The sequence below is a fragment of the Scyliorhinus canicula genome, chromosome 3 (assembly GCF_902713615.1).
Source record: "Scyliorhinus canicula chromosome 3, sScyCan1.1, whole genome shotgun sequence".
Lineage (NCBI taxonomy): Eukaryota > Metazoa > Chordata > Chondrichthyes > Carcharhiniformes > Scyliorhinidae > Scyliorhinus > Scyliorhinus canicula.
In genome coordinates this window covers 242,180,961-242,325,139 of record NC_052148.1, presented here as the reverse complement: position 1 = coordinate 242,325,139, position 144,179 = coordinate 242,180,961, and the positions used below count along the sequence as shown (strand labels likewise).

The 144,179-nt window shown below is 47.2% G+C and overlaps 2 protein-coding genes across 5 annotated transcripts in view; one reads left to right on the top strand and one right to left on the bottom strand.

Annotated features, from left to right (window-relative positions):
* Positions 1–23,435: 23,435 nt before the first annotated feature.
* Positions 23,436–97,277, top strand: mgst2 (microsomal glutathione S-transferase 2). Its single transcript, XM_038792476.1, has 5 exons — positions 23,436–23,584; positions 47,938–48,037; positions 66,762–66,832; positions 93,772–93,853; positions 96,614–97,277. The coding sequence occupies exons 1-5, from the start codon at positions 23,527–23,529 to the stop codon at positions 96,747–96,749; spliced, it is 447 nt and encodes a 148-aa protein (XP_038648404.1). The 5' UTR covers positions 23,436–23,526; the 3' UTR covers positions 96,750–97,277.
* A 33,200-nt stretch (positions 97,278–130,477) lies between these two features.
* The window catches only part of maml3 (mastermind-like transcriptional coactivator 3), a 631,458-nt gene continuing 617,756 nt past the window's right edge, over positions 130,478–144,179 (bottom strand). For all 4 annotated transcript variants that reach the window (XM_038792474.1, XM_038792472.1, XM_038792473.1 and 1 more), the window contains one exon: positions 130,478–131,951. In XM_038792474.1, the coding sequence (XP_038648402.1) occupies positions 130,978–131,951 (974 nt within the window). In that variant the 3' untranslated portion in view covers positions 130,478–130,977. The remainder of the gene's footprint in view (positions 131,952–144,179) is intronic.

Sequence of the window (144,179 nt, the reverse complement as noted above, 5' to 3'; positions counted from 1 at the left end):
GGGAGATGGTGGGGGACCTTGAGAATGGTGGAGGCAGAATCTCTGGATCATGGAGCTGCATTTTGAAAGGTCTAATACAGGTGGGAATTATACAGCGAATGGTAGAAATCTTAGGAGTATTGACAGGCAGAGAGATCTGGGCGTAGCTGTCCACAGATCACTGAAATTGGCAATGCAGGTGGATAAGGCAGTCAAGAAGGTATAAGGCATGCTTGCTTTCATCATTCAGAGCATTGAGAATAAAAATTCGCAAGTCAAGGGAGTAAGGGTGGTGCAGTGGTTAGCACTGCTGCCTCATGATGCTGAGGATGCGGGTTTGATCCCGGCTCTGGGTCACTGTCCATGTGGAGTTTGCATATTCTCCCCGTGTCTGTGTGGGTCTCACCCCCACAACCCAAAGATGTGCAGGGTAGGTGAATTGGACACACTAAATTGTGCCTTAATTAGAAACAAAGAATTGGGTATATTAAAATTTATTTTTAAAAATTGCAAGTTATGCTGCAGCTGTACAGAACCTTAGTTAGGCCACACCTGAATATTGCGTACTATTTTGGTTGCCACACTACCAGAAGGATGTGGATGATTTGGAGAGGATGCAGAAGAGATTTACTGGGATGTTGCCTGGTCAGGTTGGGAATTAGCTATGAGGGGAGGTTGGATAAACTTGTTTTCACTGGAAGATAAAACCCCAAGGCTTTTTACACTTGTGTGAGGAATGAAAAGGGCAGCACGGTGGCGCAGTGGGTTAGCCCTGCAGCCTCACGGCGCTGAGGTCCCAGGTTCGATCCCGGCTCTGGGTCACTGTCTGTGTGGAATTTGCACATTCTCCCCGTGTCTGCGTGGGTTTCGCCCCCACAACCCAAAGATGTGCAGGGTAGGTGGATTGGCCATGCTAAATTGCCCCTTAATTGGAAAAAATTAATTGGGTACTCTAAAAAAAATTTTTTTAAATGTGAGGAATGAAAGAATGATCAAGTTGAAGTTAGGGCCGGTCAAGGACAGTAGTGGGAAGGTGTGCATGGAGTCTGAAGATATAGGAGAGGCCCTAAATGAATACTTTTCTTCAGTGTTCACAAAGGAGAGGGGCCATGTTGTTGAGGAGGATAGTGCGATACAGGCTGGTAGGCTGGAGGAGGTAGATATTCAGAAGGAAGATGTTTTAAAAATTTTGAGAAGCCAGAGGATAGATAAGTCCCCTGGGCCTGATGGGATATATCCTAGGATTCTTTGGGAGGCGAGAGATGAGATTTCAGAGCCTTTGGCTTTGATCTTTATGTCCTCACTGTCTACAGGAATAGTGCCAGAAGACTGGAGAGAGGCGAATGTTGTCCCCTTGTTCAAGAAAGGGAATAGGTATAACCCTGGGAATTATAGGCCAGTTAATCTCACTTCGGTCATAGGTAAATTATTGGAAAGGGTCCTGAGGGATAGGATTTATGATCATTTGGAAAGATACAGCTTAATCCAGGAGAGTCAGCACAGATTTGTGAGGGGTAAGTCTTGCCTCACAAGTTTGATTGTATTCTTTGAGGAGGTAACTAAGTACATAGATGAAGATGATGTAGAGATGCCGGTGTTGGACTGGGGTGAGTACAATAAGAAGTCTTACAACACCAGGTTAAAGTCCAACAGTTTTGTTTCAAACACGAGCTCTCGGAGCGCAGCTCCTTCCTCATGAGTCACCTGTACTAAGATTGTACGTAGATGAAGGTAGAGCAGTTGATGTCGCATACATGGATTTTAGTAAGGCATTTGACAAGGTGCCCCATGGTCGGCTCATGCAGAAAGTAAGGAGGCATGGCAGAGAGGGAAATTTAGCCAATTGGATCAGTAACTGGCTATCACATAGAAGGCAGAGGGTTGTGGTAGATGGTAAATTTTCATCCTGGAGTCCAGTCACCAGCGGTGTACCACAGGGGTCAGTGCTGGGTCCTCTGCCATTTATGATTTTTATCAATGACTTGGATGATGGAGTTGAAGTTTGGGTTAGTAAATTTGCTGATGACACCAAGATTGGTGGAATAGTGGATGAGGTGGAGGGCTGTTGTAGGCTGCAAAGAGACATTGATAAGATGCAGAGCTGGGCTGAAAAGTGGCAGATGGAGCTTAACCATGATAAGTGTGAGGTGATTCATTTTGGTAGGACAAATTTGAATGTGGATTATAGGGTTAACGGCAGGGTTCTGTAGAATGTAGATGAGCAGAGAGATCTCGGTGTTCATGTCCATAGATCTTTGAAAGTTGCCACCCAAGTGGATAGAGCCGTGAAGAAAGCCTATAGTGTGTTAGCATTTATTAACGGGGGATTGAGTTTAAGAGCCGTGAGGTTATGCTGCAACTGTACAAGATCTTGGTTAGACCACATTTGGAGTAGTGTGTGTAGTTCTGGTCACCTCATTATAGGAAGGATGTGGAAGCATTGGTCAGGGTGCAAAGGAGATTTACCAGGATGGTGCCTGGATTGGAGGGTAGGTCTTATGAGGAAAGGTTGAGGGTGCTAGGGCTTTTCTCATTGGAGCGAAGGAGGATGAGAGGTGACTTAATTGAGGTGTATAAGATGTTGAGAGGGATAGATAGAGTGGACGTTCAGCGACTTTTTCCTCGGGTGGATGTAGCTGTTACAAGAGGGCATAACTACAAGGTTCATGGTGGAAGATATAGGAGGGATGTCAGAGGTAGGTTCTTTACTCAGAGTGGTTGGGGTGTGGAACGCACTCCCAGCTATGGTAGTGGAGTCGGACACTTTAGGAACTTTCAAGTGGTTATTGGATAGGCATATGGAGTGCACTAGAATGATTGGGAGTAGGTTGATTTGATCTTAGTTTCAGACTAGTTCAGCACAATATCGTGGGCCTCAGGGCCTGTACTGTGCTGTACAGTTCTATGTTTAAGATGGAGGTTGAGCGGTGACCGGATAGAGATTTACAACATTATGAGTGGCATGGATAGAGTCAGATGCTTTTTCCCAGGGTGGGGAAAGTCAATTATAAGGGGACATAGGTCTAAGGTGTGAAGGGGAAAGTTTAGAGGAGATATGCGAGGTAAGTTTTGTTTTTACAGAGAGGATGGTGAGTACCTGGAACATGCTGCCGGGGAAAGTGGTGGAAGCAGATACAATAGGAACGTTTAAGGGGCATCTTGACGAATACGTGAAGAGGCTGGGAATAGGGGGGATATGGACCATGGAAGCACACAAGGTTTTAGTTTAGACAGGCTTCATGATCAGTACAGGCTTGAGGGCCGAAGGGCCTGTCCTGTGCTAAACTGTTCTTTGTTCTTTGACATTGTGAGAATGTTTTTTTTTAATAAATGTTTTTTATTGGGTCTTTGAACAAAGTATATTTACAGTTATGTACACAGAATTAAAAAAATTATATATATATACATAGAAGAGAAGAGAAAAAAACAATTTAAAAAAGACTGGTATGATATTGTGCACTAGCTCAACAACAGTAACTCTGGGGTGGGGGTAGGGGGGCAGAACTGGGGAGATACATATACATTTGGGTTCTGGAGAAACAATTACATTAGTTATGTCCAATACAGAGAGGGCAATACGAGAATGGATCTGGCGTTGGTGTTGTTATTTGCTTCTCCCGGACGGTTTTCGCTGCCGTTGTCATCGCACGTTCACCTCCGCTTTGGCCGTTCTTCCCGTCTTTCACCCATATTTTCCTTGCTCGCTGTTACTGTATTTGTCAAGTTTGTTGTCGTTTCCTGTGCTTTCCTTCTGGCTGTCATTCCCTTGCCCCCCCCCCCCTCCTCATTGGTTCCCCTCTATTGTTCTCTGACTCCTCCCTCCCCTTCTCCTATGGTTCGCCTTTCTTTTCTTTTAGGTTTAGCTGTGCCCCCTGGTCTATTCCTCCCTCTCACGCCTTGGCTACTTTTCCCTGATTCTTGGCTACCTGGCTATATTCTTCAGCTTGTTCGTTGGCCACACACAGTTCCTGGAACAATTGGGTGAATGGCTCCCATGTTCTGTGGAAGCCGTCGTCTGACCCTTGGATGGCGAATTTGATTTTCTCCATTTGGAGAGATTCTGAGAGGTCGGACAGCCAGTCTGCAGCTTTGGGTGGTGCTGCTGACCTCCAGCCGAACAGGATTCTATGGCGGGCGATCAGGGAGGCAAAGGCAAGGGCGTCCGCCCTCCTATTGTGAGAACATTTAGGGTTCCCTGATGCACTTAAGAGGTCACTAGGTCACTACAAGCTCAAAAGGTTTGGGAAAGCTGGAAATACAGAATGAGTGGACTGTTGCAATGATGGATGGATATTAATGCCACCTCAGTAGCAAGTTTTGACACAGGAGTGCATTTAATTGGATGGGAGGGTGCAAGTGGTGACTCTGCCACCATCTGGCCATTGTCTGATTAAGCCAGCCCACCCCAAAGGCCCCATCCTGTGGGCAGGAAAGGCACTGTACATCTTTTGTCGCGTTGTGTTGTGGGATCACTAGGTGATGCAGTGGATTGGAGTATGTGATCCTTTTAAACCATACTGAAGCCGACTTCGTTGTTTGCTAATGTTTGTTAGAGATTAAGAGGATGCAAAGCAGGCTTTGTTTAAGAGCAGATAAAATGAAAAAGAAAGATTAAATAATAACGAAGAAAAATGGGCAGGATATTGAGAACCACTTTGAAATGTTTGGAGCTATTGTTCTCTACATATTCAATTCTTTCAGGATTCTAAGGTTTTGTAGTGTCATTTAAGCTGTTTTATTTCCCTCCGTTGATCATCAGTTTGCCCACCAAGTCATCCAGCGGCAAACATTTGTACAGAATTTGTTATTAATGACTGTTCATTTTAATACTTTAACTAGAATGAAGGGAGTACAACAAAGAAAGGTAATGATGACTTTGAAGGAACAAGAAATAGGATAGGGTAGAGATAGGTTGACGGTGTTAACAAACAAGGATTGAAGGATAGGAACTTAAGTGGTCAAGTCACTTCACAAAAACATTGAAGATGGCACCTAGCCACATAAGGTAATATTAGGTCAAATGATAAAAAGCTCACGGAGGTAGGTTTTAAAAGAGGAAGGAGAGATAGGGGGCAGAGATGTGCAGGAAGCGAATTACCGAGGCTCAAGGCCTACACGGCACAGCCACCAATAGCAGAGGAATCCAAATTGGGAATGAACAAGAGGCCAGAATTAGAGGAGTGGCGTTATCTTGCTGTGGTGCTGGAGGAGATTACAAAGATAGGGAAGACCAAGGTCATGAAAGGAGTTGAAAACAAAGATGAGAATTTTATAATCCAAGATGCTGCTTGACCAGGAGCCAGAGGAGGTCAGTGAGAGCTATATAACCAAAATGGTAAATTAATATAAAGAACAGGTAGCAATCAGACCGTATAGTGCTCTAGTCACATCACAGTCAAAATGTGGTGCTCAATTGGGGTCGTGGAAGGACAAGAAAGGGATTGAGGTACTGGAAACAGTTCAGAGAAGAGTGAAAGAGTAACCACCAGCCTATGTGTTATGTGATGTGCAGGAAGGGAATCACAAAGGCTCAAGGCCTACACGGCACAGCCACCAATAGCAGAGGAATCCAAATGTGTTATGAGAGAATACTGGAGAGACTTGGGATTTCACCCAGGAAAGGAAAGAGATGATCCTATGGAGGTACGCAGAAAATTTAAGGAAACGGAAAATGAATTAACCTGGAATATTACTGCAAATTAAACAGTTGGGACACTGTCTCATACTACAAAAGGAAGAGCACTTTTAAGATAGGTGTCAGGAAAACCTTCATCATGTGAAAAGTGTTGAGCATGAAAGCTTCCGGATGGTGTAGAGGCGACAAAAAGGAAATTTGGGTTTTTTTTAAAGTTAGGAGCTACGATGGTGGGATGTTAGTCTGACCAACTTTCGCATCCATAATTACGCTGTGATCTGAAATATGATCGGAGTGACTCATCATCAATTGCCATTTATAGCATCAAACTGAAAATAGACCCACCAGTTGGCATACGAGAAAGACTGGTGGAAGCATTTGACTAGTAAATATGGACACCAGCCTAAAGGGGCGCACAACCTTTAAAGCATGGATATTACAGAGAGGATATTCCCCTTACCCCCATTATATTTCCCCCCTGCATTATAAACTTGCATGGTGACCTTCATGCTGGTCCCTATTATTGTTAGTAAAAATTTTCAACTATCCACAGTATTGCACAAGTTATACTATGTGCTTTGCTGTATGTTGCAATTGGCAAGCTTCCAACATATCTGTCTCATAAATTTCAGCGCAGTGTCAGCCCTGCCTATTTAGAAAAGGAAACCATTTGTACATGTGGCTCACTACACTAAACAGTAACTCATTCATAGCTACTTCAGCAATAAGGGTAATAATTACAAATAAGTGGTGAGATGCAAAATACAACAAATAATGTGTAAGCATTTCCTACCACCGGGGTTTGGAGGTCTATCCTGGATATCAATGACCGAGAACACGAGACTTTGCCCAAAACAACTGCAATTGATTATTTGATTTCTGTTACAGATACTTCAATAATACTTACACCAGTGACCACTCATCCTGTGCCTGGTTTCCCTGAGGAACAGGTGACCAAACCATCCTGGTCAATTCCTCTGTGCAGATACCTTTTGCAAAAATAAACTTTATTCGTAAAATATCTGAAAGAACATTACAAACTTTTCAAAATGGCCATCACATAAAGTGCAATAATATTCAGGCTCTCTACATACACCATAGTCCGTAACCTCCTGCATCATTTGCGACTTAAGTAGCTGGTGCACCGCACATGCGTGACAGGACAACCCGGAAGTGCGGGCTTTCAGGCACACGGCGTTTAAACTCCCGGAATTTTTTTTTTGACTGCTTGAAGCCCTGCACTGCTGAATTAAAAGTCCAGCTGCAGCGCCAGCTTGGGCCACTTACCCTGATTTTTGGTGAGTTTTTACACCTTTTTATTTACACAGAAATGTTTCAGTCTAGCAGAGGTAGAAGACATCGGTATCGTTTGACAAGTTAATGTTTTATATTGTTAGTGTTTAGCATTTATAAATATGTTTAAAATACAAATAAAATGAAAGGAAGATTTTTTTTAAACTTTGGTTTGTCATGAGGCTGTTAATTCCATTAAAAAGGTACTTTACTGTATAAAGTGAATTTGAAGTCACAGAAGGTGAAAGAATTATTTTAGAAATTTGGTTTGTCATATGGATGTCAATTCCATTAAAGGAACTATAATGGATGGAATGCGATGATCATTCGCTAACGGGTATGATTGTCCACCTGACATACTCCGTGTTATTGGCTGCCGATTCTGTGGGTACCTGCTGATAAGCCTGATCCTAGAGCCGCATCTTCAATAACTCACTTGGCAGGAATTTCCAAAATGTAGCATCGGTCCTTGACGCTAAATCGCAGGTATTCTTTTCTCAGGCGCCTTTCCGGGTCTCCTCTTGCCATTGGGTGTTCTCAAAGAATGGTGACCCTCCAATCAGGAAGTTCCTCCAAGTAGGTCTCTTTTGAGCAAAGATCTCCCCAGCATTGAGGTTCATGTTCCATTTATTGAGGTAAGCCTACACTGTGTCTTTGAAGAGCTTTCTTTGCTCTCCTCTTGCTCAGGATCCTTCCTTGAGCTGGTGCAGGAGATTTGCTTTGGCAGTAGGGACCCTGATATCCTAAGCATATGGGTGGCCCAACGGAGTTGGTTTCAGATGATCATGGCCTCGATACTGGTGCTATTGACAGCTTTAAGGACACATCCCAAAATGATGTCAGAGGAGATGTGTGCCAGGACACTGCGCTTCAGCAGCTGCTGCTTTCAGTCAATTAACAATTGTCAAAACCCTCCTGTAAGCTAAAGTGAACTATCTGTCTGACAGGTATTGCAGTGAATCAATCATCCATCCCTTTTTTTATATATAAATTTAGAGTATCCAATTCATTTTTTCCAATTAAGGGGCAATTTAGCGTGGCCAATCCACCTAGCCTGCACGTCTTTGGACTGTGGGGGCGGAACCCATGCAAACACGGGGAGAATGTGAAAACTCCACACGGACAGTGACCCAGATCCCGGATCGAACCTTGGACCTATGAGACAACAGGGCTAACCCACTGTACCACCGTGCTGCCCCCAATCATCCATCCCTAAGCGTATACTGTCAAAGGACATCTCAAAATGATGTCAGAGATGTGTGCCAATGGTTTCAACAGCTGCTGCTTTCGGACGTTGAACTTGTCAATTAACAATTGTCAAAAGCCTCCCCTTCACAAATAGACAGAACTGTTGTGTTTAAGTGAGAAAATATATTTTATTGCAAAGAAATTTGTTACAGTTGAGGTAGTTTGGGCAGCATGGTGGCACAGTGGTTAGCACTGCCGCCTCACAGCGCCGAGGTCTCAGGTTCAATCCCGGCTCTGGGTCACTGCCCATGTGAAGTTTGCACATTCTCCCTGTGTTTGCGTGGGTTTCGCCCCCACACCCCAAAGATGTGCAGGGTAGGTGGATTGGCCATGCTAAATTGCCCCTTAATTGGAAAAAATAATTGGGTACTTTAAATTTATATTAAAAAATGTGAGGTACTTTTAGGTCACTGTTCAGCTGATAAAAGTTAAACGTTAAGTTAAATATTAACTGGTTTCAAAGTTTTGTATTTATAAAATTATTTATTTTTACATTAAAATTTACAAGCTTCTACAAATGTCTCACTGAAACATCAGAACACACCATTTAATTGAGGTAATTATAAATGAATAAGATAATTGAAGTAAATAAGGCAGAAACACATTTAAATGGTAGGTGGTACACTCGTTAGAACTGTTGCCTCACAACACCAGGGACCCATGCTCAATTCGGACCTTGGGCGACTGTGTGGTGTTCGTCTGCCCTTATCTGCATGGGTTTCCCAGAATCATGGAATAGAACCCGAGAATTCCTACAGTGCAGAAGGAGGCCATTCAGCCCATAAAGACTGCACCGACTCACTGTAAGAGTACCCTACCTGATTCCACACCCATGTCCTACCCTAACCCCGGAACCGAACCGGCACAGCACTGGATACAAAGAAGCAACTTAGTTTGGCCAGTCCACCTACCTTGCACATCTTTGGACTGTGGGAGGAAACCAGAGCAGCCAGAGAAAACCCATGCAGACACGGGAAAAAGTGCAAATTCCACACCATCACCCAAGGCAGGAATTGAACCCGGGTCTCTGGTGCTCTGAGGCAGCAGTGCTAACCATCGTGCACCATGCCACCGCCATTTCCTCTGGGTGCTTTGGTTTTCTTCCACAGACCAAAGATGTACATGTTAAATGGCTTGGCCTTGCTAAATTTCCCCGAGTGTCCAAAGGTTAGGTGGGGCTATGGGGATAGGGCATGGGCCTAAGGTGCTCTTTCGGATTGTCAGTGCATACGTAATGAGCATTCTTCTGCATTGCAATAATTCCATAAACACAAATTTTTAAAAAAATCAAATGTTACACGGACAGTGACAGCAAAAAGCCCTGGGGCGCTTTCAAAATCTTACGACCGTAATCCAAATGAAAACATATGAACATTAAGCATGCCACATGTAAAGTTATACAATAATATCGTGCAGATTTAAATAGTTTCACAGATTTAAAACAAATAACCAACCATATATTCACTTATAAACAATCACCATTCATAAAAAAAACAAAAATTACTTTAAAATAGTTAACAATAATAATGCCCGTTTAAAGGAGCAAACAAACTGTTTTAAAAAAGTCTACATACCTTCAAAACATTTGTTACGAAAGTTACCTGTTATTTTCTATCTAAACTATTGTTTAAATGCCTGCCCTTAATGCACATTCCCAAGCTGGCCGTGTCATAAGGGTGTGGGGTTGCACTCCTCCTGCGCCGTGCTGGAGCCTGTACAGACCGGGGCGCTGGAGACCCCAGGCTGCCACAGAGAAAGGAAGGTTGGATGCATCATCAGAGCGCAGGTAAGTTCACACATTCCACTTACAAAATCGGCGGCCTGTGGTTTACCCTCCGTCGCCAGAAGTTACAGACCACTGTTAAGGAGGTGCTTCAGTGCAGCCAAAGTAACAATACAGACATTTCCAAACGGTCATTACAAATGGTGCACAAGTATTTAAATTGTCTACATAGATCTGAGGTGCTTCCATAAAATTGTGATATATGTAATATTCTCTGTTCAATATGAGTCACACAGCCAGAGGGGGTTCTATACCAGTGTTGCTCGTTCTGGGTGAGTGTGCTTAACACTCAATTTGGCTCTGTTTCTTTACTTAGCTCTGGAGTCGCCAGGTATCGTTAAGATACTGCCACAAGTTTCAAGGTGAAGTTCAAAGCAATAAACCATACACCAATCAGTAAGTTCAAACAACTGAGTTTATTATAATACAATTATAAAGCTACCCATGCACACGCTAAAAGGATTAAACTATTCCTACCGCTAAATAAACTAATACTTATCTCGAAGGAATTGCCGGGTCAGGGAACAAGGCCTCTTGCTCTGCTCTGGTCTGCAGACTTCAGGTTGGTATAAGTTAAAAGGGGTCAGGAGTGTCTATCTCTGGTAGCGATCGTTGTGAGACACTTACTTGCTGGCGGCTGCTGTGCTAACCTCTCTCTCTCTCCTTCAGGGTCTTCTTGGCAAAAGCTGGTCAAGGTGCTGGCCCACGGAGGAGTACTGGTCAAGGAGAGAGGAGGGCTGGACAAGAAGACTGAACCATGTGTGGGACCTGTCTTTTATAGGTCCCAGGGATCCGCGCCCCTTTGGGCAGACTCCCTTACCTGCTTGGAATCGATTGGGTCAATCAATATGTTTGAATCACCCCAATACTGAGGCTGTTCCTTAGCTACTGGGCGGGCTTTCAGGCTCTTTGTTTTCGAACCTTGCTGGTGCCTGGGTGTCTGGTATCCTTTACAATGTTGCAGTTACTTCCCCATTTGTGTCCATTGTCTCTGGAATCGTTCCATTAACATGCTAATTATCCCGGTGATTGCCTCATTAGTATGCGGAATGTTCGTTTCGGTGCTGTCTGCTTTCTTAGCAGACAGAATCCACACCTGCTAGGTGCAGCCTGCTGGCGCTGCAAACATTGTCCATTTTATCCTATATGCTTTGCGTTCCTCCATTTTGTATTCAGGGAATGGCCAACTTCGGTGGCTACACCAGTGGTTCCCAACCAGTGTGCAATGAGGATCCTCCTCCCTCCAAACGTGCGGTGAAAAGAAGATTTAAAATTATTCAAAACTCATGTAATTAAACTTAAACTAATCTTCCTCTTCAGCAGCTCTGTGGGTGGCATCTCTGGCTATCCATGCATGTGCCGGCTGGGAAAGGGCTGCATATGCGCGGATTGCATTTTTTATGTTGGTCAGGCCCAAGCGCATGATCAACGGGACTTGGAGCTGAAGACAAAGGTCCCATGCGCCTGCACAAAAAGCAAAAACTCAAAAAGGGTGCCAAAACCCTGGGAGAAGTGAGAGGGACAGGGAGAGATAATTTTAAAAAGGCGAGGACAGGGAGAAAAACAAAGTTCACAGTAAGGGAAGAAGACAGAGGAAATAAGAGGTGTGCCTCAATTTTTTTTAAAAAGCAGAAGATGTGCAAAACGTATAAAAAAAGTTGGGATTAGTAATAATCTTTATTATTGTCACAAAGTAGGCTTTAACACTGCAATGAAGTAACTGTGAAAATCCCCTGGTCGCCATTGTTCTATACAATTCCTTTCCCCTCAGTTCACCATGGCTGAAAGGTCTTAGCCAAGATCTCCCCCCAGGCTATTCCTCCCCCCTCCCTAGAGTAGGAGGTTTTGAGGCTTGGCCAACCTTCTCCTATATCTGCCGGCCTCTGTCCCAGTCTTCGTGCACTTTTTTCACAATAGACGTAGCTCACCAAGAACCAGTTATTTCACCCAGCAACCATGAGCATGGTCTAAGGCGATGACAAACTGCCGAATGTCTACTTATTCAATGATATTCTAAACAAACAGAATCATCAGTTGTTTTACATCAGGAGTCACATAACCTTCAGAGCAAACAATTTTCTAACCTATTTGTTATCAAAAAGGTCACAAGCCATGGGAAAAAAATTGTTACCTGATTTTTAACCAGCCACTTTACTAATATTGGCAAAAATTCACGAACATGGCACGAAGATTCTCTGGTATCTCAGTTTTTAAACATTATTTCAGTAAGCCTGGCTTTTCTCGAACTCTTACTCAATTTGAAATACAACAGCTAACTGATACATGCAAGTATATTAAAACATATGGGGAGCAGCCCGGTGGCGCAGTGGATAGCACTGCTGCTTTGCGGTGCCGAGGTCCCAAGTTCAATCCCGACTCTGGGTCACTGTCCATGTGGAGTTTGCACATTCTCCCCATCTTTGCGTGGGTTTCACCTCCGCAACCCAAAAGATGTGCAGGCTAGGTGGATTGGATACACTAAATTGTCCCTTAATTGGAAAAAATGAATTGGGTACTCTAAATGTATTAAATAAAAACATATGAATGACAGATTATTTAGGGTAAATCGACACCGGTAGAGGTTTTAGAACACATTTTTCACTTGGTCTTTGTAGCATCAATGAATGAGTTAAAGAAAGGGACAGAGGCCAGGTAGCCAAGAATCAGGGGAAATTAGTCAAGAATCAGGGGAAGGTAGCCAAGGCATGAAAGGGGGAGATAGACTGGGAGGGGGGAGGGGGGGTGGGGGGGACGGCTAAACCTGAGGAAAGAAAGGCGAACCGGGGGCGGGGCGGGGGGGGGGGGGAGACAAGTGAGGAGAACCGGCAGGGAAACGGGAGCCGGAAGGTAGGCACAGGATGCTAGCTTTATAAAACCCTGCAGCTTTATAAAACCCTGGTTAGACCACACTTGGAATATTGGCCGGGATTCACAGACCCCGCACCCTGTCGGAGAATCCCCAGGGGGACGCGAGAATCGCGCCCCGCTGCCCCGACACAGGCTTACCGATTCTCCCCCCGCCGATTCTGGAGCGCCTGCGGGATTTCCGCCGCACCGGTCAGGGGCCGTTGAAAGCGGCTCCCCGGGCAATTCTCTAGTTCGGCCAAGTACCGCTGGCGTGGATTACTCAGATCCCACACAGCAGGACTTGGAAGGTGTCTCCGCGGGGGCCATCCTGGAGGGGGGAGGGGGGGGGATCCGACCGACTTTGACTGACTTCATGTGGTGCAATTCGCCGGTAAGTCGCTAGGTTGCTGTGGATCCGATCCGGGGGTCCCCCACAGTGGCCTGGCCCTCGGTCGGGGCCTACCGATCGGTGGGCGGGCTGGTTCTGTGGGGGCCTCTGTTCCTATGCACTGGGCCCCTGTAGGGCTCCGCCATATTGCCCAGGGGCCGGCAGGAAGAAGGGAACCCTCACGCATGCATGGAATCACGCCAGCCGTTCTGTGCCGCTGGAGCTGCGGGGACCACTTCGGCACTGACCCAGCCCCCGAGGAAGGGGAGCATTCTCCATTATCGGGGACCGTTGACGCTGGAGTGGTTGGCGCCACTTTTCACGCCGGGTGGGGACATAGCCCCATTATTAAAGAATCCCGCCCATTGTGTCCCATTAGTTGCCTCAGTATAGGAAGGATGTGGATGCTATGGCGAGGGTGCAGAGGGGTTTTACCAGGACGCTGCCTGGACTGGAGGGCATGTCTTATGACGAAAGGTTGAGGGAGCTGGGCCTTTTCTCTCTGGAGCGAAGAAGGAAGAGAGGTGGCTTGATAGAGGTGTACAAGGTGATGAGAGGCATGGATAGAGTGGATAGCCAGAGACCTTTCCGCAGGGTGGAAATGGCTGTCACAAGGGGACATAATTTTAAGGTGATTGGAGGAAGGTATAGGGAGATGTCAGGGGTAGGTTCCTTACAGAAAGCGTGGTGGGTGCGTGAAATGCACTGCCAGCAGAGGTGGTGGAGTCAGTCATTAGGGACATTTAAGTGACTCTTGCACAAGCACATGGACAGCAGTAAATTGAAGGGGTGTTGGTTAGGTTGATCTTACATTAGGATAAACGGTCGGCACAATATCGTGGGCCGAAGCGCCTGTACTGTGCTGTTCTATGCCATGCCAGGCACCCCCTCCATGCAGTGGCGGACTGGCCAGGGTGTCAGCTTGCCCGATGGCAAGTGGGCCCCTGATGAAGTGGGCCCCCTATATCAAATAAAAATGCAATAAAGAAACAAACACAGACAACTGTTTTAGTAATAAAAGGGAAGAAGAAAAAAAGAGAACAGGACACAAATAAGCAGTGCATGAAAAGGAACGAAGCAGGGGAGGTAGTGGAAGGATGTGGAATAGGAGGGCCCGGGTCGAGCATAATTATGGAAATTCCATGTTTTCAGCAAGAGTGTGTGAATTTAAAGATAAAGTTACAATTCGTGATTTGAGATGGTCAGCAACTTCAAAGGATATCAAGCAGTAGTCTTGGTTCAGCCGGTACATCGGTCCGGGGCCCGGAGAGCCAAGAGGGGCCCATGAATCTCTGAAGGGCCCTTAAAAATTATAATTAATTAGATAAATAAATCTCCAACTTCTTTCCTGAGATTTGTATTCTTTTTTTTTTTTAAATTTAGATTACCCAATTATTTTTTCCAATTAAGGGGCAATTTAGTGTGGCCAATCCACCTACTCTGCACATTTTTGGGTTGTGGGGGCGAAACCCACGCAGACACGGGGAGAATGTGCAAACTCCACACAGACAGTGACCCAGAGCCGGGATCGAACCTGGGACCTCAGCGCCGTGAGGCGGTTGTGCTAACCACTAGGCCACCGTGCTGCCCTGAGATTTGTATTCTAACTTAATAAAATATAATTGTTTTTAAAAAGAGCAATACCAAATAAAAATGCAATAAAGAAACAAACAAATAATCACTCAGTGTATGAAGGAACGAAGCAGTGTTAAACGGATGTGAAAAGGAGTGGGGGGGGGGGGGGGGGGCGGCTGGTTCACCTGGGTCGGACATAGTTGGAAATCCACGTTTTCAGCAAGAGTGTCTGAATTTCAAGATAAAGGTACAGTTCGTGATTTGAGATGGTCGGCAACTTGAAAGGATATCAAGCAGTACATAGGGTCATGAGGTCACTGAAAAGGAGAAGCGGTACCTTTGACCGTGAATCATGAGGTCAAAGATATTGAAGTGATAAGCCATGTCGGTAAACTCAAAGGGTTGTGACTTGTAACACTACACTGGTATCAAACTGGACATGTTAACTTTGGTCGTGGGACCATTCTTAATGTCTTACTATAGTCGGACCAAACTTCTAAGTTTCAACAGTTGTCTCAGTTGCTTGCTGGTGTGAACACTGGACAGTGGATTGTCTCCTCTTCTGAAGCTGCATAGGCCACAGTAGTATTGACTAATGAACATAGCCTATTGAAGTGTAAGTAAGTTATTTTATATTTTTTATCAAGTAGGCGTTCCTTCAAGTTATTCTTGCAATCATCAATATTCATTTTTCCCAATGTGGGCTATTTTTAATTAAGTTTTTATTTCAGGAATATTACCCCTACCAGCATGGAAAAGAAAAAGCATAAATCTGGGTCACTAAAACGCAAAGAACAAAAAGAAGGGGCTGTTCCCCTTGTGAATGGCAATGACCACATCTGCAGCAAGTGTTGGTTGCTGGAAGAACTCCGGCTCAGAGTTGATGATCTGGAATCTGAGCTTCAAACACTGCGGCACATCCGGGAGGGGGAGAGTTACATGGACACTTTGTTTCAGGAGGCAGTCACACCTGGGAGATTAAGTAATTCACATTCAGTAAGTGATCAGGGATTTCAGAGTGTGACTGTTAGTGAGGCAGGCAGGGGGAACCTGAGTTCAGGAGTGCAGGAGCCTCAGCCCTTGACCTTGTCCAACAGGTATGAGACTCTTGTTCCCTGTATGGATGAGGAAAAGGGCTCTGGACAGGATGAGCCAGCTGACCACGGTACCATGGTGCAGAAGGCCATTCAAGAGGGGGGAGTAAAAAGACAAGTAGTTGTTATAGGGGAATCTATAATTAGGGGGACAGATAGTATCCTATGCAAGCCGGATCGGGAGTCTCGCATGGTGTGTTGCCTGCCCGGTGCCAGGGTGCGGGACATCTCTGACCGGCTTGAAAGGATATTGGAGCGGGAGGGGGAGGATCCAGTTGTTGTGGTCCACGTTGGGACTAACAACATAGGTAAAGCTAGGGTGGAGGACCTGTTCGGGGACTATCAAGCACTAAGAAGAAAATTGAAATACAGGTCCTCAAGGGTCATAATCTCTGGATTACTGCCCGAGCCACGTGCCAATTGGCATAGGGACAAGAAAATTAGGGAAGTAAACACGTGGCTAAGGGATTGGTGTGGGAAAGAGGGATTCCACTTCATGGGACATTGGCATCAGTTTTGGAACCGGGGGGATCTGTACCGTTGGGACGGTCTCCACCTGAACCGATCTGGAACCAGTGTTCTAGCAAAGAGGATAAATAGGGTGGTCAGTAGAACTTTAAACTTCTGAGTTTGGGGGGAAGGGAAAGTGAAAGCGACAGGGAGCATGGAGTTAAATGGCAAGATACGCAGGAGGATAACATGTAGGCAGGTGGATTTAAGCTTGATGCAGACTAGGAATTCAACAAAAAGGAAGGATAACTTTGGACATCTTAGGACTTCCAATATCTGTAATGATAAGAAAGTTAGCATTAAGGTACTTTACCTGAATGCTCGTAGCATTTGTAACAAAGTAGACGAACTAATGGCACAGATCATCGTGAATGATTATGATGTGGTAGGCATCACAGAGACATGGCTGCAGGGGGTTCAGGACTGGCAGTTAAACATCCAAGGATATACAACCTATCGAAAAGACAGGGAGGTGGGCCGAGGCGGTGGGGTTGCCTTGTTAGTTAAGAACAAAATTAAATCTATGGCACTAAACGACATAGGGTCGGATGATGTGGAGTCTGTGTGGGTAGAATTGAGGAACCACAAAGGCAAAAAAACCATAATGGGAGTTATGTACAGACCTCCTAACAGTGGTCAGGACCAGGGGCGCAACATGTACCGGGAAATAGAAAAGGCATGTCAGAAAGGCACGGTCACGGTGATCATGGGGGACTTCAATATGCAGGTGGATTGGGTAAATAACGTAGCCAGTGGATCCAAAGAAAAGGAATTCATGGAATCCTTACAAGATGGCTTTTTGGAACAGCTTGTCATGGAGCCCACAAGGGAGCAGGCTATTCTGGACCTAGTGCTATGTAATGAACCAGACTTTATAAAAGATCTTAAAGTAAGGGAACACTTAGGAAGCAGCGATCATAATATGGTTGAGTTCAGTCTGCAGTTTGAAAGCGAGAAGGCAAAATCGGATGTAATGGTGTTACAGTTAAATGAAGGTAATTACGAGGGCATGAGAGAGGAACTGGCAAAAATCGACTGGAAGCAGACCCTAGTGGGGAAGACAGCAGAGCAAAAATGGCAGGAGTTTGTATGCATAATTGAGGACACTGTACAGAGGTTCATCCCCAAGAAAAGAAAGATTATCCGGGGAGGGATTAGACAGCCATGGCTGACAAAGGAGGTCAGGAAATGTATCAAAGAAAAAGAGAGATCCTATAAAGTGGCCAAAAGCACTGGGAAATCAGAAGATTGGGAAGGCTACAAAAACAAACAGAGGTTAACAAAGAGACAAATAAGGAAGGAGAGGATCAAATATGAAGGCAGGCTAGCCAGTAATATAAGAAATGATAGTAAAAGTTTCTTTCAATACATAAGAAACAAACGACAGGCCAAAGTAGACATTGGGCCAATTCAAACTGATTCCGGAAGGCTAGTGATGGGAGACGAGGAAATGGCTGGAGAACTTAATAAGTACTTTGCGTCTGTCTTCACAGTGGAAGACATGAGTAATATCCCAAAAATTATAGAGGGTCAGGGGGCTGAGTTGAGTATGGTTGCCATTACAAAAGAGATGGTGCTAAAAAAGCTAAAAGGTCTTAAAATTGACAAATCTCCTGGCCCCGATGGGCTACACCCTAGAGTTCTGAGGGAGGTGGCTGAAGAAATAGCGGAAGCGTTGGTTGAGATCTTTCAAAAATCACTGGAGTCAGGGAAAGTCCCGGACGATTGGAAGATCGCTGTTGTAACCCCCTTGTTCAAGAAAGGATCAAGACAAAAGATGGAAAATTATAGGCCAATTAGCCTAACCTCGGTTGTTGGTAAAATTCTAGAATCGATCGTTAAGGATGAGATTTCTAAATTCTTGGAAGAGCAGGGTCGGATTAGAACAAGTCAACATGGATTTAGTAAGGGGAGGTCGTGCCTGACAAACCTGTTAGAATTCTTTGAGGAGGTGACAAGTAGGTTAGACCAGGGAAACCCAGTGGATGTGGTCTATCTGGATTTCCAAAAGGCCTTTGATAAGGTGCCACACAGGAGGCTGCTGAGTAAGGTGAGGGCCCATGGTGTTCGAGGTGAGCTACTGGCATGGGTTGAGGATTGGCTGTCTGACAGAAGGCAGAGAGTTGGGATAAAAGGTTATTTTTCGGAATGGCAGCCGGTGACCAGCGGTGTCCCACAGGGTTTAGTGTTGGGGCCACAGCTGTTCATCATATATATTAATGATCTGGATGAAGGGACTGGGGGCATTCTAGCGAAGTTTGCCGATGATACGAAGTTAGGTGGTCAGGCAGGTAGTGCTGAGGAAGTGGGGAGGCTGCAGAAGGATCTAGACAGTTTGGGAGAGTGGTGCAGGAAATGGCTGATGCAATTCAACGTGAGAAAATGTGAGGTCTTGCACTTTGGAAAAAGAATCCAAGCATAGACTACTTTCTAAACGGTGAGAAAATTCATAATGCCAAAGTACAAAGGGATCTGGGAGTGCTAGTCGAGGATTCCCTAAAGGTAAACATGCAGGTTGAATCTGTGATTAAGAAAGCGAATGCAATGTTGTCATTTATCTCAAGAGGGTTGGAATATAAAAGCAGCGATGTGCTACTGAGCCTTTATAAGGCTCTGGTTAGGCCCCATTTGGAGTACTGTGTCCAGTTTTGGGCCCCACATCTCAGGAAGGACATACTGGCACTGGAGCGTGTCCAGCGGAGATTCACACGGATGATCCCTGGAATGGCAGGTCTAACATATGATGAACAGCTGAGGATCCTGGGATTGTATTCATTGGAGTTTAGAAGGTTAAGGGGAGATCTAATAGAAACTTACAAGATAATACATGGCTTAGAAAGGGTGGACGCAAAGAAACTGTTTCCGTTAGGCGAGGAGACATGGACCCGTGGGCACAGCCTTAGAATTAGAGGGGGTAAATTCAGAACAGAAATGCGGAGACATTTCTTCAGCCAGAGAGTGGTGGGCCTGTGGAATTCATTGCCGCGGAGTGCAGTGGAGGCCGGGACGCTAAATGGCTTCAAGGCAGAGATAGATAAATTCTTGATGTCGCGAGGAATTAAGGGCTACGGGGAGAATGCTGGTAGGTGGAGTTGAAATGCCCATCAGCCATGATTGAATGGCGGAGTGGACTCGATGGGCCGAATGGCCTTACTTCCACTCCTATGTCTTATGGTCTTAAGCAGAAAGGAAGGAATCAGCCAAGCGATGCAGGCCTATTACAGAGTTTATAATACCACAAGCACAATCCACATCAATATCCAGTTCTGCAACAAATAATCAAGAAGCAAGAAACAATGTTCATGGTGATGATGCAATGACATGCGAGTTACAAGAACAGAGAAGAGCTACTTTGAATGTAGAGACAAATACAAGTGCATTACTAATCAACCCAGGCCCAATATTTCTTCTGGCTTCCTTGTTCCGGTATCTGTACTGCCTGTAGTTGCATCATCTGAACACATAGCTTCAACTAGTGACAGGGAATCAGATATTCCTTCAAGTATAAATGACTTGGTTTCTGAAGCACATCCTGTAAATGAACCTACGCAAGAAAATGAAAGATCAATTACTGGAATCTTCCAATATCCATCACGAGCAAAGCTAAAACAGTTTTTTGCTGAACATCCACTTCAGCCACTTGATGATCTGCCATTTGATGCTCGTTTGTATGAGAGGAAAATTATGAATGACTCAGTCTCAAGAAAATGGCTAACATATAACAAAGAAAATAGATGCTTATATTGTTCATACTGCTTAGCCTTTGAGTTTCCCAACACTTGTAATCCATCACCCTTTGTACATGGCTTTAGTGACTACAGGCGTATTAGCCAGAGGTTGACTTTGCATGAATCGACAACAACACATGTCAGAAATGCTCAGCAATATATCAGTGTGGTTAATGATGGCACCTTAGATAAATTTTTTGCAGCATCACTAATTAAAAGGAAAGAAGAAGTATTGAAGCAGAGAAGTATTGTCATGAGGATTATAGACATCATAAAGATGTTAGGCAAGCAAGCACTTCCTTTTCGAGGTCACAGAAATGAATCGGCCTACACTCTAGATAATGAGGTTCTGAATCATGGCAATTTTTTAGCTACAGTGCAGTTGATGGCAAAATATGACCCCATTATGGCAGCTCACGTTTCTGCAGTGCAAAACAAGTCTAAACAAAGAATCAAACGATTAAAGCAACAAGGAAAGGCTCAAAGTAAAGACCGTGGTGGACTTGCTACATAACTGAGTAAAACAACTATAAACATGTTAATCAAAATTATGAAGACTATGATACAAGAAAGAATTAGTCATGAAGTTTCTCAAGCAAAATATTATTCTATTCAGGTTGATTCAACACAAGATAATTCATCCATCGATCAGTTTAGCATTATTATTCGGTATGTGCTTAAAGGTATTATCTGTGAGCGACTACTTTCAGTTGTGCCAAGTAATGATGGTACAGGACAGGGACTTTTTGATCTATTGATTGAAACATTACAGCATCTTAAAATTGACCCCCAAAAATGTTTATCTGATAGCACAGATGGTGCTGCAAGCTACCATGGCCAGTATAATAGTTTACAAAGTAAAATTGTTGATGTGGCTGATCAACATGTTCATATATGGTGCTATGCCCATGTCTTGAATTTGGTGATAACTGAAACAACAAAATGTTGTGTGCCTGCAGTTTCTTTTTTCAATTTGCTCCAGAATATAGCAAGTTTTGTGAAAGCATCATACAAGAGAATGGCTGTATGGATAGAAGTTGTTGCAAAACATCTAGGACAAGAAAAAATGAAATGATTAAAGCTAATTGGTGAGACCAGATGGTCAGGAAAATCCAATGCAGCAACAACTATATTTGGATGTTTTGATGATGCCGCTGCCAGTACTTTCGTAAATCTATTGACATGCTTATCAATGATACAAGATTCCGAAAAGTTTGATGCAAAAACAAAACATGAAGCAAATGTTTTACTTCAAAGTCTTCTAAAGTTTGAAACCATATTGACAGCATTTACTTACTTGTATATATTTGAAACTACAACCCCGTTATCAAGTTATCTACAGACAAGTGGTTTAGATATGTTTACTGCATGGAGTTTGGTAGATTCAGCTACAACAAAGTTGAAGGAACAGACAAGAACATTTGATAACGTTCACAGCAAGGCTTTGGAATTTGTAAATAAATGTAATGACAGGATTTCACAGATGAATATGGATGAAAATCAAACATTGGAAATTGAGGCGTTGGAAACAGCATTGCCAGTTAGGAGGCAGAGGAAGAAGAAAAGAATGGCAGATGAACTTATTGATGATGAAAGAAATTCCTCAGATTCTCTAGCTGATTTTTGAGTAAATGTGTTTAACCTAATAATGGATCGCATTGTCCAGTCACTAGAATCACGCTTTGTACAACACAAACAGTTGTATAAAGATTTGTCCTGCTTGGACCCAGCAAAGTTTAAAACTATTGCAGAGAAGGGCCTTGAAGATGAAGCATTGGGAGGTATTATTAAGCTGTTTCCACAAATCATCAAAGATCAAATAATATTGGAATTGTTTTTTTTGCTTCAAACTTTGATGTATTAAAGCTATTGCTTAATGATGGTGAGAATATGGATTCCAGTTGCAACAATTGTAAAATTTGCAGCACTTGCCCATCGTGTGTACTAAAAATTCTGGCATCCAACAGACTTCATGACAAGGCATATGATAACCTTTATGAACTTTATAAAGTCATCTGCACACTATCAGTTACTCAAGTCCAACGTGAGAGGACATTTTCAAAGCTAAAGATCATAAAGACAAGGTTAAGAAATTCGCTGTCTGAGGAGAATTTGGAATCATACATGTTGCTATCCATTGAAAAGGAATTGTTAGATGAATTGGATGCAGAAGCAATTATTGGCAGATTCGCACAATCATCTAGCGAACACAAACTATTGCTCTTAATATAGTGGACTGCATGCAATGCTCTATTGTGCTTTTGAACTATCTGTTAATGTGTACATTGTGCAGCAAACTATTTAAAAATATCAACCAATTATTTAAAAAATAAAAAATAAATAAAAAAAATTCAATTATAACATTCTGTATTTACATTTAGTATCTACTGCCAGTAATATGTACAGTACATGTACACTGTAATTACTAAGAAATGCACATTTTTTCCACAAAAATTTTAATTGTACCTTTTTTCCATATGTATTTTTGGAAAATTTTATTTATTCGTTATGAAAATTAAATGACAGCATTGTAGTTGTGGGTGGCCCCCTTTGTCTCCTGGCAACCAATATTTTTAGACCCAGTCCGCCACTGCCTCCATGCCAGGTTCAGCATATGAGGATGTTTGAGACAAGATAAGTGCGACGGTGCGTGCACGCGTTGCTTTCCCTTGTGTTTGACTGACTTCATGTGGTGCAATTCGCCAGTAAGTCGCTAGGTGGTGCTGTGGAATGTGTTTTGCAGAATGAGTCTCTCGTTCACCAGCTGTTGCTAAAAGAATATTGGACAGTCAATAGTCGGAACTTTTTTTCTGGAAAAAAAAGTATTTAAATGTGAATCAATGTAAAAGTGGTTTAGGTTTGTAATGTATCTCCAGTTTTGAGATTGGTGGGGGGGACTTTCCAAAGTAACTTAAATTGCAGTGTCAATGTCAGCCTACTTGTGACAATAAAGATTATTATTATTAGGGTGAATAAGATCTACACTTCAAATTCCGCCACTTATCTGTGAACTTCCTAAAGCAGCTTCAGAGCGGAGCAAAACGGAAACACTCCATTTATTTGCTGAACCTTACCTTGTTACCTCATTCAAAATATAAAGCCAAGAGGGTGTTTTGTATTCAGAAGGATATTATCTCATTCTGAAAATCAAATTCATTTGGAAATCCCGGGGGGGTGAGTTTGTATAAAGAAACGGGAGATCCCGGTTTTCTGCAGAGAGTTGGCTATTTAAGGTGGCCAGCTTCAAGGAGATGGAATTAAATGGCTGTTTGCGAATAAGTCTCACTCACAGAGCCCCTTTCCTGACCTCTGAGAGGATCTCCTGACTTCACCTGGAAGAATCTCTGTGCCTGCTGCTCCATGGGGCGGGGCTGTGCTGCAGCTGCCATCTCCCCCAGGTGTGACCCTGTTGTTGTCACTCTTTCCAGCTTAGTCAGTCAGGAGTCATGGCGAAAGATTGTGTCTTGTTAGCCGCTGTCTCTCTGCTATCTGCCGTTCAGCAGGGTAAGAGATTGTTGATTCCCCTGTTTTTTGTAGATTGGTAACTAGAGTTCTCCCCGTTTGGCTCGCTCCGGCTGAAATGCACAGTCCCGTTGGACTTTCTCCCTTCCTCGCTTTCACTATGTCACCGGTGTGGGTGGGGGGTGCTTCACAAATTCCACCCTCACATGTTTTCTTACAGCATTGAAGTGGGATCCTCCTACCTCCCCTCAACTGATTCGATTCCCATTCTCCCACCATTGGGATATTTGCCTTTTCCTCCAAATGGTACAATTTTAAAGGGACCAGCAGGCTTTACAAATCTTCGATCGTGGAGTGGGCCGGGTTGTTAAAACGCACCTGGGCTTTATAAATGGAAGAATACCGTACGAATCCACGTTTTATAAATGATCGGTTAGACCTGGGCTGGAGTGCTGCATCCAATTCTGGGACACAAATAGGCTGGAAGGCAAGTGGTGAGGGTGACAAAAAAGAGTCCACAGAGGGATAGAGACAGGTTAAGTGAGTGGGCAAAAACTTGGCAGGCGGGGTGGAATATACTGAAGGGAAATATGAAGTTGTGCACTTTTTTGGTAGGAATAATAAAGGAATTGAATATTTAAATGGAGAAAGACTGCAGCACAGGGATTTGGGGGAATAAATCACAAGCTAGTATGCAAATTCAGCAAGCAATTGGAAAGGCAAATAGGATGTTGGCCTTTATTTCAAAGGGAATGGAGTATAAAAATTGGGAAGTTTTGCTAAAACTATACAAGGCACTAGCCTGGAATACTGGGAACAGTTCTGGTCCGCTTATCTGAGGAAAGATATATTGGCATTGGAGGCAGTCCAGAGAAGATTCGCGAGGTTGATCCTGGGTATGCAGGACTTTCTTGTGAAGAGAGGCTGAGTAGATTGGGCATGTACTCATTGGAGTTTAGAAAAATGAGAGGTGACCTTATTGAGACATACAGGATTCTCAGGTGGCTTGACAGGGTAGATGTTTCCGTGTGGAAGAGTCTAGGAGCAGAGGGCGTAATCTCAGAGTAAGGGGTTGTCCATTTAAAACGAGGAGGAATTTATTCTCTCAGAAGGTGTAGTAAATCTGTGGAACACTTTTTACTGTAGAGGCTGGGTTGGCAAGTATGTTCAAGGCTGAGGTGGGCAGATTTTTAATCAGTAAGGGAATCAAGGGTAATGGGAATGCGGAGTTGAGGATTATAATTTTAGTTCAGTGTGCCCTATGATGGGGGCTGCCTGACAATAAAACTGGGTGGTGGAAGGTGCTGTGCAGATAATGACAGCTGTTTCTATGTCCATAATATTTATGTATTTAATATAATTTTATATAATGTACTTAATGTTTGGAGATAACGACAGCTGTTTCTAGGTCCTTAATGAAGAGGCCCAAGTCTCCTCCGGCCCCAGAAAGGCATTAAAAGCATCAATTAGTTGTGAACTATCTGCTTTGTTTATAAGATGAAAGGATGTTGGGGTCTAAGATAGCTGATTAGCTTTTCTACTTGGATACAAAGTGATGTGTTTTTCATTGCCATGAAAAAGGCAGAGGAAGCCATTTTGAAATCATATTACAGACTTCCCTACAAACCCAGGTATATCGCAGATAGAGGGGTGTGTGTGTGTGTCCGTGTGTCCTCGTGTTCTCCCCCCCCCCCCCTCCCGCTGGTGGTCACTGTTCCTTGACGATGTCGATGAACGGCTGCTACCTCCGAGTGAACCCCTTAAAGCAAACTTAAGTTTCTCTAGCCTAAGAAACCCTGCCATGTCACTGACCCAAACCCTGACTTTGGAGGCTCCGAGGCCCTCCATCCCAGTAAAATCCATCCCCAGGCCACCAGCAAGGCAAAGGCCAAAATGTCAGCCTCTCTTCTCCCCCCACCCCCGGCTCCCGGATCTTCCGACACTCCAAATATTGCCACCTGTGGACTCAGAGTCACCCACCCTTCCAGGACCCCTCATTTTGCATTTGTAACAGTACAATTGAAGGTAAGTGTGCAGGTACAGTAGACAGTAAAGAAGGCAAATGGTATATTGTCCTTCATAGTGAGAGTATTCAAGTACAGGAACAGGGATGTCTTGCTGCAATTGTACAGGGTCTTGGTAAGACCATGCCTGGAATATTGTGTGCAGTTTTGGTCTCCTTATCTGAGGAAGGATGTTCTTGCTCTCGAGGAAGTGCAGCGAACGTTTACCAGACTGATTCCTGGGATGGCTCGACTGACGTATGAGGAGAGATTGAATCAGTTAGGATTGTATTTGTGGACGTCCGGTGACAGGGTGCTGACTAATCACACTTCAGGTGGTTCTCCTCCGAAGAATCCAAAATTAGGCTCTTTTACTCAAAATAGTCAGCTAAAACAGGGCAAAAAGTATCCCCTCACCCTATCTAACAGCACCAGAAGATTTCGAGCAACAGGAGCTCCAGAGACATAAAAATAATAATAATCTTTATTAGTGTCACAAGTAGACTTACAGTAACACTGCAATGAATTTACTGTGAAAATCCCCTAGTCGCCACATTCTGGCACTTGTTCGGGTACACGAAGGGAGAATTCAGAATGTCCAATTCACCTAACAAGCACGTCTTTCGGGACTTGTGGGAGGAAACCGGAGTACCTGGAGGAAACCCACGCAGACACGGGGAGAACGTGCAGAATCCGCACAGACAGTGACCCAAGCCGGGAATCGAACCCGGGACTCTGGCACTGTGAAGCAACAATGCTAACCACTGTGCTACCGTGAAGGCCCAAAAAGCGGCAGAAGCTAGGAAAAACAGGCGGCTGAGATGGTGAATGCACGAGGCGACAAAGTGCCGGCCCCACCAGAACGAGAGGAGCCGATAAATTGCACATGGGGCTCTCCTTCACCGGAGGGTGGATGGAGGAATTTCCTCACCAGGGAACTAAGGGAGCACAGGGAAGAGATAAAGCTCGACATTCAAGGTGGCGTTCGCGGACGCCCTGGCCACCACGCAGGTGGCCCTGGACAAGGTCAAGAGGCAACTGGAGGCCCAGGGGGACACCATCAAGGAATTAGAAAAAGCCTCAACAGATCAGAGGGACCAGATCACCACCCTAGAGACAAAGATGGTCACGACGGAAGGAAATCTGAAAGGGAAAATAGAGGACCAAGAGAACCAGTCACAGCGCCAGAACGTAAGGTTAGAAGGGCTGCCGGAAGGGAGCGAAGGCAGGGACCCCACAGACTCTGTGGCCCAGCTGCTGGGAAACCTGGTGGGAAGGGACAGATTCCCCAACCTGCTGGAAGTAGACAGAGCTCACAGGTCACTCTGGCCGGAGAGCAGCCCAGGGCAACATGTACCAGGACCGGGAAAGAATCCTGCGCTGGGCCAGGCAAACAAGGACCTGCTACTGGGAAGGGGACCAGATCAGGATATATCAGGTAGACCTTGCCAAGTGCCAGGTGGAGTTCAACAGGGCGAAGGCAGCCCTGTACAAGAGTAAAAGGAAGTTTGGGATTCTGTACCCTGCTAAACTCTGGATCACATTCCAGGGCACAAAGCTTTTTTTTTTTTCACGACCCCTGCGGACACGGATAAATGTGTCCAGGAAAATGGGCTGGGAAAACAGCAGCAAAGATTGAGTGAGAAGATCACCTGAAGGAACTGAATTAACCTGAGAGACACTACATTGCCTCGCTCTGAATATGGGAACCAAAATGTATGAAGGAAGGGACGAGGGCAGTGGAGCAATGGAGAGGATGAAGAGGATAGCAGGATGGAAAACATACAGCAGGCGAAGGGTAAACACATAACCGACCCCAGGAGGGGGTCCACCACACTAGCAGGAAAGCTAGCGCCAGGAGGCACGAGTGAGGTGGGGGGGGGGTGGACATGGCACATCTCCTGCAGAGGAGAGAGCGCCTGGCAATGGGGGAGGGGGGTACATAACACCAATAGGGGGACTGCTAGGTGGGTAAAATGGGGGAAGAAGCATAGGAAGGCAATAATAGCAGGGGGGAAGAATAATAGGGGAAATGTAGAGACAAGGATGGTAAGGGCTCAGGCCACATGTGGCAACTTGGAACACAATGGCACTGCAAGCAGACACTTTGGAACAAAGGGAAACCCTGGAGCTCAGGGTCTCACCCACCTGACGTACACATAGTTGGTGGCCATGTTGGGTGGCCCCGAGACAAAGGGAAACCTCAGAGTGTTGGGACGCATCTACAAGGCAAGTATGGTCAATCCCACAGGAGGACAAGCCTCCTCTTCCACCCCCCCCCCCCCCCCCCCCATCCCATCTCATTGCCACCTGGAGCATCAGGGAACTCAACGGCCCAGTGAAAAGACCGAGAGTCTTCGCCCACCTGAAAAATATGAAAGCTGACATAGTCTTCCTCCAAGAGACGCCCTTGAGGGAAAAGGACTGCCTGTGGGTAAGGAAGGGCTGGGTGGGACAGACCTACCATTCCTGCTACGGGACGAGAACTAGGGGGGGTAACCATACTGTTAAATAAAAGGACGATGTTTAATGTGATGAGGACTGTTACGGACTCAAGGGGGACGGTATGTCATGGTCAGCGGTTCCCTGGACAGGCCACCAGTGAGGCTGGTCAACGTGTTAGCGTCCAACTGGGAAGACACAGAATTGATAAAGAAGACCACAGCGGAAATCTCCGACACACACCGACTTATCACGGGGTACAGGACCCACGGACGGACAGGTTGAACACCAAAACAGGGAAGACCTCTAATATAGCAAAGCAACTCAGCACATTCATGGAGCAGATGAGGGCAGTGAACCCATGGAGACTCATTCACCCAGGGGACAATGAGTTCTCCTTCTTCTTCAGGTACATAACCAACAAGGCTTTCTGCGAGAAAATATTACAGGCCATAGATGAGTATATTACTAACAACCGGAGTGAGGGCAACATGGTGGCACAGTGGTTAGCACTGTTGCCTCGCAGCGCCGAGGAGCCGGGTTCGATCCCGGGTCACCGTCCATGTGAAGTTTGCATATTCTCCCCATGTCTGCGTGGGTCTGAACCCCACAACCCAAAATGGTGTGCAGGGTAGGTGAATTGGTCACGCCAAATTCCCCCTTAATACGTTTCTTAAAAAAAAAAAAAAAATTGGGTATAACAACCGGAGCGGGGAGTTCTCGCCATCCACATTCTGGGAGCTGCTGAAGGCTGTGATCAGGGGTGCAATTATTGCCTAAAAAACATGAAAAGACAGCGAAGAAAGGGTGGTTAGGCAGCAGCTGGTTGACTCGATACTGGAAGTTGACCGACAATAATCCGCGGACCCAACCATAGAGCTCCAGCGGAGAGGATAAAGCTACTGATGGATATTGACCTCTCCACAGGGTGAGCAGTGCACCAACTCCACCACACACAGGGGACCCTGTACGAGCACAGACAAAGCCAGCCACCTGGCTCACCAGCTGAGCAAGCAGGGAGCCACAAGGCAAATAACACCGATTGGAGACAGCAGAGACAAACGTGTAGCGGAGCCGTAAAAGGTCAACAACGCTTTCGAGGCCTTCTACCGGGGGCTGTACACCTCTTGGGTTTCCCGAAGGGGACTTTGGTGGGGGGAGGGGGGGAGCAGGAAGCAGTTCCTTGATGGACTGGGCATGCCAGTTGTGGAGAAAGATAGAAAACGGGGAAGTACAAGCACCATTAGAACCTGGAGAAGTCATAGAGAGCATCAGCTCCATGCAGGTGGGGAAGATGCTGGGACCTGATAGATTCCAGGCAGAATTCTACAAAACGTTTGCAGCGGCACTGGCCCCAACCCTGCGGGAGACGTTCAAGGACTTGCTGGCGAGGGGCACCCTGTGCCTATGTTAGCATGAATCTCGCTGATACCCATACTCAAGAACGTTAAAGACCCAACAGAATGCGGGTCCTACAGACCCATCGTGCTGCACAATGTAGATACGAAAATACTGACCAAAGGACTTCCGGTAGTGGCCATGTCTGACTAGGCCTCATACACGGCAGGGGTTTCGGGCCTTTAAATGGGGCGGCATCGGCACTTAGAAGGCAAATGCCGGTGTGGGAAAGGACGCTGGAGAGGTTCCCCTCACTGCTGTGTGGAGGGAATCAGGAGCGGGGACGTTAAACTAGCGATTGCGGGGAAGAGAGCGGAGCGGGTCCGGCAGGACAAAATGGCGGCCGGTGCGGACCAAGCAGCGTGGGCCCAGTGGCCGAGAGAGCAGCAAGAGTTTCTGAGGAGCTGCTTCGCTGAGCTGAAGACGGAGATGCTGGCCCCTATGAAGGCGCCCATGGAAAAGATGGTGGAGGTTCAGAAGGTACAGGAGAAGGCGATCAAAGAGGTGCAGAGGAAGGTATCTGAGAATGAGGACGAGATCCTGGGCCTGGCAGTCAGGCGCATGAGGCCCTACACAAGAGATGACAGGAGAGACTGGATGACTTCGAATATAGGTCTCGGAGTCACAACTTGCCGATGCTGGGCCTCCCTGAAGGTGTGGAGGGGGTGGATGTGAGCACGTATGTGACTACAATGCTGGGGATGCTGATGGGTGCGGGGGCCTTCCCGCGGACCCTGGAACTGGACGGCGCACAAAGAGTCCTCGCAAGGAAACCGAGGGCGAATGAACCACCGAGGGCGATGGTGATAAGATTCCACTGCTTTCCCGACAGGGAGCGTGTCCTGCGTTGGGCAAAGAAGGAGCGGAGCAGTAAGTGGGAGAACGGCGAGATTTGCATATACCAGGACTTGGGAGCTGAACTGGCGAGGAGGAGTGCGGGCTTCAACTGGGCTAAGGCGGTCCTCTACAGCAAAGGGGTGAAGTTCGGGCTCCTGCATTCGGAGAGACTTTGGGTAACGTACAAGGACAGGCACCATTATTGTGATACACCGGATGAGGCGTGGACATTGATTAGGCACAAAAAGCTGGACTTGAACTAAGGGGCAGCTGCACGTGGGTGAAATGCGCTGGCAGAGATGTGTAACCGGGTGTTGGCCTGGTGTAAGTTTGTTAGTAGAATTTAAGTTTGTTTGCTTTTCTTTTCCTGTTTTTTTTGTTTCAGGTGGCAGGGTAACACCCAGGTTGTGTTTTTCGTCCAGGCTCATCCCTCATCCTCATGGAATGTGAGGGGCCTGAACGGGCCAGTCAAGAGGTCCCTCGCGTTCCCGCACTTGGCGGACGTGGCCATGCTGCAGGAAACGCACTTAACCTCGTTTGGTCAGCAAGCTTCAAGGTGGGGATGGATGGGCCAGGTGTTCCACTTGGGGCTAGACTCAAAGACCAGAGGGGTGGCAATTCTGGTTCGTCAACGGGTGGCGTTTGAGGCAGGGAGCATCGTGGTGGACAAGAGGGGCAGGTACATAATGGTGAGTGTCAAGCTACAGGGGGCCCGGATGGTGTTGGTGAACGTGTATGCCCCGAACTGGGATGATGCGGAATTCATGAGCCGCATGTTGGGTAGAATACCGGACTTGGATTCAAGTAACTTGATCATGGGGGGAGGGGACTTTAATACGGTCTTTGATCCGGCGCTAGACTGGTCTAAGTCCAGGTCAGGAAAGAGACCAGCGGCGGCCAGGGCCCTGTTGGAGTTCATGGATCAGATGCAGGGCGTGGACCCGTGGAGATTCGCGCGGCCAAGGGTGAAGGAGTTCTCCTTTTTCTCTTACGTCAACAAATCGCGGATTGACTTTTTTGTGTTGAGCAGGGCATTAATCCCGAGGGTGGAGGTGGTTGAGTATTCAGCCATTGCGGAGACCGCACTGGGTGGACCTGCGACTAGAGGCGGAGCGGGGGCAGCATCCTCTCTGGAGACTGGATGTGGGTCTGCTGGCGGATGAAGAGCTGTGTGGGCGGATAAGGAGGACCATTCAGAATTATGTGACAACTAATGACACAGGGGAGGTAACAGCGGCAGCGGTTTGGGAGGCTATGAAGACGGCCATCAGAGGGCAGTTAATCTCTATTAGGTTCCACAGAGAGAAGAGGAAGAGGGCGGAGAGGGAGAGGCTGGTGGGAGAGATACCTAGGGTAGACAGGAAGTACGCGGAGGCCCCCGAGGGGGGGCTGCTTACGGAGCGCCGGAGATTACAGGCGGAGTTCCATTTGCTGACCAAGGGGAAGGCGGAGGCGCAGTTGAGGAAGTGAAAGGGGCAGTCTACGAGTATGGGGAGAAAGCAAGGAGGATGCTGGCGCACCAACTTCGCAGGAGAGAGTGGCCAGGGAGATCGGGGGAGTGAGGGATAAGGAGCGTGATACGGTGTTGAGCCCAGAGAGGATTAATGAAGTCTTCAAGGAGCTTTATGGGAAGCTGTACGAGTCAGAACCCCCGAGGGGAGGGGAAGGGATGAAGCAATTTATCGAATGAAGTTCCCAAGGGTCGACGAGGATCGGGTGGAGGAACTGGGGGCCCCGATTGAACTTGAGGAGATAGTTAAGGGACTGGCAAGTATGCAGTCGGGCAAGGCCCCGGGTCCGGACGGTTTTCCTGTAGAATTTTATAAGAAGTTCTCGGAGTTACTGAGCCCACTCCTGCTAAGAACCTTTAACGAGGCAGAGGAGAGCGGAACCCTCCCCTGACGATTTCGCAGGCATTGATCTCACTCATTTTGAAGAGGGAGAAGGATCCGCTTCATTGTGGGTCCTACATGGCGATATCGCTCCTGAATGTAGATGCCAAATTGTTGGCAAAAATTCTGGCTACCAGAATAGAGGACTGCGTCCCGGGAGTGATCGAGGAGGACTAGATGGGTTTTGTTGAGGGCAGGCAACTGAACACAAACGTGAGAAGGCTCCTGAATATAATTATGATGCTCTCGGAGGGAGGGGATGCAGAAATAGTGGCTGCAATGGATGCAGAGAAGGCCTGTGACAGGGTGGAGTGGGAGTACCTGTGGGAAGTGTTAGGTAGGTTTGGATTCGGGGAGGGATTCATAGGGTGGGTCATGCTACTATGTCAGGCCCCCGTCGCGAGTGTGTCCATGAACTGGCTGAGGTCGGAGTATTTCAGGCTGTACCGAGGGATGAGGCAGGGGTGCCCCCTATCCCCGTTACTATTTGTCCTGGCAATTGAGCCATTGGCCATAGCGCTGAGGACTTTGACGAACTGGAGGGGGCTGGTCTGGGGGGGGGGGAAGAGGCACCGTGTTTCCCTCTACGCGATGACCTGCTGTTGTATATTTCAGACCCGCTAGGGTGGTTGTGGGAGGTCATGCTGATCCTGGGGGACTTTGGGAGCTTCTCGGGGTACAGTTGAACGTGGGGAAATGTGAGCTATTTGTAATCCACGCCGGAGCCAGGAGGAGAGACTGGGGGAGCTCCCGCTCAAGATGGTGGAGAGGAGCTTTCGTTATTTAGGTATACAGGTGGCTAGGAACTAGGATGCCTTACACAGGCTCAACGTCTCTCGGCTTCTAGAGCAGATGGAGGGAGACTTTAAAAGGTGGGACATGCTCCCGCTTTCCCTGGCGGGAAGAGTGCAGACTGTGAAGATGACAGTTCTTCCCAGATTCCTGTTCGTCTTTCAGTGCCTCCCCATTTTCATCCCCAAATCCTTCTTCAAGCGGAGAACAGGATTATCATGGGATTTGCGTGGGCAAACAAGACTCCGCGGGTCAAAAGACTGTTCTTGGAATGTAGCCGGGGGGAGGGGGGGGGGTTTGGCACGGCTGAACCTCTGCAGCTACTATTGGGCGGCTAATGTGGCCATGTTTCGGAAATGGGTAATGGAAGAGGGGTTGGCGTGGGGGCGGCTAGAGGCGGCGTCATGCAAAGGCACCAGCCTAGGGTCACTAGTAACTGCACCGCTGCCATTCTCGCCGGCGTGATACACCACAAGCCCGGTGGTGACGGTGGTGCTGAGTGTCTGGGGTCAGTGGAGGAGGCACAGGAAGGAGGAGGGGGCTTCAGTTTGGACCACAATACGGAACAACCATAGATTTGCTCCGGGCACGATAGACCGGGGGGGGAGGGAGGGAGGGGGGGGAGGCGGTTCTAAGGCTGGTATAGGGCAGGCATTAGAAGGACGGGAGACCTATTTATAGATGGGACTTTCCCTAGCTTGAAGGCGCTGGAGAAGTTCGGCCTGCCCCCGGGAAATGCTTTCAGATACCTCCAGGTCCGGGACTTTCTCAAAAAACGGGTGGGGCAATTTCCGCGGCTATCCCCTTGAAGGATACAGGACAGGGTAATGTCTGGCATCTGGGTAGGAGAGGGGAAGGTGTCGGACATATACCAGGAGCTACAGGAGGGGTAGGAAGCCTCCGTGGAGGAGTTGAAGGGCAAGTGGGAGGAGGAGCTGGGCGAGGAGCTGGATGAGGGCCTGTGGGCTGATGCCCTGTGCTGGGTGAATTTGTCCGCATGTGCCGGGCTCAGTTTAATTCAGATTAAGGTGGTGCACCGGGCTCACATGACGACGGTGAGAATGAGCAAGTTCTTTGGGGTGGAAGACAGGTGCGCAAGATGTGCAGGGAGTCCGACGGACCATGTCCATATGTTTTGGTCATGCCCGGTGCTTAAAGATTTCTGGCAGGGCTTTGAGAGGGCTATGTCCAGGATTTTGGACACACGGGTGAAGCCGTGTCCAACAATAACGATCTTTAGGGTGTCGGAGGATCCGGGAGTGCAGGAAACAAAAGAGGCCGAAGTGTTGGCCTTTGCCTCCCTGGTAGCCCGGAGACGGATCTTGCTGATGTGGAGGGACTCGAAACCCCTGAGGCTGGAGACCTGGGTTAGTGATATGCCTGGGTTCCTCAGCCTGGAGCGAATAAAGTTCGCCTTGGGAGGGTCCTTGCTGGGGTTCTCCCGGCGGTGGCAACCTTTCCTTGACTTTCTGGGGGAGCAGTAAAGTGTCAGCAGCAGCAGCAACTGGGGGGGGGGGGGGGGGGGGGGGGGTTCAGGTGGGGGGAATTGTCTATTTAATGTATATTTGAGTTCTGTATAATGATAACGGCCAACTAGCTTTGTTAAATATTTTTCGTTTATTTTTCTGTGATGTCAAAATTCTGGTTGAAAAAAACTTTAATAAAAACAATTTAAAAAAAAGAAAATACTGACCAAAATCGTAGCCAGGTGACTGGAGAGCTGCATTCCAGAGGTGGTTGCAGAGGACCAGACAGGCTTAGTTTAAAAATTTTTTTTTTTTTTATAGAGTACCGAATTCATTTTTTCCAATTAAGGGGCAATTTAGCGTGGCCAATCCACGCACCCTGCACATCTTTGGGTTGTGGGGGCAAAACCTACACAAACACGGGGAGAATGTGCAAGCTCCACACAGGGAGTGACCCAGAGTCGGAATCGAACCTGGGATCTCAGTGCCATGAGACAGCAGTGCTAACCACTGCGCCGCCGTGTTGCCCAGAAGACGGGCTTTGTTCAGGGTAGATGGCTAATGCCGAACAGCAGACATCTGCTGAATGTGATAATGACCCCATCTGGGGAGAAAATACCAGAGGTGATCATCTCCCTGGATGCAGAAAAGGCCTTTGACAGTCGACTAGAAGTACCTCATGGAGGTACTGGAATTGTTTGGTCTTGGAGCGGGGTTCACCACCTGGGTGACACTCCTGTACAGCCTCCCATGGTGAACACAAACACAACCAGCTCTAAGTACTTCCAGCTGCACAGAGGCAAAAGGCGTGGATGCCCCGCTGCTGTTTGCCCTGGCGATTGAACCACGAGCAATCACGCTCCGCGCGGCATACAATTGGAACGTGATCCGGAAAGGAGACAGAGTGCATAGAGTCTCGCTCTGTGCAGATGACCTGCTCCTCTACATCATGGACCCTCAATGCAGTGTGGAGGGAATCATGGCATTCTTGAAAGGAGTTTGGAGCCTTCTCGGGCTCAACCTAATGTGATCTTCCAGGTGGACCCGCAAGGGAGAGGGGGGGCAGAGCTGGAATAATTGCCATTTAAACAAGCCCAAAACAAATTCCACTCCCTGTGGATCCAAATCACCCATGGCTGGACACGGACCCTCAAGTGGAACATGACGAGCCTGGTGGAGGACCCTCAAGTAGAATATGGCCAGCCGGGTGGAGGAAGTTAAAAAGGACCGGCAGAGGTGGGACACACTCCCACCTCCCTCAGCCCACCAGCTAAGGGGCTGTTTAACACACTGGGCTAAATCGCTGGCTTTGAAAGCAGACCAAGGCAGGCCAGCAGCACGGTTCGATTCCCGTAACAGTCTCCCCGAACAGGCGCCGGAATGTGGCGACTAGGGGCTTTTCACAGTAACTTAATTGAAGCCTACTCGTGACAATAAGCGATTTTCATTTCATTTCATTTCATCCTTGAGGATGGGATGGGATGGGGGGGGGCAGTTCCTGCATGGGGCCATCCCTCTAGGCTCTGGCCACGGCAGCACTCCCACCCCCACCGACTAAGCACTCAACGAGCCCAGTGGTAACAGCCGCCTTCTGGTTGTGGAACCAGCTACGGCAGCATTTTGGTCTAACCAAAATGTGGATCAGGACCCCCATCTGCAATGACCACATGTTTGTGCCAGCCACAATGGACGTCACCATCAAAAGGTGGAGACAGGATGGGTGGGGGGACACTGTGATGCACGATCAATTACGACGAGACGAGAGTAGAGGGTAATCTAGGCTTTATTAAGCAGAGATGTGTGGCCTCCTGCAGCTGCTACCAGAATGGGAGCAGCTCGGTGTGCTATTGGAAGAACTGGACACGGACACCTTAGGGGGGGAATCTGTGGGGACCTATAATAATCTTTATTAGTGTCATAAGGAAACCGGACCGCCTGGAGGAAACCCACGTAGACACTGGGGGGAATGTGCAGACTCCGCACAGACAGTAACTCAAGCCGGGAATCGAATCCAGGTCCCTGGCGCTGTGAAGCAACAGTGCTCCACTGTGCCACTGGGCAACTACTAGGAAAGGCACACTCTCCACTGGACAAGATAAGAGGAAAATAGGAGGAAGACTTAGGGTTTGAAATTGGGTGGAGACTCTGGAGCGAGGCACTGCACAGGGTTAACTACACCTCCGCTTGCGCAAGGTTAAGCCTTATGCAGATGAAAATGGTGCACAGAGCACACTTATGCAGAGCCCGAATGAGCAGGTTCTTCCCGGAGGTGGAGGCCAAATGTGAATGGTGCCAGGGAGGCCCGGCCAACCATTCTCATATGTTCTTTTTTTAAAGAAAATATTTCATTGAAACATTTGTAATTTTCACAGTTTAATAAATGCTCGTATGTTCTGGTCATGCCCCAGACTAGGCAGGTACTGGACAGCCTTCTTCGAGGCGATGTCCAAGGTTGTGGAGATGAGGGTGGAGCCATGCCTGAGAGTGGCAGCGTTTGGGGTATCCGAACAGCCAGAACTCTCTATGGGGAGGGGGGCTGACGCACCAGCCTTTGACTCCCTAATCGCCCGCTAAAGAATCCTGCTCAGCTGGTGATCGACAACACCACCCAAAGCTGCGGACTGGTTGTCCGTCAGAATTTCTCCAAATGGAGAAAATCTAACTCGCCATCCGGGGGCGGGAAGAGTGCTTCCACGTGGAGGCCATTCTCCAACCTGTTCCTAGACCTGTTTGTAGTCAACAGTCAATAAGCCAGGGGGAAACCCCATTGACCAGCCGGTGTAATGGAGGACCCCGCCGGCAGGTTGGGGCAGAAATGTGGAGTGGTGGGCCGGAGAATCCAGCTCCTGTATGTTTTCAAGAAGCAGTTAGATACAGCACATAGGGCGAAGGGGATCAAAGGATATGGGGAGGAAAGCAGGATTAGGCTATTGAGCTGGATGGGCAGCCATGATCATAATGATTGGTGGAGCTAAGGACCGAATGGCCTCCACCTGCTCCTTTTTTATATGTTTCTTTGTAAGCTTTTAAATGTGAAACCTTGTGTGTCCATTTCTCAGCTAATAACTAGAATTTTGAATTTCTCTTTGAAAGGTTATTGGTCTCTATGGTGATTGTAACATGAGAGAAGTTGTGGTTGTTCCCTTTGGACCAGGGAATGTTGACAAGAAATGTTATGCAGGCATTCAAAATTGAGAGGTTTTGATAGATTAGATAGGAGAAATTGTTTCCATTGTTGCTGAGGATCAGTAACCAGAGGATACGGACTTAAGATAAATCGGTGGCACAGTGTTGCGCTACTGCCTCACAGCGCCAGGGACCCAGGTTCAATTCTGACCTCGGGTGTCTGTCTGTTTGGAATTTGCACATTTCCCCCCATGTCTGCGTGGGTTTCCTCCGGGTGTTCTGGTTTTCTCACAGTCCAAAGATGTGCAGGTTAGGTGGATTGGTCATGCTACAAATTGACCCATAGTGTCCAAAGATGTGCAGGTTATGTGGGGTTACGGGGATAGGGTGGGGGAGTGGACCTAGCTAGGGTACTCTTTCAGAGGGTCGGTGGAGACTCGATGGGCTGAATGGCCTCCTTCTGCACTGTAGAGATTCAATGGAAATTGATGAAGAACTGAAGAAGGCATGATGATCTGGAATGCGCTTCCCGAAAGAGTTTTGGAAGCAGATTTAATATAACAAAAAGGGGTCTGGATGTTGATTTGAAATGTGGGATAAAAGTTATTAGAAAGAGCAGAGGTGTGAGACTAATTGGATATAAATAATCAACATGTGGGCCAAATGGTCACCTTCTCTGATGTGTAATTCTGTCCTGCCTTTAGGTGGCTAACTCAGCACCAGAGCTGGGACATTCCGGGCAGGATTTTCGGGTTTCCCGGTGGCGGAGTCGGCTTGTCATTGGCTGCCGGCGGGATCCTTCGGTCCCACCAAAGTCAGTGGCCATTTGCGATGCTTGCCAGCTGTGCTACCGGGGAACCCTTGGTGGGGGTGGGGAGAAGGGTTCACCTTCAGTGCAACTGGAAGAATCCACTGCCGGGGGGGGGGGGGGGGTAGACTGGGAAAATCCTAAACACCAAATCAATACTGCTCAGAAATGCCAACATTGACTCCAAGCACAAAACCAAATTCTAAATGCCCCTTGCTTGCCTCCTCAATACCTTTTCATGTTCAAACTTTAAATCTTCCCACTGCCAGCTCCTTATAGACACCCCCAAATCCCGGTAACCCCACTTAACCTGCACATCTTTGGACTGTGGAAGGAAACTGGAGCATCCCTGGAAACCCACGCAGACACGAGGAGAGCGTGCAAACTCCACACAGACAATCACCCGAGGTCGGGATCGAACCTGGGTCTCTGTGAGGCAGCAGTGTTAACCATTGTGCCACTTGTGGGCTGATTGAGGGGAAAAGAAAGAAGTGTTGTCTTTATTTAGCCAGAAATTCTCACTCTGCTGCGATTAGCTTTTTTTAAAAAATGGAAATGCGATTTAAGTATTTGAACTGGAAAAGCTCTGATGAGCCATGAGGCTACAAGTAACATTTTATTTTGGTTTAGATTTGATGTCTTTGTATGGAATTAATTGAAGTGAAAAGATTTAATAATTGAAGAATAGTGTAAAGCAGGTTACTTTGATATCATCCCCGTCACATGGTCACAACCGTGCATCAAGCATGAACTACTTCCTTCATTAACTTCATTAGAATGTCACTAGCAAGGATTGCCACCTCTTGAAAGCCAAACTACTTCAAAGATTCCATCACCTTTTAACATCTTTCTTTAGTTTCTTTAAGGTTTTGCATATTAGCTTTGCTGATTTTTTTTTTTTGATTTTTGCCTTGCTTGTTTTTTGTTTAATGAGAGAAACCAGAATTGAAACAGTGCGTGGTGTTGGAAATGTCTGGCCAATCATGTGTATATATATAAATTTTGGAGGTTGTTTTTCAGCACCAGGTTGACGATCTTGGAAGTGAATTTGGAGCCAGGTCTCCTGGGGGCTATATTTGGGGTGTCGGACCTGCTGGAGCTACAGACGGGTGCGGAGGCAGATGTTTTAGCCTTTGCCTCGCTGACTGCTCGCAGGCGGGTCCTGGTGGGGTGGAAGTCAGCTTTTCTGCCCTGTGCCTCAGTGTGGCTTGGGGGCTTGATGGAGTTTGGGGGCGGGATTCCCCATCCCGCGCGCCCCCGCCAGCAGCAGGCTTCTCGATCCTGCCAGCCGGCCAATGGGATCTCCCATTGTGGGCAGCCCCACGCCGTCGGGGGTGCGCTGTCGTCATAACGGAGAATCCCGACAGCGGAGAGCCTGCTGTATTTGGAGAAGGTTAAGTTTGCTTTGAGTGGGGCGATGGAGGGGTTCCATTAGAGAAGGCGTCTGTTTATTCTACACTTCAAAGAGTTGGTTACATTAGCTGCCACGGGGAGGGGGTGGGGGGTTTCTTTGTGTTATTGGGGAATTGTTTGATGGAGAGGTGTTTATGTTGTGCTTGATGTTTACATTGTTTTGTTTTATGTATAAAATGTTCCCAAATGGGTATAAATGCCATCCCTGAGAATTCTCTCCAATAATTTACCTACTACCGATGTGAGGCTCACCAGCCTGTAGTTTCCAAGATTTCCCTGTAACCTTTTTTAAACAGCGCTACCACATTAGCTATTCTCCAGTCCTCTGGGATTACACCTGTAGTCAAGGAGGATACAAAGATGTCAGTCAAGGCCCCAGCAATTTCCTCCCTTGCTTCCAACAGTATTCTGAGATAAATACCATCCAGCCCAGGAGACCTATCTACCTTAATGTCTTTTAAAATACCCAACATCTCCTCCTTTTTGATGTCAACATAACACAGACTATTGGTATACCCTACCCAAGACTCCTCTTCCACAAAGTCCTTTTCTTTGGTAAACACTGATGCAAAGTATTCATTTAGTACCTTGCCCATTTTCTCTGGCTCAACAGATAGATTCCCCCTACTGTCCTTGAATCCTTTCACTGGCCACCCTCTTGCTTTTTACATATGAATAAAAAGCTTTGCGATTCACCTTAATCCTACTTGCCAAGGACTGTTCATGACCCCTCCTAGCCCTCCTAAATTCCCCTTAAGTACCTCCTACTTTCTGTATACTCTTCAAGTGTTTTGACTGTCCCCATTCTTCTAGACTGTTAAACCTTGGACTTTTCTTATTTGCGTGTCTCTATTGGGTGGCACAGTGGTTAGCGCTGCTGCCTCACAGCACTAGGCACCTGGGTTCAATTCCACCTTGGGTAACCGACTGTGTGGAGTTTGCCCTTTCTCCCGTGTCTGTGGTTTTCCTCCGGGTGCTCTGGTTTCCTCCCACGGTCCAAAGACGTGCGGGTTAGGTGGATTGGCCATGATAAATTGACCCTTGGTGTCCAGGGATGTACAGGTTAGGCTACAGGGACAGAGAGGGGGAGTAGGCCTAGGTAGGGTGCTCTGTCAGAGGGTCGGTGCAGATTTGATGGACCAAAATGGGCCTGCTTCGGCATTGTAGGGATTCTATGGTTGCTCTAGTTTATATCACCTTGGAGCATGCTGGGATGCCCAAAATCCGACTAAGGCACCATTGACATAAATTTGAGTATTCAACATAATTGGACCATTTCTGCTGCGTTCAACATGTTGCTGCCACATTAGAACATACCTCTCAAAACAAAACAGAGATGAACAATACTAGGTAACAATGAAAACTCAAGGAAAATGTGGAGGGTCAGAAAGTAAATATTGAGCAGAGAGAGAGAGAGAGAGAGACACTAGCAGCCAAGTGTGAAGATATGTTACTGAGTCATGTGGTGGTTGACATCTGAGCCAAGGTATAAATAATTTGTCTTGGACGGCTGAGGGTAGCTGTGGATAACTGGAGCCCACTTCAAATGAGAGAACAATAAAAGACAAAACTGATTCTACATTATGAGCAGGTCTGAAGATGAAAATATGCCCAATTTTGATAGAATCTAATGTTGTAAAAGTCTGACATCAAACAAAGGGTTTTGTTTCATTTCCAATCAGGCAACCACTTTGCTCCTTTGTATTTTCATTGAAATTTTACATTTTGTGTTACAAAAATTGCATCAAAATAAAGCAAAACATAAAAGAAAGCTATAGGCACTGTTGTACAACAGGTATAGCACAAAGTAGGAATCATCTCCAGCATGGGAACAAACAAGACCGGATAAATCAGGGACAAAATTCCCAAGATGTTCCTTTTGCGGATACAAGACCTGTCTGGATCCAAACAGGATACAGGCATCAGCACAGACCTATACCTATAGCTTTGATGGAAGGAAAACTACACGGGAACCCAGATTTAAGGGAACGTTACACTGATACACACAATGCAATGAAACACCTCTTCTTCAGGACAAAACGGACAGTCATCTTATACCCGCAAGACCACAAGGAGACCACCAGGCACCTCAAGTCCAAGGAGCCAGAAACAAGAATCCAAGCTACCATCACTGAGTCCCTGATCAAAGGGCAGGGCAAGCCACAGACCACCAGCACTGATCTATCCCCAAGGTGGGTAACTGGGTACAATGGAGCCCAAGGTCAAGAAGGGTATAGCTGAGTCTCAGTCGAAAAAATGGGGAACCGTACTCCAGAGAGGGGGTGGCCATCGGGGCAACCCCCAAAAGAGGATAACGAGGCTACTTTTTTTTAAAAAATAATTTTTATTGGAATTTTTTACAGAAAATATAAAAATATAACAACAAGTATAGCAAAAAGCAGTAATATGCAACTAACAGCCCCATAACACCCACAATTCCCCCCATGCCGTAACATCACATGTATCACACTCCCCCCACCGCCCCCCCCAACAAGAGAACTTAACCATAAATTAAAATTAAATAAATCAAATTTAAATAAAATAAGCAAACATAATCAACGTCCCCCCCCCCCCCCCCCCCCCCCCCCCCAACCCCCCCGGGTTGCTGCTGCTACTGTCCCAGTACCCTATCGTTGAGCCAGAAGGTCGAGGAAAGGTTGCCACCGTTTAAAGAACCCTTGCACCGATCCTCTCAGGGCGAATTTAACCTTCTCAAGCTTAATGAAGCCCGCCATGTCATTGATCCAGGTCTCCACGCTTAGGGGCCTCGCGTCCTTCCACTGTAGCAAAATCCTTCACCGGGCTACTAGGGACGCAAAGGCCAGTACACCGGCCTCTTTCGCCTCCTGCACTCCCGGCTCTACCCCAACCCCAAAGATCGCGGGTCCCCATCCTGGCTTGACCATGGATCCCACCACCCTTGACACCGTCCTCGCCACCCCCTTCCAGAACTCCTCCAATGCCGGGCATGCCCAGAACATATGGGCATGGTTCGCTGGACTCCCCGAGCACCTGACACACCTATCTTCACCCCCAAAGAACCTACTCATCCTCATCCCAGTCATGTGGGCCCTATGCAGCATCTTGAATTGGATGAGGCTAAGCCGCGCACACGAGGAGGAAGAATTTACCCTCTCCAGGGCATCAGCCCATGTCCCGTCTTCGATCTGTTCCCCCAGTTCCCCCTCCCACTTCGTTTTCAGCTCCTCTATTGACGCCTCTTCCACCTCCTGCATAAGCTTGTAGATATCGGATATCTTCCCCTCCCCGACCCAGACCCCCGAGAGCACCCTGTCACTCACCCCCCTCGCGGGGAGTGCAGGGAATCCCTCCACCTGCCGTCTAGCAAATGCCTTTACCTGCAGATATCTAAACATGTTTCCCGGCGGGAGCCCAAATTTCTCCTCCAACCCCCCCAGGCTCGCAAACCTTCCGTCGATAAACAGGTCCCTCAGCTGTCTAATGCCCGCTCTATACCATCCCCGAAATCCCCCATCCATGTTCCCCGGGACGAACCTATGGTTCCCCCTTAACGGAGCATCCATGGAGCACCCTACTTCTCCCCTATGTCGCTTCCACTGCCCCCAAATCTTGAGGGTAGCCGCCACCACCGGACTCGTGGTATACCTCGTGGGAGGGAGCGGCCACGGTGCCGTTACCAGGGCCCCCAGGCTTGTATCCCCGATAACGAGGCTACTTAAGACACAGCCCAAAATGTTACTAGCTAACCACAGAGTTGAAGAAGAGACAAAACGGGATAATTATTGGGCACAACACTAGGTCCATCCCAAAATCATCACCTACCCGGATGTGGATCCAAACACACCAGACTCTCCCAAGAAGGAGTACCCCCATTTGTGGAGCAACGGGATAATGACCATGGTGCCAAGCATCACCACAAAATAAACTTTGGAGAGCTTGGCCCCAAGGACTTCCACAGCCCATCAACCCTTGCGCTGCTCCAAGGTTGCATACCTACAGGACAAAGCACTTCTCCCACCATCACAAAAGAAAGGACAGAGAACCTGGCCTCGGCCAAGGGGGAGCCCCAGGCTGAGGGAGAAAAACTGTCAAGCGCCTACTTCATGGTACGCTGGGAGGAGGAGGCGGTGGTCCTCCGCCCCATGCCCGGGCACTCAAGGACCCGGACCACCCACCATGCCAGGACAGAGTCAAGACCAACACCCCGTACTGAAATGGGAGAATTGAAGAAAACCCTCCGGGAGAAGACACTCAAAAACAGTCACAAAAACTGCCACCCTGCAAAGGTTACATTTGACCAACCTCATTCTCAATATAGCTCTGACAGTAATGAAGACCGTCAAAGCGGGTGACCCATATTTGGAGAAAAGACTGACTCAACCCAAGAGAAGAGTCAAGCAAATTCCCGTCCTCAAGAGGATAACAGTCCGCTTGGGCCCCCAAAAATGGAAGAGGCGCCAAGACAAAATTTAAAGAAGGGAGATGAAAATAAACCTGAAACAGATTGGGTGCAATTCAGCCAAAGAATTTCTTGGGCTAGTTTGGAAGGGAATTTCCCACCAGTGGTTTGGGTGAGATTCACACCGGTATTCACCCACACTTAGTCGCTTTCTTTGGGCCTTATGGAGTTTCTCCCCAGCCTGGCCCACACTTAGAAATTTCTTCAGCAGCGAGACTGGCTTCTCAGAGATTGGGGCGCCATTTTGAAAGGTTGATCGATCTCAAAGCGAGCCCGAGGGTCTTCCATGCACCTCTTCCACAAGCAATGCCACCTCCTCAGACATGGGCATTACAACCCCCCCCTCCGCCATTCCCAGGGAGATCACTCTGCTATGGGGTCATTGAGGGCCCCTCTTTTCGGGCCCCCCTTAGACCCTGATCCTTGGCAGTGCCAGGCTGGCATCCAGGCACATGCCAGCCTGCCAACTGGGCAGTGCCCATGGCAGTGCCAACTGAGCATTCTAGCCTGGCAGTGTTACATTGCCTCGACTTCTGCATTGGCGCATGTAGAAAGTAGAAATCAAGGAAAGGCAAGATCAGAATCTATGAGTACTCATCAGGGTCTATCAAGGATTCCAATAATCAAAGCACGTGGCACCATTACTTCCACCATAGCGTCTCACCAAAGCCCAGGTGATCAACAACCTAGGCTTCAGTCGGGAGAGGGATGACTTAGCTGGTTCGGCCACCTCCAACCCCCCTTGACTGACACCAGGAATGGGACAGCACAGCAAAAATGGTCGGACACCCAACCCCAAGCCTCAAAGACAAGATTAAATGTACTCCATCGAATTTCAGTTGCCCAACCTCCAGATGGAGATTCCCGACACATGGCACTTAAATGTCAAACTCAACTGGGACCTTCTCCACCACCTCAGGACTCAGCCGAACAAGGCAGGCACCCGGCCCATCGAGGGTGGGGGGGGGGGGGGGGGGGGGGGCTTTCAACGGCCCCCGACCAGCGGGGTGGCGATCCCGCGGGCGCCTGAGAATTGGCGCCGGAGAATCGGTGGGCCGGCGTCGGAGAGGCACGGCGTGATTCTCGCGCCCCCACTCCAGCGATTTACCGACCCGGCGCGGGGTCGGAGAATCCCGGCTCAGGTTTGGCAGCACTCCCCTCCTGTTCTCACCCTCACTCTCACTCACTCACTCCCCGGACTCTGTGAGGATGAACGATAGGCCACACAACAAGAATTCCGACTGTGCCGAAAGGGCCCCCACCAGGGACAGTGTTCTGTCCCTTGCAAGAATTTCCTCGTGTGCCTCCATAAAAACATCCTGTCACTCTTGAAATTGGGCCTTGGTTACCTGCAGCTCCGAACCCAGGGTTTTCAGACAGAACACATCTTCGTTCACAGCCATCATCTGGCGATGCACACCGCACCCTCAGGGTGGGGAACCGCCCGGAAGCAACTGTGCCACTAATGGCAGGGCCCCAACCCAACTCCTCCCAGCCGCCACACCAGAAAAGATTTCAGCATTCTCTCTCCGCTCTGTCATGTCGAAACACTGGCTAACAATTCTCGGAGTACATTACGTACAGTAAGAAAAGACCAAAAAGAAATGTGCAGAAAGATGAAAAGACGGATTAAAAGATGAGAAGAGCCAGAGCTCGCAAAAACGCAGTCGCTCCTGCGCTCACAACACATGATTCCCCCACCCCCACCACCAATTCTTCCTTTTAATTAAAAGGAGCCAACCCCATGTAGAGAGAAGTCTGAATCAGGAAGACCCAAACACCCTGTCCTAAACGTGAATAAAATCAAGATAAGAAATGCAGCCTGTGTGTAAAACTGCATCTATCACTATGCTTTGTAGTGGGTCGCCTTGTCCAAATGTTTATGTTCGAGTCTGTGTAGTGCCATCTTGCTGCAGTATTATATTATCACCACTAGAGGCCCTAAGTGGACTACATGAAGAGTAACCTGTTGTTACACGAAGAGTAATCTTCAAACCAGTAGCTGTGTTTACCACAGTACAATGCAATTGACCACGCAGATTATATGACTTCTCTTCCCTTTAATATTTGTAGGATGGATCAGTAGTTCACCTAGCGCAATGCCGATTTAAAACTGAGCAGGAAGGGACGGAAGAGCGTCACAATAGACTCTGTTTCTCGCTCCACAGATGCTGCCAGACCTGCTGAGGTTTTCCAGCCTTTTCTATTGTTTCTGTTTTCCAATACCCACCGTATTTAGTTTTTATATTAAATTCAGTTTCTTGTGTAATAGCGAGAGCGAGTAGATCAGCAATCCAGAAGGAGGGAGGGAGGGGGGAAATGTTCAGCCAGGATTTTTGCTTCTGTCTGTCAGTCAGCGATCCCCACTGTACGGATTTGGTTCTTGGGTGGGGATGGGGTCAGACTTACCTGTGGCTGCTTAGCATTGTGTGGACTGGCCGAATTCTCAGTACAGCCAGAGGCAGAGGTGACAGTGTGGTATCTGCTGACAGTGTGGTAGGTGCTGTAATCTATGATATGGAGCAAATTCCCACATTTGGGAGAAGATGGATCAGGGGAGAAAATTGGGAAGGAAAATGCTCAGTATGATACCGGGTCACGCAAACCAGGAAGATCCTAAGTCTCGAAAGATGTGCTGTTAGCTAACTTGGACGTTCTGAATTGTTCCTTCTTGTCCCCGACCAGGCGCCGGAATGTGGCGATTCGTGGCTTTTCACAGTAACTTCACTGCAGTGGTAGTGTGAGCCTACTTGTGACAATAAAGATTATTATTATTATATTTTGCTATTGGTTTACTAACTTGGGGCACAATAGTTTATCTCAGCGGAATTCATTTCTTTGTGATTGATTTTAATTTGTGAGCTTCCCTGGCTGTGCATTGGCCATTAAAACAGAAACAAAATAGATTTAAGTTTATCTCTAGCTCTAAGGTCATTGCTCCATAAAGCTTTGCATAAATTTTGAGGAGCAATCAAATGCCCAGAAATTTACTTCAAGATGATATTCGGGAGCTGCAAACAAGAAGACGTAGGGCTGTAAACAAAATGATTAGATTTTAATATCTAATCCATTCTCAACAAGCCAGTGACAATGTTGATACAAATGGGGATTCCTGTTAATGCATTGTCCTACTTGTCACTGCTGTTGGGTCAAAAATCTACAAAGCCTGTCTCTGAGTGTGAAGATTATTGTCCCTCGGCTCAGCAGCTTTGTACCAAAACCTCTCAATCCTGGGGTCAATATAGTCCCGGGTCGTGCAGGCCAATGGGCTTGATTAAGTGTGCGAGTGGAGCGATCTGGTTCTGCTCTCAAACTTTGAAAAATCACGACCAAAACAACACCTGGAAAGTCGTGCCCAAGCAAACTTCACGTGACAATGTCTGGGATAGATGAGTTTCTGCAACTAAACTTCAATTCTCTGCCTGAGTTCTGAAAGCTCTCGCTCTCTCCAGCAGTGTTTCCTTTTAGACATCACTTCTTCTGCCCATTGGCTTCTCTTTAAGGCAGTCTCATCATCTGCACCATCTGCTGTGTACATCCATGTTTGAATGCAGGGTAAAAAAAGATATGTTTAGAGTGAGCACGCATTAAGCTATGAGAATGCAGTGACTTTTCTGTTGGTATCCCCATACAATTCTTTTTATTGAAATCCTTTGTTCCAGTGGGTTAATCTTATGACATTTTACCTATGAGTTGCACTGTTGCAATGCCATCTGTGTTCTTAAAAAAAAAATGTAATTACTGTCCATGATTAAACGTTTCTTCTTGTATCTGCAGCATATTTTGCCAAGCAAGTGGGAAATGCCAGAATGAAATATAAAATTGTCCCACCATCAGTTACGGGATCAGCTGATTTTGAACGAATCTTTCGTGCACAGTAAGTTTATGTAAACCTTTTATAGTGGATATTAATATTGAAGAATTGATTAAAGATGCCATTCTTCCTCACTGCACTAACACATTGCTACTTTATTCAGTTTGCAGTATGTTCTCTATAAAGCAAGATTATTGTAGATAAGATACCCCACTGTGCTGTAAGGAAAGAACAGATGTCTGGTCAAGGACAGATCAACTCGGAGGGCTGCTCAACATCCTATTGGGAGGTGGGCAGGGGTGTGTGCATCAGGCTGGTTAAAGGGAAGGACATAGAGGACATGATAGGATCAGGGTTCCCTTTTGCAGCAACCCAAAGGTCCTCACATAGGATGAGCGCATGTCGGCCCCTTTAAGTTACCACACATGCACGGCCATACAAAATGATTTAAAGGCCCTGCAGACTTTAAAAGGACAGCAGAAGGTAAGAGGGGACATTGGATACGATATTGCAGCTTTGTTTAATGACGTTTCGGTGGATGGGAGTGCAGCCACGACAGCGTTGGAATACTTGAGTCTGGAATGGATAAAGGCATAGAAGAAGGTTTCAGTGACAAATGGACTGATGTAGGAAGTGAATGAGGAAGTGAGTTGTACAGGTCCCCTCCAGTGTATTTGAAGACCTGGGGCGGGGGGGGGAATGCTCTTAAAATAAAGTGGGCGGCCAGCTCACCGCCTCTCGCCCATCACTGACCTGCCCCACATATTACCGGAGGATAGATAAGACATCAGACAGCCGGCCCACCCTTAGGCCTATTGATGCCCATAAATGGACAATTAATTGTCATTCAAGGGCCTCAATGCACCTTTGCTACAATGTTACAGTCTGCAGGGGAAGGCAGAAGCAAAACAGACAACCCAGCAGTTTTCACTGCACGGCGTAGATTGCCGGGCAGGAATGAGTGCACCTCCTTTGGGAGGGGGTCCTCTGTGCCCTTTGGGCCTCTGTAATCTAAGCCCCCTCCTTCCCTCCCTCAGTTAAGCCTCCCAGCAGTGGCCTCCCAAAATCCCTGCATTTACCTGAAGTCTGTGCGACATCTTCACTGAATTGCGAGGACTGGTTGTAGTCCCAGCAATGGCTACAATAGTCTGCTGCTGTTGGGACTACAGAGTTGTTGGCCAACCGTATTGGCTGGCTGTATTCTAGGGCAGGACCTTCTGCCTCTGATTGGTGGAAATCCTAGTCTGTACGGCACAAATTAAGACTGTCCGCAGTGTGTTTTCACTGTGTTGCTAATTGTGTTTGTACTTAATGTGCTCTGTTTAATCACTTTGCTCTAGGCTCGCCAGGTATCTTTACGATACCACCACGAAGTTCAAGTTCAAATCAATAACTCAATACACCAGTTAGTAAGTTTCAAATCGAAACACATTTATTATATACACAGTCAATTGCTACTCATGCATAAAACACTACTTACTAGACTATCTCTAACACTAAAAGGCCAATACTTAGCTTTGGAAAGGCCCACCAGGTCAGGGAACAATGGCCTTTCGTTCGATTCTGAGGCTGCAGGCTTCAAGCTGGTATGGACTAGTAGCTAGGAGCGCCTATCTCGTAGCGTGCGTTGACTGGAGACTTACTTGGTTGGTGCAGCTGCTAGGCAGGTCTCTCGTTATTGAGAGTCACGGTCAAGAGTTGTTTTGAGCTGCTGAGAGATCCTGCCAAGAAGACCTACCAAGAAGGACAAACTGAACTTGGGGACTCTATTTTATAGTCCCCAGGGGCTTCGCGCCCTTTTGGGCTGACCCCGGACTTGGTTCTAAGTGAGTGGACTAAGTTCCAATCACTTGGATCGATTTCTCCAATACTGGAGCTGTTCCCTGATCGTGGGCGGTTCCTGTGTGTCCGTTGGCCTTCCTTTGTCCTGGCTCCCGCTGGATCCGGGGAGTCTGGTTTAGACTTGATTACTCTTAATGTTTCCAATTGTTCCCGGGGATCGCTCATTAATATGCAGATAGTTGCTGGTTTCGTTCTGTCTGGGTTTCTGCAAGTCCTAATACACAGGAAACCTTGTACCTGCTTGTTTCCCTGTGCCTGACTGAATTTCCCTGCATTCTTATCGGGCATCCATTTTGGAGTCGGGAAGTGGCCAACCCAGGTAGCTACACTCCCTCCTTGTGATCCCTAACGCGAAGCGTGAAGGATCACATTACTGCGTTATCGTCATTCCCTTACCCAGCGAGCACTCCTCCGTGGCCTCTACACTGACCATAACTATGAAAGGGAGTACCACGTTATAAACCTATCACACCAATTTGGGGTGTTGTTACTCGTCACTGGGCTTTGGGTGCTATGGGGGAGTGAATCATTTACGGCCGGGGGGGGTTGGGGTGAGGGGGTTCGCGTTCGCACGCAACCAAATACATCTGATCGCTATAGCGACAAAGATGGAGGACGTCTTCATCTTTCTCTTCTTTCTTCTCTTTTCCTTCTCTTCCTGGAGCTTCTGGAATTCTGTGGATGCAAGCATAGTTTCTGTTACTATCTTGTTTGATATCTTGTACGTTAGCATGTCTATCCTTGAGTGCCAATTTCCTTTTATAATTGGTCACCATCTGTGACTCCCTCATTTAAAAAAAAACTAATTTCAGGACAAGACACACTTAAAAATACTGAAACAGTGCGAGCCGTCTCGCAAGCTGTGCGATTTACCATCCAAATGTTTGAGGATGTAAATAGCAGGAGGGGTGGCAACCGAAGGGGCACCTGAAAACAAAACAAATCTTTTGAACCAAAAGAGCCGAAATGAGGTGCGTATGGGCCACGACGGGTAAGAGTTGGATGGAATCCCCGGGTAGGACGGGCTGTGCTCTACCCGAGCTTGGCTTGTCAGAGGGGGGGTCCTCAGACAGGGCGGGAACCACTGCCGTTTCTCCACTACCTGAGTAACCGACATGAACAGGCAAGAATGTAGTCATCGTGGGGATTGCAGTAATGGTTCTACCGTCGAACCAGAAGAGCAGTTATGAACAGGGATCGGGCAAGCTCTCAGTGGTTTCAGCTGATAAGCACGCCGGCAAGTTCTCATAGGTTTCTGCGGACAAATGTGGCGCGGGGCCGTAGAAGCTGCTTGAATCGAAACAAAGAACATTACACAAACACAAACAAACAAACATGCAACGAATATCATGCAGGTTCCGTCAGAAAGGACACCGTTTCTCTCTCAAGCGGTTCCTTTTTAAATCATCATCTGTACACCTCGGTTATCTGTTGCGAACAGGGTCGCAAAGGGGTTCTCGTTTTGGGAGTCAGACTCAAAGTCATCATCTTCTCCCGGATGCCATACTCTTGAATGGAGAAGGGTTGCCAAAGCTGCACGGTGTGGCTTGGGGTCCAGCTCGTCGTTTCGGACAAGCGTGTACGAATTGTCACGGTGCCAAACAGTCGTGTCTAGTTCTGTGGGAATGGAGTCGGGGTCGTCATCGTAGGGCGGTCGTCTTTGGGGAGGGTTGTTAAGGAATGTGATCAGGAAGGGATCACTCGAGCTGTGGTCAGAGTCGCTGGGAGTGGGGCCTGATGCATGGGGGTAGTAGCGAGGAGTGCTGTGGCTATCGTCTGAGTCACAGTCTCTGTCTCTGCTGCTGCTGCTTGTGGGCGTTCCGGGGCAGAGTCTAGAGTTAGGGGGCGGAGTCGAGGTCGAGTCTGTGGATGGGTCGGTCGTGCTGGGGGAGGGTAGGAATTCGTTTCCTGTGGGCGGGGTGTAGTGTTCTGCTGCGTCGAGCATGACGTGGTGTGCGTGGTTAGACTGCGAGCCATATGCCTTGAGCTGGTTAATATGAAACCACGCAATCTTCCCGTTGGGGTACTTAATCTTATAAACGGAGGGGCTAGCTTTGTCCACAATGGAGTACGGACCTGAATACTTGGGTGACCGGAATGTGCTGGGGTTGTAAATGGAGAGCATGACCTGCTGTCCGACATCAAACTCAGTCGCATGCACTGTCTTGTCGAAACAGGCCTTGCTCTTTTTACTTTCTGGTGCCCAATTTTACTGCGGCTGCTAGCTGAGCTGTTTTAATATTCTCTACCAATTGTTTCACTGCATTCTCGTGCGTGAGGGCCGTCATTTCGGGGCTGGTCAAGTCAAGTCCGAATAAAAATTTTGTGCCTTTTCATGGGGCATCCGGTCATGAGAGTGGGTGGGGTGTAACCTGTGGAAGTGGAAACAGTGTTACGCAAAAACATTAGTGCAAAAGGGAGGACTGAATCCCAAGTGGTGTTGTTTTATCGGACCATTTTCCTGAGAGTTGCTTTTAGGGTTCGATTCATTCTTTCCACGATACCACTTGACTGGGGGTGGTATGCGATGCGGAATTTTTGGGTGATGCCAAATATCGTGAGGACGTTCTTCATTACACGTTCCGTAAAATGGGAACCTTGGTCGGATTCAATGCTGTGGGGGAGTCCCCATCTCGTAAAGATGTGGTGGGTTAAAATCTTAGCTGTGGTCTTTGCCGTGTTTGTCCTGGATGGGAATGCTTTTACCCATTTCGTAAACGTGTCTATAACAACTAACACATACTTGTATCCATTCCTGCAAGGGGGCAAGGGTCCTATAAAATCAATCTGGAGGTTAGTCCAGGGGCCATTAATGGGGCGGGTGTGGCTGAGTTGAGCTTTTTTCGCGTACCTGTCCGGGTTGTTTTGGGCACTGATAAGGCAATTCTCAATATAGTGTGCGATGTCTTCCTTTAAATTTGGCCACCAACAGAGCTGCCTGTGGTGGGCTGTAGTGGGATCAATTCCCTGATGCCCATGACTATCATGGAACAAACAAATAAGCTGATTCCTGTCCTGTTCAGGAACCACATAAAGAGTGTATTTTAGGATCACACCGTCATGTGGGGTCAGCGCATTTTTAAACTTATCGTACGGGGCTGGGAAGTTTCCTTTTAAAATCTCCCTGAGATTTCCATCTTGCTTCTGGGCCTGCACTAAATCTTCGATATTGGTCTGTGAGACCTGAACTGCGTTTACTGGGGCGCTTTCGGGGGGGTTCCAAAAATAACCATGCCTGGAACCTGCTTTAGCCAGTGCGTCAGCTTTTACATTTCCAGGTGGGGAGGAACGGTGGTGACTTCGAACTTTTATAATTCCAAATGTCCTGTCCTTTGCTTTGTCTAAAATGTGGCGGAGTAACGGGGCTGAAGGGAGGGGTTTCTCGTCTGCGGAAACAAATCCTCGTGCTTTCCACAGGGGTAGGAATTCTGTAAGGCTGTTGCAGACATAGAGGCTGTCCGAGTATATGTCTGCTGGGCTGGGGAACAAATCTGGGTGATCTACGATGTATGCAATGGCCGCTAGTTCTGCTGCTTGCGAGCCTAAGTGTCCTGGTAGCTTTAATGAAATTTCCTCTAGGGCGCGTCCCTGCGCGTCGTCTACATAAATGCCGCATCCTGTAATGCGTTTCCCGTCTAATATAGTGGAAGAACCATCCACATATATTCTCAAGGGTGCGCACGTGTCTGTGTGCTGGGGGCTCTGGGGTGAACTTCCTATCTTTTGGGGGGGTGTTTTCGCGATAAAGGGGCCTGTGTTGCGGTGCGGTGAGATGATTTCACATTCATGGGGGGTGCCTGGGTACTATAGGTTGTCGGCTAGGAAAGTGTGGGTCTTGGTCCTTTTAACAGTGATGTCCCGTCTCCGCAAAAGAAGGGTCCATCTGGCTGCTCTGATCTGGCTGACTGTGCCATCCTTAAGTCGTCCGTCTAGTAAAAGTTGGGTGGGGGTGTGTTCCGTGAGGATTGTAATGGGGTTTAGTCCGGTGATATATGAAAAGTATTGAACTGCCCAGAAAACTGTGAGCAGGTGCCTTTCACAGGCCGAAAATCCCTGCTCCACAGGATCTAAAACTCTAGAGGCATAAGCCACAGGTCTTAACTGCTCGTGCCGTTCCTGGAGGAGCACGGCCGAAAGGGTGCGATCTGTGCTAGCTACCTCTATAGCGTAAGAGGAGAGTGGGTCTGGAACCTGTAGTGCGGGGGCTGCAATAAGGGATCTTTTCAAAGCATCCACAGCATCCGTATGCTGCGGAAGCCATTCCCAAGGGGCTCCTTTCTTTAGGAGGTCTGAGAGGGGTGCTGTTTTGGTGGCGAAATCGTCTGTGGTTTCGGCAGTAGCCAACCAGTCCTAAAATCGACTGGAGGGCTGATACATTCTGGGGAAGGGGCAATTTGACAATCGAGTCAATCCATTTGTGCTCAATCTCGCGTTTACCGTGCGTGATAATCGTTCCCAAATATACCACTTTGTCTTCCAAAATTTGGGCCTTCTTGGGATTCACTTTACATCCAATTTGCTATAGGAGTTCTAGGAGTTCTGACAGAAGCGCGACGTGCTCTGCCTTGGTGTCTGTCTGCAGTAATAGGTTGTCTACATACTGGACCAGACATTCGGGGCGAGAAAATTTAGCTAAACCATTTGCCAGCTGTCGGTGGAAAATGGAGGGCGAGTTGTGGGAGGCATGTCCACGTATATTGCTGACCTTTAAATGTGAAGGCAAATTTGTACTGGCACGCTTTTGCCAATGGAATGGACCAGAATCCGTTACTGATGTCCAAAACCACAAAACCAAAACCACTCAACAGAGTTGAGTCCCTGTTTGAGCATGGTCTCGGGACTTGTGGCTACCATGGGGGCTGCTGCGGCGGTGACTTTGTTGAGTTCCCGGTAATCAATGGTCAGTCGCCATGATCCATCGGGTTTTCTCACTGGCCAAATCGGGGCATTATTAGTAGAGGCTACTGATCTTCGTACGCCCTGTTCTAATAAACTATCAATTACTTTTGAGATTTCTCCCTCTGCCTCTTGGGGAAATCCATATTGCTTTTGGGGTCTAGGGTCAGGTCCTGTAATCTGAACCGAACCAGCCATCCTGCCACAGTCATGTTTATGACTTGCAAATGCTGTCCTGTTCTTCTGCAGATCTGCCCTAACCTGTTTGTCTGTGCTAATCGTGGTCGGGTCAAACCAGAAATCACCGACTGCGCTAATCTTATTAGCATACTCACCTACTGTGAGCGTTGCGGGGTCTCTTGCTGACTTTGCCATTTTCCAGACACATTGATTTACTGGATCAAATGACAGGTCGTGGGAATTCATGAAATCGATGCCCAAAATGTGTTCTGCTATGTGTGGCAGATCGACTAAAACTATGGGGTGTTTTGTTGTAATGTTGCCAATTTGAATGGATACAGGGGCTGTGATGTGTCCCTGCTGTGAGTGGCCTGTGAAGCCGCTGAGGGTGATGGTGTCTGTAGTGGTCCACGTGTCTTTTTGGAACATGATGGAGGAATTAATTGTGGTGCGGGACCCTCCTGTGTCCCAGAGAAATTCAATGGGCTGTCCCCGTATTTTCGCTGCAACGACCGGTCGGCCGGACCTATCCCAAAGGGTGTCGCAGACCCAAGTTGGGGAGCCCAAACACCGTCAGTCTGTTCTGTTCATGTCTATCTGGTCTGAACGGGCACTTACACTATGAATAGGCTTTGCCCTATTCCTATTTAGAGTACCTGTCTACCAGTGGCGTGCAGAGGTCTGGTGATGCACGGGGCAAATCTTGATTGTATGCCCCAAAGCCCCACGTAAATATTTCATTAAATATCACCAAAAAACCTATAGAAAACGTAGTTGCACCTGTTCTAGAGCTATTCACTGACCTCTTTATCTTTAGAACATAGAACGATACAGCGCAGTACAGGCCCTTCGGCCCTCGATGTTGCACCGACATGGAAAAAAACTAAAGCCATCTAACCTACACTATGCCCTTATCATCCATATGCTTATCCAATAAACTTTTAAATGCCCTCAATGTTGGTGAGTTCACTACTGTTGCAGGTAGGGCATTCCACGGCCTCACCACTCTTTGCGTAAAAAACCCACCTCTGACCTCTGTCCTATATCTATTACCCCTCAATTTAAGGCTATGTCCCCTCGTGCTAGCCACCTCCATCCGCGGGAGAAGGCTCTTGCTGTCCACCCTATCTAACCCTCTGATCATTTTGTATGCCTCTATTAAGTCACCTCTTAACCTTCTTCTCTCTAATGAAAACAACCTCAAGTCCATCAGCCTTTCCTCATAAGATTTTCCCTCCATACCAGGCAACATCCTGGTAAATTTCCTCTGCACCCGTTCCAAAGCTTCCACGTCCTTCCTATAATGAGGTGACCAGAACTGTGCGCAATACTCCAAATACGGCCGTACTAGAGTTTTGTACAACTGCAACATGACCTCATGGCTCCGGAACTCAATCCCTCTACCAATAAAGGCCAACACACCATAGGCCTTCTTCACAACCTTATCAACCTGGGTGGCAACTTTCAGGGATCTATGTACATGGACACCGAGATCCCTCTGCTCATCCACACTACCAAGAATTTTACCATTAGCCAAATATTCCGCATTCCTGTTATTCTTTCCAAAGTGAATCACCTCACACTTCTCCACATTAAACTCCATTTTCCACCTCTCAGCCCAGCTCTGCAGCTTATCTATGTCCCTCTGTAACCTGCAACATCCTTCCGCACTGTCTACAACTCCACCGACTTTAGTGTCGTCTGCAAATTTACTCACCCATCCTTCTGCGCCCTCCTCTAGGTCATTTATAAAAATGACATTCAGCAACGGCCCCAGAACAAATCCTTGTGGTACGCCACTCGTAACTGAACTCCATTCTGAACATTTCCCATCAACTACCACTCTCTGTCTTCTTTCAACTAGCCAATTTCTGATCCACATCTCTAAATCACCCTCAATCCCCAGCCTCCGTATTTTCTGCAATAGCCGACCGTGGGGAACCTTATCAAACGCTTTACTGAAATCCATATACACCACATCAACTGCTCGACCCTCGTCTACCTGTTCAGTCACCTTCTCAAAGAACTCGATAAGGTTTGTGAGGCATGACCTACCCTTCACAAAACCATGCTCACTATCCCTAATCATATTATTCCTATCTAGATGATTATAAATTGTATCTTTTATAATCCTCTCCAAGACTTTACCCACCACAGACGTTAGGCTCACCGGCCTATAGTTACCGGGGTTATCTCTACTCCCCTTCTTGAACAAAGGGACCACATTTGCTATCCTCCAGTCCTCTGGCACTATTCCTGTAGCCAATGATGACCTAAAAATCAAAGCCAAAGGCTCAGCAATCTCTTCGCTGGCTTCCCAGAGAATCCTAGGATAAATCCCATCAGGCCCCGGGGACTTATCTATTTTCACCTTGTCCAGAATTGCCAACACTTCTTCCCTACGCACCTCAATGCCATCTATTCAGCCTGGGTCTCAGCATTCTCCTCCACAATATTATCTTTTTCCTGAGTGAATACTGACGAAAAGTATTCATTTAGTATCTCGCTTATCTCCTCAGCCTCCACACACAACTTCCCACCACTGTCCTTGACTGGCCCTACTCTTACCCTAGTCATTCTTTTATTCCTGACATACCTATAGAAAGCTTTTGGGTTTTCCTTGATCCTACCTGCCAAAGACTTCTCATGTCCCCTCCTTGCTCGTCTTAGCTCTCTCTTTAGATCCTTCCTCGCTTCCTTGTAACTATCAAGCGCCCCAACTGAAACTTCACGCCTCATCTTCACATAGGCCTCCTTCTTCCTCTTAACAAGAGATTCCACTTATTTGGTAAACCACGGTTCCCTCGCTCGACCCCTTCCTCCCTGCCTGACTGGTACGTACTTATCAAGAACATGCAATAGCTGTTCCTTGAACAAGCTCCACATATCCAGTGTGCCCAACCCTTGCAGCCTACTTCTCCAACCTACACATCCTCAAGTCCTGTCTAATGGCATCATAATTGCCCTTCCCCCAGCTATAACTCTTGCCCTGCGGGGTATACTTATCCCTTTCCATCACTAACGTAAAGGTCACCGAATTGTGGTCACTGTTTCCAAAGTGCTCACCTACCTCCAGATCTAACACCTGGCCTGGTTCATTACCCAAAACCAAATCCAATGTGGCCTCGCCTCTTGTTGGCCTGTCAGCATATTGTGTCAGGAAACCCTCCTGCACACATTGTACAAAGAACGATCCATCTAATGTACTCGAACTATATTTTTCCAGTCAATATTTGGAAAGTTAAAGTCTCCCATAACAACTACCCTGTTACTTTCGCTCTTTTCCAGAATCATCTTCGCCATCCTTTCCTCTACATCCCTAGAACTATTAGGTGGCCTATAGAAAACTCCCAACAGGGTGACCTCTCCTTTCCTGTTTCTAACCTCAGCCCATATTACCTCGGAAGAAGAGTCCCCATCTAGCATCCTTTCTGCCACTGTAATACTGTCCTTGACAAGCAGCGCCACACCTCCCCCTCTTTTGCCCCCTTCTCTGACCTTACTAAAACACCTAAACCCCGGAACCTGCAACAACCATTCCTGTCCCTGCTCTATCCATGTCTCTGAAATGGCCACAACATCGAAGTCCCAGGTACCAACCCATGCTGCCAGTTCGCCTACCTTATTTCGTATACTCCTGGCATTGAAGTAGACACACTTCAAACCACCTACCTGAACACTGGCACCCTCCTGCGAAGTCAAATCTGTGCTCCTGACCTCTATACTCTCAATCTCCCGTACCCCAAAACTACAATCCAGGTTCCCATGCCCCTGCTGAATTAGTTTAAACCCCCCCAAAGAGCACTAACAAATCTCCCCCCCAGGATATTGGTGCCCCTCAGGTTCAGATGTAGACCATCCTGTCTATAGAGGTCCCACCTTCCCTAGAAAGAGCCCCAGTTATCCAGAAATCTGAATCCCTCCCGCCTGCATCATCCCTGTAGCCACGTGTTTAATTGCTCTCTCTCTCCCTATTCCTCATCTCACTATCACGTGGCACGGGCAACAACCCAGAGATAACAACTCTGTTTGTTCTCGCTCTGAGCTTCCATCCTAGCTCCCTAAAGGCCTGCCTGACATCCTTCTCCCCTTTCCTACCTATGTCGTTAGTGCCAATGTGGACTACGACTTGGGGCTGCTCCCCCTCCCCCTTAAGGACCCGGAAAACACGATCCGAGACATCACGTACCCTTGCACCTGGGAGGCAACATACCAAACGTGAGTCTCTCTCGCTCCCACAAAATCTCCTATCTGTGCCCCTGACTATTGAGTCCCCAATTACTAATGTTCTACTCCTTTCCCCCCTTCCCTTCTGAGCAACAGGGACAGACTCCGTGCCAGAGGCCCGTACCCCATGGCTTACCCCTGGTAAGTCCCCCCCCACAAGTATCCAAAACGGTATACTTGTTACTCAGGGGAACGACCGCAGGGGGTCCCTGCACTGACTGCTTCTTCCCAGTCCCTCTTACAGTTACCCATCTATCTCCAGTCTTTGGTGTAACTACTTCCCTGAAGCTCCTATCTATGACCCCCTCTGCCTCCCGAATGATCCGAAGTTCATCCAGCTCAAGCTCCAGGTCCCTAACACGGTTTTTGAGGAGCTGGAGTTGGGTGCACTTCCCACAGATGAAATCAGCAGGGACACTGATGGCGTCCCTCACCTCAAACATTCTGCAGGAGGAGCATTGTACTGCCTTCCCTGACATCACCTCTAGATTTAAAAAAAAAACAAGAAGAAGAAAAAGAAACGAAGAGCTTACCTGATATTCCCTCAAACCCTGCTCCCGGTGAAAGGTAAGCAAATTTAAAGGCACTCACTCACCTTCACGACAGGCCCCAAGCTGCCTCTAGGTCATCTCTAAGGTATAGGATGGCTGCCTGAGGTTAAATTGCGCTGTAAGAGTTAGTCAATTTCCCCTTAGCGCTGGGATTCTAGGGATATTGTTCTCTTCTTCAGTCATTTTGCTTTGCAGCAATGGGTGAGATGTTATGTCTCGAAAGTTGTGCCTCCCTCCTCTGCAACCCCCATGGAGAAGGATAAGAGCAGCAACGTCATGGAAATACTGTTATGACCCTTGTGGAAACAAACTACAAACAACGCAACTAAGACCAATATACAAGACTTCACTTTTATATTAGCAATCACACCAAAATCAACGTAAATTAAACATGAATTAACAGGAAAATTGCAATAATATGACCGATAAATTACACATAGCAGATACAAAGACATATCTCTCACATTTCTCAGTCAGCCCATTCAGCACGTATCGCATTCATTTCAGCCACAATATCCTTCAAAACGTTGAACTTCTTCAAATCAAATTCCATCTTCATTTCTCTAAAGCTTTAGCACCAAGTCTCATCAAACACCGGCATTACTTCACCCAATTTCCACAAATATAATTTTCACAGTCGACACATTTCCAGGTCCCTTCTTCTTCACAAAACCCTGGTCATGTGGGGCCTGTTTTTGCACTATGCCAGTGCATAAAGGGTCCCCAAATCCAGATATAAAACTCGGTTCAAGATCCGAGCTCCAGCAGCTTGCAGTCAAGTAGAACATAGAACATAGACCAGTACAGCACAGAACAGGCCCTTCAGCCCTCGATGTTGTGCCGAGCAATGATCACCCTACTCAAACCCACGTATCCACCCTATACCCGTAACCCAACAACCCCCCCCCCCAACCTTACTTTTTAGGACACTACGGGCAATTTAGCATGGCCAATCCACCTAACCCGCACATCTTTGGACTGTGGGAGGAAACCGGAGCACCCGGAGGAAACCCACGCACACACGGGGAGGACGTGCAGACTCCGCACAGACAGTGACCCAGCCGGGAACCGAACCTGGGACCCTGGAGCTGTGAAGCATTTATGCTAACCACCATGCTACCGTGCTGCCCCTGTCTCTGAGAATCTCCCATTTATAGGACCCTGGGCTTTAAGTATAAAGGGTAAGAGGGCAAAAGTTAAGAGGCCATGATGAATCGTTATAAAATACTGGTTCTGTCCCAAATGGGTGCCCCTGGCCCAAATGTCAAATTCTGGGCACGACAGTTTAGTAAGTTGACAACTATAGAGAGGGTGCAGAGAAGAGTTTAAAAATGGATCAAAAGATAAAGAATAAATAAAACTCACCCATGGTGGCATTGATTGCCGTCGATTCGGGAGAATTCGCGCCCTTTTTGTTCACGCTCCAGCCGCCGAGTGCAAAGCCGCCTCTTCACCAGCGGTGACCGCGGTGCGCAGGCGCGCTCCGGCCGACCGCGGTGCGCAGGAGCGCTCCGGCTGCCCGCGGTGCGCAGGCGCGCTCTGGCCAACCGCGGTGCGCGCTCCGTTCTCTTCACGCTGCTGCCCCCATCCAATCGATGCCCGGGGCCAGCGCACCGTCGGCCCCCCCCTCTGCACGCCACTGCTGTCTGCTGGGCCCTCTGTGGCTTTTGTGGGGCATTGCACTCTCGTGCAAAATGACCTAATTGTCCACAGTTAAAACATTCCTGCGGTTTCTGTGGGGGGGCTGTTTCTACCTTCGTTCACCCATGCGGGGTTCTGGTGCGCTTTAACTGGCTGGATATCTGCATCTGCCTGCGCTTCCTCGGGTTTTCTTAACGCGGGTTTATTGTGGACGGATTGCTCCCAAGCGCGGGACAACCTTTTTAAAACCCATTTTTCGTTGTGGGCCTCCTCTGAGGGGTCATAATTAGCACAAGCTCTTTGTCCTGCCTCTGTGGCATGGGAGATAAGGGTTCGGGTCCATTTGGCCATGTTGTCTGAAGACAAATGGGCGCGGTCTAAGTTTCCGAAAACGGCTGTAAAATGGATCCACAGGCGTCCAGCAAACGTTGTGGGGTGTTCAGTTTTGTTCTGCCCGCACTTATTCAGGCCTTCTACGAGGTCACCTCTATTATATCCGATCACGTCTAGGATCGCCGTGTGCATCTCTGCAAGGGTGCCTCCTCCTACATTCTGTGGGTCGGGAAGGGCTGCTACAAGAGAAGGGTCTAAGCTTAAAACTGTGAGCTTCACTTGCTCTCGCTTATCCAGGCCGTACATGGTCGCCTGCTGCTTAACTCTAGCAAAGAATTGGTGGGGGTCTGAGGTGGGGAGGAACGGTGTGATCTTTTCGCACGCGTCCCGTAATTGGGTCACGGTTAAGGGGGTCGTGTAAAGGAATTCCGCGTCTCCGTCCGATGTGGCTGTGCGGTGGGTGGTGACTGGATTCATGGGTGCCTGATCTATCTGCTCTGTGGGGGGTAGGGGTGCTTTTCTCTTTTGGGGCTTTCCTTGCGCACATGTTCCCTGTACATATCTATGTGCAGTTTCGTTTAGTTCTTGCCAGTCAGGGCCATCTTCTTCATCTAACTGGGATCCAAATGTGCTTTGAAACCCATTTTGGACTGAAAGCAGAGACTGCAGTTCTGCAATCTGCTTCTGGCACTTTGCGTGATCTACTGAGCTTTGTCTCTGCTCTGTGGTGGCAGCATGGAGTGCTCGTAACGCTGCTTTTAAATCGCTGCATTCCTCTACCTGTTTCTCTGTCTCTTCTCTTACCAGGACTGCACGTTGTGTGTCCTGATAGGCCTTATCGTATTGGGTTTGGAAGCTGCTCAGGTGCGCTAGACAAGACTGGTGTGCCCTCTTGGCATCATCCACCTCTCCGTCCTTTGCTGCTAACTTCCTTCTTAATTCCATATTCTCTCTCTCTATCTCACTAACATTGACTTTACTCATTCGATTCCTGTCATCTATCTCTTTGCGGAGCGTCCGAACGACCTCCTCTGTGCCTCGCAATTGTGCCAGACAGGACCCAATTGCCATCGGCTTGCGAGCTTTCCCTAAGCTCTTCTTATGGATTTCGCTCAGGTTCTCCCACCAAGTATGTCCTATACTCCCGGGACCTGTTTCCTCATTTGAACAAAAGTCACTCCAAAGGGGCCATCCCTTCCCTTTGAGGTACCTTCCAATCTCAACTTCCCAAACGGGACACTGTCCTACTCTGCTGGTCGCTGCGACCACGAATTCTTGAGGGTTCTTAAGGCGTTCCATTGCCTTCATTGCCATTTTTCCTATCTGTATGCTCTCTTTTGAATTTGGAACGAGGGGTAATAAGGTGGTGCTGTAAAGACGGGTACGGCTTTCGCTAATTTCCGGAATACAAACTCCCGACAGTTTTTCGCAACAAAATCTCTCAGATTTACCTTATATCCCTGTTAGTACGCATGCATTAACACACTTCCGAATTATGAGGATTGATCAGAACTGCTTGAACACTTGTGGATATTTCTGTTCCCAATTGGATTCTAATTCAAATTTTTGGGTTCTCTCGAAGTGGAGGGGCCACTTCTAAGTCGAGTCCCAACGGAGTCGCCAATAAACGTTGCTAATTGTGTTTGTACTTAATGTGCTCTGTTTAATCACCTTGCTCTAGAGTCGCCAGGTATCTTTATGATACCACCACGAGGTTCAAGTTCAAGTGCTGATCAATAACTCAATACATCAGTTTGTAAGTTTTAAATCAAAACACATTTATTATATACACAATCAATCGCTACTCATGCATAAAACACTACTTACTAGACTATCTCTAACACTAAAAGGCCAATACTTAGCTTTGGAAAGGCCCATCAGGTCAGGGAACAATGGCCTTTCGTTCGATTCTGAGGCTGCAGGCTTCAAGCTGGTATGGACTAGTAGCTAGGAGCACCAATCTCGTAGCGTGCGTTGACTGGAGACTTACTTGGTTGGTGCAGCTGCTGGGCAGGTCTCTCGTTGTTGAGAGTCACGGTCAAGAGTTGTTTCGAGCTGCTGAGAGACCCTGCCAAGAAGGATGAACTGAACTTGGGGACTCTATTTTATAGTCCCCAGGGGATTCGTGCCCTTTTGGGCGGTCCCCGGACTTAGTTCTAAGTGATTGGACTAAGTTCCAATCACTTCGGATCGATTTCTCCAATACTGGAGCTGTTCCCTGATCGTGGGCGGTTCCTATGTGTCCGTTGGCCTTCCTTTGTCCTGGCTCCCGTTGGCACCGGGGAGTCTGGTTTAGACTCGATTACTCTTAATGTTTCCAATTGTTCCCGGGGATCGCTCATTAATATGCAGATAGTTGCTGGTTTCAGTTCTGTCTGGGTTTCTGCAAGTCCTAATACACAGGAAACCTTGTGCCTGACTGAATTTCCCAGCATTCTTAGCGGGCATCCCTTTTGGAGTCGGGAAGTGGCCAACCCAGGTGGCTACAACTGCCAGGCAGCCAGATTTCACATGGATCAGGTGTCGTCCGCCTTTTAGGTGGGGAGTCGGATAATCGGTCCCCGTGTAGAAATCCACCCCATGGAGTTTGTAGCTGAGCTGGGGGGGGGGGGGGGGGGGGGGGGGGGGGGGGTGAATAGGAGGCAGAAGTTCTATTCAATCCAAGATCTCTTTGTCACAATTTATGTTTTTAAAACCCTGGTAGGAAACCGTCCTTTTTGTTTCCATGTGGGTAAAATGACATTCCACTCAAAGTCATAAAAGTGTTGAGGTTTTATTTGCTTACAGTTACAATCTTTGATTGCCAATAATTAACGTCAGTCAGTCCCTTACCTTTAATTGAGGCATATCCATATAATGATATGGTGCTGGTAAATAATTCAGAACAAGTCTTCAGACAACACAAGATCTGACTTCACATGAACATGAATCATTTGTGTGTAATTGTATTATGATGGCTGCTCGCTCAAATAACAGAGGCACAAATTAGCACTGCAGATCATCAAGGTGAATAAATTCTGTCTGTCCTCGCCTTTCTCTCAATCCACCCCAAACCCACTGATTTGACCTCAAATACCAATTGGTTGAGTGCTGGAAGCCATCAACCACATTGCCCAAATTTCCACCCTTCTCACGTGATCCAGACAGCAAGTGCAAGAAGACTTATTATTATTCATCTGTGGAGGCCATCAGAATCGAGCCTGACCCTATTCCTACCCGCCATCTAGAATAGATATAGAACAGTACAGCACAGAACAGGCCCTTCGGCCCTCGATGTTGTGCTGAGCAATGATCACCCTACTCAAACCCACGTATCCACCCTATACCCGTAACCCAACAACCCCCCCCCTTACCTTACTTTTTAGGACACTACGGGCAATTTAGCATGGCCAATCCACCTAACCCCGCACATCTTTGGACTGTGGGAGGAAACCGGAGCACCCGGAGGAAACCCACGCACACACTGGGAGGACGTGCAGACTCCGTACAGACAGTGACCCAGCCGGGAATCGAACCTGGGATCCTGGAGCTGTGAAGTTTTTATGCTAACCACCATGCTACAGAAGTGCTACTTCCCACATGCTGGTAAGGATCAGAATGTAAACTCTGGCCTTAGCTAACTCTTTTAAAAGAGAAGCACTTTGATTTAAAATCTTTGAAATCTGCAAATTATCTTCTTCAAAATAAGAGCGCGACTTAATTTCTGCTGAAGGAACAGGATATCTGATGAAAATCTGGCACTGCCCCTCAAACGATGATGTTTTAGAGAGAATGATGTTGCCTCTCTTAATTTAATAAAAAATGTTTAGTATCAGCTTTCCACTCTCCTGACTTCATTGCTGCCTGCTGTGTAGGAGATGTGGGATGAATCAAGAAGTTTGGATTTCGCAATGCTCTCTCTCTCTCTCTCCTCTCTCTCTCTCATTCTCTCTCTCTCTCTCTCTCTCTCTCTCTCTCTCTCTGTCCTGTGTGTGTGTGTATGTGTGTGTGTGTGTGTGTGCAGCCTTGTGACCTGAAAATATCAGCGCACAAGTACAGGCAGAGGTTCACCCTGCCCTTGCCCAGCTAGAATGAGGATCGTTTTTCACAAAGAGTTCTGAAAACTGCTGCACAGGAATCCCCTTTGATCGGCGAGGTCCTGTGGTGCAGTAGGTAGGGCCCCTTCCTCTGAACCAGGAACTCCATGTTCGAGTCCCACTCCAGGACCTGATGGCCAAGCAAGGTGCGCTCATTAATGTGGCCAAATAGGTTGAGTATCACCAAGCAAATCCTTCCCAATAAGCCAATGCTAAACACGCCAATGGTAGGCTAAGAGCGGGAGAGATTCCTGGTCAGCTGTGCCATAAGAAGAACATTGCGGCCTCGACCGTCAATGTCATAAAACTCCAGACTACAACATGCATGGCATGTGTTGTCCCAGCAACCGGACTCCGAGTGAACTGTAGTCCACCACGACCACCATGGCTTGACTGCCGATACTAAACATTTTTATTAAATAAAGAGAAGCAGCATCATTCTCCCTAAAACATCATTGTTTGAGGGACAGTGCCAGATTTTCATCGGATATACTGTTCCTTAGCAGAAATTAAGTCGCGCTCTTGTTTTGAAGAGAGTGATGATTTGTTCCTTCCTTGATACCCTTGGTAACAGTGCTCCAGAAGAACAAAAATCTACCAGAATTCCTGTTTCTATCCATTAACCCTCACGTACAATCATATCTATATTTGGTGAGGTCTGAATCAGGATTCCAGTTCCTCTCCCTCCCTCTTTAATCTCCTAAATAGATAGCAGGTGTTTTAAACCTCACAAGAGGTACCAGGGGCAGCCTGTGCCCATATGGAACTAATATAAAATTATAAACAGAAAATGCTGGAAATAGTCATCAGATTAGGCAGCATTTTGGGAAGGGTGGGGAGTGCGTGAGGGAGAGGGAATTTCTCAGGTCTGTGACCTTGTCATCAGAACTGCATGGGACTAATTCTCATCATGATTCAGCACCTTCAAGGGAGGAGGGGAGAACATTTGCAGTGGGCTCTTTCAGCGGTTTTAATGCGATACCTTTAGAGAACTGCCTCTGTAAATTACTTCATGCTCATTATATGTTTAAATCCACACAGGCAGAACTCGATTGAATTCTATCCACTGTTCTTGGTTGTATTGTGGACTTCAGGATTGTTTTTCAATGAAGGTGAGCAGCAATGCTTTAAAAGTCAACTTCCTGAATGCATGCACTGAGACTTCAAGGTAGCCTTGCACGGGATAATAAACGCTAATTCCTGGAACATTATGGGGTCGAGGCTGAACACTGGCTCTATCATTTCGGGGGGGTTGGGTTAAGTCAAAGATAACATGACTCTTGGTTATTCCCTTCTACTCCCTAGTAACTTTTTTTTCTCCAGCAGCATTCATTGCAGGAGTCTCCAGGGAATAGTGTGGTACGGTGACCAAAAGAGGGAAAATAACTTTAATCCCTACAAATTCTCCAGTTGCCAAAATAACTTGCTAGATAAATGCCCCAGCCAGTGTGATACTGAGCTGTATAATACTGACAGGCCTTGGGTTCATTCCCGGGCTAATGCTGATTTAGCAGATTTCAGCCCAGGTATCAGCTGACCATTGTTACTCGCATCAGCTTACCTGAGCTAGGCTGGGGAAAATTGGCCAGGTGCTCCTGGGCCTGGCCAGTCACGCCACCTGCAGGTCCAAGTAGCAGGCAGTTGAGGGGGTCATCTGGCCTGACTGCCTTCCCCTCTTTCCTGTCTTTATTTTACAGTGGGTGTCTCCGGAGAGGGAGCATGCAGGGATTGCAGGCACCGTTGAGGCCTTCCATGCTTGGTGGGCACAGCAGGGACCGGGATGTTTTATCAACAAGGTTAATCACATTTTGATTTGCTTTTTTACGTTTCCTTTGTGATTTATTTGTTGCTTGATGCAGTGTCCCTTTAAGGCTCTTTTTGATTTGTCCCTCAGTTTGGTTAATTTAGTTTACCTAGTTTAAAAATTGGGCAGGGTTTCCCATCCGGATTTCTGTTTGAACCCTTCTGTATGAGTACACACGCGGGCATCAGATAAAGACAGGATCAGTCTCGTGTGTGGTGACGCAGTGATCAAAGATCCTACCCAAGCTCAGACTGCATGGCTGGGACAACAAACCTTTGAGGACGTGTAAATGCAAACCTACTGAAATTGCCTTTTCGTCACAAGAAGGATATTATCTCAGTAGAAGAGCTTGCAAATGATTCTCACCAATAATATCATCCCTTTAAAGGCATGCCTGCATATGTAAAGGCTAGCTGCTGCCGATCGCATTGAGGAATTGCTGAGTGCTTGTCAGCGTGTTGAGAGCTGAATAAACATCAGATAACCATCTTTAATACAGGACACCCAGCAGTTTTGTCATTCTGTAGTACAAGTTCATTCAGCTCCTCAGACTGTCGGGTACAACAGCTGCTTTCCATTGTTATTTCCCAAGGTAACATAAGCACTTGCTACTACCAATAGGATAAATGTTACTAAAATACAAACTTAAATTATCAAGGTTCGGTGGAATTCTTTGTTAACAGAGTCTGATGGAGAGATTAATCTTTAAAATTATCAGGTGATATCCGGCATTTCTTTTGCTTTACTTATACGAGAATTGCATTGGAACATGTTGAAATTATAATCGAAGGTTTGACTTGTTTTCTTGTAGACATTACATCATCATAACACATTCAACCTAACTACACTTTCCTTGCTCTCTCATTTCTTCCTGTCTTCCACTGAAGGTTCCTGTGAAATATAGTTCCATAGATTCCGATTGTTTCTGCATATCTTGCTCTCATGATTAATGTTCATATTTAGGACTGGATAGAGGGTGCTGCAGACCACTTGACCGTCAGGGAAATCATTGCCGTGTGTGATCTGGCCTTCATTCAATGACACTGGGCAGGATTCTCCAATAACGGGGCTATGTCCCCACGCCGACGTGAAAAGCATGCGCGCTATGGCCGGCATGATTCCCCGCGTGCGCGAGGGTTCCCTTCTCCATGCCGGCCCCCGGGCAATATGGCAGAGCCCTGCAGGGGCACGTTGCGGAGGAACATAGGCCCCCACGGAACCAGCCTGCCTGCCGATTGGCAGGCCCAATCGCGGGCCAGGCCACCGTGGGCCCCACCCCCCACCCCCCAGGGTCGGATCCCCTTGCTCCTCCCTTCAGGATTGCCCCCGCAGACACACCTTCCTGGTCCCGCCGTGTGGGACCTGCGTAACCCACACCAGCGGGACCCAGCCGATCACGGCGGCCCGGGGCGGGGTCGGAGAATCCCGGTCACTATGTGGGACAAGGGGAGTCACCTCATACTATTCAAGAGTGGAAGCCCTTCCGTCGCGAGAATTAATTGTTGCACCCTACCGCTATTTTGAATTGGATTGGCTAATACAGCCTAGTCCACAAAATGAACTCAACCTTCTCGTCCACATAAAAATAGCAAAATACTGTGGATGCTGGAATCTGAAAAAAAATATATAAATTTATATTATATATTTAGCCAGCAACAAAGAAGTTTTTGCATAGGGACAGAAAAATGTTTGGGATGTTTAAAACAAGGTAAATATGGAGGAGGAAGGTCATCATCTAAAGTTGTTGACCTAATGTTCAGTCCTGAGGGCTGCAACATGCCTAATCGTTGATCCGGTCTGGTACGTGCTGGTCAGTTACGTTTATTTTTCATTGAGTCATTAGAGAGATCCATTTCATTTCATTCCAGTGGTGCAGGTTCACAATCAGGCTGAATCATGCTGCCCAGGGTGTTGGGTGTAAGTAGAGGCCTGTGCAGAATGGCTTGGTGTTTTGACATCAAACAACACCTTTTTAACAAGGCATGCAAGATCTATTGGTATCTATGGGTATCTATGTCTAAGGGGAAATACAGAGTAATTATGGTAAATCCTAAGCTATGCCATGTTTTATGTATATTCCAAAAATGATCAACAATTATGTTGTGTATTCATGTTTGTTCCTAGTAGAACAAAGTCACTTTGCGAGTTTGATCACATGGTGTATTGATGATATTGGCAGTTTGGATGGGCTAACAATCAGTCTAGTCTATCAGCCTGTAGAGAAGACACCTTTCCAATAAAGCTTTTGTTTGTTAGTACCTTCGTGGTCTGCAAACCTATCCTTTTAAAAATACCACAAAGAAACTGGTGGTGGTTGATCCACACTGTAAACACCAAAAAGGAAATGCAGAAACCTAGTGGAGTCAGAAAAATCAGTGATCCATGCTTCAGCCTTTTAAAAAAGGATTAAGAAGATAAAAACATCACTACACCAAAGCTGGCAATGGAAGAGTGTCGAATAATAGCAGCTATTGAAGGAATCAAAGTTTTAAAAAGATCCTGGTGAAAATGGCATCACATGAAGCTTGCCACTATTACAGGACCATTTCTCACTGAAACTCTTGATCACTGCTGAGGTTTCGATTCCACAAATGTAACCAGCAAGAAGGTGAATCAATCATATAGTTCGTAACTACTTTGAAGAAATCAGCTGAATACTGTGAATTTGGACATGTCTTGAATGACACCATTAGAAACAGACTTGTGTGTGGGTTCAGAAGCGAAGCTATCAGGGCAGCACGGTGGCGCAGTGGTTAGCATTGCTGCCTCACGGCGCCGAGGTCTCAGGTTCGATCCCAGCTCTGGGTCACTGTCCGTGTGGAGTTTGCAAGTTCTCCCCCTGTCTGCGTGGGTTTCGCCCCCAAAATCCAAAGATGTGCAGGCTAGGTGGATTGGCCATGCTAAATTGCCTCTTAATTGGAAAAAACGAATTGGGTACTCTAAATTTATTTTAAAAATAGGAGCGAAGCTATCCAGAAAAGGCTGTTAATGGGTAGCAAGTTAGACCTAACAAAGGCTTTCGAAGTCATGGGGCGGAATTCTCCGACTTCCCGCAGGATCGGAGAATCGCCCGGGGCCTTCATAAATCCCGCCCCCGCCGTGGCCGGAATTCTCTGCCACCCAGGAATCGGCGGGGGCGGGAATCATGCTGCGGCGGTCGGCGGGCCCCCTGCGGCGTTTCTCCGGCCCGCGACAGGCCCAAGTCCCGCCGCTGTCGGGCCTCTTCCACCAACGTGGTTTAAACCACCTCTGGTGGCGGTGGGAGCAGGCGCCGTGAGCGGCCCCGGGGTCCTGGGGGAGCGCGGCGTGATTGGACCCCGGGGGGTGCCCCCACGGTGGCCTGGCCCGCGATTGGGGCCCACCGATTGGCGGGCAGGCCTGTGCCATGGGGGCACTCTTTTTCTTCCCCCGCCGCCACGGCCTCCACCATGGTGGAGGCGGAAGAGACCCCCCCCCCCCTACCACGCATGCACCGAGATGACGTCAGCAGTCACTGACGCTCCGGCGCATGCGCGGCCTCACACCGGCCGGCGAAGGCCTATCGGCCAGCCGTTCGCGCCGGCTGGCGGGGAGCCAAAGGCCGCTCGCGCCGGCCGGCGGGGCGCCAACCCCTACGGCGCGGGCCTAGCCCCTAAAGGTGCGGGGAATTCCGAACCTTTCGGGAGGCCCGCCGCCGGAGTGGTTGGCGCCACTCCGGTACGCCGGGACCCCCCGCCCCGCCAGGTAGGGGAGAATACCGCCCATGATCTCTTTGGAACTAGCAGTTAAGGAAAGACAACAATTAAACTCGTGCACTAAAATCCATGAAATGTTGGCTGAGACCCGAACGTAGACACAAGTTCGAAATTGCCATCAGTGTGCAGTGAGCATTACGGAAGCTGTTGGTCTGGTGGCTGACGTGTTTATGACCTCTGGTGACTGGCATGAACTGCCTCAGTATTCCTGACAAATGCTCATAGGAAATATTAAGATGAGGCCCTAGGGCCAGATTTGAATCGGCCTCTGGACTCGAGTTTCTGGCATGTGCTTCAAGCCTGTTCAGTCCATGGGCCTAACTCAATATCTGGGGCAATACCTCTGAGAATGCAGCACTCCACTGGATTGTCAACTTTGTGTGATGTGTTTAACCATAAATAGCTTGAAGTCACATCCTTTGCACTAAGAAGCAAGAGCGCTACTAGCTGAGTCAAGGTGGCATATGGAAGAACACTTAATGTAGGAAATTCACAGCATAGGGGCAAGATGGCAAAAGGTTCTGAAATCATTGGTGGGAGTAGAATACAAATGTTAGAAGAGCATAAGGCAAGGAACGCTGGCAGAGATTAGGAGGGGAATAGCTGGGGACCGAAGTATGCTTGAATTGGCTGCGAAAGGGAGATAAGAGATTCACTGGGTCTCAGCGGATTGGCTTCCGTGAAGGCATGGCTCACCTGTATCGGATAAGGAGTGCAACAGCACAGTGGTGGTGATGAAGTTGACAGTGGTCTTGGTGGAACAATGACATTGGCATACATGTGGAAGCTGCAGCTTTTAGATGCAAAGGATGAATCTACAGTCAGTCATATGAGAATGGAATTGGACGCTGCTTCTGGATAAGGAGTGGACCAAAGCAAAAGTGGAACCACCAAGGGAGAAACAAAAAGAAGGGTTTAAATGCAAAGCAGACAATGTGGATCAGGATACCTCGGGTAGGATTTACATCTTGGAGGCAGGAATCGGGATTTCCCATTGCAATGATTCTGCCTCCTGACCAGCAGTACCTGAAACGTTATTTTCATGACAGGGATAGGCTAATGTCAGGGCCACCACCTCCCGCAGCAAGCCCGAGGTTGAGATGGAGCTGGGCGAATGCCGAGGCAATGGTGATTAAATAGTTGGTCTCCGCTTGCTGAGACACCAGTCCAGTTCTGGAAAGGAGTGTGAGACCTCTCCAACCCCTCACACACATATTTGCCGTTATTCTCCCACCCTGTCACTTGACGCCCACCCAGTATCATGATCCTTATGATAACTTTAGGAAGGCTTTGACAAGCTCATATATTTGCAAAAATAAATAAACAGTACTTCAAAATCCCCTTAGCTGCTCATAAATCTGTCAAAATAGCACAGCCCACAGTCCCTTTGACAGCTGCATCAACACCCCAGCTGAACTGAACCTATCAGTGGTATTGGAACTCAGCCAAGAATTCATAATGTGGCCTCATTGAAAAATTGTCCACAAAACCTCCAGAGCTGAACACATTAAAACCTTTGAAGTCAGCCAGAAGCTCGGCCATTTGAAACTGGTGTCCGTGCTGGAGCCGGCAACGTCAGGCCAGCTAGATGTGGACTCGTGACCCACCCCCTATCCCGTGCCAATCTAAATTGTCTGCGACTGGAATGGGGCTGGAATTAATTTTCCGTGCCATTTTCAAAACCTGCCTGACATGGGTCACCAGGACATGAAAATCCAACACTTGTGTTTCATTGTTTCTAGACTTGGTACATTGCCAATCACACATGTTTACTGTGAAATGTGTAGTGAGATTTTTGTAAAGAGGAAAGTCTCATTTTCATCCTGAATTAAGAGAAAAATTGTTGGTACGATCGGTTAGATCAAAATTTACACGTGTTCAAATCCAGGAATAACGAAAATAAACCTCCCAGGGCTCAAAATAACACTGCATTTTCAATCAAAGAGCTGATTGACATATGGGGTGGAAATGTCCCAATAAGTAATAAGTTTCTGAACGTAAAATTTGTGAACTTTTGGATAGAGTTTTATTCTCCTCATTTTCAACATTTTCATCATAAATAACATAAGAAAAGAAACAAATACAATACCAATCTCCCAAACACTACCACATTCAGTATACAGACCAAAACATCACCGCTATATTCCAAGGAAAAAAGAAATTAAAAATTTTAAAATATATATAAATTTAGTGTGCCCAATTCATTTTTTTCCACTTAAGGGGAAATTTAGTGTGGCCAATCCTCCTACCTTGCACATCTTTGGGTTGTGGGACGAAACCCACGCAAACACGGGGAGAATGTGCAAACTCCACACGGTCAGTGACCCAGAGCCGGGATTGAACCTGGGACCTCGGTGCCACGAGGCAGCAGTGCTAGCCACTGTGCCACCATGCTGCCCCTAGTAAAAAATAAAATTAAAATCAATCAGTAAACAGTATAATCAAAAACAACAATAACCCCCACAATGTTCGATAGCAACCAATTCTCAAAAGTGCATAAATAAAGAGTCCCCATGAATTGTGCAATCCTTCCTTCACCCCCCTCAGTTCAAACTTTACCTGCTCGAGCATCAGAAATTCCCGTAGGTACCCTGCCACACTGAGGCACAGGCTGGAGGAGCTGACCTCCACCCCAACAGTACCCGCCTCCGGGCAATCAGCGAGGAAAAGACTAAAACATCTGGTCAGTCCGACAACCCGAAAATGGCTTCTCGGGGCCCTGGTTCAGGTACACGCGCACTACCCCCGAGAATACACTGAAAACCTCCCCCCAATAACTCTCCAGCTTCAGTCGGGACCAAAGCGTATCTACAGGCTTTGCAGGGCTCCACCCACATTCCTCACATACGTCCTCCACTCCTCAAAGAGTCGGCTCATCTTTGCCTACGTGAGCTGCGCCCTATAAGCAAGCTTCAGCTGCAGCAGCCCCAACCTCGCGCACATGGTTGAGGTGTTCATCCTCCGGAACATCTCAGAACCACAAACTGTCTTCCATAACCTTCCCCAACTCTTCCTCCAACTTGACTTTGATCCCCTCCATGGACACCCCGTCTTCCCCCAAAATCTTCCCATAGATCACTGAAATCACTCCGTTCCCCAGGGGGGAAGGGGCCGGGGAGGGGGGGCGGTGCTATCAGGAAGCTCTGAACTTCCTTCCTAGCAATGTCTCGGAGCTACAGGTACCTAAACCCTTCCCCTTGCCCCAGTCTATATTTCTCCCCCCAACTCTTCCAAATTCGCAAAATATCTATGTCATAATATACACACAAGTATATGATGGTGCACAGACAGACATTGATTGACACACAGGGTGACCAATAAACACACAGAACACAGCAACCAATCACCAGACAGGACACGGCCACTATAAGGCCAGAGGGCACTAGTTTTCCCACTGTCTTGGGATGCAGCCTCTGAGACAGTGAGTAACAACTAGAACATCCACCATGTGGTAGTAAGATAGTCTGGTCAGGTTAGCCTCAGGTCTCCAGTCAACTCAACATAGTGTCGACCCACAGTTAAAGTATGTATGATAGTTAAAGGTTCAATAAAATAGAGTTGCATTTCTCCAAGTGTTGGAAGCCTGTCTCTCTCACTGCTATGGTAAACACAGTCCTCGCAGACCCAGCTTACCCAACACATCAGTCTGAACCTTGGGATAGAATATGGTAAATCCTACTCTTATCTATCAATACTGTGCTTTACCTAGGCACACTTGATGCCAACACCTATTAAAAGATTGTGCTCAAGTCCTTTTGTTTTCTCGTTCTGTAGTTCTACTGTTTACAATGCCAAAAAATACCTAATTAAAATTGTTTATAAAAAAAAAAGATTGTGCTCAGTGCCCGTTCATGGCATCCCTCGTGTGGAAGTGCAAAAATTTTCAGTGCCTTCGCTATGAAGATTGATATCTGGAAACCAAAGGATGGTTCAAATTGCTCTGTGAAATTATTGATGAATGTATTAATGTATTTGTATTAAATACTGCTGTTTTCCATTTTAATAAAGCTCTTAACTCAGATGAGCTAATTTCTTCTTTCAAAAAGCAGATATGATTAATTTCTGGCGAATGAATTAATTATGTTCATTACTGGTAGCACGCAGCAGAATTTGAACCTAAAGATCTGGTGAGACGAATGAAATGAGTTATCTGGGAAGGTCAGAATAATTGTAAGAAAGTTTTTTATAAATGTGTACTTGTGCTACTCATTTAGGAGTTAACTATCATTAAAACAAATATCTCTGGTGTCAAATATTTCCCATTAAGTTTTCCATTCCCAGGGCAGCACGGTGGCACAGTGGTTAGCATTGCTGCCTACGGCGCTGAGGACCCGGCCCTGGGTCACTGTCTGTGTGGAGTTTGCACATTCTCCTCGTGTCTGCGTGGGTTTCGCCCCCACAACCCAAAAGATGTGCAGAGTAGGTGGATTGGCTGTGCTAAATTGCCCCTTAATTGGAAAAAATAATTGGGTACTCTAAATTTATTTTTAAAAAGTTTCCCATTCCCGGGCATCCGGTAGCATAGTGGTTAGCTCTGTGGCTTCACAGCGTCAGGGACCCAGGTTCAATTCCCTGCTGGGTCACTGTCAGTACGGAGTCTGCACATTCTCCCCGTGTCTGCGTGGGTTTCCTCCGGGTGCTCCTGTTTCCTTCTACAGTCCAAAGATGCGCAGGTTAGGTGGATTGGCCATGATAAATTGCCCTTAGTGTCCAAAAAAAGGAGGGTTATTGGGTTTGGGGGATAGGGTTGAACTGAGTGCTTAAGTGGGTCAGTGCAGACTCAATGGGCCGAATGGTCTCCTTCTACGCTGTATGTTCTATTAGATTTTTCCCAGATGAATGAATGATTTTTGGATATCTTGTTTCATTTGCATGTTCCAAAATTGGTAAAGCCACATGCAGGATTCAGCCCACAGAAAATGAGGTGTGCTTTAGTTGATCAATTTTCAGTTGTTTCACCTATGGAACTATTACATAGAACATAGAACGATACAGCGCAGTACAGGCCCTTCGGCCCTCAATGTTGCACCGACATGGAAAAAAAACTAAAGGCCATCTAACCTACACTATGCCCTTATCATCCATATGCTTATCCAATAAACTTTTAAATGCCCTCAATGTTGGCGAGTTCACTACTGTTGCAGGAAGGGCATTCCACGGCCTCACCACTCTTTGCGTAAAAAACCCACCTCTGACCTCTGTCCTATATCTATTACCCTTTAATTTAAGGCTATGTCCCCTCGTGATAGCCACCTCCATCCGCGGGAGAAGGCTCTCGCTGTCCACCCTATCTAACCCTCTGATCATTTTGTATGCCTCTATTAGGTCACCTCTTAACCTTCTTCTCTCTAACGAAAACAACCTCAAGTCCATCAGCCTTTCCTCATAAGATTTTCCCTCCATACCAGGCAACATCCTGGTAAATCTCCTCTGCACCCGTTCCAAAGCTTCTACGTCCTTCCTATAATGGGGCGACCAGAACTGTACGCAATACTCCAAATGCGGCCGTACTAGAGTTTTGTACAACTGCAACATGACCTCATGGCTCCGGAACTCAATCCCTCTACCAATAAAGGCCATCACACCATAGGCCTTCTTCACAACCCTATCAACCTGGGTGGCAACTTTCAGGGATCTATGTACATGGACACCGAGATCCCTCTGCTCATCCACACTACCAAGAATTTTACCATTAGCCAAATATTCCGCATTCCTGTTATTCTTTCCAAAGTGAATCACCTCACACTTCTCCACATTAAACTCCATTTGCCACCTCTCAGCCCAGCTCTGCAGCTTATCTATGTCCCTCTGTAACCTGCAACATCCTTCCGCACTGTCTACAACTCCACCGACTTTAGTGTCGTCTGCAAATTTACTTACCCATCCTTCTGCTCCCTCCTCTAGGTCATTTATAAAAATGACAAACAGCAACGGCCCCAGAACAGATCCTTGTGGTACGCCACTCGTAACTGAACTCCATTCTGAACATTTCCCATCAACCACCACTCTCTGTCTTCTTTCAACTAGCCAATTTCTGATCCACATCTCTAAATCACCCTCAATCCCCAGCCTCCGTATTTTCTGCAATAGCCGACCGTGGGGAACCTTATCAAACGCTTTACTGAAATCCATATACACCACATCAACTGCTTTACCCTCGTCCACCTGTTCAGTCACCTTCTCAAAGAACTCGATAAGATTTGTGAGGCATGACCTACCCTTCACAAAACCATGCTGACTATCCCTAATTGTGCGAAGCTTCTTCTGAGCAAGTGGCCATTTTAATACTAAATGTTCCAGATCATGCACATTGCTCCAAGTGTTGGGAAAATGAGTTAATCAAAATTATTTATAGCCCTTTCCTCATTCTTCTGAGTACCCAATTTTTTTTTCCACTTAAGGGGCAATTTAGTGTGTCCAATCCACTACCCTGCACATCTTTTTGGGTTGTGGGGGTGAGACCTACGCAGAAACAGGGAGAATGTGCAAACGCCTCACGGGCAGTGGCCTGGGGCCAAGATCGAACCCGGGTCCTCGGCGCCGTGAGGCAGCAATGCTAACCACTGCGCCACCGTGCTGCCTCCTCTCCCCCGACCCCCTCCTCTTTCCTCATTCTGATATTTTAACAGTTTTTACAACTCCTCTGTTGCCCCAAGGTTTCTGACTTGGTGCTGAGATAGAGTTCCACCAGTACGTGAAGCTCCCACATTCCACCTCCCATGTGTGTGTGTGTGCGCGTGTGTGTGCCTCTCTCTCTCTCTCCCAGGTTCGGCGCCCCATGGCCATTCTATGTGGTCCTAACCAGTATCTATGTGTCCATGGTATCATGGGTACAATTTAACCACCGCATTATGTCCGGCGGGAAAGGCCAAAACCGCTCCCGAAGGTGAGTTCTGGATCTCGCCCAAATACGGCGAGCATGTCATTAACCATAATTTGCATTAATTTCCACTTCATTGGCGAGATTGGAATTGAATGTAATGGCCTCCTGGGAATTGACCAGCTCCCCAGTGCGAAATAACGCGTGTGCCGTTTAGTACTCATTTTTAAAAATCTGGGGCTGGTGCAATGGCAGCTGAGGGGATCTGAGGAGGTGAGTAGCCATTTTCGGGCATGCAGCTCAAGGGTATTGGAGCTGCTGCCTCATTGCTTGGGGGCGGGGGGGACACCCCTCAGGGATGGGTTTGGTTGGGGGAGGGGGGGGGGGGCTGAAGCATTCCAGATCGGGGATCAAGTGGGAGGGGAGGAGACTTTTTGTCCGTGAGGCCTTCAAACCATCTTTAAATATTGTGGAGCCCATAACAGGGGCAACTACACTGCTGCCTATCTGCCCGACCAAAAGCTTCCAGGACAGAACCATGTTCTTGTATGCTGAAGATCATTTAAACTCTCTTTAACTGTGAGCAGCCTCTAACTTCACAGCTGAAGGCGATTGCTAATAAGGAATTGACCTTGTTAGTTGTGAGAGCACTTCACAGCTGCAGGGGGACATATTAAGTCCAGAAGGTAATCTGGTTGGAAGCAAGTAGACGCTGGGGGTCCTGGTGCGCGACAATGATTCAAATGGGTCACCTGATGATACCTTTGAAGAAATGCTTTCACAGATTCCTGATGTTGCTGGTGTGGTGAGTGCTGCACGTAACTGGCACATCACCGCGGGCTAAACACACTGGAAGTCAAGGATGTTCAACTGCACCTTGAGCGCCAGTGGAATATGTGGATGCCAGGGTTTGGTTCTGGTGAGATTGGGCTATGTGGAAGAACCTAGACGGAGAATGGCACTGATATGTGGAACAAGTAACACATTGATACAGAGAAATACAGCACAGAACAGGCCCTTCGGCCCACGATGTTGTGCCGAACCTTTGTCTGAGGTTAATCATAGATTATCATAGAATTTTGGACGCTAAGGGCAATTTATCATGGCCAATCCACCCAACCTGCACATCTTTGGACTGTGGGAGGAAACCGGAGCACCCAGAGGAAACCCATGCATACACGGGGAGGATGTGCAGACTCCACACAGACAGTGACCCAAGCCGGGAATCGAACCTGGGACCCTGGAGCTGTGAAGCAATTGTGCTATCCACAATGCTACCGTGCTGCCCTTAAGAACAAATTAGTCTACACTACATTATTCTACATAATCCATGTACCTATCTAATAGCCACTTGAAGGTCCCTAACGTTTCCGACTCAACTACTTCCACAGGCAGTGCATTCCATGCCCCCACTACTCTCTGGGTAAAGAACCTACCTCTGACAGCCCCCTATATCTTCCACCATTCATCTTAAATTTATGTCCCCTTGTAATGGTTTGTTCCACCCGGGGAAAAAGTCTCTGACTGTCTACTCTATCTATTCCCCTGATCATCTTATAAACCTCTATCAAGTCGCCCGTCATCCTTCTCCGTCCTAATGAGAAAAGGCCTAGCACCCTCAACCTTTCCTTGTAAGACCTACTCTCCATTCCAGGCAACATCCTGGTAAATCTCCTTTGCACCTTTTCCAAAGCTACCACATCCTTCCTAAAATGAGGTGACCAGAACTGCACACAGTACTCCAAATGTGGCCTTACCAAGGATTTGTACAGCTGCATCATCACCTCACGGCTCTTAAATTCAATCCCTCTGCTAATAAATGCTAGCACACCATAGGCCTTCTTCACAGCTCTATCCACTTGAGTGGCAACTTTCAAAGATCTATGAACATAGACCCCAAGATCTCTCTGCTCCTCTACAATGCCAAGAACCCTACCGTTAACCCTATATTCCGCATTCATATTTGTCCTTCCAAAATGGACAACCTCACACTTGTCAGGGTTAAACTCCATCTGCCACTTCTCAGCCCAGCTCTGCATTCTATCTATGTCTCTTTGAAGCCGACAACAGCCCTCCTCACTATCCACAACTCCACCAATCCTCGTATCATCTGCAAATTTACTGACCCACCCTACTACTCCCTCATCCAAGTCATTAATGAAAATCACAAACAGCAGAGGACCCAGAACTGATCCCTGCGGTACGCCACATGCTTGGTCACCTCCTCAAAGAAGTCAATAAGACTTGTAAGGCAAGACCCACCCCTCACAAATCCATGCTGACTATCCCTAATCAAGCAGTGTCTTTCCAGGTGCTCAGAAATCCTATCCCTCAGTACCCTTTCCATTACTTTGCCTACCACCGAAGTAAGACTAACTGGCCTATAATTCCCAGGGTTATCCCTATTACCTTTTTTGAACAGGGGCACGACATTCGCCACTCTCCAATCCCCTGGTACCACCCCTGTTGACAGTGAGGTTGAAAAGATCATTGTCAACGGCTCTGCAATTTCGTTTCGTGCTTCCCATAGAATCCTTGGATATATCCCGTCAGGCCCGGGGGACTTGTCTATCCTCACGTTTTTCAAAACGGCCAACACATCTTCCTTCCTAACAAGTATCTCCTTGAGCTTACCAGTCTGTTTCACACTGTCCTCTCCAACAATATGGCCCCTCTCATTTGTAAATACTGAAGAAAAGTACTCGTTCAAGACCTCTCCTATCTCTTCAGACTCGATACACAATCTCCCGCTACTGTCCTTGATCGGACTTACCCTCGCTCTAGTCATTCTCATATTTCTCACATATGTGTAAAAGGCCTTGGGGTTTTGATCCTACCCGCCAAAGATTTTTCATGCCCTCTCTTAGCTCTCCTAATCCCTTTCTTCAGTTCCCTCCTGGCTATCTTGTATCCCTCTAGCGCCCTGTCTGAACCTTGTTTCCTCAGCCTTACATAAGTCTCCTTCTTCCTCTTAACAAGACATTCAACCTCTCTTGTCAACCATGGTTCCCTGACTTGACCATCTCTTCCCTGCCTGACAGGGACATACATATCAAAGACACACAGTACCTGTTCCTTGAACAAGTTCCACATTTCACTTGTGTCTTTCCCTGACAACCTATGTTCCCAACTTATGCACTTCAATTCCTGTCTGACAGCATTGTATTTACCCTTCCCCCAATTGTAAACCTTGCCCTGTTGCACGCACCTATCCCTCTCCATTACTAAAGTGAAATTCACAGAATTGTGGTCACTACCCCCAAAATGCTCCCCCACTAACAAATCTATCACCTGCCCTGGTTCATTACCAAGTACCAAATCCAATATGGCCTCCCCTCTTGTCGGACAATCTACATACTGCGTTAGAAAAGCTTCCTGAACACACTGCACAAATACCACCCCATCCAAACTATTTGATCTAAAGAGTTTCCACTCAATGTTTGGGAAGTTGAAGTCACCCATGACTACTACCCTGTGACTTCTGCACCTTTCCAAAATCTGTTTCCCAATCTGTTCCTCCACATCTCTGCTGCTATTGGGGGGCCTATAGAAAACTCCCAACAAGGTGACTGCTCCTTTCCTATTTCTGACTTCAACCTATTCTACCTCAGTAGGCAGATCCTCCTCGAACTGCCTTTCTGCAGCTGATATACTATCTCTAATTAACAATGCCACCCCCCCCCCCCCACCTCTTGTACCATCCTCCCTAATCTTGTTGAAACATCTATAACCAGGGACCTCCAACAACCATTTCTGTCCCTCTTCTATCCAAGTTTCTGTGATGGCCACCACATCGTAGTCCCAAGTACCGATCCATGCCTTAGGTTCACCCACCTTATTCCTGATGCTTCTTGCGTTGAAGTATGCACACTTCAACCCATCTCCTTGCCTGCAAGTACTCTCCTTTGTCAGTGTTACCTTCCCCACTGTGTCACTACACGCTTTGGCGTCCTGAATATCGGCTTCCTTAGTTGCTGGACTACAAATACGGTTCCCATTCCCCAGCCAAATTAGTTTAAACCCTCACGAAGAGTACTAGAAAACCTCTCTCCCAGGATATTGGTGCCCCTCTGGTTCAGATGCAACATTGTTGGACAAATCATTTCTACAACAAAATTCTAGACATGATAACTGTTTCTGTTGAGGAACGTGTGAGGGGTGACACCGTGTTTGGCTTTTTTGTGAAAATTAGCTGCTATAGCTTTGTCTTGGTACCAATATAGCATGGTGACATTTCCTTGTTGTTTAATGGTTCGTGTGATATGTGGAATGTTATGTTGTTACCGTTGACCGTTTTAATAAACAAAATATTGTCAAGTGGCTTCTTGTTGGTACACATGCCATGTCTCAGGTGATGATTCCATTACATTTCAATCCAACTTTGAAGTCTGAACAGTTGTCTGTCCTCTAGAAGTGTCAGCACCGTAGAGGCAGCAGCCAACAATCAAACACTCGAGCTGGGTTCCGCACTGGGGCTATCCTCACGACCAAAGGGTGAGTGTGTGGATCAGGGAGGGCACCTGAGCTCGATCCCCCTAATGTTCCCGGCAGATATCTAGGGGCTCCTAATGTGAAGTGTGAAGAGCAAAGTTCTCCAGCACAACTGGTTCGTTGGATAACACTCTTAAAAAGGCATGACACGTAAGGGTGGGGGAGGCTCGGGGCATTTGAGGGTCCCGGGATGGAAGCCCTAACTAATTGTCGGTCTCTCTCCATCTCCAGTTCTTAACAGATATAACAATATGGCTGGCTATGTCGGTCCCACAAAGGCTGCCCTCGTGGTGCTGGCGCCAGTCCAGGCAGCCAGACACCGGGTAAGGCAGCAGCATCAAGGATGGCTGGAGGCAGCACCCCAGATGCAGGTGGCTGTGGCACACCCTGAAGACCCAGGCACCCATCAGGTTGAGGAAGAACCCAAAGAGGGATGCCAGCGATGGCCCAAGATGTAAAGGCACCGTTTAAAAAAATAAATTCAGAGTACCCAATTATTTTTTAAAAAGGGATAATTTAGCGTAGCCAATCCTCCTAACCTACACATCTTTGGGTTGTGGGGGTGAAACCCATGCAGACACGGGGAGAATGTGCAAACTCCACATGGACAATGACCCAGAGCCGGGATCAAACCGAGGTCCTCAGCGCCGTGTGTACAGGCACCGTTGGTCTTTTGAGGAGGTGACCAACAGCATGTGCCGCAGGAGACTCCGTCTCAACAAAGAGACAGTGCGGCACTTATGCCACGTCCTCACAGACTTGTCACCCCGTGGAAGAGGAAGGCACCTGCTCCTGAAGGCCATGATCGTCGCAGCCCTGAACTTCTATGCAACGGGTTCATTCCAGGGCTCGAGCAAAAGCAAGGAGCAGGCAAGTGCGCTGCCATGTTTGTGTGTTGACTAGGTGTGAGTGGGGAGGGAGAGCGTTTAAAAGCAGCTCCCCCTTGCTAGCGGCGAGATGCTGAAGCGCAAGTCGGACGGCCAGACAGCCAGTGATGGTGAGACACTTATGGGGGCTCACCTTTGGCACTAAGTGCTGTTAAATGTGGGCCGCAATCTCTCCTAATAATAATAATAACCAATCCTCCTAACCTGCACATCTTTGGATTGTGGGGGTTGTGTCACAAGTATGAAGTTACTATGAAAAGCCCCTGGTTGCCACATTCCGGCGCCTGTTCGGGTAAGCTGGTACGGGAATTGAACCCGAACTGCTGGCCTTGTCCTGCATCACAAACCAGCTATCTAGCCCACTGAGCTAAACCAGCCCTCTTACGCAGCTTTCAAGAAACACCCCGCTAACTGAGCCCAAAACATACCTAGAGAAATTTTTCAGTTAAATTGTGTGCCACATTTCATGGTAATTCTATGTGTGTGTGTCCCAGGTATCACATTCCATGTCCATACTATGTATGTGGTCCTCACCTAGTATATGTGTGTATGTTATCTGACTATGGCAGGTACTTGCTAGTTATAATGCTCACACTGCCACCCTGTCAACCAACTCTTTGATTGAAAGTGCCAGTGTTATGTTGAACCCTAGGAAGTTTATTTCAGTTATCTCTGGATTTGAACACACGTTCCCTGGGATTGAACTTGGAGGCTTTGTAGTGTGTGGAGCACAGGACCACACCATGGAGCAATCAAGCCATCTCGAGGGTAGAATTTTAAGGGTGGAGAGCCAGTGCGCTACCGGCGACTCTCAGAAGCCCACTGCCATTTAACGCTTACTTGAGTATTGATTGGCTGTGGGTGTGACTTACATCCACCTTTGGAAGGAAGTTCCTACCGTCACTGCTCCTGCCAGTCTGAAAATTGAGGCGGGGCAGAAAAAAGCCCTACTTAAGGGCCTTAATCAATGGATGAGCGAGCTTACCACCTGAGGCCCTGCCCACCCAAGCGAAAATCCACCTGGGTTAGGGCAGGTGTTCCCGGGAGGGGAGGGGGGAATTCCATCCATTCAATTGTATATACCACCCCCCCCCCCCCCCCCCCCCACTTTCTGAGCCCGCCTTGCGGGAGAGTAGAATTCTGCACAAGACTTTGAATTCAGTGCAGTTTAAAATGAATAATACGAAACCGTCATTCAAAAATGTTTGTTTGCATATTTGAATTTTTTTTTTGCCAAAACTTTGGAATTGAAATTGAGTCTTTTTTTGTACAAGGTTGTAAGCAATTTGACAGAAATGCCTATAAAATATGCCTAGAACAAGCTGATGTGGCTATGCTCCCATTGCACAAGAATATTCTGACTCTTTTCCCACTAGTGGCCCAGGAAAAATGTGCCACATCTCACTCCAAATAATATGTTTAGGTGCCAAGCTTTAGCTTCCAAGAGGCTAAACATATCAGGGGTTTATCGTATCTTGATTGAATTTGCCACCAATGAGTTAACAGAGGTTGAAAAGGAAATGATAACAGGCTGAGATTTAACTAGTCACTTTTATACCAAATCTACTACAATACTAAAATCAATGAGTTGTCACATTATTGCTTTTTATGCATAACCTGCTGTGCAACGTTTTGTCTGCAGTCCTGACGTTTCGCATTGAAGGACATTTGTTGGTACCTGTTAATGCAAATGTTAATGTGGCTTCTTTGGGAATGATGGCTTTGTTTTGTGACTGCGTCACTGAAGCTAATGGAGAGACAGGAGGAAGTGCTATTCAGGGCCAGAATGTGACAGGCTGATGGTCTGTTCGAACAGCAGGATGCATAGCCCAAAACTGAGAGGACAAGGAAAGACTTCTGTAGGGTAGATAGGTAAAAATCCAACGTTAGATTGTTCGTACTGGCATTCACAGTGAAGCATTAAATGAATCAATAATTGAAGCATTTGTGAATCTAGCATCAAATTTGTGACCCATCAAATTTACATGTGCAATTGAATTCATCATAGCAATTGACTGTAATTATACAATTTTAGTGTTAAGGCTTTGCCATTGTTTTGCAAAAATTACTTTGAGTGAGGGTGTAAAAGATTAGTTTGAAGCGAGGTTTTTGAAGGAGAGGTGAGATGCTTCTTCACATGAATGAAGAGGGGCGAAAAAATCACAGTGTCTGGGTCAATTCCCTTTCTATCTCTCTTGCTGACACATGATCTCTCTCTCTCTCCCTCTCTCTCTCTCTCTCCCTCTCTCTTGCATACACTCAGTCGCTCTCACACAGACTTACACATTCAAAAGGGATTAAGGAATATGGGGGATCGGGCAGGAAAGTGGAGTTGAGATCGAGGAACAGCAATGACTTTAATGAATTGCAGGGCAGTCTCCAGGCTTATGTTCTCTCTCACTCTCAAGTTCCATATGAGAACAAATTCTGCAATTTTGCAGGTCGGCAGCTTGGTTGGTGAATAGTGTGGGGTGTGATGAATGTAGGAATTTAAGGTGTTTTATAGGTATTTGGTGCAGTAAGGGTTAAAAACCTGGGTTAGTGTGTGTTTGACTGCTGCAGTCATGTTTTAAAAGAATCTTGGTTTGAAAGGTTGGCAGCTAGGGGTGCAATTAAAGCATTGTAAAAAGCTTGAGCTAATGGAAATTTTGTTTTGATTAAGGGGATTCCCTCTGGAGTTAATTAGATTTCAGGCTTGGTAAGATGATGTCGTTGCTGGGTGGAGCTAAGGTATCAGGTATTTTGTAGAAAGCAGTTCAGTTCTGATCTGAATGAAGCTGTGTCCAGACGTTGAGCAGTTTTGCTCTCCCTGCAGCTCAGTTGAAAGAGATTAATCGTCTTTCAAAGCAGTGAAGATTTGTCTGAGAACAAGGGGGAGCTGAAACCAACTGAAACAGCTTCTGAAGAAATACAGCCAGAGCTTCTTCATGGGTTTGTCAGGACTCCGATCTTTTCTTCAAAGCCGTATCAATAGCTGTCTCTTTCTGAAAGAACGAGCACGATCTACCAGCCATGTCACACCCCAATGGGAGCACGACGTGGCTTCCCCTCAGCCACGATGCCTCGTGCGATCAGGAATCTGCCCACAATGGGCAGGACCAAGCTGTGCTTGCGTAAGTAGGCTGGAAAGGCCCCCGCCCCCCCCACCCCCCCCGGAATGTGGGCACCTTGGCACTGCACGCTGGCAGCTTGGAACTCATCGCAAATAGGCACCCGCAATGACATTCCCTCTAACCCCAGCTGCTTACATTGCCCCCATACCCTCAAAGCCAACATCTTCGAAGGCTAGGCTAACGGAGTACCTGGCCGGTGAGAATGGCAGAGCTGCCAATAACAAAGCCTTCAAACATTCCCCAACATAATGCCATCTGCACGCGTCCCCAAACTTACATCTCCTCCACGGCCCATTTCCTCACCATCGCAATGTTTGCAGCCCAATAATAATTTATCAAATTCAGCAAAGCCAGAGAACCCCCTGCCCCAGAACTCCAAACGTTTTCTAAAACTCCACTGGGAACCTGTCCGGACCCGATGCCTTTCCAACCGCATCGCCCTCATGCCATTCATCACCTCCCACTGCCCAATCGGAGCCCTGAACCTGCCTCTCCTTCCCCCTGGGAAACTCCAACCCATCCAGGAACCACCTCATCCTCTCTTTCCCCCCTCAGGGGCTCTGACTCATAAAACCTCCTAGAAAAGGCCTCAAATACACCATTCACCCACTCCGGATCCAATATTACCTCCTCCCCGCCCTCACCTTCTCCCTGTACTCGTAAACTACCTCCCTGGCCCTCTGCAGCTGCCTCACTGCCTTCCCGTGGACACTAACTCAAACTCTATCTCACCGAGTACCTCCTGTCCACCCTCAAAATCTCATTGATCAGCTTAGCTCTCTCCTCCCACTCCACCCTCTCCCTATGCGCCTGAATCAAAATAAACTCCCTTCTAACTACAGCCTCAAGTGCCTCCCACAGCCAGATGGCTGTGACCTCCCCTGTATCATTCACCCCCACATAGCCCCACATTGCAGCCTGCACCCGCTCACACGCACCCTCATCCGCCAATAGCCCCTCATCAACCTCCAATGCTGCTGTTGGGCCTCCTCCTGAACCCTGCCGCAAATCCAGCCAATGTGGCACGTTGTCAGAGACATGATCGCCGAAGACCACGAGTCGTCCCCCCCTGCCAGCAGCGCCTTGTCCTTTACGAAAAAGTCGGTCTGGGAATACACACAATGCTCATGGGACAAGTATGAAAACTCCTTCACCCTCGGCCTCCCAAACCTCTATGGGTTCCGCCCCCCCTCCCCCCCCAATGCGCTTCATGAACCCCCTCCGCTCCTTAGCCACTGCCAACACCCCCAACGACTTTGGGATCGACCAGTCCAGGCTTGGGTCCCACCGTATTAAACCCACCTCCCCCCAATAATGAACCAGTGCGTATCTAAATCCAGAATCCTCCCCAACACCTACCTCATAAAATCTATATCCTCCTAATTTGGGCATTGACGTTTACCAGGACCACCGACATCCCCTCCAGCTTCCCACTAACCAGCACAAACCTACCCCCTGGAACAGCCACAATGCTCCCCACCTCCCAACCCTCTTATTGACCAACCCTGCCACTACCCTCGTCTTCACATTCAGCCACGATTGGAACATCTGCCCCGCCCATCCCCTCCTCAGCCTTGTCTGATCCCCCAACTTCAAGTGTGCCACCTGTAAAAACGCCACGTCCGCCTTCAGACTCCTCCGATGTGTGAACACATGCAACTATTTAACCGTCTCATTCAGCTCTCTCACATTCCACTTGACCAGTCTGGACAGGGGACACCCCCCCCCCCCCTGCCGATCAGCCGTACCCCTTCTTGGGCCAGGCCCCGTCCCGAGTCACGCACGCCTCTGTGGCCGCCCTCGGATGTCCAACCACCACCTCTCCCTTCCCAACTACGCCACACCAATCTCACCCATGTCAGCAACCCCCCTTACCCTCAAACAAAGAACCAACCCTATTCCCCCCCCCCCCCCCCCCCCCCCCCCACCACGCCTTCCTCCTGACAACCCCTACTTCACTTCCGTCAACTAGCCTGCCCAGCTCGCATGGAGGCCTGGCCAAAGGCCTCTAACCTCCCGATGCCCCTCCAGTCCAACCCACCCCCACTCCCACCAACAAACAAAGGAGAACAAAGGACACACTCGCCATCGCCGCTCCCCGTCAAAACCCACCCCGAACTACCCACCCAGAACATTCTACCATAAGTACAAAGTTCAGTGTCCTCACGTGCCTCCCATGGTCCATGGTCTCGCATAAAGTCCATCGCCTCCTCCGGCGAGTCAAAATAAAACCCCTGCACAAGCTGACAAGGTACAGCACCTCAAACTTCACTCCCTTCTTGAAGAGGGAAGCTTCAGCCGGTTGATCACAGCTATCCTCTTCGTCAGTTCCGCACCTATGTGTTGGTGGACCCGCAGCTCACTCCCTTCCCAGGTGCACCTCCTGGTCTGCCGCACCCATCTCAAAATCTTTTCCTTGTCCAAGAAATGGTACAACTGCACCGCCTCAAACGCCACCCTCTTATTGACCAACCCTGACGGCTCCCCCACCTGTGGCCTCCTCCTCAGCACCCTGTCCATCCGGTCCACCTCGAGAGGCCGATCAAAGGCCCTCTTCCCCCATCAACTACTCCAGCATCCTTGTCACATACTTGCCGGCCTCCTCTCCCTCAATGTCCTTGGGATTCCTGACTACCCTCAAATCCTGTCTTCTGGAATGATTCTTCAGGTCCTCCAACTTCTCTCTCAGCCTCTTCTGGCTGTCCACCATCCTCCCCAACTCCGCCGTCAAAAAGGCCATCTGCTCCTCGTGCTCTCCCACCGCCTCCTCCACCTTCTGTATCGCCACTTTCTCAATCACTGCTCTGAGCGGCTCCACCACCGACACCATCCTTCCTGTGCTGCTGAAACTCATTATTTAAAAACTCCACCAGTTGCTCCGGTGACCACTAGGCGGGCAGTGCTGTCCCCTAAACCTCTGCCATCTTAACCTGTGGCGCACCACAAAAACTACTCTGTTCCAGCTGCTCTCTCTTTCTTGTGGCTCTCCTCATCCTCTAATCCATACACCAATCTCACCAGAGGAGTATTACCTTCCCTGGGCACTCGCACAGTACTCAAGAAGCCCCCCATCCGGCTCGGGAAGGACCAACAAAATCCATCTAGAGCGAGAGCCACCAAATGTGAGACCACTTACTCCATGGCCGCCACCGAAAGTTGTGACTATCTTAAATTGATGACCTGCAGTTACGCTCTTCTCCACAAAAAGAAACCTTCTCTCTGTATCCACTCTACCAACACCTTGCATAATTTTGAAGACTCCTGTCAGGTCACCCCAAAAGCCTTCTTTTTCCAAGAGAAAAGAGAATCAGCCAGCCAGACCTTTCTGACATACTCTTTCCCGTATCATCCATGGAAATCTTCTCTGCAACCGCTTCTGCACCTCTATATCCTTTTTATATTGTGGCAACAAGAACTTCTCGCACTACTTTAAAGTGTGGTCGATGCAATGGTCATTGCAGGTTTGGCAGAGACTCCCTACTTTTCAGTTCTGTCCCTCTGGAAATAAAGCCGAGTGGTTTGTGGTTTTTTTTGGCCTTGCTAACCTGTGAGAGTGATTAATTATATTTGTACTCTGAAATCCTTTTCTTCCTCGACTCCACCTAGACTTGCACCTTCTGAATAATAAGTGATCTGCCTAATCTTTCTCTCAAATTGTACTATGCCACATTTCTCCGTGTTTAATTTGATTTGGAAATTATTTGCCCAGCGTGTAACTTTATTTATGTCCTCCTGTAATTTGTTACAGTCCTTCTCCGTATTGACTAACCATGCCCATTCCCAATTTGGTGACATCTGCAAATTTGGATGTTGGCTTTTTGATTCCAAAGTCCAAATTGTCAATGTAAATTGTGAATGGCCATGGTCCTAACACGGATTCTTGTGGAACACCACTACCTGCTTTCTGTCACTCTAGAAAACTACACCCCACTTCCATTCTCGAATTTGTCTCTAGGCCAGTTAACAATCCATTTTGCCACTTGTCTCCTGGCTCCCCATTATTATTCATTATGGGGCACCTCATTGAAAGCCCTTTGAAGATTACACCTGCTGCATTACAATTGCCCACTGTCTCTTGTTACCTCCTCAATAAATTCAACAAGGTTGTCCAAGCAAGATTTTCCCTTTTGAAATTAATGCTGACTATTAATGATTTTATTTTTCATTTCTAAATGTTCTTCTGCCTCCTTTCGTAGGGATTCCATTATTTTCCTACCTCTGTTGTTAAGCTAACTGGCCTATAATTTATTGGCCATGTTCAGTCCCCTTCTTAAATATAGGAATTGCATTAGCTATCTGCCAGTAGCCTGGCATTACACATTTATCTAATTAATAATTAAATATATGCAGTAAAACCTCTGCTCCTTTTTTTCAAATACAGGAATGCAATGCATCCGGATCAGGGACTTTATGCTCTTTCAGTTTGATCAGATTATTGAATACAGCTCCTTTTTATATTTTAAATGAACTTTTCTCATTGCTCATCTCATGACTCAAAGCCTTGTCTGCCTGTTTCATTTGTCAAGTGAATGGCAAAGTGAAATAGTTCTTAAATACTTTTGCCATTTTTCAATATTTACCTGTGGTGTTATCCTGTCTAGCCCTTGATCGTCTTATTTCCATCACAGACTGCCCTCCTTTGTTGATCCACAGAATCTCTACCATGCAGGAGGAGGCCATTTGGCCCATCGAGGCGGCACTATCCCTCTGAAGGAGCGTCCTACCTAGGCCCACTCCCCTGCCCTACCCCGAAACCCCACCTAACCTGCATATCTTTCGACTGTGGGAGGAAACCAGAGCACCTGGAGGGAACCAAACACAGGCACGGGGAGAAAGTGCAGACTCCTTGTTAGCGGAGTTAGATGAGTTGAGTTCTTCAGACCGTGGGAAACTTTAACAAAACATCTTTTAATGCCACATGCAAGCGGGAGAACTAAACTCGGCTGCTATAACTGCAGCTTGGTCCAAGCCGCTCTGCTTGAACAAAGCCCCCACACACTTCTTTATACTGTTTCGGCTCGTTACAGAGTAATTCAAAATGATTCAACGTGATATGAGTGATTCAAATAGTACAATGCAACCGATTGTCGGTGCTGGCAGCGTGATGGGATTACAATCATTCTCGATTAGATGAGATGGATACACTGTTTTACATACATTGCTCCTAATCGTTTCGGAGATACATCATGTCCACCTGCTTTACGATACAAAACACCGTGGCTAAACAATCAGTCAGTGATGAGGTGGTAACTGCTCCATGTCCCTGATATTTGCATGTAGCTATCTGTACAATGTCTCTCCTAGACAGGCCGGAGCCAGGCTGATCACTTTCCTATTAGTTCCTGTCGCTAAAGTGGAAGATGTGTTAACTGTGGCATGCTGGCTTGTACTATGCTAATTTGATTAGGTTCTTGGAGAATATCAGTTTACTCCTTTCCAGGCAGGATTTTCCCTGCTGCCACAACTGTACCTCGGAGGCACCATTTTCCCTACTATTGTACAATCCACACAGACAGTCACCCGAGGCCGGAATCGAACCCGGGTTCTGGCGCTGTGAGGCAGCAGGGCTAACTGCTGTGTCAACATGCTGCCCAGGTGTGCCTGTATGAGCCATACTCTTGTACTTTGAAGCCTTTGAAGGGGCACAGACTGAAACAGCAAGGAGTTTACGCTGAACATATACAAGATACTCGGTTAGACCTCCGCTGTTCTGGATGCTACACTATAGGAAGAATGTGAGTGCGTTGGAGAGAGTGCAGAAGAGGTTTACAAGAATGGTTCCAGGGATGAGATACTTCAGTTCTGAGGATAGATTAGAGAGGTTGGGACTGTTCCCCTTGGAGAGAAGAAGGCAAAGAGGAAATTTAAAAAAAATAAATTTAGATTACCCAATTATTTTTTCCAATTAAAGGGCAATTTAGAGTGGCCAATCCACCTACTCTGCACATTTTTGGGTTGTGGGGGCGAAGCCCACGCAGACACGGAGAGAATGTGCAAACTCCACAAGGAACGGTGACCCAGAGCCGGGATCGAACCTGGGACCTCAGCGCCGTGAGGCAGCTGTGCTAACCACTAGGCCACCATGTTGCCCACAAAGAGGACATTTGATAGAATGTTCAAAATGATGAGGGGGCTGGACAGAGTAGATGGGGACAAACTGTTCCCATTCATAACAGGATCAAGAATGAGAGGACACAGGTTTAAAATGATTTGCAAAAGAAGCAAATATGGTGTGGGGGAAAAAGCGTTTTCACATGAGTGGTTTGGACCTGGAATGCACTACGTGGAAGTACAGTGGAGGCAGGTTCATAGAACATAGAACATAGAACGATACAGCGCAGTACAGGCCCTTCGGCCCACGATGTTGCACCGACATGGGAAGTCAAAAACTAAAGGCCATCTAACCTACACGATGCCATTATCATCCATATCCTTATCCAATAAACTTTTAAATGCCCTCAATGTTGGCGAGTGCACTACTGTTGCAGGTAGGGCATTCCACGGCCTCACCGCTCTTTGCGTAAATAATTGCGTTCAATAAGTTATTTGAGCGGGCTGAGATGATTATTGAATAGAAACAGTGTGCCAGAGTTACAGGGAAAAGGCAGGAGAATGGCACTAAGTCATAATGTTAGTTTGGGGAGCTGGTGCAGACACGATGGGCCAAATAACCTCCTCCTGCACCATAACACTTATGGGATTGAGATATGGTGATTTTCCGAGATAACAATTCAGGCAATATCAGGTTGATTGTCTTTTTCATCTTGCTGAGTTCAGTCTGGAAGGTGATGAGGCAATCGGCACCAAGCAGTGCAGCTCAACAATTGAGTTCAGGACAGGACATTATCCAGAACTGAAGCGATTCGTATCAGGTCGGTCAACCATAAACAACTTAAATGGCTGCCCGCCATTAGCCGGCAGCGGGAACCTCTGGTCCCACTCTTGTTAACAGGGTTTCCTGTTGAATGCACCCTTGCCTCGGTGAAGCCTGGGACCGCTGTTTCACCGGCGTGAACGACCGTGAAGCTCAGGCCTTTGGGCGGGATTTACCGCACAACCTGCCACTACTTTCTGTATTTGATCTTGGGTTGCTGAAATGATGAAACAATTGCAACATTGATCAAATGTAGTAAGATTTGTTTGATTTTAAATGGCTGATTTTAATTACAACGGTTATATTTTTGTGACTTTCCTCCATTCAGAAGTTGCCTCAGTCTTTGGTCTTATCTACCTGTTTGGCCGCCACGTGTACTTCACGGGATATAAGGAGTCGACAATGGGAAGGTATGAGGTTAAGTTTTTCTTGGTGAATTTATTTTCTCTCTCATGTTGTACATCCTCTCCCCTGAAAGGACAGGTGTGTAATTTGCTCTCAGGCCTCTGCTATTTGCCATTAGTTTGGGACTGTATGGAAAAAGATCCATGCTAACTCTGCCTGCAATATTCTCCTACTCCCTGTCTTTTGTGGTGGGCAGAGAAAGAACAGCAGGTTGACTGGCTCCAATGTAACGTCTCTCCCATGACCATAAACCAGTTATCATTTGTTATATACGAAGTATTTAGTTGTCAGTTCCAAATTCCTGCACTACCCCAGTTCGTTTGAGAACAAGTCGAATATTGGCCAAGAAATGGGTCCACAGAACCCAGACTAACTAAGGTCCTAAAATGGAAGGTAAGAAGCATGCGCACATCTCCCACTGGAAGTACATCGTTTGTCATATTGGGATGGGACTAAAAAACCTTCACCCTCACCAGCTGCATTCAAAGGAAGTGACAACAAGGAAGTTAAATACCAGGGTGGCACAGTGGCACCATGGTTAGCACTGCTGCCTACAGCGCTGAGGATCCAGATTCGAATCCCGGCCCTGGGTCACTGTCCGTGTGGGGTTTGCATATTCTCCCTGTGTTTGCGTGGGTTTCATCCCCACAACCCAAAGCTGTGCAGAATAGGTGGATTGGCCACGCTAAATTGCCCCTTAGAAAAAAACAATTGGATACTGTAAGTTTTTTAAAAAAAGGGAAGTTAATACCTTGGTTGAGTGTGAAGGTGGCAACAGTAGCCCCAACCCCACATAGGCAGGAAACTAAGCAGCTAATTGGGGCCCAACCAGGTCCAACTAATAAATGATAAAATATTGGCCAAACAATGGAGCATTTCGCATTCTCTTCAAGCGGTGCAATGGGATCTTTATGTCCACCTAAGAGGCCAGTCAGGGCCTTTGTTTACCATCTTATCTGAAAGGCATCTCAATACAGAGTTCCCCCTGTGCCTTTCTAGAGCACCAGTCTAGATTAGGTGCTTGAGCTTCAGGACTGGGGCTTGAGCCCATAACCTTCTGAGTTATAGGTAAAGATGCTACCACTTCACCAAGGCTCAGATTAAATGATGCTGACTAAAGTTTGGTGCCTCATTGCAGTGACTGTTTTGTGTCTGTGCAACCAGAGGCTGCCGATTGACTTGCATCACAGCTAAATTTGATATTCCCACCTGATTTCCACTCCATACCCTTGCCAGGAAGAATTCCTAGTCTTAAAGAAAGGAAACTGATTTTGTTTTTGCAGTTTTCCCTCTTTCCCTGCCTAGGAACAATAGAGAGAATTGTCTTGACCCCAACAATATCGCTGGCTGGGGTGGGGCACGGTGGCGCAGTGGTTAACACTGCCGCCTCGTGGTGCCAAGGACCCGGGTTCGATCCCAGCTCCAGATCACTGTCCGTGTGGAGTTTCACATTCTCGCCGTATCTGCATGGGTCTCACCCTCACAACCCAAAGATGGACTGGGTAGGTAGATTGGCCATGCTAAATTGCCACTTAATTGGGGACTTTCAATTTATATATATTTTTTTAAATCACTGGCTGAGTTCAGCTAACATCTTAGACTACCAGAATTGATAAATATCCCTCTGAGCCCTTGTGAGCCATTGAATTCGTCGTTCAGTGTTTGGGGGAGGATGGGTTGGAGAGGTTTGGGAACATGTTTATTGAAGGGAGGTTTGCCAGTATGGATGAGTTGTTCAGCTCCTGAGAACTAATGTCTTTAGGTACTTACAGGTTTGCGATTTTTTTTTTTTGAGTAAAGAAATTCCTTAATTTCCTCCGGCACGGTCGCCCTCGCTCTTGGATAGGGTCCTTTTCCTGGCTGAGTTGGGCAAGGGAAGGATTTCAGATATCTATAGCCGGATCCTGTCAACGCGGCAGGCTTTATTGGAGGAAATAAAGAGAAAGTGGGATTGGGGGGCGGGGGGGGGGGGGGGGGGGGGGGGGGGGGTCTGGTGTGTGATCGGGGTGGGGTATGGAGTGAGGTACTTCACAGGTCAACTCCACCTCCTCTTGCGCTAGGCTCGGCTTGATCCAGTTCAAAGTAGTGCACAATGTTCACTTGACCAGGGTGTGGATGAGTGATTTATTCTTGGGGGTGAAGGATAGGTGTGAACGTTGCTGTAGGGAGCTGGCGAATCATATGCACATGTTTTAATCTTGTCCTAAAGTGGAAAGCTTTTAGGTCTTTTTCAACACCATGTTGGGGACCTTGGGTATTCAGATGGAACCGTGCTGATTGGTAGCTATTTTCGCTGTATTGAACTTGCCGGTGCTGCAGCCAGGAGTGAAGACGGATGTCCTCGCCTTCACCTCATTAGTAGCCCTGGGAGTGGAGATCCCTATTATCGCCAAGTGCCTTGGCCTGGCTGGGTGATTTGTTGGAAATTTTGTATCTCGAAAAGGCAAGTGTACCATGAGGGGGGGTCGGTGAAGGGTTCTACTCGAGGTGGCGGCCTTTTATCTCCTTTCTCAGGGAGATGGTCACTGTCAGCTGTTGGGGGGGGGCGGGGTTTGTTAGATTTTGTTTCTTTATAGGGTAGTGGATTTGGGTGGGTTTATTTTGCAATGGTGTCTGTGGTATGTTACTGTCTTGTTCTACTTTGTTATAATTTAAGACTTTCCCAATAAAAATGTCTTTCTAACTGAAACATCAAGCATATTTAAAAATAAATTGCTGTTAGCTGATTTTGTGATTTAAAAAAAAATGTATATTTCTATTTTCAGGATTCCTGGATTCAAAATTGGTATCTCGATATTGTTCGTACTATTCATTCTGAGTTTCTTTGGAATCACAACCTGCATTATTGACAAATATTTTGATTTCAACGTGATTAAAAAGATCAGCAAATTGTTTTCGTAATGTGTGAACAGTTGACCAAAAAAAGCCGGTTCATATGAAGATATCCTTGCATGAAGCTCTGCGCTTTTTATATATGAGACTTCAACATGGTAAAATAAAATCACCATTTTAAAAAAGTTTCACTTATTGAATATCACCCCAAGCTTTTTTCTCTAAAATTCATTGCAATACACTATATGCAAAATACACAATCTTATTTTATAACTATTTTTGTTAGTTGCATTTTGGACAAGTTCAGGTAAATTAGCATTAACTTGCCAAATATATAAGCTTCTGATGTTATGCTTTGTGTATCTCCTGCTTAAACAATGTTTCTTGTCCAAGCTGTGTTCTGAAATCGTTTTTGATTCTTTGAATTCTGGATGGGCTCACTTGTATTTACTGAATTTCTTCACAAAATTATAAAATGTTAAGATGAAGTGATACCAAATTTCAAAGTGCAAATTTAATTTCTCATCCAATTTGTAACATATTTTGCATGTTCTTGATCAAAGATACCTGAAATAAATTGGAGTTTTGATAATTTAATATATGCAATTCTGGTTATTTTCATATTTCTCGACTTTTTACTTCAAGCGGCCTGCTTGATTGGCACCACGTCCGCAAGCATTCACCCCTCCAGCACCGAGGCACAGTAGCAGCTGTGTGCACCATCTACAGGATGCACTGCAGCAACATACCTAGGCTCCTTGGACAGTATCATCCAAACCCACAACCACTACCATCTTGAAGGACAAGGGCAGCAGATACATGGGTACAGCACCACCAAAACACTCACCATCCTGATTCGGAAATATTTCGCCGTTCCTTCACTGTTGCTGGGTCAAAATCCTAGAACTCCATCCTACACCACATGGACTGCAGTGGTTCAACAAGGCAGCTCGCCACCACCCTCTTGAGAACAATTAAGGATGGGCAATAAATGCTGGCCAAGCCAGCAATGCCCACATCCCATGAATGAATAAAAGATTTTGCCTGGGGACATTTTCCTCAATAATTTCCCATTGATATAATTACCAATAGGAGAGACACAGCACTATAAACAGCAATTTCGACATTTTCCATGATTGGGCAATCTTGTCATTAATCATAAACAAAACTCTTGTTATGGCACTGATGCACATAGAAGCTATAATCTGCTCCATCTCTTAAGGTGATACTGATAACCTGAGAAATCCTGTACTTTTACTCATTCGTGAGATGTGGGCATCGCTGGCAAGACCAGAATTTATTGGCCATCCCTAAATGCTCCGGTTTCCTCCCACAGTCCAAAGATGTGCAGGTTAGGTGGATTGGTCATGCTAAATTATCCTTGGTGTCCAAAAAGGTTAGGTGGGGGTTGCTGGGTTATGGGGATAGGGTAGAGATGTGGGCTTGAGTAGGGTGCTCTTTGTAAGGGCCGTTGCTGACTCGGTGGGCCGAATGGCCTCGTTCTACACTGTAAATTCTATGGTGTCCCCATGCATCTGCTGCCCTTGTTCTCCTAAGTGATAGAGATTGGAGGTGTGGAAGATGCTGTTGGAGGAGCCTCAGCGTGTTTCTGCTGTGCATCTTATAGATGGTGCATAATGCTGCTGCTGTGGGGGGAGGGAGTGAATGCCTAAAGTGTTGGTTGGGGTGTTGATCATCCCAACCTCTGACTTGTTTTTGCAGCCAGAATATTTATCTGACTGTTCTAGTTCAGTTTCTGGTCAACTCCCTACCCCAAGATGTTGATATTGGGGGATTCAGCAATGGTAATCCTGTTGGATGTCTCGATTCTCTACAGTTGGTGATGGTCATTGCCTGGCATTTATATCCACCAATTCTAAGTGCCACTTATCAGCCCAAGCCTGAATCTTGTCTGGAACTTGCTGCATATGAGCAAGGACTAATTCAGTATCTGAGACATTGCGAATGTTATAAACACTATTCACAATCATCAGTGAGCATCCTCAGTTCTGTCCTTATGATGGAGGGAAGCTCATTAACAAAGCAGCCGAAGGCCCAATGGTTTCCTGGTGGAATTTTATGAAACATTCGTAGGCCAGTTGACCCCTTTATTTTTGGGGATGTTCAGGGACTCTTTGGAGAGAGATGCTCTGCCACAGACATTGGGATAGGCTTCGATTTCCCTGCTCCTGAAGAAGGACAAAGACGCCACAGACTGTGGGTCATATCATCCGGTCTCCCTGTTAAATATTGACGTGAAGCCTCTAGCTAAGGTGTTGGTGGTAAGACTGGAGCTTTGTCTCCTGGAAGTGGTGGGGAAAGATGAAATGGGATTTGTGAAGGGGCGGAGGTTGATGGAAAACGTGAGATGGCTGTTGAACATGGTGCTCATCCCGGCGGAGGGTCAGGTTCTGGAGATCATAATTTTGCTTGTTGACCGGGTAGAGTGCGACTATCTGTTCGCGTTACTGGAGAGATTTGGATTTGGACCGAACTTTGTAGCGTGGGTGTGGCCCCATCTGCCAGTGTTTGCACTAACAGAGTGACTTCTGAGCCCTTTCGTCTATACCGGGGCACCAGGCAGGATGTCCAATGTCCCCTTTGTTGTTTGCGTTAGCAATAGAGCCGCTAGCCATGGTGCTGAAGACCTCAAAAACTTGGAAGGGAATAGTTAGGGGAGGGGTGCAGCATTGGATCTTGCTATATGTTTCCAATTTGATGTATATGTTAGGGATCCGGCGGCCACAATGGGAAACATTATGGGGTGGTTGCAGCGTTTTGGGGCCTTTTCTGGCTATAAGCTAAATATAGGAAAGAGCGAATACCTGGTGGTTGGGGCAGCCGGCGGAGAATGGGGGCTTGGTGGGTTTCCGTTCCAGTTAGCAGGAAGTAATTTGTGGTACTTGGGGGGGTCCAGGTTTGGAATGAGGCACTGAGGAGAGTAAGTGCTACCCTCGTCCTGTGCGAGGCTGAGTCTCATTCAGCTGTAAGTAGCATTTCGAGCACGCCTCATTAAGGCTAGAAGTAGTCGGTTTTTCAATGGGGTGGAGGATAAATGTGAGCGGTGTTTGAAGGGGCCAGCGCACCACACGCACATGCACTGGTTATGCTCAAAGCTGGTGGGTTTCTGGAGGTCCGATTTTGATACTATGTTGGCAATCTTGGGCATTGAGTTGGAGCTTTACCCACTGGTGGCGATTTTGGGGTTTCGGATGTGCCAGAGCGGGCTGGAGGTCGACTACACCGCCAAGCGCCAAACACAGCTCCTGTTAGACCGCTTGATGGCTTTGGAGCTGCGGATGGATTCACTTTGGAGCATCCACGACGCTGAGGAAGTCATTCAGTGAGTTGGTCACACCGCAGTTAAAAATTACTGAGGGAGATAGGAAATGGGTGACCATCAGACAGAGAACGAGTTGGCAGGCAGTGCAGGTGTCCCCTGTGGTCATCTCCCTACAAAACTGAGGTACCACTTTGGATACTGTTGTGGGAGATGGCTCACCAAGGGAAAGTGGCAGCAGCCAGGTTCATGGCACCGTGGCTGGCTCCGTTGCGCTGGAGGGCAGGAAAAAGAGTGGCAGAGCGATAGTGATAGGGGATTCAATGGTAAGGGGAATAGGCAGGCATTTCTGCGGATGCAAACGAGACTCCAAGATGGAATGTTGCCCCCCTGATGCAAGGGTCAGGATGTCACGGAGCGGCTGCAGGATCTTCTGGAGGGTGAGGGTGAACAGCTAGTTATTGTGGTGCATGTAGGCACCAATGATATAGGTAAAAAACGTGATGAGGTCCTATAAGCTGAATTTAGGAAGTTAGGAGTTCAACCAAAAAGTAGGGCCTCAAAGGTAGTAATCTCAAGATTGCTACCAGTGCCACGAGCTACTCAGAGTATGTGTGTCAGGATAGATAAGATGAATATGTGGCTTGAGAGATGGTGAAAGAAGGAGGGATTCAAATTTCTGGGACATTGGAACTGGTTCTGGGGGAGGTGGGACCTGTGGAAACCGGATGGTTTGCACCTGTGCAGGACTGGAATTAATGTCCTAAGGGGCTTGCTAGTGTTGTTGGGAGGATTTAAACTAATGTGGCAGGGGGACGGGAACTAATGCAGGAAGTCAGAGGGAAGTAAAGTGGGGGCAGAAACAAAAGGCAATAAGAGGAAAAGTGAAAGGCAGAGAAACCAAAGTCAAAAAATCAAAATGGCCACAGTGTATTAAAGTCTCCATGAACTTTAGCAAGGCCTTTGACAAGGTACTGCATGGTAGATTGTTGCATAAGGTTAAATTTCACAGGACCCAGGTGGAGGTAACCAATTGGATACAAAATTGGCTTGATGACAGAAGACAAAGGGTGGTTGTAGAGGGTTGTTTTTCAAACTGGAGGTTTGTGACCAGCGGTGTGCCTCAGGGATCAGTGCTGGGTCCACTGTTATTTGTTAATTATATTAATGATTTGGATGAGAATTTAGGAGGCATGGTTAGTAAGTTTGCAGATGACACCAAGATTGGTGGCAGAGTGGACAGTGAAGAAGGTTATCGAGGATTGCAACGGGATCTTGATTAATCGGGTCAATCGGCTGATGAATGGCAGATGAAGTTTAATTTAGATAAATGTGAATGATGCATTTTGGTAGATCGAATCGAGGCAGGACCTACTCAGTTAATGGTATGGTATTGGGGAGAGTTTTTCCCCGAAGTGTATGAGGCTCAGGGATGATCTTATAGAGGTCCATAAAATAATGAGGGGCACTGGTAAGTCAGATAGTCAACATCTTTTCCCAAAGGTAGGGGAGTCTAAAACAAGGTGAGAGGGGAGAGATATAAAAGGGTTCAGAGGGGTACTTTTTTCACACACAGGGTGGTGAGTGTCTGGAACTAGCTGCCAGAGGCAGTAGTAGAGGCGGGTACAATGTTGTCTTTTGAAAAGCATTTCAACAATTATATGGATAAGATGGGTATAGAGGGATATGGGCCAAATGCGGGAAATTATAACGATCTTTATTGTCACAAGTAGGCATACATTAAGACTTCAATTAAGTTACTGTGAAAATCCTCTAGTGGCCACATTCTGGTGCCTGTTCGGGCACACACAGGAAGAATTCAGAATGTCCAAATTATCTAATAACACGTCTTTCAGAACTTGGTTAGTGGTTAAAACTGGGCAGCATAGGCAAGTTGGGCCGAATCGCCTGCTTCCATGATGCAAACCTCTATGACTCTACGATTCTACCCTTAAGACTCCTTGCAGCAATATCATGGGGCTGTTAGATTGACCTCCAACAATCACAGCCATTTTCCTTTGTGCTAGTTATAACTCCAACCAATGAAGAGTTTTCTCCCGGGTCCCATTGACTTTAACATTGCGAGGGTTCCTTTATGCTACACTCAGTCAAATGCTGCCTTGATGTCAAGGGCAGTCACTCTCGCCACAGAACATAGAACATAGAACAGTACAGCACAGAACAGGCCCTTCGGCCCTCGATGTTGTGCCGAATAATGGTCACCCTACTCAAACCCACGCTATACCCGTAACCCAATAACCCCCCCCCCCTTAACCTTACTTTTAAGGACACTACGGGCAATTTAGCATGGCCAATCCACCTAACCCGCACATCTTTGGACTGTGGGAGGAAACCGGAGCACCCGGAGGAAACCCACGCACACACGGGGAGGACGTGCAGACTCCGCACAGACAGTGACCCAGCCAGGAACCGAACCTGGGACCCTGGAGCTGTGAAGCATTTATGCTAACCACCATGCTACCGTGCTGCCGGTTCAGACCTTTTGCCCCCATGTTTGCACCAAGGCTGTAATTGGGTCTGCAACCGAGTGACCCAGGCAGAACCCAAACTGAGCACTGACAAACAGGTTATTGCTGAGTAGATGCTGCTTGATCACACTGTCACCATGTGGTGAATGTAACTTAGTAATTCACACTGTATTTACCAATACCATTGTAAGCGCAGTAACGTTATCCTACCACTAGGGGGAGTAGCTCTGGGAATGCTCAGGAGTTTGTACAGGGCTCCACCCTTGGCTCCGCCCATGACTCCTCCCCCTGGACTACTGTATAAGTACCCTTGTCCAGAGCCATCCTGCAGTTCATCGAGAGTTCAACGGGTAACAGGCTGGCTCTGTAGTAAGTAGATTAAAACCACTGTTCATATCTTAAAGCACGTGTCTAGTGAATTTATGGTTCCATCACACCAGCAGCTTCCAAAACTTTGCTGATGAATGAAAGTAGACTGAAGGGCCAGCAAGTGGCCATTTTGAATTTGTCCTGGCTTTAAGGTTATTACATACTCAAAATTATTTTCACAATTTTTTGGTAGTGACCAATGTCACAACTGTTCTGGAAAACTGTGACCAGAGGCCAGCTGGGATGTTGCCAGGGTCCATGGTCTTTTCTGTATCCAGTACCTTCAGCCATTTCTTGATATCGTGCGGAATGAACTGTATCAGCTGAAGACGGTGATGCTGGGGACCTTAGAAGAAGACCAAGATGGATCATCCACTCTGGCTGAAGATGTGTACAAATGCTTCAGCCTCGTCTTTAGCACCGATGTGCTGAGCTTCAGCATTATGGAGGACGGGGATCATTGTGTCCCACGATCTTCTGACTTCTCAAACAGGAGCAGGCTTCCAACAGAAATTGTTGTTAGAGCCATTTTATGCACGGAGGATGAATTGCACATGCCAATTTGTTTAACAATTGTTGATTTTGACTTTATTACAATTCACACTTTAATTCCCGGAAGTAAATCCTTAGTGTTGTGATGAAGCCATGGTGGCAGACAAAGCATTTGATTTCATTAGTTCACCGTTTCCCGTAGCTCCGGTTAATATTTATTTTGGAAAGTTTTTCACATGAATTTAATCCACTCATATTCAATTCATACTTTTCTCGGTGATGATTTGCTGCTTGAGCCATAACCACAAATGTCATTTAATATATGCACTTGCAAAAGTGTGACACACAATGTGCAATGGATATGTGTTTGTGCACAACTATTGGGCGTGGTCTGAAATGGCTATCGCCGAGTATTCCGAGGGTGCGGGCTGGGCAACGTTGCCGTGGGTGCTGACCTTTCCCACAGAAATAGCATGGGGAACCCCCGGAGTGAGCGGATCGCCACGTGGTGCAGGCCTGTAGCGTGGCCGAGTCTGGAGGGGTTTGCAAAGCCCGTGGAGTACGTATGGAGGTTACGGTGGGCCATTTCTAGGGAAGAGGCGAGCGTTACCGTGCCCTGGAGATCCTTTGCCCCGTCTTCTAGGAGCCGCTGCCGGATGTACGAGGACCTGATACCGGACACAAAGGCATTGCAAATATGCAAGTTCATGTGGGTTTCTGCCGTCACTGCTTTATGGTTGCAGTTCCTCGCGAGTGCAGTGAGTCTCTCCACGTACTCGTCCAGAGTTTCCCTGGAACGTGGCTGCAGGTTGAGAGCAAATGTCTGGCCTGTACCTCATTAATCGGCTTCACGAAGCGTTTCGTCAGTATCTCGACCGCAGCTTTGTAATTTGCAGTGTTCTCGATCGTGGCAGAGAGTCGGTGGCCCACCCGGGCATGTAGTAAACGCAGCTTGCGAGCGCCGTCGACCTCAGTCGCTGAGGAGTCAATATAGTCCTCAAAACACCGCAGCCAATATTTAAATATTTCCGGGGCTTCCGGAGACCGAGCGTCCAGGTTGAGTTTCTCCGGCTTTAGAGCGCTGTCCATCTTGATATATCAGATGATTAAATTGAGATACCCTCAATCACGACACAGGAGAAAAGATAGATGATTCAAAAGCTTTAATCATCTGAGAACTGTACAGCAGCCGAGAAGTGTGCTCATCACATGTTGCCTGAGTGAGCCTTATCTTATATACCATTTCCTGGGGCGGAGCCAGAGGCGGAGTCCCCCAGGGTTCCAAGCCCGGTCTTAAAGGGCCAATGCATTAAAGGTAAGGTACCATTATATCAGCTACTGATAACATTCATCACACCTTCAGATACATGCAGATTAAGGCATTTGTTAGGCGGCAGGTGGCGGAGTTTCCACTGTTGCCGCCAAGGGGGGTTCAGGTCAGGGTGCTCTCGGGGACGTGGGTCGGAGAGGGGAGGATTTCGGCAATCTACCAAGTGATGCAGGAGGGGGAGGAGGCCTCGGTGGAGGAGCTGAAATATAAGTGGGAGTAGAGATTGAGGAGGGAACGTAGGCGGATGCCCTGGGGAGGGTGAATCCCTCCTCCTCCTGCACGAGGCCTAGTTTAATTCAACTAAAGGTGCTGCATAAGGCGCACATGATCTGGGACAAGGCTGAGCCGGTTCTTTGGGGAGAGGACGGGTGTGTCAGGTGTTCGGGGAGCCCATCAAACCACACCCACATGTTCTGGGCATGCCCTGCGCTGGAGGGCTTTTGGAGCGGCGTTGCAGTGACGTTGTCAAGGGTGGTTGGTTCCAGGGTGGAGCTGGGCTGGGGGCTCGCAATCTTTGGGGTAGCAGCGGAGCCGGGAGTGCAGGAGGTGAAAGAGGCCGGTATTCTGGCCTTTGCGTCCCTGGTAGCCCGGCGCAGGATTCTTTTGCAGTGGAAGGATGCGAGGCCCCCAAGCGCGGAATCCTGGATCAACGATATGGCTGGGTTTATCAAACTGGAGAGGGTCAAGTTTGTCCTAAGGGGGTCGGTGCAAGGGTTCTTCCAGCGGTGGCAGCCGTTTCTAGACTTCCTGACAGAGCATTAGGGGGTGGTCAACTTCAACAGCAACCCGGGGTGGGGGGGGGGGGGGGGGGGGGGGGGGGGTGTTCTTTTTTCTCTTTTGGGTATGTGTATTTGGTTCCATGTTAATTAATTATTTTTGTTAACTTATTGCTTCTGTATTTGGGGTGCGGGGTGGGGGTGGTTACTGGGTTTTCTCTTTTCTTCTGTTTTGTTTAAAATCTGTTGAAAATTTCAATAAAAATTATTTTAAAAAAAAAGGATGGGTGAGTGAATTTGCAGATGACACTAAAGTCGGTGGAGTTGTGGGCAGTGCGGAAGGATGTTCCAGGTTACAGAGGGACATAGATAAGCTGCAGAGCTGGGCTGACAGGTGGCAAATGGAGTTTAATGAAGAAAAGTGTGAGGTGATTCATTTTGGAAGGAATAACAGGAAGACAGAGTACTGGGCTAATGGCAAGATTCTTGGTAGTGTGGATGAGCAGAGAGATCTCGGTGTCCATGTACATAGATCCCTGAAAGTTGCCACCCAGGTTGAGAGGGTTGTTACAAAGGCGTACGGTGTGTTAGCTTTTATTGGTAGAGGAATTGAGTTTCGGAGCCATGAGGTCATGTTGCAGTTGTACAAAACTCTGGTGTGGCCGGATTTGGAGTATTGCGTGCAGTTCTGGTCACCGCATTATAGGAAGGATGTGGAAGCAATGGAAAGGGGGCAGAGGAGATTTACCAGGATGTTGCCTGGTATGGAGGGAAGATCTTATGAGGAAAGGCTGAGGGACTTAAGGCTGTTTTCGTTAAAGAGAAGAAGGTTAAGAGCTGACTTAATTGAGGCATACAAGATGATCAGAGGATTAGATAGGATGGACAGTGTGAGCCTTTTTCCTCGGATGGTGATGTCTAGCACGAGGGGACATAGCTTTGAATTGAGGGGAGATAGATATAGGACAGATGTCAGAGGTAGGTTCTTTACTCAGAGAGTAGTACGGGTGTGGAATGCCCTGCCTGCATCAGTAGTGGACTCGCCAACACTAAGGGCATTCAAATGGTCATTGGATAGACATATGGACGATAAGGGAATAGTGTAGATGGGCTTTAGAGGGGTTTTACAGGTCGGCGCAACATCGAGGGCCAAAGGGCCTGTACTGCGCTGTAATGTTCTATGTTCTATGTTCCCCCCATAAATCCCAAAGATACGCAATGAGGTAATTTGAACATTCTGAATTGTCCCTCTGTGTAACCGCACAGGTATCGGAATGTGACAACTAGGGGCTTTTCACAGTAACTTCATTGCAGTTTTAATGTATGCCTACTTGTGACAATAAAGATTATTATTATTAAAATGTAGGCTGTCTGTGCACATCTATATATACTGTGGGTAGTGTGTGCACATCTATATATTGTGGGTAGTGTGTGCATATTTATATCCTGTGAGTAGTGTGTGATAATTATATACTGTGGGTAGTGTGTGCACATTTATATACTGTGGGTAATGTTGGCACATCTCTGTGCACTGTGGGTAGTGTGTGCATATCTATATATTGTGGGTAGTGTGTGCACATTTATATACTATGGGTAGTGTGTGCACATCTCTATTTACTGTGGGTAGCATGTGCATATTTATATACTGTGGGTCGTGTGTGCATTTCTATATATTGTGGATAGTGTGAGAACTTTTAATACTGTGGGTAATGTGTGAACATTTATGGGCAGCACGGTGGCCTAGTGGTTAGCATAACCGCCTCACGGCGCTGAGGTCCCAGGTTCGATCCCGGCTCTGGGTCACTGTCCGTGTGGAGTTTGCACATTCTCCCCGTGTCTGCGTGGGTTTCGCCCCCACAACCCAAAAATGTGCAGAGTAGGTGGATTGGCCACGCTAAATTGCCCCTTAATAGAAAAAATAATTGGGTAATCTAAATTTAAAAAAAAAAAAAAAAAATGTGTGAACATTTATATACTATGGGTAATGTGTGCACATCTATATACCATGGGTAGTGTGTGCAAATCTCTGTATCCTGTGGCTGTGTGTGCACATCTCCATATGCTGTGGATCATGTGTGCACATTTATATACTATGGATTGTGTGCACATCTCTATATATTGTGATCGTGTGTGCATCTTTATATACTGTGGATCATGTGTGCATATCTATACACTGTGGCTAGTGTGTGCATATCTCTATACACTGTGGCTAGTGTGTGCATATCTCTATATACTGTGGGTAGTGTGTGCACATTTATAGAAAGTGAGTAGTGTGCACATCTCTATATACTGTTGTTAGATGACAATGAATGGTGGTAAGTTTGTAGAAAAACATGTCAATTAAAGTCCCGGTTTCTAGATCCAAAAGAAATCTCAGTGGGAATGCCAGTAGCCAGTGCAGTGGGCTGAGTAAAACATTGATACTTTGATTTGTTTACTGTTGAGTCGTTCAAAATGTGCTGGTGGGCTATATGTGCAATGAATAGATTTATCTTTGCTACTAATGGCTAGGGAGAATCTGATGAGACTCTTGATGGTTACAGAACTGCAGACATAGGGCAGCACGGTAGCACAAGTGCCAGGGTCCCAGGTTCCATTCCCTGCCGGGTCACTGTCTGTGCGGAGTCTGCACGTTCTCCCCGTGTCTGCGTGGGTTTCCTCCGGGTGCTCTGGTTTCCTCCCACAGTCCAAAGACGTGCAGGTTAGGTGGATTGGCCATGATAAATTGCCCTTAGTGTTCAAAGAGATTAGGTGCGGTTATTGGGTTACAGGGATAGGGTGGAAGTGAGGGCTTAAGTGGGTCGGTGCAGACTCGATGGGCCGAATGGCCTCCTTTTGCACTGTATATTCTATGTTCTATACTGTGGGTAGTTCATGCACATTTATATACTGTGGGTAGTGTGTGCTCATTTATATAAAGTGAGTAGTGTGTGAATATCTGTTTGATGCTAGTGTGTGCACATTTATATACTGGGTTGTGTGCATATCTATATACTGTGAGTAGTGTGTGCATATCTCTATATCTATATCCTGTGGGTACTGTGTGCACATTTATATACTGTGGGTCGTGTGTGCACATCTCTATATACTGTGGGTAGTGTCATAATATACACACAAGTATATGATGGTGCATAGACAGACACTGATTGACACACTGAATGACCAATCAACACACAGGACACAGCAGCCAATCACCAGACAAGACACGACCACTATAAAGCCAGAGGGCACTAGTTTTCCCGCTCTCTTGGGATGCAGCCTCTGAGACAGCCAGAGCCCGTGACCAGCAACACGAACATCTACTATGTGCCAGCAGTATAGTCTGGTCAGGTTAGCCTCAGGTCTCCAGTCAACTCAACATAGTGTCAACCCACAGTGCAAGTATGTTTAACAGCTCATAGTTAAATAAAATAGAGTTGTACTTCTACAAGTGTTGGTAGCCTGTCTCAATCACTACTATGGTAAACGCAGTCCTCACAGACCCAGCATACCCAACACATCAGGTAGTGTGTGCATATTTATATACTGTGGGTAGTGTGTGCACATTTATGTACTGTAGGTAATGTGTGCACATTTATATACTGTGGATAGTGTGTGCACATCTCTATATACTGTGGGTAATGTTCAGAAGATATCTCACGTGCTGAATAATTCAGTGTATTAGTTGGAAGTGAAATTTCCAATGCAGCTCCTTCCTTCCATCCCGTATCTCCTCACTAGACATCTTGTCTGAATGATACTTTCCCTTTTATTCCCCTATAACTGTCCCATGGATTAAACGTAACATGACAGATTTTAACATTGACATACTCATAAAGCCAGTAACAATTATTTGAAGTCAGAGCTTGCCTTTAAGACCTTTCAAGTTGTCTGTAATATTTGAAATGAATGGCATGTTACAAATTCCAATACTCGGAGAATCAATCACCAGCCGAGAGGTTCAGCAGAGGCTTACGGAAATAATAAGTAAACTAAATAATTGTTAAGGAGGGACAAGGATCGGTATCCAGTTGGATGTTAGATGTACCCCTATTGTTGTTACATCCCAACCTGATTTGGGACCAGTTTCCCTGTAAAGCTGTGGTGTTTTGTATCAAACCATTTCCTCCCTAAATGGAAACTGAAGAATCAAAACTGTTTCTCTATTGATTTAATGACTAAAATTTCATTATTTTGAGATGCATGGTTTCCCCTCCGCTTGTGAAGATAGAACATAGAACATAGAACGATACAGCGCAGTACAGGCCCTTCGGCCCATGATGTTGCACCGACATGGGAAGTCAAAAACTAAAGGCCATCTAACCTACACTATGCCATTATCATCCATATGCTTATCCAATAAACTTTTAAATGCCCTCAATGTTGGTGAGTTCACTACTGTTGCAGGTAGGGCATTCCACGGCCTCACCACTCTTTGCGTAAAAAATCTACCTCTGACGTCTGTCCTATATCTCTTACCCCTCAATTTAAGGTTATGTCCCCTTGTGCTAGCCACCTCCATCCGCGGGAGAAGGCTCTCACTGTCCACCCTATCTAACCCTCTGATCATTTTGTATGCCTCTATTAAGTCACCTCTTAACCTTCTTCTCTCTAACGAAAACAACCTCAAGTCCATCAGCCTTTCCTCATAAGATTTTCCCTCCATACCAGGCAACATCCTGGTAAATCTCCTCTTCACCCGTTCCAAAGCTTCCACGTCCTTCCTATAATGAGGCGAACAGAACTGTATACAATACTCCAAATGCGGCCGTACCAGAGTTTTGTACAGCTGCAACATGACCTCATGGCTCCGGAACTCAATCCCTCTACCAATAAAGGCCAACACACCATAGGCCTTCTTCACAATCCTATCAACCTGGGTGGCAACTTTCAGGGATCTATGTACATGGACACCGAGATCCCTCTGCTCATCCACACTGCTAAGAATTTTATCATTAGCCAAATATTCCGCATTCCTGTTATTCTTTCCAAAGTGAATCACCTCACACTTCTCTACATTAAACTCCATTTTCCACCTCTCAGCCCAGCTCTGCAGCTTATCCATGTCCCTCTGTAACCTGCAACATCCTTCCACACTGTCTACAACTCCACCGACTTTAGTGTCGTCTGCAAATTTACTCACCCAACCTTCTGTGCCCTCCTCTAGGTCATTTATAAAAATGACAAACAGCAACGGCCCCAGAACAGATCCTTGTGGTACGCCACTCGTAACTGAACTCCATTCTGAACATTTGCCATCAACCACCACCCTCTGTCTTCTTTCAACTAGCCAATTTCTGATCCACATCTCTAAATTACCCTCAATCCCCAGCCTCCGTATTTTCTGCAATAGACGACCGTGGGGAACCTTATCAAACGCTTTACTGAAATCCATACACCACATCAACAGCTCTACCCTCGTCTACCTGTTCAGTCACCTTCTCAAAGAACTCGATAAGGTTTGTGAGGCATGACCTACCCTTCACAAAACCATGCTGACTATCCCTAATCATATTATTCCTATCTAGATGATTATAAATCGTATCTCTTATAATCCTCTCCAAGACTTTACCCACAACAGACGTGAGGCTCATTGGCCTATAGTTACCGGGGTTATCTCTACTCCCCTTCTTGAACAAAGGGACCACATTTGCTATCCTCCAGTCCTTTGGCACTATTCCTGTAGCCAATGATGACATAAAAATCAAAGCCAAAGGCTCAGCAATCTCTTCCCTGGCTTCCCAGAGAATCCTAGGATAAATCCCATCTGGCCCCGGGGACTTATCTATTTTCACCTTGTCCAGAATTGCCAACACTTCTTCCCTACGCACCTCAATGCCATCTATTCTAATAGCCTGGGTCTCAGCATTCTCCTCCACAACATTATCTTTTTCCTGAGTGAATACTGACGAAAAGTATTCATTTAGTATCTCGCTTATCTCCTCAGCCTCCACACACAACTTCCCACCACTGTCCTTGACTGGCCCTACTCTTACCCTAGTCATTCTTTTATTCCTGACATACCTATAGAAAGCTTTTGGGTTTTCCTTGATCCTACCTGCCAAAGACTTCTCATGTCCCCTCCTTGCTCGTCTTAGCTCTCTCTTTAGATCCTTCCTCGCTTCCTTGTAACTATCAGCAACATCACATCATCACGTGGTACCAGCAGAGGAGGAACTGCACATTCTACCTGACCCCAGCAGATGCTGGCTTCTGCTGGAGAGCTGTCTTTCTTCTGGGTCATACCCTAATGTGCTCTCCCACAAAAGGTTCCCAATGCGATGTTCCTTCTTTGCTTGGATCAGATGCTGCTGTGGTGTTGTGCCTTTGTAGGGCAAGTGGCTGTATTTCTCCTCTGCTGGGGTCAGGTATTATGTGCAGTTCCTCCTCTGCTGGGGGCAGGTATTATGTGCAGTTCCTCCTCTGCTGGGGTCAGGTATTATGCGCAGTTCCTCCTCTGCTGGGGTCAGGTAGAATGTGCAGTTCCTCCTCTGCTGGTACCACGTGATGATGTGATGTTGCTGATCAACCCAATCAAAATACAGAATTTTGATTTTAAAAATTTTAAATTAACCATGCACATGCTTCTGTCGGAAAGAAACGGGGTCAGTAGTCTTGAGAACCTTTTTGAAATGAGCTAATGGAAAATTAAATCTCAAGTTGTGTGTTTACCAATTGGCTTTATTGTAATTTTCCTTTTATCCTACATTGAGAATAGTTGGTCACTCTTAATTCTGAAGAGACGGCATCTACTGAATGAATTTGCCTTGCATGAAAAATAATTTTATATTGATGAACTTTCTTGAATATTGCGGCTAAAATCATGGTTATGTCCCCAGAGTCACGGGTTATATGGATTAAGAACAAAGAAAATTACAGCACAGGAACAGGCCCTTCGACCATCCAAGCCTGCACCGACCGTGCTGCCTGTCTGAACTAAAACCCACTACCCTTCTGGGGACCATATCCCTCTATTCCCACCATATTAATGTGTTTGTCAAGAAGCTCCTTCAAGTCACTATTGTATCTGCTTCCACTACCTCCCCCGGCAGCGAGCTCCAGGCTCCCACCACTGTCTGTAAAAAAACTTACCTCGTACATCTCCTTTAAACCTTGCCCCTTGCACCTTAAACCTATGCCCCTAGTAATTGGCTCTTCCACCCTGGGAAAAAGCTTCTGACTATCCACTCTGTCCATGCTCCTCATAATCTTGTACACATCTATCAGGTCACCCCTCAACCTCTATCATTCCAGTGAGAACAAACCAAGTTTCACCAAACTCTCCTCATAGCTAATGTCCTCCATTCCAGGCAACATCCTGGTAAATCTTTTCTGTACCCTCTCCAAAGCCTCCACATCCTTCTGGTAGTGTGGCGACCAGAGTTGAGCACTATATTCCAAATGCGGCCTAACTAAGGTTCTATAAAGCTGCAAAATGACTTGCCAATTTTTAAACTCAATGCCCCGGCCCATGAAGGCAAGCATGCCGTATGCCTTCTTGACTACCTTCTCCACCTGCGTTGCCACTTTCAGTGACAACACCCAGATCCTTCTGCCTATCAATACTCTTAAGGGTTCTGCCATTTACTATATATTTCCCATCTGTATTAGACTTTCCAAAATGCATTACCTCACATTTGTCCAGATTGAACTCCATCTGCCATCTCTCCGCCCAAGCCTCCGACTGATCTATGTCCTGCTGTATCCTCTGACGGTCCTCATCGCTATCTGCAATTCCACCAACCTTTGTGTTGTCCACAAACGTACTAATCAAACCAGTTACATTTTACTCCAAATCATTTATATACATCACAAACAGCAAGAGTCCCAACACTGATCCCTGAGGAATGCCACTAGTCACAGCCCTCGATTCAGAAATGCACCATCTTGCCACCTCACCTCTGATCCCGTGCGACTTCACCTTCTGTAGCAGTCCGCCATGAGGGGCGTTGTCAAAGGCCTTACTGAAGTCCATGTAGACAACATCCACTGCCCTTCCCTCATCAATCATCTTGGTCACTTCCTCAAAAAACTTGGTCAAGTTAGTGAGACATAACATCCCCTTCATAAAACCATGCTGCCTCTCGCTAATACGTCCACTTATTTCCAAGTGTGAGCAAATCCTAACTCGAAGAATCCTCTCCAATAATTTCCGAACCACTGATGTAAGGCCCACCAGCCTGTAATTACCTGGATTATCGCTGCTACCCTTCTTAAACAAACAAACAACATTGGCTACTCGCCAATCCTCTGGGACCTCCCTGTAGCCAGTGAGGATACAAAGATTTCTCTCAAGACCCCAGCAATTTCCTCCCTTGCCTCTCTCAGTATTCTGGGGTGCATCCCATCGGGCCCTGTGGACTTGTCTACCTTAATGTTTTTCAAGACTCCCAATACCTCCTTTTTGATCTCAGCATGACCCCAACTATCTACATACCCTTCCCCAGACTCATTATGCACCAAGTCCTTTTCTTTGGTGAATACTGCCACAAAGTGCTCATTTAATACCTCGCCCATTTACTCTGTCTCCATGCATAGGTTCCCTCCCCTGTCCTTGAGTGGGTCATCCCTCTCGCTGGCTATCCCCTTGCTCTTTATATATGTATAAAAAGCCTTGGGATTTTCCTTAATCCTGCTGGCCAATTACTTTTCGTGACCCCTTTTGGCCCTCCTGACTCCTTGCTTTAATTCCTACTTGTATTCGACACTTGCTTTGTGTGTTTCCAGCCTGCTAGCCTTGACAAATACTTCCTTTTTCTTTGACTAGGCTCACAATATCCCTCGTTATCCAAGGTTCCTGAAACATGCCATACTTATCATTCATCCTCACAGGAACGTGGGGTCCTGAATTCCTATCAACTCACATTTGAAAGTCTCCCTCAAGCCAGGTGTTGGTTTGCCCTCAAACATCTGCCCCCAATCTACATTTTCAGTTCCTGCCTAATATTGTTGTAATTAGCCTTCCCCCAATTTAGCACCTTAAAATTGTGATAATTAGCTTTCCTCCAATTTAGATGAGGTGCAATTGGTGTATAAAATCCACTTTGTATCCACTCAGTCCTGATGTTGCACTGCTCCAAAAGCTCGCCTGTGGAAACAGATCGAAATGCACCTTATTGCACCACTAGGTATGGGAAGGGAATTAAAATCAGTCCCGGGTGACAAGAATTTATCTTACAGTGGGATCAAAAAACAGCGCATATTATGCAGAGCAAACTGGCATTTTAATTTGTCTGTCAAACCTATCAGTCTTATAACTCCTGGTTCTGGAATTATCACCGTGATTGAAGACAGCATCCATCTACTCCAGGATGACAGGGTGGCTTGTGGGGAAAAGGGATACCCGCTGTGGACGTGGCTGATAAGGCCAGTGCAGAGGCCTGAGACCAAGGCCGAGACCCGATACAATGAGGCTCATGTTGCCAGCTGTGCTGTCATTGAGCGGTGTGTCGAGCTGCTCAAAATGCAATTCCAATGCCTGACCACTCTGGCGGTGCCCTGCAGTACATCCCCCATAGGGTCTCCCGCTTTGCATTGGTTTGCTTTCCCCTCCACAATCTGGCACAGCAGCGGGGTGACACGCTAGAGGAAGCAGAGGATCATGCGGCCTCGTCTGAAGAAGTGGAGGCGGTCTAGGAGGGGCTAGTGGATTAATCCCACCCATCTATTCACCTCCCCACTTTCCACCCTCCCCCTCCCCCCACCAAAATCCCCCCCCCCCACCATCACACCACTCCCTCCTGATCACCCTGTACCCCCCTCCATGGGTTTGTGTAACATCATGCCAGGGTGATTGGCCTGTGTTAGCACTGTCAGAGGGTCACTATACAGGGCAGGAGAGTGATGATCACTCGCTGTGAAGAAAGCTCTGGTGCTCCTCAGAGTCTGATAAAGACTGACAGCATGCTCACGCCCATCCGCATGACAGAGGCTGCATCAGGGGCTTTTGATCTTGGACCATTGTGCCAGGGGGCGTGGGGGAAGCAGAGGGGAATAGGGGGTGGGGTGCAGGGAGGCCCACAATAAAGATTAACGTGACCGAGGCTTAACATGTATCAGGTGTGACATATTTTAATAGTGAACATTTTACAGTAACCTAGATAGTGACCTCACCAGTGCCCATTCAATGCTCTTCACACTTATTGGACTTCCATGACCTACAGCTATGTCTAGTTGTGTCCTCAGGATGCATATCAGAGGTGGAGGCTGTTATATTACTTGAAGTTATATATGCTACTCATTTTTTTATATCGAGTTGAACTTAACTTTGATGATGATGAATACTCAAAGTCATCCAGTGATAACAAATAATTTAGTGAGTAACTAATCAATTAACTTGTGAGTTTGATTCTTCAATACTTTTACAAGTAGTCAAATTAAACAAGATAGAATTAGATTAACTATGAATAAGATACTTTACATACTGAGCTGACTATACTTCTGCTCTCTAGCCACAACACACCCGAAGAGAGCGGGATACAGATTGAGCTTGTATTTATAGTGTTGCCCTCTAGTGATCATCTGACTGTACTGACTACATATTAACCCTTCATGTATATATATATATACAGAGATCACTACATCCCCCTTTTTTTGTATTACATATTTTCTATATGCGGTGAAGAAAATTGTACATAAAGAAACAATGCAGTTTGTCATGCATTATGCAGAGGCAATGAATCAATCAGTTCAATGTTCCCAAGTTTAGACGATTGGGTTTGTGTCGTCTTCTACTTCATCTTCTCGGTTGACTAGGTGTAGTTGAGATTTTAATGTCCTTCTGATCAATGTCAGCTGGTTTTGTGACATTCACGTGCTGCTGGAGAAGAGACTCCTGTAAATTCAACGTGGGAAATACAGGATTAGGAATTTGTATTTTTAATAGGTCTCGCCGATTTCGTCAAATTCGTACACCTTCTGCAGTCTTGACAATATATGAACTGTCTGCTTGATTGATTACTGTGGCAGTTTGAGACCATCTCCTTCTGGATGTCAAAGTCTAACAATATTATCTTTTGCTAGTGGCTTCAGTGCAATTGCATGCAGATCATAATAATGTCGTTGTTTGTTGCGTTGTGTGATCTTACTCAGTACACACGATTAATCTGGATTGCTGATTTGTATTGTGGGTAGCGTTCTCACATCACGGTTGAAAAGCATTTGAGCCAGAGATAGCTCTGTGCTTAATGTTGAGGCTCTATATCACAGTAAAGCCAAGTGAATGTTGGATTGCGAATCATTCGCCTTGCTTATTAGTTGCTTTACAATGCGCACACCTTTCTCTACTTGGCTGTTTGACGGAGGAAAGTGCGGACTCGAGGTGATATGCTTGAAATTGTATCGTTTGGAGAAGTCTGACCACTCCCAGCTGGCGAAGCAAGAACCATTATCGGACATAATGGTTTGTGGAATTCCTTCAGCGGGATTCTCCGAAATCGGCACGCTGGCCCGACGCCGGCATCAAAACCAGCGCGAACCACTCCCCGTCAACAGCCCCCGAAAGTACAGAATTCTCCGCACTTCCGGGGGCTAGAAGGATGGCGGAGGGGTTGCCGCTGCACCAGCCAGCGCCGAAGGGACTGCGCAAGTCCGCCCATGCGCCAAAGGGCCAGCGTGATCCTGTGCATACGCAGAACTGCCGGCGTGTCCTGACGCACGCCCGGGGCTCTCTTCTCTGCACCAGCCATGATGAAGCCCTGCAGGGGCCGGCGCGGAAGGAAGGAGTGCCCCCACGGCACAGGCCCGCCCGCAGGTCAGTGGGCCCCGATTGCAGGCCAGGCCACCCTGGGGGTCACCCCGGGGTCGGATGCCCCTACACACCCCTCGAGGACTGCCCCAGCCGACTGACCTGCCAGGTCTCGTCGTGTGGGACCATGTCTAATCCACGTCGGCGTTCCTGGCCAGAAACGAACGGCTGCTCGGCCAATCAGGGCCGGGGGAATTGCCGTCGGCCGCAGCCCCCGACTGGTATGGCATGAACCCCGCCCCCACCCGAAAACTGGCACCGGAGAATACAGCAGCCAGCGCCGGGGGGGGGGGGGGGGGGGGGGAGGGCTGGGCAGGATTCATGCCGCCCCCGGGGATTCTCCGACCCGGCCACAGTTCCGCCGCTGACAGGCCAATCCCGCCGACGTGGTTTAAACCACCTCTGTGCCGGTGGGATTGGCGGTGCGAGCGGGCCCTCGGGGTCCTGGGGGGGAGGGGGGGGCGCGGGGCAATCGGACCCCGGAGGTGCCCCACAGTGGCCTGGCCCACAGTCGGGGCCCACCGATCGGCCGGCGGGCCAGTGCCATGGGGGCACTCCTTTTCTTCTGCCACCACCACGGCCTCCACCATGGCGGAGGCGGAAGAGAACCCCCCTACCACGCATGTGCCGGTGGTGACATCAGCGGCCGCTGACGCCCTGGCGCATGCGCGGACCGGCGAAGGCCTTTCGACCAGCCGCGACGCCAGCTGGCCGGCGCCAAAGGCCGTTGGCACCGGTTTTGGTGCCAGTCGGCGTAGCGGGAGCCACTCCAGCGCGGGCCTAGCCCCTAAAGGTGTGGTGAATTCTGCACCTTTGGGGAGGCCCGACGCCGGAGTGGTTGGCGCCACTCCTCTACGCCGGGACCCCCCGCCCCGCCGGGTAGGGGAGAATTTCGCCCCTTTTTCCTTGAAAGGGCATTTCCCCTTTAAGTGGGTGTTACCACATCGGTAGCACGTCATGACATCGTCTCTTTTTAAAAAAATTTAGTGTACCCAATATGTTTTTTCCAATTAAGGGGCAATTTAGCATGTTCAATCCACCTACCTTGCACATCTTTGGGTTGTGAGGGCGAAACCCACGCAAACACGGGGAGAATGTACAAACTCCACACGGACAGTGACCCAGAGCCAGGATCGAATCTGGGACCTCGGTGCCGTGAGGCAGCAGGGCTAACCCACTGTGCCACCGTGCTGCCCTGACATTGTCTCTCTGACGCATGATGCACTTTCGCGCATGCGCAGACTTCTTCCCTTGAACCCCGCATCTTTGTACGAACTGCGCATGTCCCGAGCTGGAGTGCGCGCGCGCAAGATAGCTTCTTTGCTGCCTGCGACACCATTTTAACACTCTCGACCTCATGGTGGATGTTCGCGCCTTTTCCCGGTGCTAAAATTCCAAATATTGATTTCTGCTTTGCTCATGCGTAATACATTTTTCGATCGCAATTTTGAGCGTTAGATCGTTTTGTCTCAATAGTGCTTCTCTCAAACTTTCATCATAAAGTCCGTAAACAATTTGATCTCTTTTTCATGAATCCTGCAAATCAGCAAAATTACATGTTTGAGCTGGCAGCTTTAAATTGGTGACAAAGCCTGTGGTCGGTTTGCCGTGTTTTTGCAACCTTTTATGAAACCTGAAACGCTCTAGGATTTCATTAATCTGCATCTTGCAGTGGTCATCAAACTTCACAGTTATCACATTAAATTTGCTTTTATCTTCACCTTCTGAGAATTTTTTTTTAAATAAATTTAGATTAGCCAATTATTTTTTCCAATTAAGGGGCAATTTAGCATGGCCAATCCACCTACTCTGCACATTTTTGGGTTGTGGGGGCGAAACCCACGCAGACACGGGGAGAATGTGCAAACGCCACACAGACAGTGACCCAGAGCCGGGATCGAACCTGGAACCTCAGCGCCGTGAGGCGGTTGTGCTAACCACTAGGCCACCGTGCTGCCCTCCCTTCTGAGAATATAAACGAGCTATATATCTCTATAGCTTGCTGACCTGCCATTGACAGTAGCAATACTATTCTTCTGGCTTCAGACCTTTAGATCCTGCGCTTCCAAATAAAGTTGGAACTGTTTGTGGAGTTTGAACGTGGTCCATCGAGTCGATTGGTTGTCAAGGATCCAATTTTTTGCAAAGTCTTCCACAGTTGAATAGTCGGTTATGGATATTTTTTTTTCTTTTTCTTGCCTAATCTTATTAGTAACCTTTCTTAAAGCTTTTAGCCTGGTACCATGTTACATTACTTGGAGTAATATATGTTACTCATTTGTTTATGCCGAGTTGAACTTAACTTTGATGATGATGAATACTCAAAGTCGTCCAGTGATAACAAATAATTTATTGAGTAACTGATCTTCAATACTTTTACCAGTTGTCAAATTACACAAGTTAGAATTAGATTAACTATGAATAAGATACTTTACACACTGAGCTGCCTATACTTCTGTTCTCTAGCCACAACACACCCGATGAGAGCAGGTAAACAGCTTGAGCTTATATTTATACTCCCAGTTAGTGTTGCCCTCTAGTGAGCTCCAGCAGCCTCTGAATCACCTGGCTCTGTCAGGTCTGGAGGCCCACCATTGCATGCACCATGGTGTTGATGCCCTCACGATGCTCCTCAATGATTGGGCCACGCACTGGAGTGCCCCAGCAATGTCCACCTGTGTCTGGGACACGTCCCTCAGTGACAGGGTAGTGATGTTGAGGCCCTCAGCCACAGTCGTCACAGACTGAGCCATACCTTGGACACACAACTCAAAGGGTAGACATTGTGCTCTGGCTTTTTTCAATGTGAATGCCACCCTAGCAGTGTTGGCCTCGGTGCCATGCATTGTCGGCACCATCACCTGCACATGAAGCCTTTGCGACTCCTTTAAGTGGCCTTGCAGTCGCTGGAATGTCGCAGAATCGTATCACCTGCATCGGCTCAGGGGGAGCTATGTTCGAGGCCGGGCTCCTGGCTGGGGCACAGCTGTGTCCTGGGATACAGCAGACCTGCCTCCACCTGATATGCATCAGCAGATGTGTGGTGCTCACCAAATTGTGCCCCAGAAGCGTGTCCATTAATGTCATCCACTGAGGGGTGTGTCTTTGCGCTGGTGGAATGTGTGGCTGATAACTGTGACACCTCACCGGTGGTCTCCTTGGAGCTTTCCTCTGAAGCACTCTCTTGGGGAATGGCTCCGGATGGCTCTCATCAGATGGAGATCCTGCAAGACAATGGCCATGTGGTCAGTCAGAGGGAAGGATCATTGTGTCAGACATGAACAATTCACTTGAGACAGGCCATTTGGGTGGAGGGGCAGTGGATCCTCACCTCTGTGGGGCAGGCCAAACCCGCTGTTGGTGACTGCTCTCTCATCGGGCTATCCCACGATTTACAAGGCTGTTCCGCATGGGGGTGAGAACTCAAATCTGTGAAACCTCCTCCCTCGTTTTGGGCCTTTCCCACTCTATTATCGGCTATCTTCTTCTACAGGGACAAGATAGGACATTGTGAGCCGCATGCTTGATGGGTCAGGGTTCTATAGCAGGTGGCATGCGTGGGCACTGCACCTGGACATGAAGGAGTTGTGCTGGTGGGTACCAGGGCGTTCTGAAGAACAAACTTGACTATCAGATGGTCGTTTGTCTTCTTTTGGGTTTGGACGGCAGTCCTCCTGGTCATGCTGCCCGCACTGGCAGCCGCTGCCACTGCCTCCCAGGTGGCATTGCTGACCCTGCTGCTGGTCCGCTGACCTCCCTCGACTGAATGGGGTGCCCTGCCTCTATCCACAGCATTGAGAAGCCTCGTCAGGTCGGCATTGCCAAATCGGGGAGCAGGTCTGTGTGCTGCCAGGCTTGTGTGTTGACTGGGAGTGAGTGGTGAGAGAGCGTTTAAAAACAGCTCCCCTTGTTAGCGGTGAGTAGCTGAGTCGGGCAAATCAGACAACGAGGGCTGTCGAGATTCTTGTGGGGGCTTATTTTTTGGCACTAAGTTTCCTTGAGTACGAGCCACGATCTTGCCAATGCAGCTGACGCAGAACTCCCCATCAAATGCGTCCAAAATCGGTTTTAGTTCCCTGAATTGTACCCAATATGCCAATGACTGTGCAGGCAAGGTGGTTTGTTGGCACCATCAACAACTGTCTCATTGAGGCAATGTGATTGGACGAGCGATGTTACTCATACTTTGAAGGAGGACAATACACTTCAATTCTTACCCCCTCCCTCAATCTCTCATCTGTCCACTGGACTCTTAGCTTCCTGAGACTCCTGCCTCTATGTCACCCGTGGACCTTCCTCCACCCTTGCACATTAATTCAACAGCATCTATCCCAAATTTGCACAGTATGAGCAGGTTGGCCACCCCACCACACCCGTTCGTGTGCGCTTCACAGCATTATAAGAACATTATAGTTTCTCTTCTCCTGTATGGGCAAAAATCCATTAATTAGTCCACTCTCTACTTCCAACACAGTACCAACCTCACTACCACCAGCAGACCGACCCCCCCCCCTCCCCCAACCCACATCCATCCCTATGGGGAACCAGGTTGAGGTGTCCATCAGATTAGCACAACGGATCCTTCTATGCATCCAAGGCAAGCCATTTGGCACACCACATCTTACACCCAAGTGTCACAAATAACAGCCACCCCTCAAGACATCTATACACAGTTACATGCCAACTCTTTTTTTTTAATATAAATTTAGATTACCCAATTATTTTTTCTATTAAGGGGAAATTTAGAGTGGCCAATCCACCTACTCTGCACATTTTTGGATTGTGGGGGCGAAACCCACGCAGACACGGGGAGAATGTGCAAACTCCACACGGACAGTGACCCAGAGCCGGGATCGAACCTGGGACCTCAGCGCCGTGAGGCGGTTGTGCTAACCACTAGGCCACCGTGCTGCCCTTACATGCCAACTCTGAGTGTAGAGGATCATTAAACCTTTTGAGGAACTGGACCCAGGTGCAATGCACATCATGCCCACACATCTGGGCAGCCACTTCCATTCATGTGTTCAGGTGGGCTGGCCTCCTCTTGTCATCCCATGGCATTAGTATCTCATGCCTGGCACTGACTGCTTCCACTAGAGTGAGCAGGCACTTGTCCGAGATCCGCAGGAGGGGGCCTACTGACATTGCCTCTTGCTTGGCATAGCCAGCGTGTACCGAGGCCACAACACTGTCAAATTTTGAAACTTGCACTTAACCAAACAGCTCACTCTAGGTGCTTTGCAAATCCTGGCAGCCTTCAGGGAGCTGCCTCTGGTGTGTTTAAAATCCCCTTCATGTCCCCATTCGACCGGATGCCCGAAACACTCCTGCCCCCGCCGGCAATGATGCGTCAATGCTCAGGGTGCGTTTTACGCTGGCTGGCCCTCAATTATGTTGTTTAAGATCACGGCAAAAGCGGATATCACGGGGGCGATTCTCCGGCCCCCACGCCGGGTGGGAGAATCGCGGGAGTGCCAGGTGATTCCCGCCATGCCGCCCTGGTACCTGCACGTGATTCTCCCAACACCCGCCCCCTCAAAATTGCGTGTCGCGTTTTATGACAGGCCGCTCTGAGAATTGCTGCTCGCCGTTTTTAATGGTCAAGCGGCGATTCTCCGGCCCGGATGGGCCGAGCGGCCTGCCCAATACGACTGGTTCACGCCGACGCCAACCACACCTGGTCGCTGCCGGCGTGAGCTGCCGGCCAACCTGCGCACATGAGCGGGTGACATAATTTAGGCACCGCCGGCCACGTTATTTAGACCCGGCGCGTGAAATTGTCGCGGCGCCGCTCCTAGCCCTCTGGGGGTGGGAGAATAGGGGGCGAGGAGCGGCCTCCGACGATGGAGTGAAACACTCCGGTTTTCACTCTGGCGTCGGCACTTAGTCTCCCGTTGGGAGAATCGCGCCCCACATCTAATCCCCGGCCAACCAATCGCTCATGTACAACCTGCACAATATTCAGGCCCCAGCCTGTTCATCCTTTCCTAATAGATATAACCTCGCACTTCTGATATCATCCTTATTAATCTTTTTCCCACTCTCACTCTTGCCTCTAAATCTTTTTTATAATATGGCAACCAGAACTGCACATTGTACTCTGATAAGGTTTATACAAGTTAAACATAACTCCTTTATTTTCCATTCGGTCTCTCTGAGCCCCAGTATTTGCTGTTTTTACAGCCTTACTGACCTGCGCCATAACTTTTAGTGATTTGTCTATTGTGCTCCCAGTTTCCTTTACTCATCAACCTCATATAAATTTTTGTTTCATAGGCCTCGAATAATGCAGCAATAAGTTTGTATATTTTATGGCAATTAACTTTCTTGGGGACTGATTATCTGGATAAGTAATCTTTTGTGGACTTTATTAAGACCAAGTCTCAGACTTAAGTTGGGACACAGCCTGTTGGTGTACTGGGTTGAATACCATGGGGATTCCCTTCCTCGCTCCACAGCAATGCTTTAACACAGGGCAGGAGGGGTGATGGGCAATTCCATTTCTCTAGAATTTGGACTCTTATTTCACTTGGGGCAGAGATCTGATGGATCCAGAATTCACTCTAAATTATGGCTCCCTGAATTGCACGCATTGGAAATTCTGGGGACATTTGTGGTTTCCGTCTACTCCCTCATTCTGGGCGAACTATTTGTTTTCTGGATGATGTCTGTCCAGAAGAGCACAGCACAATGGACTGGTGAGATTCACCCAGTGCCACTGTGGCTGGTTAATCCATTGAACTGTTGAATATAACTGCATTTGACTATATTCAACTACCGACATTAGGTTAACATTTTAGTTCGGCAAAAATCTCACCTTCCAATGAAAAATAATTTTTAACATATTTTATTTTTCCTTCTGAATGACTGTTCCTCGCCTGAAGGCTGTGATTCCATAGGCAACAGTTTCCCTCTGAAGCTTCTCAATTTGTAACCTGTTCTGTTACTGAAGTTTCCTGGCTTGTTCTCCTGGTTGAAAATATAATCGCTGGCACCATCTCCTGATTCCAACATGTTGAGAGTTAGCAACACTTAGCAGCAATAAATGCAAACAAACTTAGGAAAGCCAACTATTTTAGTTTATAACCTTTTAAAGCTCTTTTTTAAAAAACAGTTTTAATAGAACACAGAACATAGAACAGTACAGCACAGAACAGGCCCTTCGGCCCTCGATGTTGTGCCGAACAATGATCACCCTACTTAAACCCACGTAACCCGTATACCCAATCCCCCCATTAACCTTACACTACGGGCAATTTAGCATGGCCAATCCACCTAACCTTAATGATAGGTAAATTAATAATAACCGTATTAGGGGTGCCATGGTAAGACAGTCATTAGCACTGCTGCCTCACGGCGCCGAGGACCTGGGTTCGATCCTGGCCGCAGGCCACTGTTCGTGTGAAGTTTGCACAGTCTCTTTGTGTCGGTGTGGGTCCCATCCCCACAGCCCAAAGATGTGCAGGGTAGCTGGATTGGCCATGCTAAATTGCCCTTTAATTGGAAACATTAAAAAAAAAATCAACCATATTAATTTATCTGCAAAATATTATTCCAACTAGTCTCCTTCTCGATTGCTGCAATTGCTGAAATACGTGGTACAGGGTATCTAGATTGCTTGGACTATAAGCACTAGGAAGTTACAGATAAAGATATAGCCTGCCCACAAATTTGTGCTACCCTAATCCTTAGCTATGACGATGCCGAAAACACATCATTGCTTTTCTAAATTAATTAATTTGCACAATACAAGGTACTTTTCAAGCACTTTTGTGCACACCAACACTGGCCAAAAAATACCATTGAGAAAGCTCAGTTGCACGTTTTACAACAATGTAGGGAACACATTAAACCTGAACACTCCAACACTTCCTAAATCAATGAATAAATCAAGATTGAACACAGTAAAATTGTTAACAAAACTGACAACTTGCATTTTTATAATCCCATTAGTGTAGTAGAATGTCCCAAAGTGCTTCATAGCAGCGACAACGAACACAAATTGACAAAGACCCACAAGAGGAGTGCTGTATAAAGACGCATGGTCCAAAGCTTGGTCCAGCAGTTAAGTTTTATGGAGTGTTTTAAAGAAGGGGATTCAGAGGCAGAGAGGATTAGGGAAAGAATTCTAGCAATTACGACCGAGACATCTCAGAGTCAAATGTGGCAAGGTTATGAAAACCTGATTCAACCTCTGATAGTTGCCAGAGAGGTGGGGTAGGTGGCAAGGCAACATTTTGGTCTTCCTAATATATAGTTGGAAGATTTTTCTGTTCATTTGTACTGGATGTCGGACAAGTAGTCTAAAAATCAATGAGGTACGGCTGTGCATCACCTGGGTACTTTGCTAACATTAGAATGACACCTGACATTGCATTTTCGGATGATGCAACTAAGGAGCAACGTGCACTTTCAAAATAGGATAGAGCTAAGAATAGGTCTGTGTGGAGCCACCAGAGGGAATGGTGCTACAGCAGGAAGAGAAGTCATTGCAGTTGATTCCAAGATAGGTAAGAATGGAACAGGTGAGATCATTGTCACCCAGCTAGATGTCAGAGGAGAGGCACTGGAAGTGAATGGTGTAATCAATTGTTTTGAGGACAGCAGATGACTAGAGAATGATGAGGAAAGACCATTTACCACGGTCACATCGGATGTCAGTAGTGACTTTGATAAAGGCCATTTCAGTACCACAGGCAGGGTGAGGACCTGATTGGAAAAATTAAGCAACAACACATTTAAACTCTGGGGAGGAAAGGGAGGTTTGGATGGGGCAGCAGCATGGACAGGAGGGGACAAGATGGAGGGCACGATCCAAACAAATTGCAACTGTTTATTGACGAACGTGTTTATCTGGGTATTTCCTGGCGCTCGCTGTGCAGAGAAACACCATGCCACCCATCAGGACTTTGTTGCAATCCGGGGCCTCAGCTGGGAATGGCCTGCTGAGTGTGCACACAGTCCCATTTCCTACATTGAGGAGCTCTGCTCACCGCAACCCCCTCAGGGCAGGAAGAGATCGGGACGCATTTAAAAATGAAGTCCTGATCTCTCAAACTGCCAATGCAACCCTCAAACCCCACCAAAACCTCAACTCACCTATACGAGGGTCCTCGGGGAGGGGGGGGGGGGGCATACCCCACCCCACACGGGTCTGATCTGTGCCATGGGAAAAACATCAGCCTGGCACCTAGGCACCGCCAGGATGCCAACCTGCCCTCGGGGCTTCCGACTCTCTGGGAGATACCACTGCCCCCCCCCGACCCTCTGGGAGACAAACCCCCCCCCCATCCCAAGTGCTGTTCCGTCTGGTCCTCATTTAAACATAGAGCATAGAACAGTACAGAACAGAACAGGCCCTTCAGCCCTCGATGTTGTGCCGAGCATTGTCCGAAACCAAGATCAAGCTATCCCACTCCCTGTCATTCTGGTGTGCTCCACGTGGCTATCCAATAACCGTTTGAAAGTTCCTAAAGTGTCCGACTGCACTATCACAGCAGGCAGTCCATTCCACACCCTAACCACTCTCTGAGTAAAGAACCTACCTTGGACATCCCTCCTATATCTCCCACCCTGAATCTTATAATTATGCCCCCTTGTAACAGCTACATCCACCCTAGGAAATAGTCTCTGAACGTCCATTCTATCTATCCCCCTCATCATTTTATAAACCTCTATTAAGCTGCCTCTCATCCTCCTGCACTCCAAAGAGAAAAGTCCTTGCTCCCTCAACCTTTCCTCATAAGACCTATCCTGCAAACCAGGCAGCATCCTGGTAAATCTCCTTTGCACCCTTTCCAATGCTTCCGCATCCTTCCTATAATGAGGTGACCAGAACTGCACACAATACTCCAAATGTGGTCTCACCAGGGTCATGTATAGTTGCAGAATAACCCCGCGGCTCTTAAACTCAAGCCCCCTGTTAATAAATGCTAACACACTATAAGCCTTCTTCATGGCTCTATCCACGTGAGTGGCAACCTTCAGAGATCTGTGGACATGAACCCCAAGATCTCTCTGTTCCTCCACATTCCTCAGAACCCTGCCGTTGACCCTGTAATCCGCATTCAAATTTTTTTCTACCAAAATGAATCACCTTGCACTTATCAGGGTTAAACTCCATCTGCCATTTTTTGGCCCAGCTCTGCATCCTATCAATGTCTCTTTGCGGTCTACAACAGCCCTCCACCTCATCCACTACTCCACTAATCTTGGTGTCATCAGCAAATTTACTGACTCACCCTTCGGCCCCCTCCTCCAAGTCATTGATAAAAATCACAAATAGCAGAGAACCCAGCACTGATCCCTGTGGTACACCGCTGGTAACTGGTCTCCAGTCTGAAAATTTTCCATCCACCACCACCCTCGGTCTTCTATATGACAGCCAGTTACTTATCCAATTGGCCAAATTTCCCTCTATCCCACACCACCTCACTTTCTTCATGAGCCGACCATGGGGAACCTAATCAAATGCCTTACTAAAATCCATGTATACGACATCAACTGCTCTACCTTCATCTACACACTTAGTTACCTCCTCAAAGAATTCAATCAAATTTGTGATGCAAGACTTACCCTTCACGGATCCGTGTTGACTATCCCGGATTAAGCTGCATCTTTCCAAATGGTCATAAATCCTATCCTTCAGGACCTTTTCCATTAACTTACTGACCACTGAAGTAAGATTAACTGGCCTATAATTACCAGGGTCATTCCTATTCTCTTTCTTGAACAGAGGAACAACATTCACCACTGTCCAGTACCCTGGCACTATCCCCGTGGACAGTGAGGACCCAAAGATCAAAGCCAAAGGCTCTGCAATTTCATCCCTTGCCTCCCAAAGAATCCTTGGATATATCCCATCTGGCCCAGGGGACTTGTCGACCCTCAGGTTTTTCAAAATTGCTAATACATCCCTCCTCAGAACATCTACCTCCTCCAGCCTACCCGCCTGTATCACATTCTCATCCTCAAAAACATGGCCCCTCTCCTTGGTGAACACTGAAGAAAAGTATTCATTCAACGCCTCTCCTATTTCTTCTGACTCCATGCACAAGTTCCCACTACTGTCCTTGACCGGCCCTAACCTCACCCTGGTCATTCTTTTATTTCTCACATAAGAGTAAAAAGCCTTGGGATTTTCCTTGATCCGACCCGCCAAGGACTTTTCATGCCTCCTCCTAGCTCTCCTAAGCACCTTTTTTTTTAGCTCATTCCTTGCTACCTTGTAACCCCCAGCGACCCAACTGAACCTTGTTTTCTTATCCTTACATACTCTTCCTTTTTCTTCTTGACAAGACATTCAACCTCTTTTGTGAACCATGGTTCCCTCACACAGCCATTTCCTCCCTGCCTGACAGGGACATACCTATCAAGGACACGCAGTATTTGTTCCTTGAACAAGCTCCACTTTTCATTTGTGCCTTTCCCTGACAGTTTCTGTTCCCATCCTATGCTCCCTAATTCTTGCCTAATCGCACCATAATTACCCCTCCCCCAATTATAAACCTTGCCCTGCCGTATGGCCCTATCCCTCTCCATTGCAATAGTGAAAGACACCGAATTGTGGTCACTATCTCCAAAGTGCTCTCCCACAAACAAATCTAACACTTGGCCCGGTTCATTATTGAGTACCAAATCCAATGTGGCCCTCCCTCTTGTTGGCCTATCCACATATTGTGTCAGGAAACCCTCCTGCACACACTGTACAAAATCTGTCCCATCCGAACTGTTCGACCTATAGAGGTTCCAATCAATATTTGGAAAGTTAAAGTCACCCATGACAACTACCCCAAGACCTCCACACCTATCCATAATCTGTTTTGCAATTTCTTCCTCCACATCTCTATTACTATTTGGGGGCCTATAGAAAACTCCTAACAATGTTAGGAGGGCTGGTTTAGCTCACTCAGCTAAATCGCTGGCTTTTAAAGCAGACCAAGCAGGCCAGCAGCACGGTTCGATTCCCGTACCAGCCTCCCCGGACAGGCGCCGGAATGTGGCGACTAGGGGCTTTTCACAGTAACTTCATTGAAGCCTACTCGTGACAATAAGCGATTTTCATTTTTCATTTTCATGTGACCGCTCCTTTCCTATTTCTAACTTCAGCCCATATTACCTCAGTAGGCAGATCCCCTTCGAACTGCCTTTCTGCAGCCGTTAAACTATCCTTGATTAACAAGGCTACTCCTACACCTCTTTCACCACCTTCCCTACTCTTACTGAAACATCTATACCCCGGAACTTCCAACAACCATTCCTGTCCCTGTTCTAACCATGACTCCGTAATGGCCAGAACATCGTAGTCCCAAGTACCAATCCACGCTCCAAGTTCACCTACCTTATTCCGGATGCTCCTTGCATTGAAGTAGACACACGACAACCCACCTTTCTGTCTGCCGGTACACTCCTGCAACCTTGATACCCTCCTCAGTATCTCACTACAGTACTCTCAACACTGGCTTCTGGACTACAGCTCGTTTTCCCAGCCCCCTGACAAATTAGTTTAAAAACCCCCCCCCCCCCCCCCCCCCTCCCCCAAGAGCCGTAGCAAATTTCCCTCCCAGGATATTGGTACCGCCCTGGTTCAGGTTCATTCCTGGGGAACAGCGTTGAATGGCGCTTGCCTGAGGTCTCCAAGGTGACGGGGTTAGGTCCCGGGTCCTTAATAAATGAGGAGAGCTACATTTTAGAGTGAGATGAGCCGCCTCTCCCTAATATGCAGACTTGCCAAACACTGATCCTGCCCACAATGGGTGAGATTCTGATCATGACGTCTTGCGAGATTGCGTTAGATCTTGTGAATTGTGGTGAGCTGGGTAAATCCCAGAAGAGGGATCACTGCCATCTACCGGCCGTACTGCCATTCGGGCGCAACATTCGGGTTGATCACGCACTGAGTTTTTGAGGTCTATAACTAGCAACCTGCAGACTTCCCATTCAGAGCCTCGTGTTTTTTCTCTCTCTTAAATTTCACCCCTTCATTCCCCACCTCCCTCTCCTCTCATGTAGACATTGATTGGCTACCCCTGTAATAGATGAGAATCCTTTCTCTGTGAGCTCCAACAGCAGACCAGCTGTAGGCACCACAGCTGAGACTGGTCCTGTGCTCATCTTAGAGCCACAGGCTATTCTAACAGGGTAGCACCAGGGAGCATGAACAGGAGCTGAGGTCAAAGGGAGGGAAGAGTCCTGGGTAAGTATATAGTAACTTACAATCCTGAATCCTTGTGCTATTGTTTACTTGAAAGCTTCTCTGGAAAAACAAAAGCTCCACTAGTGCAAGTTCACATTAAAGTTCTTTTTAATAATATCTCATAATTCATGGACATAACATTCTCCCCAACCTCCCAACACCTGGCGCCCCCCCCCCCCCCCCCCCCCCCCCCAAAAAAAAAAACTTAATTCAACATCACACTTTTACACAGTTGAGGATTCTGTACAGATTTAAAAAGAACTGAGCTCAGGTTCCAAGCACTGCTTAAGATACAGAGTAAAAATGAAATCTAGAAAAAAACTGTATTCAATGAACACATTTGTTTAGAGTTTACAGTACAAATAATTAATAAGACATTGTCTGAAGTGCAATATCATTGCTTTCTTGATGAATTGAAAACTGTAAAATGAAATAAAAATACTTCAATGTTCTGTTAAACTAAGAGCCATTCTTTACAGGAAGTAGACCCAATGGTAAGCCTTATATTTGGACTTATATAAAAACCTATTTACATTAAACCATTACAGTTTGTATCACATCTACATGTACATCAGCACCGTAATGCAACAGCAGTGCAACTACAAAACTAGGCCTACTTTACTTGGTCCCTAGACACTTTTATTTAGAGGAAGCCTTAATTTAACAGCTTTTTAATAATTAAAAATTCATTTGCAGCCAATCTACTGCTGGTTACCAAATATTTCATCAAACTCTTGCATCCAGCCTTCTGTCGATCCACTTTTGATTAGAGAGTCCATCAGATCTCCACCGTCTGATAAGTTAGAGAAGGAACCAGCCCCAGATTGGCTGATGTAATTAAAGGACATGTCCTGACTTGTGGTTCTTGCATGATACCCTTGACCTGGGTTGCTTTGTGCGTAGCAACCTGCTGTCAACTGTTGGCCTGTGGCCTGATTAAAACCAGTCATATTGTGGATTGTCTGGGTCATGCCTGACATAACTATTTGTCTAGGCTGGTTGGTCCTTGGGTGTCCTGCAAAATGAGACATCATTTGCCCTCCAACTGTACCCGCAGTCTCAAGAACCGGCTGCGCCATTGTCTGGGGAAAATGTTGCTTGGCCATCTTGGTTTGACCAGGTTGCATTGGATAAGCTGACTTGTTGTTGAATTGACTTAACTCGCTGTTAGCCTGAGTTCTGTTGGGCAAGCTCTGCAAACTGTGTTGCTGCCAGCTCTGAGCGGGTGTACCAGAGTTTCCGATTAGCTGTAGCCTTTGAGCTTGAGCTTTGGGCATTGGCTGCCCTGCTGGTCCTTTTACTTGTTGTTGTTGTTGGGCTAACACAGGGTTTCCAAGTAGGTTTTGTCCATAACCAGGTACCATTCCAACCCCTTGTCCTGCAATAGGCTGTTTCTGCATCTGGCTAACGTTACGTGCCATGCTCACGTTACTTTGGTTTGAATGTTGAAGAATTTGGTTCATGCCTGGGCTCATACTGTACATTCCTTGTTGGCTGCTCTGGGCATTACTATAGGGTACCATGCCAATCTCTGACTGTCCGGTGGTGGCAGGTATGGCGCCAGAATTCTGGACTTGTGTCATCTGTATCATGCCTGGATTCTGTGCCATCATTCGAGGATTTCTTGCATTCTGCAGAGCTTGGTTCCGTGCAGCTGCCAACTCCTGGGCAGTACCTGTAATGAGAAAGAGACAGAAACTGGTTTGATTTTTATCACGTGGTAACTAGCCATTTTTAAACAATATTTAGTTTATGATCAGACTACTTTGTTGTCTTATTTGATTGTAATATTTTGTTGGGTATTCCACATTGTGAGTTCAGATCCATTAAAACCTGGACTGTACCTGGAGTACGTCATGCTATAGTTCACTGGTGTAGTGGCCCTTTGCTACTTTGCTAAGTGGGAATGCTTCACACGAGTCAAGAACGTGAGGACTAGCATGCAATTTAACTTGCAGATGTCAGTCAAGCATTCTCTTGCATGACACATGAATGAACCCTCATACTTTGCAGCCGGTATCACAGAATGGCAACTGGGAGCAAGATCCACGTGGCAATTTCTCTGCCCAAGTGCTTGAATTGGCTTTGAGCTCTCACCACTGCATTAGTTGAGATCTACACATATCGTATTTTGAACCTGGGATATTTTTTCTGGCACGCAGCGCATTTCCTCATTAAGCTACCAGAGAAACCATTACAACCAATTTAGAGTTTAAAAGTGAACTTATTTATTTCCACGCCCCCACCACTTCTATCACTGAGCTAATCTTGTGTAACACGTTGGCTTCCCCGTCCGAGTGAGAGAAACCTGTTTCTGGAGGTTTGTGAGATCACCTTGCAGTGACTGACACCCATAATCTCCCCTACTCAACATGGAGCAATTTGATCTGTGCTTGACATTCTGTACTTCCCCCTTCCTCCCCACACAGCTAAGATTGGAAACTTACTTAGTGGAGAATTACTATAGTAAACCATCTGCCGACAGTGTTCAGAGCTCCAAGACTCTGTGCTACTGTCATTCTACATAACCATTATTTGACAATTACTGTGCTGCCGCCCTCCTTCCCTCCACCCCAAAATCACAAACAAAGACTTTGAATACAGGTTTGGAATAATATTTTTTTTAAGCGCCACATTAGGGTTGAATTAAGTGCTGCTTATGGACAGCAAACAATGCAGAGTGCTGCGCGTGACTGGGACTGTATTCAAAGAAAAGTAAGAAAAACCTGTCTGGCCTCCACCAGGAAAAGGGGAAGTGCGTGGTAATCTGTGGCCTAGGGTGGACTCACCTAAATAGCATAAGACAGGGTTTTTCAAAGTACAGGTTGTGACCCACAGGTAGGTCATGGCGGAATGTCGGAAAGGTCGTGGAGCGATCAGTCACGCCCTTCCAACGGTGGTCAAGATTGCGGGAGAAGCGCTCAAAGGCCGCTATTGGCTTTTACATTGGGAATGGCAGCCGCTGTTGCCTTTTAACTGAAAATAAATTAGGCTGTGTGCAGTTTTCCGGCCAGAAGCGACAGGTCACGCGCCCTGCATGTACACATGACGTCAAGTGCCCTCCATGTACGTGGTTTTGGCGGCAAATCATGGAGCAGAGCTGCTTCCACTTTCCAGCTGCAGGCAAGAGGACTGAGAAGATAGATTATTTTCTTAAAAGTAAGAGATGGACAGAGACTCAAATAGGCAGTGTACCTACTGGACAGGATCTTACAACAGAATCTGCTGTCGAGAGCTGTTCAGGAGAGTCCAGGCCAGGACAGAGCAGTGCTAGCCCTGTAAAGAGCTCCACGGCCTCTGATTAACAGCCTACAAAGAAGAAACTTAACTTGGGAACAAAGTAGATGGTGTCTTGAGGTATGGTTTTTTTATTGTGCCAATGCAAATAAGGATGTAAAGCTCACATGTTTTATGTGCAGTGAAGTACTGGCAAATGAGAGATGTTTCAGATTTTGAAAGAGAAGTGGTGGATGAAAAGTTCCTTTTGAGATTGAGACCCAGAGTCAGTTATTAACTTACAGCTGACTTGAAAAATTAAAATGCTACGCTGCTGTACCTGGCCTGTGATACCACATTAAAAATTCACCAAAAGCCCATGGGGCTGTCAGCATTCTGGAGTAGCATCTCCCAGGAGTATCCAGTGCAGAGTAAAACAAGCATTTTGTTGATATTTCGTTTCACGGTGACCTACATGTGTGAAGTTGGATTTTCCGTTTTCATAAAGAAGAAGAAGGCTCAAAGGAACTGGCGTAAGTCTGCACCTGATAAGCGCATTGCTTTCTCCTCCTTTGAACCTGATTCATGTGAGGCTGTGAGAACTGAGCAGGTCTCCCTTTTACATTAAAGGTAAGGGAACGTGGTATGTATCATGAAGGTCACTGGCACGGGTCCTGAAGGTAAGCTGCTTGGCAAAAGTGGGTCCTGGGAACAAAAAGTTTGAAAAACACTGACATAAACACCCCTTCCACAGCCAAGGATCATGCAACATGAGCTCCTCCTTTGCCTAAAGCATTCCCAGGAGGAATATCAATGACACTGACCAGCTATCGGGTACAAACAGCAAACTCCATACTCACAATCGATTGGTATGGACAATCTTTCCATCTCACTTATTCTTTGCTCCAAATGTTCATCAACTCTTCCTTTATCACTCAGCTCCTTCACGTAGCAAAACATTCAATGATCCAAAACTCACAGGTAGAGACATCTCCGAAACAATTTTCTCACTCTTTTAGTGATTGATGACCTCCCTAATCACTGAAGCGTTCCCCCGTTCACCCTCTCAAAATCATCCACTATTCTAAAACCTTGAGTTAAACTTGCTCCGAGCCTTCGCTTTTCCAACAGAAATAGTATCGATATTTCAACTTATTTCTCATAACTATCATTTCTTACTCCTTGCATCATTCTAGTGAATCCACACCTGGTGAATGTACCTACCTTTAAACATACAATGTGCACTGGCTCATGTTTATTGGTTAAGCACACAGTCTGGTGTGGTACCTGAACATCCTGACCAAAGGCCCAAGATTGAATTCTGAATCTCTGCTCAGTCAACCAATCACAACTGAGGCAGCACCCTAGGTGATATAATCCACCTCAATACTCCTCAGCTAGGAAGGAAAAACAATCTCAGTCACATTCCTTATTCTCTATTAACTTGTGCTAAACTGTTTATAGATATTGAAGGTGGTTGAGAATAAAACTCAGCTGTGAGGTGCTTCAGAGTCGAATAGTCATATTCATCCTCATGGGATGGAATTCTTCGGCCCCGTTGCCGTGGGGCAGGCCTGCAAGATGTGGTGAACCATTGAAATGTTAATGGACTTCAGCGGGAACGGAAAGTCCCACTGGTGGAAAATTCTGCCCATGGTCCCGGATCACATGTAGAATAACTACTTGAGTGAGACAGTGAAGGAAAGGTACAGGGCACGGAGCAAATACTGGAATACGCTTGCTGGCAGTGCCACGGTGCCTGGGTGGCATTTTTCCCTTGTTGGGGATTAGGCCCAGTGGTGCCTTGTCCATATGAGGTGAGATGCGGGGGCTCGACGATCCCCAACAAATGAGTTGTTGGGGGGGGGGGGTTCATGTCAGGAGGTGGGGGTTGTCTACAGATTGGGGCGTCATTTAAAAATGGAAATGCAACTAAGTGCGTTTGGGCATTCCCCACTGAGGTCGGACGAAAAAAAAAGATTGCCGTTAGATAGCGGGGCCTTTCCTCGCGCTTACCCCTCTAATCCTGCTCAGAACTGACTCTTCTTTTTTCATTAGATCGCGCCCCTTGGATTCAGAATCTAAAAGCAACGTGGACAAATTTTAAAATGATACTGAACCTGGTGGAACCGTGGACTGTGGGAGAGGAAGCGCAGAAAATATATTAGTCGCCGGAAAAATGGCATGTGAAATTTAATGCAGACGAATGTAAAAATGCTGCGTACAGGAAGTAAAAATAAGAACATGTCTACTCCCCAAATGGTATTAAGATTGTTAATGAATGTAGCTGAACATTTTCCTAGTGGACTCAACATGTCCAATAAAGAGCAGCAAATAACAATGTGATTGAAAATGCATAGACAAAACAGTTAAATACAAGTCAGAGGAAGTGTGACCAAATTGCACATTCTTCTACTCAGACTGTTCCATGAATAGTGCGTCCAATTGTGGTTGCTGAGACACAAGAGAGACATTGAAGTGCGATGCAAGGAAGAGCTAATAGGCTGATTCCGAGCCTCAGGACACTGAGCTATGAGGGAAGACTTGTGAAATCTGAGCTTCTCAAGTTGGCAAGTTGGTACCTGAGAATTGGTACAGGTACGTAACAAGAGTCACCAGAATGGTAAATCGGAATATTACTTTTGCCAAATAGCAAGGTTAGGGCATAAGGGGAATGATGCAAAATTGTAAAAGACAAAATTGGGCTGTTAACAGGAAATTATTTTTCACACAAAGTGTGTCCAAAGGTTGAGTGAGATGTCTTTCGGGAGGAAAAGTGGTGGCAAAAAACCTTGGAATTATTTACGAAACAATTAGGTGTTGGAATGTCAGGGTGGCGGTCGAGTTTTTCTGGTGGATGAATTAAGATGGACTCAATAGCCCACAAACAACCTAGACAAAAAGAGCAAAGACATTTGTAAAAAAAAAACACTTTGCTCAAAGATTGGAAATAGCTATTGGAGTAGGAGTAATTTTGAATACTGCCTCTCCCCATTCTAGCGCAGGTCAAATTCTGTTCAAAGTCACATGCCAGTACATTTCCTGGTGGGTCTTCCAATCTCCTAGATAACTTCAGCAGAAAGTTCCAGAGAAATGGTATAAAAGTCCGGTTGCACTCTTTCTCTTGGGATTCTGTCACACTTCTGCCAAAGTCACACTGGGAAATCAGGGAACACCTGTGGAAATTCTACCCCCCCCCCCCCCCCCCCCCCCCCCCACCCCAGTTTTCAAGCACCCGACAAAACATCATTGAAATTCAGTATCAAATGAGAAATGAACAGGTCTCCATCTCAAACACTGTAAAACATTCTTCTCCTACACTCATTAACCCAATCTGTGCAAAGAATGGAGTGAGCAGGTTTGGAAATCCATATATCCCAACAGTGATAAGGTTCCCCCCATCCCCTCGTTAATAACCCCCATTTTCTACGCATGCAGATACTGACTGTTGGCTGGGTACAATTCTACAGGTGCTATTAGGTCTTTAGCCCCTGGCTTAATTAGTAATTCTTCATGAACCCAAGGTATTCAAGCATCAAGAGTCACAAATCACACACCCATCGGTGCACACACACATCACACTACACACACCACACATAGGCATGCGCACACATCACACTACACACACACCACACACAGGCGCAAGCACACATCACACTACACACACACCACACACAGGCGCAATCACACTACACACACACCACACACAGGCGCAAGCACACATCACACTACACACACACCACAGGCGTGCACACACGTCACACCACACACACATCACACTACACACACATCGCACACACACACAGCACACCACACACAGGCGCAAGCACACATCACACTACACACACACCACAGGCGTGCACACACATCACACTACACACACATCACACTACACACACATCGCACACAGGCACGCACACACATCACACTACACACACATCGCACACAGGCACGCACACACAGCACACTACACACACAGCACACACAGGTGCACACACACATCACACTACACACACATCATACACAAGCGCGCACACACATCACATACCACACACACACCACACAGGTGCACATACACATCACATACCACACACACACCACACAGGTGCACATACACATCACATACCATGCTACACTCACACCGGCGCACACACACATCACATACTCCACACACACATACACCACACACAACATACACACACAAAGAAACATAAGAATTAGGAGCAGAAGTAGGCAATTCAGCAGTTCCTCCTAATCTCAGTTCTAAATCTACCACCTGTCCACCTATATCTGTGACCTCTCATTCTACCTCTCATTTTGTTCTCACTGGAACGACGGAGGTTGAGGGGTGACCTGATAGAGGTCTATAAAATTATGAGGGGCATAGACAGAGTGGATGGTCAGAGACTTTCCCCCAGAGTAGAGGGGTCAATTACTAGGGGGCATAGGTTTAAGATGCGAGGGGCAAGGTTTAGAGGAGATGTACGAGGCACGTTTTTTTACACAGAGGGTAGTGGGTGCCTGGAACTCGCTGCCGGAGGAGGTGACGGAAGCAGATACGATAGTGACGTTTAAGGGGCATCTTGACAAATACATGAATAGGATGGGAATAGAGGGACACGGACCCTGGAAGTGTAGAAGATTTTAGTTTAGATGGGCAGCATGGTCGGCCCAGGCTTGGAGGGCCGAAGGGCCTGTTCTTGTGCTGTATTTTTCTTTGTTTGTTCTTTGTTCTTGGTTGCCCCACAAGGGGGAACCTTTGGTCTATGCACCTGGCACACCACAGCCAAATGCACCACACTGCAGACACACACCAACATAACCACACAGACCAACATACACACACATAAATCAACACACAGACACACACAACACAACTCACAGACACACACAACACAAGTCACAGACACACACAACACATGCAGACACCTACACAAGCAGACACCCACACATGCAGACACTCACACACGCAGACACCCACACACGCAGACACCCACACATTCAGACACCCACACACGCGCAGACACACACACGCAGACACACACATGCAGGCAGACACACACACACAGACACACACATGCAGGCAGACACCCACACGCACGCAGACACACACACGCAGACACACACATGCAGGCAGACACCCACACACACGCAGACACCCACACACGCAGACACCTACACACGCAGACACCCACACACGCAGACACTCACACACGCAGACACCCACACACACGCAGACACACACATGCAGGCAGACACACACACGCAGACACACATGCAGGCAGACACCCACACGCACGCAGACACACACACGCAGACACACACATGCAGGCAGACACCCACACGCATGCAGACACACACACACGCAGACACATACACACGCAGACACCCACACACACGCAGACACACACATGCAGGCAGACACCAACACCCACGCAGACACCCACGCACACGCAGACACCCACACACGCAGGCACATACACACACAGACAGACACACCACACACTAACAGACACAGACACGCACACATCTCTCACACACTGACAATTTGTAGAACTGACTGTGGACCCAGCTGAACTGAAGTTAATGCTGTTATTGCTGTTCATACATTTCCCTTGCCAGTGCTTTAGTATACCACAGCAAAAAATAACAAGATCACAGATGGAGGCTGGACTGCTAAAATATGCAGCTCGCCACCAGCACACTTGTGGTTTGACAAAATCCCCCAACCACCAATAAAGGAAAACCTTTTTATTAGGTTGCAGTGCAGATTTCACTCACATCATTATTAGGTGAATCACTCTAATGTGATAATGAAATGTGTTCTATTTAAATTTAATCACGTGGAAATTAGCTTAGCAGGAGCAGAAATATGGCTGGAATGCCCGAGTGACAGTGCAAGAAGATAAAGGACAACCTGCATAGTGCCACTTCTCCAAGTATTTTTGCTTGATTCCTGAAGGTGCTGACCTTTGCTGAGTACAGCTCGCCTGGTACTGCCAGGCCTCTGCTACATCACCCAATCTTCAGCAGTGAATCTAGACAATAAGTGCCAGGCAGCTTTGTAACCATGAAAGGCATCTCATCGGAATCTGATCCTCCACCCCCAGTGATTGGATAGCGATCAAGAGCTTGAACCTCGACTTATAATTTGCTCCCCTCCCAAGCATGAGCAGCTGAGGCCAATTGTAGAACCCCCACAGAAATCTGTCCCGATACTAAAAAAATACAGATATATTTCTTAAAAATAGACCGTTGGTTGTCTGCAAATAAAAAGAAGGCAGATTGATGAGTCAGACGGAGCATCTTTTTTTGGACGCTGATGGAAGAGTGCCATCATTTGCAGTTTCCAATTCATTCCCAGAAGCTTCTTCCATTCTGCTTTGCAACTTTCATTCCCAAGCCCTTCGGTGCATTTCTCCACTGAGTGTTTCGGGGAGCCCCTCAACATGGTACCCGAGGCATTCATTTGAACTTGGCATGTTGCTCATGGAGGAGCTGGTAGGCTGTGGGTTAACTATAGAATTTAGCTATTTAAATTACTGTGTGACATGTGGAGTAGCAGACTCTTCAGACGTGATAGGTTAAACTTTCTTGAAAAACAAAACAAGAAAAATGCGATGGAGCTGGAAGAAGAAAGCCAGTAAAATTCTCTGGGATCATGGGGGTGAGGGACAAATGTACAGACCACTAAACAGTAGTTGTGAGTTTGGGGATGGCATCAAACAGGAAATTAGAGATGCGTGCAGTATGGGTACAGCAGTTATTATAGGCGACTTCAATCTGCATATTGGTTGGGCTAATCAAACCGGTAAGCAATGCAAGGGAGGAGGATTTCCTGGAATGTTTAAGGGATGGTTTTCTCGACTAAAATGTTGAGGAACCAACTAGAAAGCAGGGATCCGAGACTGAGTATTGTGCAATGTGACAGGATTAATTAGCAACGTTGTGGCGCGAGATCCTTTAGAGAAGAGTGACCATAATATGGTAGAATTCTTCATTAAGATGGAGAATGACACAGTTAAGTCTGAGACTAGGGTCCTGAACTTAAAGAAAGCTAACTTTGATGGTATGAGATGTGCATTGGCTAGGATAAGCTGGCAAAGGATACTTAAGGTTTTGATGGTGGATAGACAATGGCAGACATTTAACGAACACATGGATGAACTCGAACAATTGTACAACCCTGTCCGGCGCAAGAGTAAGACAGGGAAGGTAGCTCTACCATGGCTAACAAGGAAATTAGGGATAGTGTTATAACCAAAGAGGAGGCATATAAATTGGCCAGAAAAAAGCAGCAAGCTTGAGGACTGGGAGAAATTTAAAATTCAGCAGAGGAGGACAAAGGGCTTAATTCGGAAGGGGAAAATAGAATATGAGAGTAAGCTTGCGAAAAACTTAAAAACTGACTGCAAAGCTTCTATAGGTATGTGAAGAAGACTGGTGAAGACAAATGTAGGTCCCTTACAGTTAGAAACAGGTGAATTCATTATGGGCATCAAAGAGTTGGCAGACCAGTTGAATAAATACTTTGGGTCTGCCTTCACTAAGGGGGACACAAATAACCTTCGGGAAATACGAGGAGACAGTGGGTCTAGCACGAAGGAGGAACTGCTGTAAATCAGTGGCTTTATCTGGAACAAATGTCAAAACAAATTTCTGAATGCAACTGAGAGACTTCACAAACGGAACAACATCAAATGATAATAATCACAATGTATGGAAAACAATGCTGAGTCCAGAGCATGTGATTAATGTTTATGCTTTTGCATATTTGCAGAAATCAGATTCATATTTTGGTCAGTTGATCATTGACCAATCGGCTGCCCTTACCACCCAACTCTTCTATGAACCAAATGTGTTGGACAATCTAGTCTGAAGACGACATTGGCAGGATTCTCCGCTGCCCCGCGCCATGTTCGAGTTTGGCTGGGGGGGGGGATAATCAACATTTGTGCCCAAATCGGGCCAGGCGCCACACCCGTGATTCTCCGGTCCTTGGAGAATTGCTCGCGTGCAAATTACGCGACGTGGCTGGGGGGCCATTGCCAGAGGCTCTCCTAGCGATATTCTGGTCCCCACCGGCCGAATTCCCGATGACATGGTTCTAACCGTGTCTGGCCGAATGGGACTCTTGCGTGGCGGCGTGCGGACTTAGTCTGCGGCCGCCCTGGTGGAGGGCGGGGGGGGGGGGGGGGGGGGGGGGGGGGGGAGAGAGGGGGGGGGGCTTATGGACGGCCGGTGCGGCGATCGGACGGGTCAGATGGAGCGGCGCGAGGCAGATTGGTGGGACCTTGCTTGTTGGTCCAGGCCCGCCAGCTGAGTCCGCCATCGCAGACTCAGAACCGGAAGTGCAGGGACCCGTATCCGCAGCTGAAACTTCGAGGATTACTCCGGGTCCCTGCCAGCCACCTGCAGGTGAGTGAATTGCTCTTTATTTTTTTCAGGAAAGTCTGGAGTGAAACACCAGCGTTTTTACGCCAGCGTGGGAACATAGCCCCATTTTTGGAGAATCCAGCCCATTGTCTTCATTCTGATGAAACACACTAGTTTATCCTCTGCTATATGTTCTCCTTTCTAATACTCAGTTCTCTTTTTGTGTAAGAGGCCAATTGCAGGCGAGTGTACTGGTGTCAACCTTTTTAAAAAATAAATTTAGAGTACCCAATTATTTCCCCCCCCCCAATTCGGGGGCAATTTAGCGTGGCCAATCCACCTAACCCGCACATCTTTGAGTTGTGGGGGTGAAACCCACGCAGACACGGGTAGAATGTGCAAACTCCAAACGGATAGTGACCCAGGGCCGGGATTCGAACCCGGGACCTCAGCGCCGCAGTCCCAGTGCTAACCACTGCACCACCATGCTGTTCCCTACAGGTGTCTACATGGACTCTGCTTGTGTCACTCAGTGATAACCGGTCTTCTGGCCACTTCGTCCCAGGTTAAAGACTGACTTGTGAATTGTTCCATGTCACCATGAATAGAAATTCACCGTATCAATTTCTCTCTCTCTATATATATATAAAATAATTTAAAATTGTATATACATTATTCTTATGTTTTCTATTAATAAGGATGGCCTTGATAATTCAGTAGGTAAATGCACTTTGTGGCTTCGAAAGCACCACATGCCCCAGGATGGTCCCATGATTCATAGTAAAATAGGATTAGAGTTAGCCTATTCACCCCTAAAGCCTGTTCAGCCATGTCATTAGATCATGGGTGACCTGGGTCTTAACCCCATATACCTGGCCTAGTTTGATAACCTTTAATTCTCTCTCCTAATAAAAGAGTATCAGTTTCAATTTTGAAGTTTTAAATTTACATAGCTGTGACAACCTTTTGCCGGTGGTAATTCCAGATTTCTACTATTTTTGTAAAGAAATTTTTTTTTTCAATGTATTTTATTACAAACATGTATCAAAACAGGTTACAGTGAATAAACACCCCGGGGAAACATACTTCCCAACAATCAAAGTCTGTACAGATTTTACATCTTTTCACCCCCCTCCCCCGCGATGAACAGCCCCTCAAACACGGTCACAAACAACCCCCACCTTTCCCCAAACCCCCCACTGAGCCCCTTAACACATACTTTATCTTCTCTAATCACAGTAAGTCGTACAGGTCACCCAACCATGCCGCTATCCCCGGTGGCGATGCCAACTGCCACTCCAGCAGAATTCGCCGCCGTGCAATCAGAGAGGCGAAGGCCACGACATCGGCCTTCATGAGCCCCAAATATCGCCACCAAAGGGTCCGGTTCCACCTCCTCCTCCACTACCCTGGCTAAGACCACAAACACTCCCGCCCAGAATCTTCTCAATTTTCGCAACCCCAAAACATGTGCATGTGATTCGCTGGCCCCCACCCACATCTCTCACACTCATCTGCTACTCCCTGAAAGAACCCACTCATTCTCGACCGAGTCATATGCACCCTGGGCGGGATTCTCCAATAATGGGGCTATGTCCCCACGCCCGCAAAAGAACGTACACGAATCACTCCGGACATTCCTGAAGAAAGTCCAGAGCGATTCACTTACCTGGAGGGGGCTAGCAGGGTTCCGGAGTGCTCCTTGCAGCTCCGGTTGCTGATACGGGGCCCTGCACTTCCGGTCAGGGTTCAGCGCATGCGCACGGTGACGACCTGCGTCGGCCACCCCGTGCAACATGGTGGACCCACACCGCGGACCGGCACCAAGAAGATAGGCCACCCCCAGATGGTGCACGCCTGCTTGATTGGTGGCACCCGATCGACAGCCTGGCCGTCCTGGAGGCCCCCTTGGTGAATGATCCCCCTGCCCCTCACCAGGACGGCTGCGGACGCCATGCCGAGTGCCCGACGGGTGGAACCATGAGAGGACCACAACGGCGGGAACACGGCCCGCTGTCGGTGGAGAATCACTGCACTCTCTACATCGCTACATCCACTCTCCTCCCCGCGCCGAGCGCGATTTCGGCGCGGAGAATCCCGCCCCCTGTGCACCACCTTAAACTGTATCATCCTTGCGCAAGAGGAGGTCCCGTTAACACCGGAGTTAGATCACCCCTCAATCTTTTATAGATAAGGGAATACAAATCTATCCAATTTATCCTCATAATTTAACTCTTTTAGTCTTAGTATCATTGGTGAATCTGCACTGCACCCGATCCAAGGCACTCTGAAACGTGCTGCCCCAGAACTG

Excerpts from the sequence above, each read along its gene's own strand:
- mgst2 (XM_038792476.1), top strand. The coding sequence starts at position 23,527 with ATGGCGAAAGATTGTGTCTTGTTAGCCGCTGTCTCTCTGCTATCTGCC. Across the intron at positions 23,585-47,937 it reads GCTATCTGCCGTTCAGCAGG|CATATTTTGCCAAGCAAGTG; the intron begins GTAAGAGATTGT and ends TTGTATCTGCAG. Across the intron at positions 66,833-93,771 it reads AGGATTGTTTTTCAATGAAG|AAGTTGCCTCAGTCTTTGGT; the intron begins GTGAGCAGCAAT and ends TCCTCCATTCAG.